General features: G+C 51.3%; 1 protein-coding gene across 1 annotated transcript; it reads left to right on the top strand.

Annotated features, from left to right (window-relative positions):
• Positions 1 to 1586: 1586 nt before the first annotated feature.
• LOC130148922 (fibrillin-2-like) lies at positions 1587 to 112986 on the top strand. Its single transcript, XM_056338059.1, has 65 exons — positions 1587 to 1666; positions 4188 to 4490; positions 21052 to 21134; positions 23001 to 23099; positions 27741 to 27836; positions 29825 to 29920; positions 48730 to 48927; positions 50271 to 50396; positions 61265 to 61390; positions 68441 to 68593; positions 69241 to 69438; positions 70134 to 70277; positions 72673 to 72792; positions 74725 to 74850; positions 75336 to 75458; positions 76173 to 76448; positions 76844 to 76897; positions 78725 to 78850; positions 79221 to 79346; positions 80123 to 80242; positions 81039 to 81176; positions 81257 to 81307; positions 82528 to 82653; positions 83258 to 83485; positions 83626 to 83751; positions 84115 to 84243; positions 88701 to 88826; positions 89298 to 89423; positions 89754 to 89876; positions 90177 to 90302; positions 90432 to 90557; positions 90986 to 91108; positions 91800 to 91922; positions 92289 to 92414; positions 92863 to 92985; positions 93409 to 93531; positions 94172 to 94333; positions 94846 to 94914; positions 95206 to 95331; positions 95632 to 95757; positions 96426 to 96575; positions 97110 to 97181; positions 98261 to 98386; positions 98856 to 98981; positions 99446 to 99571; positions 99808 to 99924; positions 100180 to 100308; positions 100931 to 101050; positions 101415 to 101540; positions 101627 to 101779; positions 102222 to 102287; positions 102571 to 102696; positions 102930 to 103049; positions 103521 to 103643; positions 103932 to 104063; positions 104665 to 104790; positions 105023 to 105229; positions 105431 to 105556; positions 106696 to 106818; positions 107479 to 107595; positions 107859 to 107987; positions 108612 to 108731; positions 109230 to 109461; positions 109992 to 110160; positions 110934 to 112986. Exons 2-65 carry the CDS (start codon positions 4321 to 4323, stop codon positions 111306 to 111308), a joined length of 8622 nt encoding a protein of 2873 aa, XP_056194034.1. The 5' UTR covers positions 1587 to 1666; positions 4188 to 4320; the 3' UTR covers positions 111309 to 112986.
• The last annotated feature ends 1424 nt before the right edge of the window (positions 112987 to 114410 follow it).

The raw sequence follows: 114410 nt of genomic DNA, 5'->3' as shown, positions 1-114410 counted from the left end.
TTAAACTAGGCTGGATGGGAAAGCTGATCTCCTGCCTCACCAGTTGTCACCAGCTGCGAGGGGGGACGATGCAGTTCCTTGTGCTTTTGTTGCTGTTCTGCCCTATACAACGTCCCCGTTCCACCGTTCTCCACCAGGTAAAGTCCATGTTTGTTTGAACTGAAATGGGTATCGTAGGGTCAGGCCCAGGAAATAGTTTTTGTATCTTGTTGAGCTCTGTAGAGCACTGCAGACGTGCTGACAGAGCCGCATTCCTCGTAATGCTCAGTTATTGGCTGCCTGGGAAAGCCAGCTCTGCCTTTTCCCCGTCGGCCTCCCCAAGTTTGCTGGTAATTAGGCTGAGCATCATTCTGACTTCTATAAAGCTAGTAGGGGGTTGATTAGGAAGAGCCAAAAGAACAAAGGCAGCAGCGAGGACATTTCAAAGAGAGGCAGGAGGAGAAGGGATGACAGTCTCCCTGTCAGCTTAGGGCTTGCCCTGGAATTTCTGCGCCTCTGTGAATTGATCCCAGCGCTGCGTTTGAGCCCTCATCTGCTGGGTGTAAAGAGGGAACTGAGCTCCAGGCCAGATGGTGGGATAATGAGGAGGCACCCTCCTACCTCCAGGTGCGTGGGGCACAGCCATTTGGTGCAGAAGCTTCTCTGAACCTCTTCTTTCACCTGCGAAGTGACTTGGTTTGGGCTTTCTGAGGAGGCTGGTGGCACCTGGTCTGCCCATGCTGGGGGGCTCCCACCTCCTGGTGAAGCTGAGGGTGTGCAGTGGCAGAGAGCAGGGGGAGCTCAGAGCGGGGTGGGGGGGGGTCATGTGCATTTTATTATGTATTATTTAAAGAAAAGCCATCAGTAATGATTCCTGAAACAAGAGGCAGAGGAAGGATTTCTTGCACCGAGTAAGAGAGTGGCATTAGACGCGGAGCTGACATTCAAAGCCCTTCCTTAGAGGAAAGACTTAATATTACCAAATACTACTTTATATTTATTTTGAGAAAATGCTTTTAACTTCAAAGATTTTCTCCTCTGGAGCCCAGGTGAAGGTCCTGGGCTGGCTCACCTATCCTTCAGGCCATCTTTTTCCTTAATTGTTTCACATTAGCTGTACTAAGTACAGGAAAATGGTCAGCAAGAAAAGTGCCTTTTACTTAAAATCTTTTTTTTCTTCCTCCTCTTAACAAAGCATAATTTTTCCAAGAAAGAAATTAAGTCCCAAATTGAAAATGAATTATTTTTCTCTAACTCTTTTGATGTGAAGTCGCTGTTACTAATGCCCTCCTGCAGCTCCAGCCTAAATTTGGGACAAGCAGTCACCGCATCCAGCTGAACTGAAAGCATTCCCTAATTAACTGAACCAAACGAGCCCTCGGCTCAGGAGGAACGGTTTAGGTGATAATCATGTCTGCATTCAGACGTCTCTTGCTAAACCCAACCTCTCCCCCAGCCCCTCCTTGAAGTTAAAAACTTTTGGCTGAAGAATGTGGTAGGGTTGTCCTGGCTGCTCCCACTCCTCCTGCACCCCTCTCCGGCGCAGGGCCCTCCCCCTGGCCGCTTCGGATGAGGCTGTACCTTTTCTTCTCTCCTTCAAGAGTGAGGGTTTTATTCCCTTCTTTTCTGCCCAGATCTCCACTAAACAAAGGAGCTCTGGGCACATCACCAGTTCCAGGACGTAAAGGTATTTAAACAGTTTCAGACTAAATCCAGAGCTGCATAGCTAAGAGCTGATTTCTTTCTCTTTATCTGCCTAATTGTTTCTCTGCCTAATTGTATTTTATTGCTTTTTGCACAATTTTTTATTGAATGACTTAATTTGCACACTCAAAGGCATGGTTTGTCTTTCCTGATTCCCTCCAAACTTGCAAATCAGTTTAAAATTGGATTTAGTGGTTGATTCTCTCTTTGCTTTGTCAGTGTATTTCTTACAAGTGGTGTTTGATGGAATTTCTCAGAGCTGAAAATAATTTTTGAGCCTCCTTTTTTTTTTTTTTACCCCTCTCTTTTGGTGGTGTAAATGACTTTTCCATACTCTCTTAGTAAGACTTGTGTGAACGCTCTCAGAGTATGTGCCTGTGCATCGATCATTTGTCACGCTTCTAACTTCTCCGTGAGGAAACGGATGCATCTGGACTTTCTTCAGTTTAAATTTCTGCACGAAGGGTGTTAACCCCCCGAAGTGCAAAACTTTTGTGCTTTTTACGACTTCTTTTTCCATCTGTTCTCTGTGTTGGGAGCTGTGGGAGCAGAGGCAGCTCTCCCTTTTGTCTCTGGAGAGAATCCCACCGCAGCCCTCACAGGCAGGCATGTAGCGGAGCAGCAGAGCTCCCAGGGCTGCAGGAAGGGCAGTTTCTTTGTCTCTGCCTCCGCTCCAGCCCTGCCTTTTCCCTTCCCACTCTGTCTTTCTCATTCACTGCATTTGAAATATTACAGCCTGAAAAATGCATGCCCTGGAGAGATCAGAGATTCCCAGCTGGGACACTGGGAGCAGTGAGGTTTTGGGTTTTTTTTAATTATTTTTTTTTTTTCGGTCAGACACGTTTTCTGTCTTGTCTGATTTTTTTTTTTTTGCCTGTTTTGGGGCTGGGCTGGAATGGGAAAGTGCTGCTGTGGGAGAGCAAGGGGGACAGTCAGGGGAGGCTCGGGGGCCCTGTCCCTCCCCGCTCGCAGAAGCGGCAGATTATTTCCACTCTGGGGTGGAGATTCCTCCCTGAAGGAACTAACTTTTGGGGTCTCGAGGTGAGAGATGCTTTCTGACCCTGGCCAGCAGGAGGAAGGAGGGGGTCCCCGTTTACTCCAGGCAGAGGTGGGGAATGGGAGTTGGGGGGGCAGCGGCGGCAGTGGTGGTGGTGAGGAAGGAATGGGAGCAGGAGAAGGGGGTCTGGTCTGTGGAGCACGTTCCCCCATGATCCATTTCATAGAGCCTTTCCACCGGGCTTTCTTGCAGCCTGCCCGCTCTCCCACCCCGAGCCCGCGGGCTCCTGGCACCCATGTTGGCACCCTCAGGCTCAGGCCACCCACGGTGTGCTGGGGTCCTGGCCCCTTGCCCAGGGCCACTTGCCTTTGCCCCTGCAGGGGCTCCAAGCTGCTGCACAGACCACTGCAGGACGGGCTGAGCCCCGGCTGCCCTCCAGGCTCTGCCCCACCGCCTGCCCAGGGACCCCCCATGCCACCCCGCCCCCAGGAAGGGGCTTTGCTCCTCAGGCTGGGCTCAGGTCCCCGGGGGCTGAGGATGTGCCCTGGCATGCCAGGGTCTGGCCCTAGCCCAGCTGGGGCCACCTTGTTGGCTCAGCTGCTGGCCCCAGCCCTGGAGAGCTGGCCATGCTGTGCTTGCCCCAAGGTGTCCACAGCTGGAGGTGTGAGGGCTGCCCTTGCTGCCTCCATTAGCCCTCTGCCCCCCTCCACAGAGGCTGTGGACCCTGCATCATCACCACCATCCTCCTCCTCCCTGTGGCCTCTTGTGTTCAGCTGCCTGTCCCCGCTCGGGAACTCTCCTGTGTCCCTCCAGCGTGCCCAGCGCTCCGCCTTCTCCTCTGTCCCATCACCCTCTATGGAACCAGGCTTAGCTTAATGCCCCGTGCTCTAGCCCTGCCTTAGTCTGCCATCTCACTCCATCCCATGATGACCTTTTTGCCCAGCTCAGCACTGGTGCACATGTTCCTCTGACGGGTTTGCCAGCAGCGCACTCCCCACAGCTAACTAGAATCACCAGGTATCTGGGAAGTGGTTTTCCAGCAAATGATCTCCATGCCATGGACTGCCCGCAGTAAAAGGGCGGTAGGACCTGGGAGGATGGTCCAGAAATAGGATCTGATCAGTCTTGAAGTTCTGCTCTTGCTTCATAGCCCTGCATCTCCTGCTGTGCCTCTGAGCCAAGGCACCGTGCTGAGGTCCATCCATCAGGAGGGCAGGAGAATCGATGCAAGGGCAGAACCGTGCCTGGCAGGGATCTTCCCTTGGGAAAGAAAGGTTTGGCAGCACTGTGGTAGGGAATGACAGCGTGAACAGGTTGGCTGTATGTATGAGGAGCCAACCTCAGTGTGATGGTATGACCCTGCTGTACTAACTCCGGGTTCTAACTAAGTAACCTGTAACTAAGCCCAGGCAGGGAGGGGCTGCCTGGCATGATTAATAATTTAAAAAATGTGAAAGCCTTTAAGAACACTTGTGTGTCTCTCTCTCTTCTCTCTTTTTGCTTCTAGAAAGGGAACAGCAGGACGGCACCTTGGCGCTTAGAGGCTGCTGCCAAAACACATCCTCCACAGAGGCAGCAGGGACCCTCCAGCTGGAAGAAGCTTTCGGGGCAGCTGGGGGGATCGAGGAATACGTGCCGTCATGGGGGTATTATGGCTGGCCAGGTTCATGCTGGGATGTACAGCAGTTATGTATGTGGAACAAGCCCAGGGTCAATATGAAGGGGACTTGCAGACAGACAGATTTGCAGGCTACGAGGAAAGACAGCCAGCAAACAGAGTGAGAAGAAGAGGCCAAGACACTTTACGAGGGTACGTTTAATGTTCTTTTCTATTTGACAAAGCAGAACTTGCGTTGTTAACATACAGAATCGCCTTTCCTTGAGCTTGGGAAGGAGCCCGCTCTGCAGACCTGCGGTAGGAGGAAAGCCCATGCCCCAGGGGCAGCTGAGCAGGGGGCTGTGCACCCAGCTCTGCTGCTGTGCTCGGGAGACCACAGCCCGGCGGTGCTCTGCCTGTCTGCGGGAGGGGTGTGGGGCATTCAGCTGGGGTGATGGCTGTGGCTGGGCTTTCCACTGTCAGTACTGGGGATGCTGCCAGCACAGGGTCTGATCGCCTTGGGTTTGCTGCTACCTGTCAGTGCTCAGGGCTGTATTTTATCAGAGGTTATTGCCTCCGATAGCTGCTTTTACAGGATGGTTGTTGCTAACGGGAAGATGTCATGCGACATCCCTTGTTGTGCAGCATAGTTGTGGCTTGTGGTCTCACCTATAGAGAGATCGGTGTCAGAGCTGGACCTGTGAGCGTTTTCCACCTGAGGAGGGAGACAGGGCTCAGCTAGAAAATCCTGAAGCTTGTGCTGGAGCTCAGCTGTGTTCGCATGCTCTCAAGATGGTTCCTGGCCCCGGCATTGATTCTGGGTTATTTTAAGTTTGCCTGGCTGTGGTTCTTGGAAAGTGTTCCCGTGTCAGTGGGCAGAATCAGAGCAGAACGTGATACACGCGCGAAGCCTGGGCTGCGCCAGAGTCCTCCGGCACTTGCTGGGGAATGCTGCTTGAATGGGATGGAGTGCCGTGCTTGCAGCCCAGACAGGCAAATGTGCCGTGTTTGGGCTGGAGCTGGAACACAGAGCCTGGCCGTCGAGTTGGCAGGGGCAGCGCCGTGGGGCTGGCGGCATCTGCTCTTGGAATTCAAATGTGCGCGGTCGCTCCCGCCTGCTGCGGTGGATTCGGAAAAGATGGGCAGCAGCTGGCCTGGGGGCTTGGTCTTCTCAAAAGTAGCTACCAAAAGCAGCCATCAGCTCACTTGCAGGGTTAGGGACAGCCTTTGTCTCCCCCAGTGTGACCTGTAAGTACTTTCACCGTGCTCCTCTCTGTCCATCATTCCTCAGATGAAACATCCCAAATCTTTGACTCGTGGGGATGAAGGCCATTTCTTGAAAAGGACGGGTTGGCATTTTACCAGATCCAGAGACTCCTGTTCAGCCTGGCTGCCCAGGGCTGTGTGTGATTCATTACTGTGCTCGTAATGGGGATAGAAAGGATTGGAAGGAGTTGGTGTGTGCATGGATATTGCTGTCTCATGTAGCCTTGTGAAGAGAAGGGAAGGGCAGAGCAAGGAACTGATGAGTGTTTCCATTCCCCACTGGACCTGGGAGGAGGTCACTGGTGTCTGCTGGTCTTATGGTCCTCAGAGACTTAGATGATCAGTTTCTGCTTTCAAAAAGGATTTACAGCTTAAATCCTTGTGACTTTTGGCGAGCCTGAAGGGTCCAAATCCCAAGTGCATTTTAAAAATGAAGCCCAGATTCCCAAGTTAGAAATGGCTTCTGGAAACCCTTCTGTACTTTAAAGCCTCACACATGGACCGACATTTAATTAATACCAAATTATTGGTTGTGTAAGTTCTTAGTGGCCACACAGTAAGTTCGGGGCAGGATAAGAATCAGGCCTGAAGTGTCCGGCTCCCAGTATCCTGCGGAGAGCAGAGGACCACATTTCTGCTTTCCTCATGCCCTCTGGAGCAATTGCTGTAGGAAAAGAGAAAAAACCCACTGGGATAAGTGCAAGGTCTGTTTAAGGAAGCCTGTGCAACGATAATTTAAGACAACTGAAGAATCATTGTTTCATGGCCCTTGGGAGAGCAGCCTTGCTCCAAGGGAGGGAATCGTGGTGGGCAACAGGGGAAGCTGGCAAAACTCAGAGTAGCTGGAGCTTCTGCCCCAGGCGCTTCCCATGCTCCATGTCAAATGACCCTGACAGTCTCCTAGGTTTGGTGTCCAAATCTCTCCTTCAGGATTTCCAGCCCTTCAGCAATCTCTCTCTTTTAAAATCTCCCTTTTTACAAGCAGAGAACACCACTTGAGATGAGAAATCTATTGAAGAGTGATGTTGTAAATAATGTTCTACTGGGCTTAGAAAGCAGCTACAGATGTCGCCAGCTACGATGCTGTAGAGGGGCCTGGCAGCTGGTGAAAGCAATCTCCTGCAGAGCCACAGACACGGTAATTTTAGCTGTAGATTCCCCCAACAGCACTAGTCCCTCATCTTTGTACTGTGGCTCGAAACAGTTCTGGAGAGGTGCAGCTTGTGGATCAACATCTTCTTCCCTGACCTGGGTTTTGCTGCCTTAAGGTATCGCGATTCTTTGCTGCTGTGAAATGTAATGGAGTTTGATACACTTCTTTGGGAAAATCAGATGGGTCGTAGTTGAAGGTTTGAGAGGTTTGAGTCACTCAGACTAGCCCTGCAGTAGCAAAAGAAATGAATGAACAGTGAGTTTTCTTGGTGCAGCGGTAAAGGAAGGTAGGGTTGTCTTTTTAAACTTGGTGTTATTTTACAATGCAGGTGGCGTATCTTGACTATTGTCATGATTTGTGGAATAATCTGCAACGCCACACCTCTAAACACACATCTGAACCTCTAAACACCTTTATTTGTGGTATCTATTTTAAAAGTTTATGACGCTATTTCAAATATATTTACTTTGGCACTTGCTTTCAAAGGCCCACAACGTTCTTTTTCAGAGAGATAGACTAATTTCATCTGAAATATCTTCAATTTTGAGATTTTCTTTGATTCTGAGGCTTGCATGCAAGGAATTTAAATGGAAATGGAATTAAAATACAGCCAAGCTTCTAGCTGCATCACATGGGCCTGAAGTGGCAGTTTCCCTGGTGTGCCCTGGGCCACCATCCTGAACACTCTGGTTTCTGTGAGCATGTTCAAAATTTTGTGTATCAGTTCAAAATGGAAGGAAGAACAGACAAAAGGATTTTTGAGGATTTGCTGGTTAAGGCTAATGATGAAGCAGTGCAGGGTCCTAACTTATGCTTCCTCTTTTCCTTTGTGAAGACCTTCTGCTCAGGGCTTCTGGGCTGTCCATAGCCCTGTCTTATTTGCTTCTTGAAATAATTTGATTTCCTAACCCAAGTTAGTGTTTTCCTTTCATACACTATGCTTAAGACCTGCTATCCTGCCAGATCTCGAAGCCTTTGACAATGTTAACATGCCATTCACAGATTGCTTTGTTCATGGCAGAAATGTTTTTGCTCCCAAAACGGATTATGACAGACAGATGGATACATTAAAGGACTCAAAGGACAGTCGCGTATCTTGACGAGCTAGATCTGGCTCTTGGTATGTGCCTTCTTTTCTCTTGGGTGGGTGGAACCATGGATTCCCTCCATCTCTAGATTGTGTTATATCACAACTGGGACAAGAAAATAGAATCGCGCTGGAACTGCAGGGAGAAGTGCGACCCAGATGTCTATAGGAGAATTTTTACCAAGTCTGGAAGAATCAAATACCCAAATATATTTGGTGCTTCTTCCTTCATTTTCTCTTAAATGTGTTCTACTCCTACACACAGCACAAATAACTTCCTGTGGGTTTCTCAGGAAAGGCTTGAGTAAGCCCAAGCAGCACAGGATATCTGCTCTCTTTGCAAGTTACTTTTTGTGCAGTCTTAGTACTAACAGGAACACACAGAATCATTTAATATCATAAATCCTGTAGTGAGAAACTGCTCTCCAGTAACCCCAGTGCAGCCAGCACCAGCTCTCCTTGCTGGTGTCTGGAGTGAACTGGCTGTGCACAGGGACAGTTGTAGGTGTCTTGGTAAAAAAGGCTTCAGCAATGCAGCAGGAAAGGTTGTCTTAAGTTTCTGCTGGAAACATTTATCTGGAGCTCTGTTCCCATCCCAGGCTCCTTTTAATAAAGGGAAAAGTATGAAATAAATGCAAAGCATGAAGTAAATGCAAAATAAACAAGCCTTTTATTCATCAATGCTTTTACAAATAACAATTAATAAAGCAATGTGGAGCAATAAATCACAGCCAAAGCCATGATTTAATCTGTCCTTAAACTCATTAAAGTAGAGACAATTTAAAATGACGGTCTCCTGAAAGGAATAGCACTGACAAATCCATTTATGAGGCAGGATTTGAATAGGATTATTAGTTTAATGAACTATTGAACAGTTTCCAAGAGCAAGAATGTGTTTAACAAAGGGGAAAGAAAAGATGATTAGTCTGCAGCCAGCTGAGCTGTTTGCTGGCAGTATGATTTCCTGTAAGTTCATGGCTGCCTGTTTTTTCAAGTAAGAATAAAGGCTCAGCTATAGCCTGACTTTAAACACAACTAATTATGTCAAGCCCTTTAATTATGAAATGGCCATTGCAATTGAGAAGATGGTTGAAGAGAGGATGTTTGGGGAGGCGTTTGTCATACCACTTCCATTTATACAAAATGACAGAGAAGCGTCTGAATTAATTGGGAATGGGGAATACGAGGAGTTTCCAAGCTGCTCTTCTGTAGATTTTTTTGACACCTTCTTATTTTCCAGCTTGATGCTGGGGCGTGGAGGGGAAAGGCACGTTGCAACTGCAAAATGCCAGCAGAGGAGGAGTTGCTGGGAGGTGGGTGACCTCTCCATCCACCACCCTCACCCAGGGAGGAAGCCACGGGCTGTGGTTCTGGGCCACGTGGCACCAGCCTAAACTGGAGCTGATGTGTGACGTCAGGGGGGCATTGGACATAGCAGAGATGAGCTTCACCAATTTTGCAGTTTACTCCAAGGTGTGTGCAGTGAGCATGTGATTTCCAGCAGTGTTTTAATCCCACTCAGTCCCTGACGTTGCAGTTCCACAGGCATCTCTGTACAGGAATTATAAGAGGGTTTGTTTGACCAGCAGCATTTGTAATTTTCTTCACCCTCGCTTTAGGTTTTCTGTGAAACGTGTGCCTTTAAAAAGAGCCGATGCCCAAAACACAACCAGCACTGTTGGATGTTTCGTGATCCAGGCCCTGATTCTGCCTCTGCCAAGCTCAAGCATAACGTTTTAGTTGACTTTGAAAGGAGTAAGCTCCAAGTGGGAGTCAGCGAATCTTTTCTGCAGTGTTACCATCTCCGTGCTGCTGTAGATCTGGCGAGAGGTATTGATTTCCTGGGCATCCCAGGGTGAAGACCTTTAAATACAGAAGTTCAGCTTTTGTTCCTTATAAAAATAAAAAAATAAATTGATTTCTTGACCTTGAATTTGTAGAAAACTTGCTTGGAAATGAAATTCTCTTTAGAGTAAGAACCAAGGTGCTACTAAGAGCTGGTGGAAGCTAAAATGTCCCATTTCTTAACTTAATCCTATAGTTTAGGTAACCAGACTCTCTTGTACTGATTGTGTGGGCTGTTCATGAAAAGTGTGTCGGTAGCTATGGTGATGTAAATACCCCACAAAATTGCTTTTCTAAGTATGTCACTAATGACAGCAACTGAAACTACGAGCATGCATAGCAAAGAATAACGGGGTTCCAGTATTTATTAAAAATTGTCATCTGAAATGGACTGTGCTGCTTGTGGTTGCCCACATATCATCGCAGTTGGACTAGATGATCGTTGTAGGTCCCTTCCAACTGAAATATTCTCATCTATTCCATGCTAAATTTCTTACAAGCTGGAGAAATGCATGTTTGTGCATGCGCAGGGGCCTCTCCATCTGCAAGGAGGCAGCTGTGGAGCATCTCCACTTAGAAATGAGGAGGAGGAACATGGCAGGGAAGAGCATGGTCAAACTGCAGCAAATCTTTCTTGCCTCCCCCCATTCCTTGGGCAGGATGGGGGTCTCCATGCTCCAAAGTAAAGGTGCAACTGGAGCTTCTGTCCCTGTGATTCAGTCACCTCTTCTTGAGCACATTTTGGCTGCTTCCAGGTCCATGTACTCCACACGTGTAAACCTTCATATTTGTTCATAAACCAGAGATAAAATACTACAAGCAACAGAAGGAGCAAAATTAAGGCAGCAGCTGGAAACTTCTGACTGAAGACTCTTGTTCCTAAATTTTCCTTGTGTCTTGATTTATATTGTGAAATGGTTGATCTTGGACTTCTGGCCTAGGCTGGTTTCTCTTGTTATTGGCAGGAAATGTGAAGGCGAGTATTGGCATGGCAAAAGATTATCTGGCAGAGAAGTTAACAGCTTATATGGGTTTTGTTTGGAAGTTTTAAGAACTGTATTTGAAGTTTTGATTTATTTCAGATATTAAGGGGGAAAAAAGATGGAAGAATTGGTAATGCCGCTTTCCAAATGAAAGCGTTAAGCAGTTCCTGGAAATCGGTTGCATTTTTAGCCTTTTTTCAAAAGAAAGTCTTCTCTACGGTTCCTTGCTGATATATAGGATTTAAATTTAAATCTGCACAAATAAGGGAAGATATTCCCTTCCATCATGTATACAAAATAATGTGAGTAAAGGATGGAAAAAATACCATTATTCACAAAGGAAAGGTGTATAACAGAAGGTTTTATAGACCCCCTTTGCTAGAAAAAATAATCATAAGCATTATTGGGCTTGAACTTGGCATTAACCTAAGCAGATGGAATCCAATACCTATACAGTCTTTTTAACACTTTCCTTGCATTTTGCTTCATTCCTTTTACAAAACTGAATAATAATGATGCATCTCTTAAAAATTATACACACAGCCCCCGCCCCCCCCTTCTTTTTTCCTCATAAATTTCAGCTAAAATTCAGGTGTCTACCCTGGTGTCAGCTTTGCATGGCTCAGGTCACCTAAACTTGGGCAGTAGTTTCTTGTAAGCACATATTGATTTTGGTGTGATCTAACCAAAGGTGGGGGCCAGGCAACCTTCTCAGCTTGGCTTTCTCTCTCCATATGTGTGTCCGGAGCCCCCGTGTGCAAGGGGTCCCTGCGTGAGTGCAGGGATGGTTTTTGAGCTGGGGATGCAGTTTTGTACTGGGAATCCTGCGGTCCCTGTTGGGACTTCCCTTCATTGTAGCCTCTTGCTCCATCACCTTGCTGATGACCTCACTGAGAGCTGCATCTCGGCAGGAGAAGGGCAGGGGGCTGAGGTACCATGCTGTGATCTTTCAAGGCTGCATCTCTAGATTTGAGGTTGCCTTCCCCCAGGCACCCACAGCTGCCTTCTGCTCTGAAAATTGGTAGGAAATTCAACCCTGGGCACAGAGGCAGAAGTAATATCAAACATTAAAAAGACCCACTTAATGCTGTTTCAATTTCAATACAAAGAGAATTTAATATGTATTAGAAGGAGAAATGTAAAAACGATCTGAAAAAAATAATCTATCCCCATTTGCTAATAATATAAAAATCAAAACAGTAAACACCTGAGCAACTATGTTTGAAACTGCATAATTGCTCAATTAAAAAGCATATATTTTGCTATGCATTTTCCTGGTTAATTAAAGTGCTAAATGAGATGTCAAGACTATCTTTAGTTTCAGATCATCCATTCTCAGGGAAAAACTACAATGTAAAAACAGAGATTAAAATAACTGCTTAAATTAAGGCTTCCTTTCTGTTAACTGAAATAACAAAAGAAAAAAAGCCTCTGTTCACTTAAACTAATCTTTCTTGCCTAGAGCCCCTCCTAGGAGGAGCAGTCAGTGATGCGCTCTTCCACCTCTTCCCAGACCTCCCCATTTCCTCAGGGAGAGCCACAGTGGAGAATCAGATGCTGGAAGGGCTCCACTTTCTCCGAGCATCTCATGTCAAGGTCTTCTGAGTCCCAGCTACTCTGGGTTCCAGCAGGGATCAGGTCAGCATTGCTGGGCAGCAGAGGTGGGAGAGATGCTCAGTAATGCTGCTGGGGTTTGCTCCAGAGGGACCTGTGCACCAGTTCATGTCATCTTTATCCCTGGGGATGGAGGCAGGAGTGCTCCTGGGGCCAGGGCGAGTCAAGGGTCTCCAGCAGCAATGTGGGAGGCACTGTCAGTCTGGGGCTTTGTTGAGATCGGAGAAAAATGTTTCTGTTGCCATGGATGTCAAGTCCAATATTACAGGTGTCGCTGAGAGGCTTAGGGAAGCGATCCATCGCCCGGCTTGGCAGCCTCGGGATGTGCTGAATTCTGAATCCCTTGGGGCTTGCAGTATTACCCAGCAAAACAGCCGTCGGCAGCTTACGGTGTGTGGCTTCGACTGGTGGTAACAAAGTCAGTGTCTTGGCACCTCCAAAACCAGATCCTTAGGACCAAAATAACTGAAATCACTGGGACTTGAGCTCATTCCTAAAAGCTAAACGAGTGCTGGGCCACTTTGCAGAGTGAAGGGCGATGTTCTGGGTGGGAGCAATTAACATCTCTCTGCAGGACTGAATCTGTCCCCTTGCGTGAAGCGGGAGGCTGCCTGGTGAAAGCAGCTGCCTTCTCCGGTGGCATCGCTCTGCTTTCTCACCTGTGAATTACTTATCAGACTGCGTACAGTGCTTGGACACATAGAGGCCTGGGGAAATAAGCAGCGAGCATACAGACAGCATGGTCCTAGGCTTGTAAGACTGATAAATCACTGAAATAAATACTCGCAGTACATTTGAGAGATCTGGTAAGGCAAGAACAAGGAAGACACAAATATGCTGCCCTTTAGGCCAAGGATCTAAAAGTCAGCATTGTTTCCAATCTGTTCTCATGCTGTGACACAATCCCAAGTCCCGCCGGATGGGCAGATGCATTACCCAAAACCACTATCACATTTGGCAGTAATTATTGTCCCCCTGGTGATCTCCACTGAGGCCAAGGGTGACTGAAGCCTGTGATGGTGTTCCCCGGTTATGGTGAGAAATGAACCTTGGCACCCAGCAAAGAACCAGGCTGAGATCAAAACCAAAAAGCATCTTGAATTATAGGAAAAAATTTCCAGCTCAGATGGAGAGGTAGGATCATTGTTCCTGGAAAAGCCACATGCTTAAGTTATATAAGACTCGAGAATGCAGTGGTAACACTCATGCGCGTTCTTCTCATTTGGCTCTTTGCATAGGCATGAATTTCATGATAAGAGGAGGGGTGGGGGGAGGCAGATAATCTAAAAGAAACTTTGTCTCTTCCCTAAAGCAGATGGGGATAGCAGACAGCCCTCCTTTTTGCAGTACCAGATCAGAAATCCCCGCTAGCCTGGCAATAGCTAGATTTTCACTGAGCTGCCGAGTTTACAGCAGAGGATAACTCTGAACGGCTTGGGGGAATCTAGAACAGTGTTTGGGCTGGTGGCCCTTCCAAGAGCTCAACAAGTAGAAGTGCATTTAGAATTGGCTAAATCTGCTGCTGGAGGGTTCCATTTCCCCATAAATATTTCTAAGCTGAAATTTAAAGACAGAAAAAAACCCCTGAAAATAAGGTAAGGGACAGGGAAGGTAGTGACTATGAAAGCATGCCGAGGGCTTTCCATTAATCCCGTGTAAACTGTCAGAATTGCTGCACCCCAAACTGGATGTGTTTGTGGAGCAGAAGAGAGATTTTTCATGTCTCTCAAGATACCTAGAGAATCCAAAGAGGGAACGGAAGAAAAATTGAGAGGACTGGGCAAGCTTAATGGACTCCTAAAATGAGGTGATTGTGCTCAAGTGGAAGAGGGAAAAATGGCTCCCCTGGATCTGCTGGCCACGCTTCTCCTAAGCTAGCCCAGCGTGTGGGCTGCTGCTGGGCTGGTTTCTCCTGTGATCAACCTATCCTCCCTGTTTTGAGGACAAAGATCATGGATGCAATCTCTTATCTCTTGATCGTTATGTTTGTGGCTGCAGGGTTAAGCTGTGGTGCTTCTCGTCCCTTCAGGTGCTGGTGGGAAAGTTGCTACTCACCCTTTCATAAAGCGCTGGGCTCCAGCCCTACTACTAGCCTGCACGGTTGTACTTTGGCAGCACAGGAGAGTGGTTTTTACTGAGTGTTTTGTTTGAAACACTTCAAGAAAAAGGAATTTGTGCTTGGTCACTTGCCTAACTTACATCTGGGGCCTGGTAAAAGTGCGAGCCATGCTTTTATTAACAACGTCTTAGTTTACAAAAGTGAAGTGGTATGAATTTCTGGGAGCGCCTACTCTGTAACCTTGACTTCTCAGCAAAAGAGCAGGGGAGACCTGCGAGAGTTGTAAAGTGTTGGCATCTCTGCCCTTACCAGGGGGCTCAAACTGGTCTAGAGAACCATTGCTCAGCGCAGCCGGACCCTCCTAGCTCAGACTCCTTTTCTTGAACGCAGAACATTGTGGAAAGCAGTGCTCAGGAGACATCCACAGCGCTGGGGACCTGTTTTCACCCAGCAGGAAGAAGTTTTAGATTGTATCAAGGAGGGAAATAAAGAATGACTGTGATAAATAAGGAAAAGGGTCCCTGTGCTCAGGCAGCAAGATACCCAGTCCAGACTTTTCCAGGCAGACACAAAGAAAGCAATGAGCTGGGCGAAGTGTTTGCTGGACCCCTGAGCATGCAGTGAAGCAGACTAGTTCCAGGTTCACAGCTCAGGGAATCTCAGTCACCAGACAAAGGTCTGCACTTGGTGAGAAGAGCAGGAAATTGGCCCAAAGTAATGAACTACAGTGAATTCTTCCTGAATTAATATGTTGAATCCCCCTGGATGAGGCCAGAGAGAAGGAGAACATGTGAGCAGCCAGGGGAGCAATCCCTGCACAGACCAGAGCATCTCTGAGAATTACCCCAGCCCTGGCAATCCACCAATTTTCATTCATTTCTGTCTTCCTCTAATTTAAGGAATGGAAATACCACTTTTGAAGGCCGGTGACAACGGAGGTACACTGATTGCTCGTGACAGGGGAGACAAATCCCGGGCTGCTGTTTCTGCTGCCTGGAAAGCACATGCTACGCGTAGCCAAGGGTTCATTAGCTGTGGGTTTTGCTGGATGGCAGAAGTGTTCCTTGCAGGACACTGCAGTTATTACACAAATCAGCTCGTTAGTGACTGTGTAGAGCTTTCTGAAGGTGTGGAGAGTTCATTCTAGCTGGGTATTCTTTCTCCTGTGGCTGGAGGAGTGGACGAAGACCCGCATGCAGGCGTGGGTGTTGAGGATGTAGCTGTGGGTGAGCAGGACACTCTGGGTGATTTGACCTCGGGTCTGGCTAACATCGGAGCCTGCAACGTGTTCTCAGCCTGGGCTTCATATGCTGTGCTGTCTGGCCTCTCCTACCTTTAGCAATGACTGCAGTTCTGCTGGGGTCGCATTAGGCATCTGGCAATAATTGGCAGGACCGAGACCTTTGCGGCTGCTTGCTCAGCTCATAGGCGACAGTTGGGTGCTTTAGGCTCTTTCCCAGGCTGCTGCAACAGCCTCACGCTGCTTGTGTTCTGTCCCCACAGGCGGGCTGGCACCCCCAGCCTGGGGCAGCTTTCTGGCATGGACTGTCTCCCAGTCCTTGCTGGTACCTCCAGCTCCATTGTGGATTTGGGAGAGGTTCCTCTTGCTAACAGCCATGCATGTTCCCATCGCATGGCCACAGCTCTGCTCTGCTCCAGTGGTTTTTTCTTGGCATCTCCCCGGTTGCAGATGGAGCCATTGCCAGCAGGCAGCGTTTGGTGCCATCAGTTGAAATTCATGCTTTGTGCCTGCATATCTCTGTAATCCTATTGTTTATTTAAAGTGGACAAACAAGAGGCATGGCCAGCATTGCTTTTTCCTCTGTCCTTTCTTAGCGTCACTTTTGGCCATATTTATTTTTATTAAAACAGGTCTGTAGCAGCTGAGCTCTTCCAGCCTTTTCCTCAGCTGCACAGGAGGTGGCAAGGGAAGATCTGCCTCGTGCTGGCAGGTCTCTTCTTGCATCAGCTGAATGGTGGGGGTGGAGCAGGCCGTGCAGTCCTGTGCCAGAAAGCATTGCTAGAAAGAGCTGGCACGAATGTGTCGGTTCTTATCTCTGTGGCCCTGAGACCCAAAGGAAAAGCCACGTGGGCGTTAGCACCATCTCTGCTGTACAACTGTGTCTTCCCAGGACTGCTGGGATAAAACCCTTTGCTACTGCTGGGGGCAAAGCTGAGAGTGAGCAGGGTAAAAAAACCTTCTTGATTTTTAATTTAGGGCTGATTGTTATGAAGTTTCTTGGCAGTCCTGAAATGCCTGTGGATTTTGATTATCACCAATAATTGGAATGTTGTGTGCAAGTTTATTGAATTTAAACTATTTTTCCTCTAACCTTGATCTTCCCATTCTTAAGAGCTATTCACTACAAACTAGGGTTGCTGTTTTCTGTTTAACAGCTAAATGAGACGCCTTCTATCCACACCTTGCTGATGAGAATGTGGGTTTCCAGCTTGTATTCCCCGGGACTGAGATAACTGCTGTTAATTTTAAAAAGCCATTTTGTCACTACTTTGCTGAAGATGTTATTTTTTTTCTTGCAAAACAGCATTCTCCTGATGGAGTTACTGCTTTGGAATCTAATTTCATTCTCCCTCTAGGTCATTTGTGTGACACCATTAATTTCAACCCATTCAAAATGGATTCTCCCCATGTTTTGTTTTGAAACTCTGCTAATTTTTAGCATATGCTTATAAAGGTTCAGTTTTGGAGGAACAATAGTGATTTTGTAGTTTAGCCTACTGTGTAACAGGGTGCCCAGGACCTCTTCCAGGACCCCTGCACAGAGCTTGATGAAATCCTTGGCCAACCGTCTTTCAGAAAGAGACGGTACTTGCCACCATAGTTAAAAATACCCACTTCGTTATCAATTTCATTCATCTTCCACTTCCTTCTGTCTTAGTCTATGGGATTGATGCCAGACACCTCTTCCTTCATGGATTTTGATCAGAAAAAAACCCCTCTTAATCTTTTGCCTGATAAAATGCTTATATGATGTTCTTTCATCTTCAACAAGGCTTGAAGCAGTCCGAGGGCAGGGTGTGAAGATCACTAGTGGCCACCTTCCTTGCATAGCTGTTCACACCCATGTGTTGAAAAAGAGAGGCCAGCAAACAGCTTCAGGTGGAAGCCAAATTGCAATATTTGGTGCCTGGCTATGAGTTGTCTGGGCTGCCCACACCTTGCACGGAGTCTTGTGTCAAAAAAAGATCATCCATCCACCCATCCCGCATGCTGGGAACCTGAGGGCTGAAACTTAGGCTTTGCAGGACCTCCATCTGCTCAGGGTGGGCTGCTCTTCGCCGTTCATGCCAACCACAGCCGTATGCCTACCTCTAACTGGAGATTTATACTTGAATATCAGTGGCAGTACTAGCTAGCTTTGCGTTTTATCCTAATGCAACCAGGAACTGCAACCCAAGATGTTCCCCCATCTGCAGGGAACCTTAATTCGTATGAGCAGAAACAGCTCTGTATTCAAGGTCTCCTTTTAACTTCGAGGCACAGCAGAAGCAACAGATGCCCAGGCTTTTGGAAAATGTAGGCGCTTTTGAGATCAAAATACAGATGTACTCTCCACCTCCAACCATAGCACCAAATGATTTTAGCAGAGCCCTCGATTCTGTGTTTGCAGGGCTGGTGAAGGAGGCTCCACTTAGCACCGGGCAAAAGCAGGTCATATGGAAAAACAGCTGTGGTGGTTTCCTACGCAGGTCATTGTGTGCTCTGGGAAAATTAGAACGGGGAAGCAGAGCAGCACCCTTGATTGCACAGAAAGTCATCCAACGTGGTCTGTGCTGTGCAGGGATCTTCTAGTCACCATTAAGAGTAGAAGCTCAGGTTGCTTTTACACGGGAACTTTGTTGCTCAGTAGAGAGTTCCTCAGAGTCTGCTTGCAGTCCAGCTCAGTGCTTTTGTCATTAACGCAAACGCTGCCCAGTTTCTTTTTCCAAGGGAAAGCATTCTGCTTCTTCCACTTTGGCAAGGTACACCTGCGGTGTATCTGCTGCACATCTGTGTGCCTGTTGCATGCCTGCTGCACATCTGCTGCCTATGTCTGCACACGTGCTGCACTTCTGCTGAGCCCCTGCCTTGCCTCTGCTGCATGTTTGCTGGCCGTGCTCCATGTGCCTTCCGTGGGACTGCTGTACGTACACTGGGTTTCTGCTATGTCTGCTGTGCATCCTGGCTCTGTCTGCTGCGTATCTGCTGTTGGCTGTGTTTTCTGCACGCACGTTGTCTGGATGCTTCATCTTGCTGTATCCCCCATGCGCCTTCTGCCATCACGCTGAAGGTGGAGGACTCGAGTGTGCCTGGGTTACTGATGCAGGGTGTTCTGGGATCCACTGCCTTCTCCCAGCCAGAACAGGAATCTGCTGCCCTAAAGCACTACAAATTCTTGCCGAAGTCCAGCCTGGAATCTGGTGGGTGGGCCCTACAGAGTGCTGCTGAGGTTGGCTGTGGTGCCCAGGGTGCTCAGCCATCCCAGCACCCTCCGCCTTCCCACGCCTGGCTCGCGGTGGGAACTTGAGAACTGGAGAGGAACTTGCAGGAACTTGAGAATTGCAACAGAGAGGAAGAAAATCTTCAAAAAAAAGGTCCCCACCACTCAGGCAAATTTTCCAGGCAGAAACAAAGGCAAGTTCAGGAAAACAGATTAATGACGCACCTACTGTAACAGAGACCTGGGGATGTGAGGCGGGACAAGCAAGTCCTGCAGCAGGCACTTCGTGACGTGGGAGGGGAGTAGAAACATCCATAGTTGTACACAGGCAGTGGTTGGGATGCTGCTTTACAGGGATGGAGGGAAGCTGAGGTGGTACCTGCCTTTAGGCACGTTCCTTGCTGGTGGCAGAATAACAGGGAAATAAAAAGAGACCATTCCCTGGAAAATGAAATTAATTTGCTGATCTAATTGAAGATCAGGGATGAATCAACATATTTTCAGAATTAAAACAAACTGAAATAGATCAACCAATGCTTTTGGAGTTTTTAAAAATCAGGCTCCAGTCTGCCAAATCCATAAATTTGTTCCCACGCACCATCTAGCTAGAGCTGTTTCTACATGTAGCTGTGATACGCAGGTAGTCGTGGAGGTGTATTTCACAATGAAATGAGTTACGGTGAACATGGGATCACAGAATCACGGTGTGGTTGAGATTGGAAAGGACCTCTGGAGCTCATCTGGTCCAGCCACCTTACTCAAGCAGGACTGCTAGAATTGGTTGCCCAGGAGCACGTCCAGACAGCTTGTGAGTACCTCCAAGGATGGAGACTCCACAGCCTCTCTGAGCGACCTGCTGTTCCAGTACTCAGTCGCTCACAGTGAGATGGAGTTTCCTTGTGTTCAGATGGGAAGCTCCTGTGTTTCAGGAACATCCCAAACTGCACAGCAGGAAATGCCAAATCTGATTCATTCTCGTAACCCTGTCCTGTCTGTGCAGTGGTGATGAGAGTTCCTATCCCCAGCCCCAGGCACTCCGCTGAAGTGATTGATGTAAAACTTAATTAAAATTAGAATGAGGATACAGACATTTTGGACAATAGATCCTGACAAACTAATTTGATATTTTCCTTCTCTTATCAAAGGAAAAATTAACTGGCTGTGTAACAACCTATACGGGTCTACTGAGTGAATAGTCTTTGATATCTAATGGTTCTTTGATTCAGCAAGTAAAGATATAAGAAGATCCGACAGCTGAAACTAGAAGCTGGACGGACTCAGACCCCATAATAAAGCATAGAGTTTTAACAGTGGGGATTATTACTCGCTAGAAAACCTCGAAAGTGTATGCTCTTTTGCTGGTGATTTTAGTTCAAATTCTCATGCTTTTCAAAAAGAAGAGGCTGGAGGGTTGCTGGCCAGGGTCCAGGCAAGGTCTAAGCTCTGCGTCTGCACTTACCTCTCCTGCCTTCCCCCCTCTGTCTGATCCTGTGTTAGAGCCCTGGCATCTCTGCAAGGGGCTCGTGTGACTCTGCGCTTGACGACATCACAAGAGTATGAACATTATCTAGGTTTGTGCTTTTCGTGTTTTCTTTCAAAAATTTCTCTTGGGGAGTCTGTTGGTTCACGCACAGATGTGTAGCACAGCATGGTGTGAATGGCATGCTGAGGTATGTGCTTGGGCTGGGTTTCCTGCTGTCTTTCCTATGTGATTTGATTAAACCATCCAACAAATGAAGACAAAAGCATGGGCAGCCTGTCTGAGGGACGAGTTGGAGTGTGGAGGAATTTCGTAATTGAAGAGTCAGAAAGGAAGAGAAGGACTTTGTCCACCTTATGCATATGGCACTGCTGAGCTGTATTCCCGAGGGACAGCTGTCCTCTTCCCATCCAGGTTATCAAGTCCTTCTCTTGCCTGTGTGTCTGGGGTTTTCTGCTGGCTGGTACCTCTCTCATCCCACGTGGAAATGCAGGTCTCCAGCTGACGGTGTCTAACCCCGTGGGTATAGTCCCGTGCCACAGCCTCGTGGCAGGGCAGACCTGCCTGTGCCTCAGTTCCTCGCTCCTCCACCTAGTCCCATGGTCACTGTAAGACCAAAGCCCCAAAGCATTTTGCACAGGGAGGTCAGAAGTCAGTAATTAAAATAACGTATGGTGGCTCCTTTTGGTGGGAACTAAACAGGCTCACAGGGAGGGAACGGAGTCTGGCAGAGAAATGTCACACAAGAAGCTATTCAAATGCTCTCCTACAGCGATGATACATGCTGAATTTATCCAATGGCACTGCACAGAAACAGAGGAAAAAAAATTGTTTTTAAATTTCAGACCCAATGTCTGTGGCTCGAGGTTCCACTCCTACTGCTGCCCCGGCTGGAAAACGCTGCCTGGAGGGAACCAGTGCATTGTCCGTGAGTATCCATTTTCCCATTAAGGGCACCGAGGGAACTAACTGCCGTGTGGGAAGGAATGCGTCTCTTGCACTTCAGCAGATGACGGAACATTTCATAATCCACTGGGAGAGGAGCAGCGATTGCTGGGAGTTCTCCTCTCTGCAATGGAAGCAGGGTGGCTGCGACTGGTCCCCTTAGTGCGTGGCCTTTGATCCTTTGCCAAATCGCCGCTGCCTTCCCCATTGCCTGACAGTTTGTGTGCCTGCTTTTAGAAGGTTAGCCCTCACAGGAAAGCTCTTGGTGACTCCTGAGAAAGTTATTTTAGAGCTGCTTGTATAGATGAAATAGTTGCTAGAACAACAGCTAGATGCTGACATCGCAAACGTGATGTCATGAGACAGTGTCCGCAGGAATTTGCATCTGTCTTCAAGTGGCTACCCAAAGCAGGATGGTGATTTAGGTAAATCACACCTCTCTTTTGGCCAGTAGCTTTCCTATTTGGAGCAGAGCATTATTGGACTCTGAAGTGCTGACATACACCTACAAAATCCATTAAGGGGCTGACATTTTGCATTTTGGTAGGCTAGAGGCATGAGCTATAGGGAGATGAAGGAGCCTGCTCTTTGGAGGACGCTCCTATGGGAAGTGTAAGTCAGCTCAGGAATAAATAAATGAGATTCTTATTGGAGACAGTAGGGGTAATTGTACCTGCGTTTGGTCGGGTACAAACCTGATCCCAGAGCTGCAAATACTCTCCTCTCAGAGGAAATGGTCTCCGTTGTATTACAAGTGATGGGGCCAGTTGATGGGTCCTGGCACACGATGAGTAACCAGTCCCCGAGCATGGCATTTTACTCGCTCAGAAGAGAAGGGCAAGCAGGAGGCTTGATGTCTCAAGAGTTAAATGCATCCGACTTCACCCCAGGTGATGGTAAGACATTTACACCCTCTCCTTTCCTCACGAGAAGAGAAAGGCAAACTCACAAAGTGCTCCTCACCGTCCCTGGGACAGCAGATGCCCCACCGGGGATACAAGGCTTGAGTTTAATGCTGCAAGGCTTGAGTTTAATGCTGGCTGCAGCGAAGGGTTAAAGAACTCACAGCCAAATAGCTGCTCCGTGGCATGCGGGGTTAGCGACATTCAGGGTTGTCTGCTGACTTTTCTCATAACTGTAAAACATGCCATCTGGGCGGGAGGTCCTCAGGGGACTGTGTGTTGTAATTGTATTTATAAAACACACAGAGATGAGATACTTTCATGGGGCTCTAATAAAATCTCTGCTTACACAGGTGGAACAATACTGCCAGCTCTGCTCTTGGCTCCCATGGCACAGGAAGGGGAAGAGATTAGCAGGGGTCCTGGGCAAGAAAGGATGGGGACTGATGCGAAGGCATCCTGCTGATGCATCTCGGGCTGACTCAGCTCAGCCCCTCATTCAACAGGAGATGCACCTCCCTAACAGTCAGTTACCTCTGTGCCAGACCATAGACTGCAAAATGCTTCAGGGAAACACAAAAATTTTAAGGAAAAGAACAACCTGGCTCAGTGTGAACATCACTTGTCTCTGCTGAGAAACATTTTTAGCAGGCGAATGTAGTGAAATATGTCTTCCCTGTCCTCTGCTGGCTGAGAAAGCAGCGTGGCAGCAGGACCAGCCGTAGCCTGTGGGAAGAGGAAGGTGTCTCCAGGAACTCCCAGTGAGCAAGTGGGTCCTTCCCACTGTCGCTCTGACCAGGCTCTTCAAGAGGTGCCCCAGCTTCCTTCCCAGGTTATTTTTCTTACAAGAGATGAATTCACACCCTTTTGGCAGCCAAAAACACATCTGTGAGCAAGATCACAGACCAGAACGTTGTGCTAATCACTGTGTCCTCCTCCTCCTCCAGCAATTTGCAGGAATTCTTGCGGTGATGGATTTTGTTCACGGCCAAACATGTGTACGTGCTCCAATGGACAACTTTCTCCCAACTGTGGCTCAGCTGGAGGTAAGAGAACATTGCTGGTGATTCTCCTCCCTCCAGAGGAGTTATGTGCTCTCTTAAATGTTTCACAGTCACAATGAAAGGAAATGTCTCTCTGTGCATCTCTGAAATATTGTGTGTTTTGACAGCCAGGTTCTAATCTGAATTGGTCAGTAGTCACAAAATCTTTCATTTCTTGTGGCACTTTTACTAAGGGTCCTCACTGCCCCTGATACCTGGAGAAAACTGGCTGCCTGCTTGTAATTTCTGCTACTTTGGTATGAGAAATCCTATGGGATACAGCTCAGAAACCACGTCTCACAGCAGCAAATAGCAACACTGCTGCCAAAGAGTCCATCCATCCCGGCTGTTCTTTGAAGTGGAATTAAATCTGTCACTGGTTTTGTTAACCAAATAAACGTTTTTTTCCAATGGAAAAACCATTAAGTTTTTCTTAGGCTGTGATTTGGATGTCGGGGAGAATTGCCCCATGTTTTTAGCAAACTGCAGTTGACACGATGAAGTTACCTGCTGGCAGAGCTGGGAATGCAGAAATGGCATTGCTGCTTTTTCTGCTTTGTTCTCCCATCTCAGACCTTCAGGAGAAAAAAATCTGCAAAGTTCTGGGAAGAGGACTGGGTGGCTTAGGTTTCTGAAAAACAAACTGTGGAGGACTCAGCAGTGACAGGCACATCCAGAAAGCAATTTCCATACCCCTCTGCTAATCCTTGCAGGATGCATTCAAGACCAGATCCTGCAACCACTCTGTTACCCTGCAGCACGTGGCTCTGCACAGAAACCACTCCTGCTCAAGCCTAAATCCTGATAGCTAATGGTCTTGTGCACTGTCTGGAAGGGAATTACTGCTCCTCTGTGCCTCTTTTTCCACTGGGCTGTGTTGCTGGAGCGGACCTGGGAGTTGTGGTAGACACCAGGCTGGATATGTGTCAGTGGTCATGTCACAGAGGTCGATGGCCACGAGTTGCCGCGGGGGATGTTCAAGCTTGGGATCTTCAGGCGTGAAGAAGATTTTACACTGGCGGGTGGTGCAGTGCCAGGACAGGTAACCAGAGCTGTGGGGGTTTGAAGGCTGAGCTAGACAGTCACAGCCAGCCTGCAGTGTGGGGAGGCTGGATGGGGGTGTCCCGCAAGCCCTCCCACCCCCGCTCCTGGGAGCCAGCACAGAGACCCCTCCGGGTCAACGCAGGCTACACACGAGCCCACGGGTCTGCCTGAAAGGGCTTCTGGAGTGAGAACAGTGTGCAAATGGGGCTGGCCGGCACTCTGGGGCTCCGGGTGTGGGCAACAATACTGGGTGACCATTTGCACCAAACTGTATAAGCAGTCCACCCGTACGTGATGCCACTACCCGAACACTCCAGCAGAAAAAAATCCTGCCAGACAAGAAAGAGAGCTGTGGCATGGTATTGTTTTAAGAAGGCTGCTTTTCCCCTATGTAAAATGCAGAAATTAATGCGATTTTATAGTCTTCTAAGGTCTCAGATGGCCACTGCTAGAGACAACCCAGAAATTTATTTTCCATAATTGCCCATCTGTAGGCAAGCTATTGTTAATACAGTGACTTGCAGGCATCGGATCGAAGGCCAGGGGACTAGCCCCCCCAAACCTCAAAACCACATTCAGGGTGTGACTTGGAGGCGGCAATTCCCAGAATCTGATTCCGAAGTGCCACGTTGTGCTGCAGCCCCACCGGTGTCCCCAGCAAGTGCTCAGCACCGCAGCCTGTGTGTGCTGCTCCGCCGACCTTCCCCGGGCTTTGCGGAGAGGAAGGTGCTGGAGACACAAAGGTTTCTAGCAAGGATCCATATGTTAGCAATCAGGGAGGAATGCAAGGAATGCTGTAAGCAGTATATACATTTGGGCACAGACCTGGCATTCCCCTGAGCCTGGGGTGGATTTCAGCGTGTGCTGGAGGGGGGTGGGTTCCTCTGCAGGGGCTTCATCAAATCTGGCATTCATTGTGGGGCTGTTTGGATCTGTATTTATCGTGAATGCTTCAGGGAGGTAAAGCAGACAAATTATGCATTCCAGAGGCAATAAAAGCCACTCTGCCTCTCTTTGTCATAACAAAAAGCTTGGTTTCCTACTTCGGGGAGTGAAGATATTTTAGGAGTAATTTGCAAGTGACTGTTTAGATAGTAGTGGTCAGTAAGCAGACAGCAAACCTGCCTGCACACCCCACTGCCGATGACTGGCGGAACAGCTGCAGCCACTGATCCTTTAAAATAAAATGTAGAACTAACCTGATCCGATCATGGGAAAAGCTAACTAGGGCGAGCTGTCATTCTCTTTTTCCTAGAACTTTGGTCTCTGCTACCCTGGAAGATCCTGACAAAGTGTAACAGGCCTTTAAAGTCTTGGTTGAAAGATGTTCTTCTGTGCTCCCAATCTGCAGGGGGTCCCAAGAGTGCCAGCCTTGGAGATAAGTCAGATGGGGATGGGACCTCAGGGCTTTGGGGATCATGGCAGAATTAAGAAACAGGACCAGCTCTGTGCGGGTCCAGAAATAGTCTTTGCCAATTAATTAGAAAGTTTCTGGATGAGCATCAGGGCTCTTCTTACGTCCAGACCTTGAACTTCCAAAATTTCTTAGCTTCGCTAAACCTTACCTCTTGCTGAATGCATTGAGTGCGAGGCTCAGGATGCTGCGCAGGGAAGAGATCTGACAGATGGACAGCTCTGACAGACAGACACTTCCTTGCTACCTCTGTCTCTGGGCATCCCTCCCAGATTTGCTGGATGTAATTGCTTTCCCAGGGCTGATTAATTGTAGTGAGGGGTGTAGGGTAAGCGTGTGCTGGAAATGGTGCCTTTTCCCAGAGAAACTGGTCTCACGTCTGACAATCTGGGCAATGCTTTGAAGCCTCAAACTTAGTTTCTTTAATGATTAAGCTTTCATCTAAATTTGGCCTGGTCTCTGGCTGTAGAGCAATAGGAAGAACAGTAGACATCGTGACTAATTCAAACCACACTAGCAACGCATGGATTAAATGTACAGCACATGTGCCGAGCGTTTCGAATGCAAAGCACTGAGCCTTCTCTTTCCACTCCTCCTTCCTTTCAGGCTTCCTAGGAACAAGGCGTCAACCGTATAATCATCCCTATTGGACACTTCTGAGTCCTACTACCTTTTGGACAGACATTTCACTTGCGCTGGCCCCAGCTCCTCCCTGCTTGGAACTGATGTTGCATGCACGGAGGAGACAAGCCACAGCTGAGCATCCACTCACACATGCACTATCCAGACCCACCTTCTTCAAGCTGCCAAGTCACGGCCCCTCCTACCCCTGGCAGACGTGGACTGCGGTGTACATGCTGAAAAACAGTTTTCACATAACTTGCTATAACCTCAGGCACTTGCAGTTTGAGTTGTCCCATCTTACAGAGGAAGAATGCACTGTTCCAGGTGTTTCAGTAAAGAATGAAAGCTGTTTGACCTGTGTTTGGAGCTCTGTGTTTAGCAGTAAACCTCCCCTTTTGGGCTCTTCTGCTTTAATACCACGTTCCTTAAACACTGAGTAGTGATGAAACAGTTAAAGCCAGTACTGCCTTTGTGTCTCCACCAGTATAAAACTTCCCGACTCTTGTTTATTGCTATTGTTTTCCTACAGTGCGTTAGTCACATTCAGCCTGTCGTAATCTAGTGTGAAAGCTGAACTCTAACATCGCAGAATAGATGATACGTGCTTTTCTTTTCAGATTTCTTAAAAAGACCCTCTTGTATTAAATGAATCATATAATGCCACATAGTAATTGTAAAAAGAAGAGAAATACCTTAAAAACTGATGGTTTTCCTCCACCAAAGAAATTCGATCCCCCCAAACATCTCATAGGTCTTATAACATGAAGGCATTTTAAAGATTAGAGAGCCCAGAATGTGAAAAGCATGTTTTTAAAATGGAGCAATAATAAAAATAATAGAACAATAAAAATAAAATAGAATAATAAAAAGGGTATGAAAATATTTGGAAAGGGTGGTATCCTAAAAGAAAGAGTTTTTCAGAATGACAGTTATCAAAGAAAGGGAGCTATTGGGAAACGTGCCCTTGCTCGTGGTCCCATGAGCTGCGGCAGGTCGTCCTGGAGGAAGGGCAGAGCTGCAGATGTTTAATCAGGGCAGGTTCCTTAACGAAGTGAAATGATGTGTGCCTTTGCTTTCTGCGGGATAAGGTCTATTTATGTTACTCTAAAAACTGTTTGCCCTAAGATAACAATGATTCCTTGCCCTGGATGAGGTGGACTTGAAGGATTACATCCCCGAAATTGCTCCCGGTTGCCCACTGTCCGTCGTGTTCTTGGCTTTCCCCCATCCGAACGGCTCAATACTGCCAGGCACAGGAGCAATAAAAATGCCTTATGTCTAGAGAATAAAGAACTGACTCTGGTAGTTACTTTTTAAGCAGCTTTGGGGTAATTCTGCCTCAGTAAAATGCAAACCTTTAACCATACCATGGGCTCCAACCATACCAGGGGGAGTCGGTGATCTCTCAATTTAACTTGAAGGAACCAGACCCTTCACATCACCCTTAGATTCTGCACTGAGGCAAGGAAGTTTTTCCACATCCACAGCAGGCGAGGTGGTCCCCTCCTGTCACAGCCAATTCCTTGCATCAACGTGTAACATTTCCCTGCTCTTCTCCACAGTCCAAACCTGCAATGTGAGATGCATGAATGGTGGGAGCTGCAACGAGGAGTCCTGCCTCTGCCAGAAGGGCTATACTGGGACATACTGTGGGCAGCGTAAGTACCTGCGGCCCCCACGGCGAGCCGAGGGGCAAGTGACTGGAGAGGTCACCTTGCACACACTGACGTGCTCTTTGATGTCATCGTTATATTCCCCTCGCCACTGGAATGTCAGCCTGCTCTCCTTTAGGGGGTATAGGTATAGATCTATATCTATATATAAATATATTGGATATATTTTCACTGTAAAAAATATATAAACATATATATACAAATATATATGTATATTAGATATAATTTCTCTGTAAATAGCTTTAGAGAAACAGTATATTCTCTGAGAGTGGGCTTTTTGTGGGAAGCCTTCATTTCAGCTCAAATGAAGTCTTCTGTCAATTAGAAGAACATAAAACCCCAAACCCACCACCATTTTTTTTATTATAAAATATGCCTGGTTGCATTTGGGGGGGTTCAGTTTTTAGTTCTGTTTATTTGACAACACTGACTTTCTGTCAGAAAACCTCAGTATAGTCTTTGAAAGAAATTTTACAACATTTTATGACTTGGCTTTCTGTTTTGTCAAAGCACCTATACCTTTCGTAGGGAGAAATTTAACTTTTCCCCCTAGTTTCTCCTGAAAGATATTTAGCAATTTAAAATCATTGCTCGTGCACATTGTGGAATTAACCAAACAGCTTAGGACTCATCTTTAATAAATGTCTAGCAAGCAAGTATGCACAATAGTTTTGAAAGAATTTCTGATCAAATGGAACTTTCCAGGCAAATTTCATGAGAATCACTAAAGTTCTCTGTGAACTCGATGAGATTTTTTTTAAAAGATGGGCAAAACACCATTTTTCCCCTAAACTTATCCTCAGCTATGACTGATTCATTTTTGCTGAAACTTTCCAAAAAGTTCAACTTAAGGCAGACACACCATATGGAAAATTTCATTCTGAACAGCTAAAGCTTGGGAAAATTATAAGTAACAGCAACCCAGGGCTTATAATGGAACGTGCTAGGCAACCTTAATTATGTGCTGCTACCAGCTCCACCTATAATATCCTCAGTAGAGTTTTCATAATGGTTCAGATATTGGCAAGACATCACTGGCAGGGTGGGGAACAATGGAGAGTCCCACTGGCAGCATCCCAGCAGAGCAGATTTCGGCTGCCTCGGCTCTGAGAGGGGTGTAGCCTTTGAAGGCTGTGAAGGCAGCGGTACCTGGCCTCTCTGCAGCTCGGAGCCTGGCACTAGACCCGTGAGGGCCACGCTCAGGTGTCCAACAAGATTGCTGTGGACCTCCCCTTTCACAAAATTATCTTCTTCTCATCTTCAATGCGCCGGTGGTGTTGGACAACCGAGCAGTTCAGAGAGTGGAGCTTTAGGAAGTGCCGTCACAGTCCTCTCGTTAGTCATTACAGCTCCTGAGACTTTAAGAGGTCAGTGGCATCTGTCACAACCAGCAATTGCTCATGTCGCATGCAGAAGTGTTCTGACATCCTGCTCAGTTCCGACATCCTTAGCCTCAGCCCAGGACCTGCATCAGCAGCCTCCTCCGACTTCAGTCCCAGGCTATTGACTGCAGTTTTGCCACTGAGGGCAGCAGGTCTGGTGTTAAATTGAGGAGCACTTGTGTGCTGCCCAGACTGGTTCTCTGTGCCGGGTACGTGGGATTAGATGGCTGACTAGCCTCCTCTCCTCACATTTCACTGTTGTCATACGTTAAGCATTTGCAGTTTCTCATTTGTATCAGTTCATCTTGACCTTGACATTTAAATCCCAATGCTGACCTGAATGAACTGAGATTCCAGAGCGCAGGAAATCCTCTCAAGTGAAATAAGAGTTTATAGCCTTTTTATAAACGGGTTCATTCATAGACAGGAAGTCATTTTCCAGGAAAAAATATCAGACTTTTCTCTGTATGTTCACTGCGTGGAGGACAACACAAAGTGGGTGATACTCCAAGTCCTGCCAGCACCACACGTCTCACGCTGTGGTTTCACTGAGAGCAGAAATCGCTGATTCCTCTTTCTATTTCAAAATAGCTGTCTGTGAAAACGGCTGTCAGAACGGAGGGCGATGCATTGGGCCAAACCGTTGTGCTTGCGTCTATGGATTCACCGGTCCCCAGTGTGAGAGAGGTAAGGAACATGTTTTTATGATATTATCGCTGATGGAGCATAGGATCAGGAGTTGTATATTTAACTGCGTGTCTTAAGGAGGTTCGATTGTGTGTGAATTTCTGCTCAATTCCTCTGCCTGAGGGTACAGCCTGTAACGACAACCTCGTGCCCAAAGCGCTCCCGGAGATCCCTGGTTATTACATGCGCAGATGCAAAGTGCCTACTGACTGCACGGCTCTTCGGTGTCTCTGGATCCTCCTCTCCACGTGTGGTCCCTCGTAGGTGGTTGTTAAACGTCAGTAACCCCCCCACCCCGTGCTGAGTACAAAAAGGGTATTTTTCTCTTGGGCATTTCCCTGTTTCTTGTCTTGGTAAGATGCAAGTGGCTTAGAAATGCCAGGAAGCCCCTTACCACAGCATCCTCATGAAGGGAAGGTGACACCATCAGTGCCTTCCTAAACACTAAAAGAGAAGGGAAAAGAAACGTGAGCCAACATTTTCAAATGTGCCAGTGTGATGGGCTGACCCCAGCCAGCAGCCGAACACCCATCCTACATCTCTCACTCCCCTCTCCCTTGGGATGGGTAGAACAGAGAAGGGAGTCAGACTCACTCATGGATGGAGATGATGTCAGTTTAATAAGGAGAGTGAAAGCTGTGTGCAGTAGCAAAATAAGGAATTGATTCGCTGATTCCCACCAGCAGGCAGATGTCCAGCCAAATCCTGGGAAACAGGACATCAGCACCTGCAGTGGTGGCTTGGGAAGACAAACATCATAACCCTCTTAGATCCCCCCTTCCTCCTTCTTTCCCTGACGTTTTATTGCTGAGCATGATGTCAATGGCGTGGAATATACCTTTGGGCAGTTGGGGTCCCTTGTCCCAGCTGTGTCCCCTCCAGCCTCTTCCCAGCGCCAGACTGCTGGGCTGGGCGTGGACAGCAAGCCTTGAGCTGTGCTGCAAAAGCAAAACCCAGCGCCACGATGAGGAGAGGTGGCTCCGTCCCAGTCACCCCCTCACAGCCAGCTAATTGGGGTGCTCCTCTTCACTGACCCTGAGCTGCACTTGCAGGACTCTCAGTCTTCTCTGATCCTGCTCAGCACCACGAGTACGACTCCCGGCAGTGCTTGCCGAGGAGCGATGTCTAAGGAGTTACGGACCACACGCAGTTAGGGGCCACATGCAAAGTGCTGGTTGAAGGACTTGGCCAGCTCTCGCAGAGCTCCGTCAGATGCGGGTAGACGGCAGTTCGCCGGGCGAGCACTCAGCTCCCCTATCAGTACGACCATTTCTCAGACTCCTGCCTCTCTCACTGTAAAGAATCAGATTCCTGCAGCAACTCAGTTTATTGCCTGAATGTGACCTGTCCTGTGTGCTTCAGGCGCCAGTTTTGGGTGGAAGAGGTCGATACCATGTACCATCAAAAATTAAAACTAATGATGTCACCAGTGCTAACAGCCTATAATTTTCAAATGAACATGGACCTGAAACCCTGAAAGTCAATATTCCAACCTTTGCAAAACTATTTTTATGGTTTGGTACTATATTTACTTGAAAAACCTTGAAAATTATAACCAGAACTTAAGGTTTTCCATGAAAGAACCTTATTTTAGCAAAAATGTTTTGAAGGGAAACATAAGCCAGCTCTGGTTTATTGTAAACCTCACGCGGTTCGATGCCAGCTGCTCATCCAGTATGAATTGAAACAGCTCCACTAAGAACCACAGTTTTCACCAGCTAAGGATAGGGCTCTCGGTGACATGTGGCTTTTCTGTACTTCAGCCAGCCAGCGTGCGCTGAGTGGCTAGATCAGATTTACATTTGGGCAGCGTGGGTACGACTGAGGTTTTGGCTGAGGCACAGAATTTCTCCGTTTCCTGTTGGCTTAGATGGACATCTCACGACACTGCTCTGATATGATTTTTGGCAAGGGTCAAAGTGGCACAGAGCAGAAATGAAACTGAAACATGAAGCCAATGTGCAAACTCCCAGGATTAAGATCAAAGCACCCTGGAAATGCTCTGTTTTTCTAGCCTCTCACTTTCCCGAGATTGAGCTAGTTCAGTTTAACTCCATGTCCAAGGATTGGACTGTTCTTGCCTTTAATGTTGTTTTTTCCAAGTTGGGGATTCTTGGCAACAAGATTTAGAGGGTGAGATAGGAATAACAGTTGGTTTCCGGTAGCCCAGGCATCAGCCAGCCCTGCCTGAACCGCGGCCAGACGAAACACTGTGCAGCGTGCCCTGGGCTGAAAAAGGGTCTGCTGGACAGAACGGTGCAGGTGCCCCATAAAAGGCCTCTGCTGTGGTTTGAGCCTCGCATTTATTGGATGCAGGGAAGGGAAAGCTCTTTAAGAGTCTCCACACACGTTTACTGAACTAACCTTTCATTGTTCCAGTCTCCTTTGTACTCTCCTGCAAACACAGATACCAGTCGAGCACTGCAGTTCTCTATTTTTTTAGCCCTCTCCTTGCCTTTTTCTAATGCACATGCAGATATGCATTGCTTTCTTTAGGGAAAGGAATTATGATAACAACTTTGCCCTTTTGAAGGCTCTACTTTGCAAGTTTCCTTCCCCTAAACCCCTAAACCCAAGCTCCAGAAGTGTGTCCGTAGAGCTTTCTTTTTTTCTAGCTCATGGTGCTCTGAAATACTGAGATTCATAAATTGATGCGAACATTGGCAGTATTTGAAAAGAAAGCTAGAAATTTCTTAAAGAAACTTCTGCATCCAGCAATGTCCAGGGGGAACTGAAAAATCCATCTGTCCTGACTGTGTGCCTGGTAGTGGAGGGGACAGGAGGGAGAGTGGAAGAGGCAGGGAAAGAAGGGGTCTGAGCAGGGGCAGACTTTGGAGACATCTTGTAATGTATAAAATTCTTTAAATAAAGAGAGCATTTTTACAAAGCCTTTAGAGATTTGGTTTAGCCCAGACTTGTACTAAGAGACAAAACAAGCTCTCCAGCTGTGTATACACAGGTCTTCCTTGCCAAGACAAACAGAGCGCTTGCTTTGCTAAGAGATGTTAAAAATTACACTTTTCAAAGAGGCTCCTGGCTCGGCAGCCTGGGAGTTTGCAGCCAGGTGAGGTGGTTGGGGCTGACCTACCAGAATAATTAGCATGACAGCGAAGAACTTAACCCTTCCAAGGAGAAAACGTGTTCCTGCTCCACCAGTAGGCCTGCTAAGATGAAGTCCCTAAGCGTCAGACTTACTGGAGACATGACCACCGTTGAATTTCTGTTCTGTTTCTCCAAGTAAAGCAGCCATGGTATGTGACATGTTTACAAGCATCCTTGGGAGTCTCCAGTAACAGGAGACCCCAGTAGCAGGCTTGGAAGCAACATGGATCATCTATAGCTCTCAGTTTAGTGCTGAGTCTTCTTCCTAAAACGTTTTCTGAAGAAAGATTCATTCAAAGCAGAACCCGAAACCCACTGGCTTCATATGTAGGCAGTACAAGTTTCAGCCCAAGGCTCGAGGTGATGCTCTCAGAGCAGGGCTGGGTGCGGGGCTGAGTACTCTGGAAATTCCTCAGATTCCTGCCTGCATCTCTGCTGGCAGACAGCTCCCACTGATGCCAGTTACTGTCCAGTGAGGCATCATTCACCTTCCTCCATCCCACACAGAGCAGCTACCGTGATGTTTTTCAGGGGGGAGCCATCGTAGCTACCAAACGCAGCATGCTGGCATCAGGCAGTGAGAATGTTGCACTCTTGCACTCTAGCATCCATGGGTCTGCTGCTTCCAGAGCACAAAACGAGACACTGTCCTGGCTACAGAGTATAAAGAAAATGACAGGTAGTTAAGCTGCTTTCACCGCCTTTCAGGAAAGAGAGCCGAGATAAGGTGATGCATGCAGTCAGTCCCTGGGTACCGATCTGTGAGATGTCCACTGATAGGAACCCTCTGTGCTGGCAGGTCACACCGCGCTCAGCCTGCAACAGACAGGACGTGTTGTAGGGTACATCTGACCATCTCTCCCAGCCCCATTACTGGAATGGGGCACTTGGGTTGAATCCTAGCTGGTTAATGTGGAGGTTTTATGTTCTGAGGGTAGGAGAAAGCGGTAGGAGCTCTGCTGCTCCGTCCTGTGTCTGGCCCACGGCTTGCGCCATTTGGGCAGCTTGTTACATCACCCTGTTTTGTTTCTCTGCAAAATAATAGACGTGTTGCTGCAGTACGAGGACTGTGAGGAGTCACCAAAGGGTTGCAGGAGAGCTGGTAAATCGGCTGCTAACCGTGTGAGGCAGGACTGTGTGCCGAGATACAGCCAGCTGTGCATTTGCTGCTGCTGCTGTTCCCAAATAAGCCATCTCCAGGCTGGAGCCACAGTGTTAAATAAACCATAAGGTGCCTCAGACTGAAAAGCTGCGTTACGAGATGGGTCTGTCAGGAGGGATGGACTCGCTGCAGCTCATCCTGCTGTGGCTGCCTGGCTTCTGCACCAAGAGCCGGGTTGCCTCAGCTGGCACAGACACACTGGGTATTTGATGATGTGCTTTTACAGGTGGAGATGTTACCTCAACCTAAGCAAAGGCACTGACTATTTTCAGCCTGAAATAAATGCCAGGAAATGTGGGGTTTAAAGAGCCCTTCTTTATGAAAATTCACCAGTATCTGCATTCCGAGTGTAGCAGAAGCAGGCCAGGTGACACCTAGTGCACAGATGACCCTGAACTTGCAGCTTGCTATTATATTCTGGGATCTCATCTGTCTGCTCCTCTGCCACTCATCTGCTCCCCTACCAAAGAGCTCTGTAGGGAAAACCCCTTGAGCTCAGCACAGGCATAACCCAGAGCCCCAAGGGACCACCTTCACCCAGGAGAAATCTCTTGTTGGTCTGTCCATGATGAAGTACCAGTCTTCCTCAGGGATGTTTCTTCCCAAGGACACCTGGATAAAAAGGTGCTGTTACTTCAGGAAGAGTCTTTTGTCAGACACACTTTATATCCTGGGGGCTGTACCCTCAGCAGCAGTGCACAGGCTAGCAGAAGTGGCTGGTTGACGGTGTCACAGGGGGGTGGGATGGCCCTTCTGTCCCAAAAGAAGCTCTTCCTTGTAGAATGTGACCACCTGTGGGAGCAGGGGCTGGCCCAGGTTCTTCGGCTGAAGCAAGGCGAAGGGACTGAAGCCTGAAGGAAAACAAATTGGAAAAAAGCAGATCATGTTTTTAACAAGGAGGTTGGTTTTGGCTGGCTGTCTTCCATAGGAACGTGCTGGACCTCCCTGCCCTGCAGAGCCTACTTCAGACCTCGGTGGGTAAATGTGGCCAGCTGAGCACAGCGCACCATGGAACCTTATAGGTGATGGTGTGATAACAGCACGGGGGGGCAGGATTCACTGACCAAATGCAGGCATTGACTGGAGGGTGAGTGTGTACAGCGGAGTGATCAGTTCTGCCACAGACATATGGGCTATGGACTTCTCCATCCATCTGTCTCTGGTTGTCGTGCACTGGCTTGTTTGATGTTGGACTTCAGAGCAACTCAGACTTACAGATCTAAAATCTGTAAATGCCTGAGCTCTCCCTGCTGCAAGGCACAGCGTGGTGCCGTCATCTTCCGTCGTGAGATGTACAGGGGGTAAGGCCACGCAAAGATACAAACTCATTTCAGAGAACACAGAGTTGCATTAGTCCAGCTGGTATCTGTGCTGAGTTGCCAAGATTCCCAGAAAGGCTGGTGAGCTCTGCACAGTTGCTGTTTCTAGCGTGGCCATCATCTGAGCCTTTGCTCTCTGGAGGTGTGCTTGCCCGCAGCGTTCGGGGTACCAATTTAGATTGGCGAGCACTGAAGAATGTGCCCATCCGTGTTGATGAAAAGAAGGCATTCAAACCCCACAAATCTATCCAATTACAGATTTATTTAGGGATTTAATTCTACTTTATTTTACTATAACCCTAAAAGGAGATACTTTTACTTTTAAACTAGAATAAACTAAATTCCTGAATGCTAAGCAACAGCTTCTGCTGCCATACACTCAACAAGCTGCGTGTTCAACAGCTCAGGGCTTCAGTAAGAGGCAGCTTTGTAGTGGAAGCAACCTAACTGCCTTCACACTTAATTCAGGAAATACTCCACTTCAGAGGTAAATACCTTAATAGCGAGGTACTCAGCGAATCTTAGCATCATTTCCTCTTTCTCCTTGACATCTTCAGGGATGAAGGACTAGTGAATATATTGTATAACCCCAGCAGCCTTTGGTAACGTGAACTCACATTACATCAGTGTTGGGGGAAAAGCTGCAGTACAGGAAAAATTAATCTGTGGGGAGAGAGGCCAATTTTTTAAAATAGTTTTACAGCAAAAAAATGAAACATTTTGATGTCATGTCTCTGATTTCACCCTCCTTAAAGTGGGAAAAAAATGGCTGTAAAAAGTGACAGCACTTGACTCAGGTGAAGGTGTGGATGCTCCTCATGTGTTCCAAAGATGAGGTTTAATTTGGGTTTTTTCTATCCAAATGCTGATCTCTTCACTGTGGGTGCCAGTTGCTACCTCTCATGAAAGAAAGTTTTCTTTCACTTTGGAAAAAAAGATTTTTGGAGTAACATTCTTGATCTTTGTGGAGCCTGTCTGTGGTCCCTATGGTTTGTCTGGTTGGGGAGGTCATTGCTGTGTCTGCATGTCCTCTCCTCTTAATGGGGCAAGGTTTCCAGAAGTTTAACCAACAAACTCGCGGGACCGTGTTCTGGAGTGCAAACACTTCTGGGCTGGGCTGAAAGCCGTCTGTGCTCTTGAAGCCTTGCACAGTTGGTCCCAAGTCCCACATCCCATGAAAAGCCTTGGAAGGGCTTGTGTCCCTGTGAAGATAATAGCAGACTTAAAACTGGCACCCAGTGCCCGAGTTTTTCGTTAGCCAGTACAGGAAAATGAAGCCCTGTTACCAAACACAGTGTTTTCAAACACGTGGACAAAAGCAAGGATTAGAGGTACGGCAGGTCCTAGACATCCATGGAAAAGGCAGTGAGTATCTCCTGCTCCTCCATAGTCCTCACAGCAGGACGGCTCTTTCCAAGACCGTAACCAGGACTGGGTTGGATTGAAGTGAAAATGCTCCCGAACAGCAGCTTCTCCCCAGCAGAATCCACGTCTCAGCCATTCACAGCTGTTACCAAGAGATTCTCATTTCTCCCGTTCCTTTTCAAATGCCTCAAGAAAGACTGTTAACCACGGAGCAAGGAGGACACAGGCTTTCAGAAACTGCCGTGCTCTGAGGGGTTAAACACCTGGCAAAGAGGAATTCGGAGAGCCTGGGTGCAGACCTGCCCCCCTCCCGGGCAGAGCTGTGGTCAGCCCCTTGCCAGCAGCTCTCCAGATGAAGCCACAGCAGTGGTCAGTGAAGAGCAGACCACGTTCTGCATGGCCAGTGCTTCTCCAAAAGCACCATGAAGCATCAGGACTTTGGGATATAACCAGAATGGGCAAAAGTAGGTCCCAGGCATAAACAAGAGAGAGTATATGGAGAAAAGGACAGGTGGCATCTAAATTGCTACTCAGTACCTTTTACTTTCAAGCTGTTGCTAATCTGCACCTGTTTTCTTCCTGCATCTCCATTATTCTGCTTATATCAAGATACAGCTTTTTATATTTTAGTGTGTACGTTACATGAGGATCTCCTTTGACGTGCGCCCAGGGAGGAGTTCTGAGTCTCCATAACATGTCTGTGTCTGCAGATTTGCCAAAGTTTCAAAAGGATCTTGATGCCTTTTCTTGGGGGAGCCGGGGGGAGCTTGTGAACCCAGGGTTCCTTCTAACTCATACAATTCCATTCCTGGAAGAAATTTCCATTAACAGTGAGTCAGACTAATGCAAGTCCCCAGATTAGCATATTTTTATATGCTGTATCAGTTTCTCAAAGATCTTTATTGTATAGGATGACTGTACCTCTCATCCTCATAATTTTATTTGATTTCTATCAGTCCAACAGCAGTTGGACTCATCCATTGTCCTGAAATATTGCAGCACTAGAATTGTGTAAGGAAGCTGTGGATTTTCATAGCTGTAGGTGATTAAGAGCAAGTTATACAAATACTGGTTAGGTCTAATTCTGGGAGTCAGCCTTGGCTAAGGGAAAGAGAAATCCAGAATGATCTCTAGTGTTTGCTCCAGCCGTAGCTTTTCCAGAGACAGACACCCCAGGCGATATATAAACAGAACACATGATCCAAACCAGCATCTTGTAATGCACATGGATGCTAGTGCGTGTCTCAGCATAAACTGCACCTTCATGCTCTCAGATTTCCCTGTGGTGGGAATATTGCAGAACGCCCCGTTATTCTTGTTCTAAGGTCTCCCCAGCCCCCTCCTGAAAAGAGCTGTTAGGAGTGGCTTTGCCTCAGTTTTTCTGTTTCCTCTTCATAACGATTTTCCCCCCAAATGTTCAGTCTAACGGGAGGCTTAGGAGAAAGGAAGCAGCCCCACAGGATGAGTCTGGTTCCTGTGCGTGCCACAGCAGGAGGCAGCCAACAGTAACCTGGTCCCTTTGCTTGCTCCTGTCTAAACTCAGGTCACAGTCCTGAGCTTCTGAAATGCTGCTCCTAGGAATCGGCAGGGATGTACGTATGTCATACCTTTAGCTGAGAACTCCCCCGAACCCCCCCGGCACGTGAGTACATACATTAGGCTAGCACGGAAGGGGCCACAAGTAAGTCATGGAAATTCAGTGATACCTGAGATAACTCGGAAAGACTTTTAATCTCAACCTTTGCGTTTTAGATGAAGATATATCAAATTAATTAATCTGAGCTGCCTGGTAGAGGTTTTGTTCTGGGGATAAATGGCAGGTTGGCAAAAAGATCTCCTCCATACAAGCTCTGGCTGTGCCCGAGGTCCATGCACGCTGTGAAACCGAGTCCCAGTTCCAGCTGCTCTTCTGAAAGATCCCAGCAACAATCCCAGTGGAATGGAGACGTCCCAGAAACAGGGACCACGATGTGGCTTCTGAGATCAAACCAAAATTTGATTTGCCTGGGCCTCCACATGCATCCCCTGAAGTGCAAGGCTGTTCCAGGGTGTCACAAACTCATTAATTTCTTGGGTTTCAGTTCTCCGAGGTAGGAAAAAGGCCAGGGCAAGCACTGGCCAAGGCCAAATGGCCAAATTACTTCAACCAAAAATGTTACGGAGGCATGCTGTTGGCAGTGGTTAAGATTTTAAGATTTCCGCACACCCCCCCCCGCCCCCTGCCGCCGCCCCCGCCATGAGCTTTTTAATAAAAGACTGTTTACAAGGAGATTTCTCATCCTCATTAGAAACCAGGCGTTCAGCTGATTTTTCCTAGTGCTCCACTAATACAGATGTTAAGACATAAAGCAGAACTTGTCGCTGAGATAAGTGATGGAGTTCCTTCTCCTCAGCCTGCCTCCAAAGGCTGCCCTTTCTCCACGCTGTGGTACAAAAAGCATTTTGATAATCAACTGTAGGCTGAAGAGCTCTGACATCTACTGCTGTAACTTGCCTGCGTTTATGCAGAAAGGTCTGGCAGAGGCTTCACCACGAGTGGAATTCAGCACGGTACTCAATTGCAGGTTGCCATTTTCCTCCTGCAGGCAGGCTTACTTGATAAAATAATTATAGCTCTGAGAAACCATATTTCCCTCTGATCTCTGCAGAAGGCCAGTCACAGTGCTGGGAGTACTGGTGGGATGGAGAGGCATCCTGCACATACAGGTGTCCTGCATGCCCATGGGATTTATGGGACAATCCGTAATGAGACAATCACAGACTAATTTTCCCCTGCCAGAGGGTGGGCAGCACCTCCAAAGCACGGCTACTTAAAACATATTTTTTTGGCTGCTTGGTGTTCAGCACGTGGCTCAGAGGCCAGTTCACTGCGCCCAGTGGGAACCAGCCCCTGGGATCAGAATTAATTTCCTCCAGAGACCTTTGTGTGAACAGCATTCTCCCAGATTTATCTGTAAATCTGACGGGAAGGTTTGGACTGCAGTTTTCCAAAACTGCTTACCCTGGGTACAAGCCAGTTTCAGCCTGAACAGGTAAAATTTGGCAAAGGTCCAAGTAATAGCAAAGAGGGTCTTTGCAAAGAGGTGCAACCTTGTCGGAAAGCGAGTCATTTGTGTCGCCACAGGGCAGCACAGGAGTGTTTGAGTCAACTGCAGCTGAGCAAGCCGAGGAGGCTGGGCTGCCAGGGGCTGGGACCTCCGTGTCTGCAGCTGGCACCTCACCGCCTGCTCCGGGATGGGCAGGATGGTGCCCGTCTTCTCTCCTGACCCATCATTGCCCTTGGATGCAGTGGCATGTGGCTCCCATTCTTGCTGCGGGGAAGGGGGTCCCTGAGCAAGAGTATCCTGGTGGTGCTGAACCTGCTGATCCTTGTGGGAGAAAAGCGGCGTGGAGATAACCGCCTGATTTCGTATTTCACCCGCGTGTGGAGGCTCTCTGCCAGCGGACTGCGAGGGGTGCAGCGGAGCGTCACACCACAGCCACAGCTCTGTGGGGCACGTGTGGAGGTAGACACATGCCCGGCTGCTGTGCCCGTGCACTGATATCAGCCCAAGGCTGTGCATTGACGCCCTGTTCCTTGCAAGCCCATGAAGATGGACGAGGAGGGGCACAGACTGCGGGAGCAGCATTGCTTGGTCCACAGCTGCTCAGGGCCCTTGGGCAGCGCTGGGGACGGGCACCCAGCTCACGTGGTGCAGCAGCTCCAGCTCATCCGGCTGAGCAGGGTCCGCAGACCCCGTTCGTGGCAGGGACTTGGAACGCCTCCCACTGAACGCAAAGGCCAAGCCTGCTGAGAGTGTGCTGGGGTAAGAAGGTGCTAAGGAGGGTGTAATCTTTCCATTTCCATTCATTCAGTCTGAGAGGAATCTCATAACGTGCTATTTGTGTCTGCTGGGTCATTCCTGTTGCTTCCTTCTTCAAGAGACTTTGGCTATGGATAAGCCTCTTCCAAAGAACACCTTGCTCTGCCTGGCACAACCATTGCGTTACCGCGTTTGAAGTACAGAACCTTTGCCGAATGCAGCGACGGAGAGATGAAGGCGACTGCAGGTCCTGCACAGTGACGTTACTACAGTCAGGCAAGACCTGTAAAACCAACCCCATTGTTTGGAAGCCCTTGCTCAGTAGCATCCTTGCCATCACTGCCTCCCAGCTCGTTGTCCCAGAGGGAAGGCAGGCAAAGTCACCAAACCCTCTGGCCGAAAATGCTGCCTGCCTGGCCGGCACAGATTTCTCCTTCCCATACTCAGTCCAACAAGGAGGAAACCCCCAAATTCAGCCACAGCTCAGCCCAGCCCAGCTGCCGTTTTTTCCCCTGGGATCCAGGAGCATGCCCACAGCCGTGATCCCACCAAAGCCACCGGAGGTGCAAGGTGTGCGTGGGGGAGACCCCAGAGCTATCAAAAGCCTGTGCCCCCCCAGCACCGCTGCACTAACTGAGCAGGCAGTGAGGCAACGGCTCGCAGCGTTCCGACCCCGTGGCCTTTTCCAGGCTGGAGGACGCAGCCTGGCAGTGCCACCCCCGGCTCCAGCCCTCCCAGACATTTCTCCAGCCGCTGGCGCTACCGGCCCCATGTGTGTGTTTTGTGCCTCAGATGCTGCTGCAGCGCAGAGCCCTTGCAGGAGGGTGGTGCGTGGAGCTCTAGCTCAGGTTTCATCAGGCTAAGGCTTCGACAGGAAACTGTAAAAATAGGACAGGAAAACTTAAAAAAAGTTCTCCCTTTACTATTTCCTTTGAATATGTTTTTTCAGCACTTGGAATGTCTGGCCTTATAAACTGCCCTAGCCAGCTTTTTCTTTTCTGCAAAAGTCCAAACAGTTAAACATCAGGAATGTGGCTGTGCCTGTACGAGGTAAGGAAATGACTAGGTGGAGAAAGTATTCCATGAGAAAGGAGCCCTTTTCGGAGACCCTTGCTGCTGTTCTCCCTGCATCCCCCCGCCCCCCAAGGCTGTCACGTATGGACGCAGCCCGAGAGGCTTAGCAGATGCTGAGCTGCGCTGTGTGCCGAGACTGGCGAGCCGGGCTGTACAATCTCTGCGTTCACCTTCAGGGCCACAGAAATAATCACAGGATTTTTGGTTAGCTCCTTTCAGCTGGTTGTTTGGCTGGTGGCTTTCGGATGCTGTTCCCTGTGCCCTTTGCCATCCGTCCGCCTCCTCTCTCTGCGCAGGGTATGAATCACTCCACTAAGCATTTAATTTGTAAGTTATCAGCTCTCCCAGCAGGTCCCAGAAGACACGGCCAGCGTCTCCGTGGGCTCTCTGGGGAACACCCCTGTCACAAGCAGCCACAGTTTGTGTGGGAATCTTTTTGGGTAGACGTTTGCAGAGGGATCTGCCAGATCAGTGCCTGGCCTGGGTTGCATCGGCTTTCACTGGCTCCCAGAGCCATTTGTCTTGCTCCAAACCCCCCCTGAAGGTTAGAGACAGAAAGAATTGCAAGGCTGTGCTCTCGTGGCCAGGGGGACCAAGCCTCCTGCTGATGGAAATAATTCATCGAAAACAGAAAAATAGGTGTCGGGTTTGATATCTGGTCGTGCTCTCCCATACTCGGTGGCTGGAGCTTTCAGAGCATGGCGTGGAAGCCTGCCAGAGCCTGGGGCATGTGTTGCAGTGACCTCATCCCAGAGAGGTCCGGAGCTCCCCGGGGATTACTTACAGGCAACGTTTGTCCTTACTGCTTTAAGAAAAAGCCTTCAGTGCAAGCATTGTTTATTATGAGAAGGAATTTGATTTTTAGCAAAGAAAAAGCTCTTCCTCACGGCGCAATTTATTTATTTTGTAAAGAAGGAATTCGCCCAGCCCGTGGTCTGTCTCATGAGGGGATTCCAGCCAAACGGTGCCCGAGAAATGGCAGGCAGGATGGGATGAGAGCACGGAGCGAGAGCTCTTCACTCTCTTCACCGTCCTTCAGACCGCACCCTGCAGATCTGCTCGCAGGCTGGGGTCAGGCATAGCCGAGTTTCTAGGACTGCGTTTTAAACAGCAAGGAAAGCAGCGCAGTCATTCCTGCCTTTGCATCTTTACCCTGGGATCTGAATTCCCACTGCCAGCATTAATTTACTCCGTGACACCCTGCGGGGCAGATGGATATTCTAGAAGTGGAGGAAGCTATCCTTTTTCTTCCAAAAATATTCAGACAAAAAAAAAGAGAACCAAAAAATGGTTCTCTTCCAAAGTTCTTTGTCAAAAACTACCCCTTTTCCCAAAGGGACAGTGAGAACCAGTTAAAAGGGAGTAAAATATTAATTTTAAATGCAGGATTTTTTTTTCCCCTCCCAGCAAAGTAATAATTTAAATTGGATATGAAATAAAGTTGTAAATATTTCAGGTTCAGATACTGTTTCAATTCAGGTGTTAAAAAACATTTGAAAAATGTCCTTGTTTATGGAAGTGTTCAGCTTGAGGTCTCCTTCAAAGAAATTTGTCTTGCTGAAATTCACATTTCCATGCAAAAGAATGGCATTGAGTTATGCCGTATGTCCCAGGGAAACATTCCCTACAAAAGATTTCCATTGTTTTCCTTTAGCACTGAGGAAACTGAGCAATAGAAAAGGTGCCTTCCAACTGTTGTACATAAACGTTTGATAGCCTCAGAGTGGTAATTTTAAATAGTCTGAAACTGATTATACTTTTTTAATGAGTCCAAGCTGCATTTCTGGTATAAATTATAGCCATGGCTGGCAAAGAGTAGTGCATCATTCTTTATTACTTCTCGTAGGAGGTGAGACAGGTTCTGGCAAGGTGAACTTGGGTTAAGTAGGGTAGGCAAAGCCAGGGCAGCATCCCTGGTCAGCATCCCTGGTCAGCATCTCTGGTCAGCATCCCTGGTCAGCATCCTTGGTCAGCATCCCTGGTCAGCACAGTACCCAAAGTGCTGGAAATGGGGAAACAACAAGATTTGGTGTGTGAGCTCGGCTGGAGCAGAAGTGCTTGAACGCACTTCGATGTCCCACCCCTTCCAGCAGGGCTCCACACAGCACGTGGGTGAAGGCAGATGTCCACAGCAACTGTGAAGCCTTCCTCCACTTACGCCCTAGACACACTAATTAGGAAAGTCAAAAATGTCCACGGGGATGTTTTCAGGAAGCTGCTTGCAAGTGGAATAGTGTGGCTCAGTGTAAGAGCATGTGTAATGGCATGGATCCCACCCATTAACTCCCCAAGGGTTTGCGGCTTGGAATTGTCAGGAATTCATTAGCTATAGGGGTGCCTAATGATCTCCATGACAACCAGCCAAACATGGAAACTGGAAATGAGGTCTATTCCTGTTATGCTTCCTCTTCTGAGCACATCTGGGGGCTGTGTTGGCTGCAGGATTGCGTAGATAAGACTCACTGTAGCCCCAACCTCTCTCTGCAGCATCAGCGAAGGTCCCTGGTTCAGCCTAGGTGGTGCTTCAAAGGCATCGGTGGGGGAGGCAAGGGCTGCAAAACAAAGAGCATAGCGAGGAGTCGGATTTCTCGTGGTTAATGCAAACACGTTGACGCTTCACCTCTGATTCCACCGTGCCTTTTGCAATTTGAGCGCCCGCTCTACTTGCTGGCTGCTCAAGACAAGTAGGCATGAATAGTAACCTAATCCATGGCGACAAGAAATCACCGAGCTGAGCACAGTCTACTGAGAAATTAGTAGGGCAAGGAAGAAAAATGAGAGGTGGGAATGGATGAGGCTGGTGGTAGCACTGGGAGGGAAGCTGGTGGCTGTCCTATGCTGTGTGTTTACTGTTTGCAAGGCTGTTGGGAGAGGTGAAGTCAGGCAGTGAGCCGGCACGATGCTTTTGCAGCGCTAAGTGATGGGTAAAGGCCCAGATATGGCCCCGCTGTGCTGAAAGTCTCTTCTGTAGAGGGGAAAAGATACTGACTGATTCCCAAAATAAAGCCTGATCCAGTATTTCTTGCAATCTCTTTAATGAGAACTTTACCTGCAGGTGGAAAAGTGGAACTCACCTGTATCCGTCCACTGGACACTTACTTTAAGTCTGAGTGAGCTGGGAAGAGGGACCAGGAGGGAATCTCAGCTTCCAGCGAGGAAGCCGCCTCATCCCTGTTTTCCTAAGAAACGTACCAGCAAAGACCAGAATTCTGCAGGACAACTACCTGTGACAGGGCTCCTGGAAGATGGAATCCCATACCTAGGCTGTAGAAGGGCTTTAGACATCTCCTAAGCATGCATATTTCCTTAATAAAATTTGATTGGTGCCTCATTAAAAATTTAATAATTTGACCATTAAAATTAGCAACAGATGGGAGCTGGAATGCAGCCAGGCTTTCTGGACTCCAGACTGCAATTTCCTTGGCTTCATTCCCTCCAGAGAAGTAATCTACATATGAAAATCTATTTTTGTCAATTATTTGTTTAAAAGGGGGTGTTCTCCTTACAATTGCGCTTTCATTATCCGTCATGGGGAATTCTTGCTGCAGCGCATCCAGCCTCAGTGAGATGACATGGGAGGTGCAAGTCTCTCCCGTTCCTCTCTCTGCCGTACTGCCCTGCATCGATTTTGGGTTATACGTTTGTGTGACCCGACTTTCTCTGTCAGAGCCCTTTGAAGGTACCCGCCACAATGACATCAGCCACGTGTCCTCCTTCTTTTGACAAGGACAGGGGAAAAGCAAGCCCTCTTTATGAGATGTTTCTGCATTGTCCTAGGGTTAACAAGGTTTCAGAAGAGCTCATGAAATGTATTGGGTTGCACCCTAAGCACACAGAGCACTGCCACGCTCCAGCGGAGCTATATCCTGCCCGACCGCGGGTATCTCTCAGAGGCTCCAGCTGCAGTGATGCTGAACAAAAGCCAACACCAAACTGCCTGGGAGGGTGGGTTACAGAGTGGAACAAGGGCGGGTTGAGGGCCCCTGGCTGAGGTGAGTTTGTGCCTCAAGGCTCTGGCAGTGTCCATAAGCTGACGGCCGGGAAACAGTATAGGAACGGGGCGATCCTATGCGATCCTCCTCTGTAAGACTTTATTGGGCACCAGGCGCCTGTAGCTCACAATCTTGGACAATTCACAGCATCCTCTCTTAGAAGAATTCCCCTTAATCTATACGTTGTCTGAAGAAGCATTTCCTCGATTGATTTTAAGCCACTTTATCTGCCTGGGACACCCCCTGATGCTGGCTCTGCAAGTGAGCAGCCTGGTCCTCCTCCAGCCCAGGCAGGATTTTGCACCCTGCTATCAGGTCTTCCTCCAGGTGTTTCTTTTTCAGACTGAGGATTGCAAACCAGTGCAGCTGTGCCTTGTATATAAACCCTTCCACAGCTCTCTGCTCTTTCCCCTACTCTACCAGCTGCTCTCTGGGCTGGGGGCTGGGACTGCAAGCAGCTTTTGGGATGGAAACAAGCCGTGAGTTCAGGGATGATACTCGCTGTTCCGTTCTTTATTCCTCTCCTAATACTTCAGCCTAGTCTGTTAGCTTTTTTGTCTTGAGTTGATTGTTCCATTGAAATAGGACCATGAAACAATTTAATTTATAGTTCTTTGGGTACGATAGTTGAGAAGGTTTAAATTGTGTGCTGGTGTGGTTATAAAGCATTCTCCTTAAGGCCCAAAATTTGAGCAAGAACCTTTCAGCTTCATTAAAAAAAAAAAGACGACAGATGAGATAACAACTCAAACTTTGTTGGTTTCTTTTCTAGGAATAAAGTAGAACAAACTAAAGCATTAAACTTGGCATGGTAGGAGACATTAATGAGGACCATGTGCTTTGGTCTCTTGTTAAAATTTGGGTCAAAAAAAAATATTATTTGGTAACACACCATTGCAAACATAGCACATATTTCTGTTCTGATTTCTAAACAAAGGCATTTTTATGAGATCATGTCACTTTTAAACCAATGTAACTTCAAAATAATTCCCCTTTTTTCCCCCCCATCAAATTTTTCTTGCTCTTTGCCTCTCAGTGACAGCCACAGACCAAATTTCTTTTGACTCTTTTATAAACATTAGTTTTTAAGTATGACTGTGCTCCCAGCTGCTCAAGAAATAACAATCAGAAGGAGAGTTAAGCTAGAAATAAGCAATTATTTTGCTAGTTGATTCTTTCCCAGAGGTAGAGGAGGGTTTCTTGTGTGGTTTCCCTGTAGCCCTGGGAGCCTCATGCAGCTTTTGCTTAGCGCAAGGTGCAGGGCTGAGGAAGGCACGTCGGCACAGGCGCCGTCAGCCCAGAGCCTGCAGCAATCACCAGCATTTCCAAACAATCTTACAGCCCAGGATGAAGATGCTGTCACGGCTCCACGCCAGCGTAGCTCTTGCCGGTGTGGCTGTCGTGCAAACGTACCCTACGGTCGAAAGCTTTCTGCATCAAACTGCCTGTTTAACGGCTTTGCTTTTTATTCATTGCACGTGTGTGTCCGGATTTAAATAGAAGGGAGTGATTGCAAAGCTCATGTGTGGAAAGACGTGTATCTGAGAGCTCGCAGGCCAAGAAACAGAGCTTTACTTTCCTGAGTGTCTATGTTCTACTAAGACATTTCTGGAAATGGAGCCATCAATCTTTAAATGGGGGTGCCAGTGCTGCCCATGGCTCATGATTTAGGTATAGCCACCCTCCAGACAAGTTTTTTTGTTGCTTCACCTGCAAATCTAAATGTTTTGCTGCACAGACAGCTGTGGGCTAATCTGGGTACTGGTGCAGGGATGTGGGTTCACAGTCAAGTACTAATTAGTGGCACTCCAACATTAAAATTCCCTAAGCAACTTTGCAAATCTTAGCCCAGAGTAGTTGAAATAACAGCTATTTGACCAACACCTAACTTCCTTAGGCAGTTAATGTGGAATTTTCTGGTCTGACAATAATATGGTTAAAGGTCCTTTCTCCAGCCACAGATCAAACGCTTGCGTGCAATCATTTATTCCCAGTAGAAGGAAAAAACCCTCTTGTTGAAGAATTTTGTTTCCTGATGAATGCCTGCTGTGCTAATATCCCTAATCGAGGGTCATGAGAGCCCAGACAGCGGCAAAACCGCATTCCTTAGTGTAAACAAGTCCTTCAAAATCTCTTTGGTTTAAGGGATAGGAGGATCCTTGGTGGGAATAGGAAACAGGCTGGTTGTTTCGGCAGCATCTGGGTTTTAAAATTGTTAAAACTACCAGGGGACCTTTAAGAGTTAAACCAAAGAAATTAATCACCATGACGGGTGTTGCTGCAGGAGGCTGCCTTTGCAGAGACTGTCAGAGCACACGTGGAAATCCCTTTGCAGAATTTGTGGTAGACATCATGGGGAAAGGTTTGGGAATTGTCTCCTGGAATGTTTTGTGGGTGAGCTCTAGGGCTCTTACTCTGCAAACCAAGTCCAAGTGATGTGACATCTCTGCCATCCTCTGCGTTCGCGTTGTATGGGCTGCCAGGCCCTAAGGCGGTCCGTGAGAGCTGCTTGTACCAGTCATCTCCGTACACGTCTTTGCCCCTCGCTGAGATGAAGTTTGATTGCTTTGCTGACCCCAGCAGTTCCACAGAGCAGGGGAACCTGCAGCCCTGAAATCGCCTCTTTGCCTGACTTTGTCCCCCCCCTGACTCGGGGGACTCCAGCACTTCAAGGGAGTAACTCAAGACATAGAATAAGTATAGTTCATGGGAGATGCCTGAGGGAGATCAGGAAGAGCTGGCCCGAAGAAGCTCTAGGTGATCACGTGAAACATACAGGAAAAAGATGGTCACTACCTCCAGCACTGGTCTCCAGCTGGGTCTTAAATTTTTGTTCTGTTCATCATTACAGATATTTTTTTTCCCCAGAACTTGTTGACTTTTGCACCAGAATGGCTGCGCTGGTAGGAAGGGGGATGGGTGCTCTGTGTTAGACAGAAAGCCTTGTGTCTGTGTCTTCATCTAACCTGTGGGTGTTGTTCTTCTCCCTCAGACTATCGCACTGGTCCTTGCTTTAGCCAAGTAAACAACCAGATGTGCCAGGGCCAACTCAGTGGGATCGTCTGCACCAAGACCATGTGTTGTGCCACCATCGGACGGGCCTGGGGTCACCCATGTGAGATGTGCCCGGCCCAACCTCACCCCTGCCGCCGAGGTTTCATTCCCAACATTCGTACCGGAGCCTGCCAAGGTAAATGCCATGAACATCCATCCTGATGCACACTGAAGGGGTGGGTGATGAATGCATGCCAGGAGCCCCAACACAGAGAAGGGTTCTGCGTGTAAACTTTTCTAAATCCATCGTTGTATGTCACAGATCTTCACCATGGATCTTGGGTCTCCCATGGGTTCATCTAAGATTGTCTTAGCTCAGAGATTCTGGCCAGGTTGTGGTTCTTGGGTGACATCCTCTATCCCACAAGATGTAGGGAATGAGGCTAGTGTTTCTCCAGGTTTAAAACTAAGTTACAGCCTCCTACGTACCCTCACTCTGTGCTGCTGTTGTTAGAGCTTCTGTCCCTGCACTGGAATATGATCAACGCATGTATCAAGTGGCTGGTGCTCTGTAAATGGTGCTATTGGTTCGAAACGGAAGCCATGACTCCTTCAAGATCATACAGGCGATTACAATATACATAAATCACATGCTTAGAGGTTGTGTTTGGTGTCTAGGACACCCAGGCAAAAACAGCAGGTGGTCCACTGGGCTTCCGTCAGCAGATCCCATGGGCAGCTCCTTCCTGGAAGGAAGAGCTGCCCCTGCTGCTCCCTGGCGATGGGTGCAGGGTGCTCCATCAGCATTGTGGATTCCTTCTGCCTCTGCAACTGATTTCAGCCTTTACCTGCCACAACCAAAAGCCAAAATTACGGCCCGCGCCCCACATTGGCCAGTGTCTGTAGGATAAAATTGGGAAGGCTGAGGAGGAGACCCCTCTTGCTGTCTCTTGTGATTTGTGTTTTATGGCCCCGATCTCTTCAGGAGAGCTCGGTTAATACATTTGTTAGTCACTGTTACCGCAAGCAGAACTGGAGTATGAATAATATCTGCAGCAGATGAGCATGCTGGTTCTGGCAGCAGCACTGAGGCCGTCCTGAGGTGCTCTGGGAAGCACAGTGTCCCTGCACCGATGAGACCATGGCTGCAGGATGAACCTTGCAGGGATGGGACTGAAGAGCGAAACCTTACGTCCTGTGGGCTCCCCTCTGCCCTGCCACAGGTGTTGCTCTGTGCAGGAGGGCATCTCACCACCCCCAGCCCAGCCCCCAGCCTGGAGCAAACCACGAGGGGTAGACATGTTGATGTTTGCTTTGGAAAACATTCCTTTTGTCTCCCTCTTGCTTGTGTAGATAAGCCAGCAACACATTTCTGTCCATCTTCTGTCCTTCACCTTGTCGCTAATGTAATCTGATGGGCAACTGGAATTACTTGGAGCGAAGCTGCCGCTTTCTTGTAGCATTCCCACCATGGTGGGACTGAACGTTCACCCGCTGCGATGGCTGCACGTTCCAACACCTTTGCTCTCCTTCCTGCAGATGTCGATGAATGTCAGGCCATTCCCGGCCTCTGTCAAGGTGGGAACTGCATCAACACGGTGGGGTCTTACGAGTGCAAATGCCCTGCGGGACACAAGCAGAGTGAGACCAGCCACAGGTGTGAAGGTAAGACTGGAGGCTTCTGTGGGGCTTCTCCAAGAGTCTCAGCTCTGGGTTCCCAGATATCCTCTGAGCACAAGGGCATTTGAAAACTTGAGACCCTCTCTGCTCACAGGGCACCTGCAAGGCTGGCAAAGTAGAGATGTGCGAGAGCTCCTCTGCCAGCCTTGGTCGTAGCTTCCAAATAGCAGGGGAGTACGGCAAGCACCAAGGCGTGTTAGAAAATGTATTCCTGCAAAATGATTTCTGATGTGTTTATCTGCTACCCGGAGTCCAAGGCAAGGAAATGAGGAATAGAGCTTGCCTGATCTTCTGATCTTCTCTTAAACTAGAGAGTTGTCTGGTTATTTTTTTCATGCAGATGATGTCTGAGAGATGTTTTAATGGCAACACAGTCTCATTGAACAGAAGGGACCTCTGGAGGGCTTAAAATCTCTGCTTCGATCAGGACTGGCTTGAAAGCTGTATCACGTTGCTCAGTCTGATCCAGTTTTGAAAACTCAAAGCCTTTTCTTTTCAGGCTTTTGTCCCAGGGTTGCACCACTGTCATGGTGAGGAACGTTCTCCTTATATCCGCTTGACATTTATCTTTTTGCAGCTTGCAACTTGTTGCCTCTAGGTCAATAGAGTAACTGGAAGGAAGGCAAGGAGGTGGAGTCTGACTAGCTGGGATGGTGATGGAATAAGACAACCAGAAATAACATCATAGCTCTCGGTGCACTGAGGAAGATCCGATTCCATGAGATGATAGGGTATGGAGCAAATAAATGCAGTGTCACTTCATGGACTTTTGTCAGTTTGGAAAAATATCACTGTTGGCCAGAACCTGAACCTTGTCCTTGAGCACAAAGTGAGCACAAATGAAAATCTGGTATTAAAGACATGAAATGCCGGTCGGCATCACACCTGTGAGCATCCCTCCTTTGAGCCAGTGGCCTGGTGCTGTCCCTTCCCCCCCGGCGAAGCCTGCCTGCTGTGCCTGGTTTTCCTGTCTTTCTGGTTGCTTTGTAGGATGCATCTTGTTCATCTTCAACCGAGTTGTAAATGAGCGACCTTTTCAGCCTTGGCACCTCTCTTGGAAATTACGCGGTGCTTCAGAGGCATGGTTTGTGCTTACAGCTAGGGATGCTCTAAAACATTTCTGCCTCAGCAGCAGCTTGCAGCTGAGCAGTGGGGAGCGCAGCTGCATCTTCACAGCCTGGGGAGTGCCGTCAGCTTCCAAACTCCAGAGAAGTTTCCAACCTGGTGGAAGGGAACTCTGCAGAAATTACTCTTTGCCTCTTCTTCAGCACAGAATTTGGAATCATTTAAGTATTAATTGCTTTCTAGAAATGCTTCCGTGGAGGACCCAGATGCTTTGCCCAGGTGTGCAGGTGCAACTGTGCCCTGAACGTGTGGGCAAGCTGATCTGCAGGGTCAGCAGCCAAACCCCCGTGTCTGGAGGTGGGGCTGCAGGAGACGGAAGGGCTGAGTCGCAGCAGGGTCTGGTGAGGTGGTGCCGAGGCTGTGCCATTTGCAAGGCGAATGCTCTCCAGGTGCTTAGCAGAGCTGCTTGGAAATGGCCAAATACCTGATCCTCAGACCAGAGGACTAGTTTTGTTTGGGGTGTGAAAATATAACAATGGTAAAACGAGTTGTGGTAGTTAAGGCAGAACTCTGCCTGCTTCTGGAAGCCCCTGGAACTGCTCTTTGCCCTTGGATTCAGCGTGAGTCGGTGTTTTGTATTGCTCAGTTAAATTCAGGACTCGCATAGGCAGCGAGGCAATGCCTTGCTCCATGCCATAAGGCACATGCCTCTGTAGTAAGTGTGGAGCACAGGCAGGGTGAGGTGCAATTAGTAAGTTAAATGTTCCCACTGCCACCAGTCTGAGCCCTCTTCATGTGAGTCTGGCTCCAGTTCCTTCAGGTCCAGTCTCAGCATCTCCTTTATCACTGCTGGCGTGTCTGCGAGGTGTGCACACCTCTGAGGAGGGACACGCTCTTCCCAGGCATTTTGCAGCAGTTCTTGTGGGCCAGATGCGTACCTTGCCAGGCAGGCTGCACCTCTCCGAAGTAAAGGAATAAACATTTGTTGTGTTTTCCAAACATCTGGCAAATGAAAAGGAAAACAGCATTAAACTTTTCCTGCCTTGGTTGTTAAAGCTCTTTCCCACATACCCTAATGAAAGCCTGCTGGCCCGTGTTTGTCGTTTTAGGGATAAAATGTGTTCGTTGTGCGTGTGACTGCGTCTCACCTAGCTGGGCTTCAGGAACTCCCACTTCCCTTTCATTCCTTTCCAAGGCTCTGTTGTAACCAAGGCAAGGCATGATGAATGCACTAAAATCCAGACATTTAACCTGGAATTTGTGTCCAGGTGGCAAAATTACACAGAGAGGGCACTTAAAGCAGCCAGCATCGCAGCAACATGCCCCTGTGGCACCGTGGGTCTGACAGCTTACGTTGTCTCCTGGGGTTTCTCCCAGAGTGAGTCCTCAGGGAAGGGATAGCTGCTTCCAGGTGACTGTTTCCATACCCCCACCTTCCTGCAATCCAGACGTTTTCCATGCTGGGCTGGTTCCCGTAGTTGCTGTGTCAGTGTGTGCTTTGTGACCTGGGTTCAGCCCTTCAGAAAAACTTTTCCAAAGTGAGACACCAGTTACGGAGGCTAATCCTTCAGTGGGGAAGGGACGTTCTTTTATGTTGAGAAGACATCTGTGTCCATGAATCTTCCTTGGCAGGACGCCACAAAACTTTCTAAAAATTTAACAGAAGGGTTTCTTGCAGTGCTTTGGCATCCAAGGACTTGGAACCAGTAGAATCCTAAACAGCCCTTTCACGTGCATCTCGGGTGAAGAACCAGTTCCTCAAAAACAGCGATGTCCCGTGCAATTTGGCTGGAAAATGGGTGAAGGCTGGAGCTAGAGCCATGGGCCCAACCTCAGGACACAAAAAATTGTTCTTGCCTTGGTCTGCCTCACCCGTGCTGGCTGGGGACCAGGCAAAGCACATATGCAATCAGTTTAGCTGGAATCTCCTACATACCAAGATTAAAAACAATCCATTGTCTGAATCTGTCATCCAGATGCGAGGGGCCTCCGTGTGGGTCCCCACTTCCCAGAACGCCTGCAAAAGCAGCGTGATGTGGCCATAAACGGCTTCCTTTCACTCTCCTTCCTGGATGGCCATAAAAAGAGACATCTCCAGCATCTACGGTGTCTGTTCCATCGCTTAGCTTACCTCAATTGCTAAGGAGACCACCAAAAGAGGATGCTTTCCTTTGGTATTACATGTACTGACCTGGGGGTCCCTCTGTGAGTGGCATAAACATGAGGGATGCTCTAAGCGGGCAGGGTTTGGGGTTGGTTTTGGGGGCTCGTTTCCCAGCCGTGACTGCCCAGCGTGTCCCTGCAAGGCAGGCAGGGGGTGAAGAGGATGCCTTTGGGTTAGCACTGCTCCCCCAGGACGCGTACCCCATGTGAGTCCCTCAGACGATGGGAATAGGGGAATAGAGAGGCAGCATCTTGCGCGGGGCTCACCTGGTGCTGCCACTTTGTGTGAACAGCGGAGGATCTGCGCCCCGGCTGTTTGCTGCGTGCTTTGGTAGTCGGGGGGGAACGGTTTGGTCCAGCTGGTAGAGCCCCGAATTCCCGATGTGCTGAGATAGCCTGTACTGCCGAAGGAGCTGCATCAGTCCAAGTGACCTCCTCACTGAGCCAAGGGTTTTAATCAAAATAACGACCACAAGCTTAAGAGGATATTTTCCTTCTCCAGGTGTGCTCCAAGCCTAAAATCTCAAAGCTGCAGGAGTTCCCTTGCTGAGTCTGTTTATAGCTGGTGAAAGGAGTGACTTCTCAGCTTGCTCTGAGACCGTCTTGCTTTAGGAAGAGGAGACGGTTTCTTGTTTTCAGATTCCTTAACCAAGCCTAGCATCCAGGAAATATTAAAACTAGATTAAATGTCTATGTAAAATTCTTCCCTCATTCCCAGGAGCTTGTACTTTCTGCTTAGAAGATTCCTCCTGGGGAGTGAAGTCAGCAGATGGGATTGCGTTTGAGCCAAAGGTCAGAGCCCATGTCACTGTGTCTGCTGATTAATGATGTCTCCCTCATTAACGCAGCAGCATGTACCACTAATCTTCTTTGGGCTGTTTATTGGTGGGAATAGGCAGGAGCAGAGATAGTGTTGCTGGTTTCCCATAGTGATACTTATCTCTTAACACAAACGGCACCTGGAATTAAGGCTCCGTTTATCAGCCCCTGAATCCCTGAAGAATAAAGATGCTTTTCTTATGCAAGATCTTCTATGCTGATAACAGAGGCCAGCTCAGCCCCTTATCTCCCAAGCATGCAAGGGGGCTGCAGCTGGAGGCACTGGATGAATTTGGTCAGCCCCAGCTGGAAAAAGATGTCCTTTTTCTACCTGTGAAAACGTGCACACGGCATCCAGTTTGGATTTGAACCTAAATATCCTCCAAGTTCAGGATTGCTCAGCCCCAGAGTTATTTCTGCAGCTCATCTCTATCAATGTGACACTTTCAAATAGTGGCTTATTTTATGCTTTTGTTCATTGTATTCTGAGGGAGCTGGAGGGATCAAGAGTTCCTTGAGCTTGGGGCTGTGCAACATATAATGAGAAATTTCTGGCACGGAGAGTTGCCTGCTCACTTTCTGAAAGATATAAGCAGTCTGTGAATCGTGGGGGGGTGTTGGGCTGAGGGTGGAGAAGGGGAAAGCTGCTCCCTTAACCAGCACTGGAGACCAGGCCAGCTTCACCAGTGCCGGAGGACTGTGTTTATATTGTGTTTGTATGAAAATATGAGCAAGGAGGGCAGATGTTGCCAGCCGAGGGCTAAACTGACAGAGGCGGTGCTTGGCTTGCGGGGAAGCTGGGAAAGAGCCGGAGCTGCCGAGGTCTGCAGGGGAGCGAGAAGTGTGCGGGCAGCAGGAGAGGGGCACTTACATCCAGCTGACTTCTTAGCGCTGCTGGAAGGAAGGAATTGTTGAGGAGGGTGCAAGAAAGCGCTCCTGGCACTGATGGTGCAAAATGGAGGAAAGAAACATTGGAGCTGAAATCAGACGCATCCTCCCGATACAAAGACCTTTATCAATAAATCGTAGGGAAGTGGGGGTTGTTACATGGAGTGACATTTTTCTAAATTACGCTGGAAGCAACCGTAAAAATTACACTTAAGGGAACAATTCCACGGCATGTAGTCAAGGGTGGAATCGCTGACTGAATAAAGCTTTTCCTTCCATAACTTTAGTGGTTCTCTGCCAATAATTTAACTTATTTTCTCAATAGCCCTTCCTCTCCTGTATAACAAAATGCTAAGCCAGCTCCGTTATCAGTGAAGTATGTAATGCCAGTACCTCACCCAGGATGCTTTCCAATGCCCCAAAAGGAATAAGTGTCTCGCATCCAAAATTGTTCCAGGATGATAACATACAAGATACAAAAAAGTACATGGAGAAACACCAGGCAAGGGAGTGGAAGGCGCCGCATGCTTTGTGCAGCAAGCTCTGTTCAAATCCACCAGTGCAGGTCCTTTTTGTCTGTCTTCAGCATCTCCAGGAAACAGGTTCTGCCAAGGGAGTAAAACAATTCCTTTAATTACAAATCTTGCCTCTTCTGACTTGCTGCTTTCTCTTTAGTGTTTGTAGAGTGACATGTTAGATGCTACTTCTGTCCCTACAGGCTAGTCTTCTGTCACCGCCACGCAAAATTTCCGCTTTTCTAATGAAGACAAGGGTTTATTTTTTACTCTGTTGAATCTCATTCATGTTTCTGAACTGGAGTGAGCTTTCCTGCATTTTCCATGAGCAGAGTGGGTAGGCTGCCCCACTTTCCTCACCAATGGAACATGATAGCCTTTTTATTAGCATGTTTTCAATTTTCTTACAAAATGTCTACAGAAGAGCTCATTGTTTGGATCCATTAAAAGCTCATTCCCATGGATTTGGTGTGGTTTGGGGGGTTCCATTACGCTCCTCTGTGGTTTCTTTGTGCTTTCTGGAAGGGAAGGTCTGAGAGTCCCGTGTGCTGCACGAGAGAGGGCTGATGAGGCATGACCTCTGCTACGTGACACGGAGATGTTTTCTCCATCAAGTCCTGGTTTTTTACCAGATGGAAAGGTTGGGGTTTCGACATGTCTGTGGGCACCCGTGTTGGATGGGCTTTGCAGACTGCAGCTCTTTCTGAAGCTCTGTAGCCTTTGGCTTCCAGCATTTTCAGCCTTAACGACCAGGCCAACTCCAACCCAGCGAGCTGGAGACCAGATCCAAAATCAACGTTTGTGCTGAATTCTGCCATTGTCTGAAGCGTGGAGCACGCAGAATATTGCTTTAATTTTTAACAGAGAGTTGGAAAAGTCGTCAAGTAGCCAGGTTGGAGTTGGAAGCGTTCCCTACCCCGAGCTGGCAGCTGGGTGTTAATGAGAGGTGTACATATCCGTCCTGCTGCGTCGGGCTCTCCGTGGGCTTCGGCTCTGAATGAATCAAAACTAGGAGATGCTTTACAATGAGAAAATAAAGGAGGCAAATGTGTGTGTGAGGGGGGAGAACTGAAACAACAAAGCCCTGAGCTCAGTTTCTCAAAGTACAGGATGTACGAGCCGTCTAGAGAAACTGGCGGTTTTTCTGCTTCTTGGGTTGCTAACACTGCTCCCATCTGAGCTGGGGTTTTCAAGAGGGGAAAAAAAAAAAAAGTTGCAGTTTGATTTAACCTTTTGAATTAACTCCGTTTTTCTTTAAGAATGGAATGCAGTGGCTCCCCCCTCAAACACATAGGCTTTTTCTTGGATGACTGAGCTACGTCCCAAGTATTGATCTAACAAGATGCCTGCCAGTCAGCTGGCCTCCAGACCTCTGGTGCAGCAGGCTTCAGGAGAGCCTTGCAGAAGTTTTAAGCTGTTCTTTCTAATCGCACATCCAGCTTTTGCTTCATAAAGCTCTTTCCTTCCAGTGTTCTGCAAATTGTAACCAAACACAGGCCTGTAATTAAATGACGGGGCAGGCTGTAGTGATAAAATCTCTTTGGCTGCAGGGGCCCAGGTGGGGGAAGTGTTTTCTGTGGATTTGCATTGCTGCCCATCCAGGTTTCAAGTCCTGCTGGTCTGCTGGGGGGGCTCTGAGCATCAAAGAGCTGAAGGAGTGCTGCAAGGACAGAGGCGACGTCTCTGCTGCTTGCAAAAGGCGGCCGCAGTCTTTGGCTAGCTGAAAGCATGATTTTAGAGTTCCTAAGATGCCAAACAGGAATGCATCTTCCCCTCTTGGTACATGAGCATATAACCTGCCCTGTGCACTTGGGCTTGATTTTGTGCACCTTGACGTCCAGGTTTCACTTGGTTCCTCAGGACTCAGAGCTGCAGCCGAAGTAAAACAGAAGATAATTGTGTTTGTAACAGGTTGTGTGAGGGAGGAGGGGAAGCTGAAGATTATTTCTTTGACCACATGAAGCCCCCGTGGGGGGTCTCTGTCCATACCATATGCCTCACTCAAAAGGCAGGTCGGCTCATCTTAAACACAGGCACTGCCCATGTCCATCGCGGAGCTGAGTGGGGTGGGTTTCACCGTGTCTCGCTTTGCAGGGAAAAATCATCACCATTAGGGCACAACTGCTCTGTGTAGACCTTTCCGTTCAGATGTGATCAATTACTGCCTGGATGAGATTGTTTCTTTCTGCTGCACACAGATGGCATCTTGAAAAAGCTCCGGTGGCGATGCCTGCTCGGTACCCATCGAACGCAGCCAGCCGCACCGGAACACGTACCGCCGGCCAGATCATTCCTGCACTTTTCCTCTAAAGGTCTGACAGTGCAGACCCTATTATACTTCTTTTCCCTCAGAGCAAGGTGGGGGCTTTTGGGTGATGTGAATTAACTGGCGTCATCCGACATCCATGGCTGTCCAAAGGCTGGTGTAGTGGAGTCACAGTGCCTGGGAGAAGGCTCCTGGCAGCCTCTCTAATTTGGGAGAGAAAGATGAAGTCTCTGAGGATGTTTCTGGAGGAGTGAGGACGACGCTTAGTCCTTGAGAATCACCTCTGTGCAGCCAGAATTGATGCCCCCTTGCCCTCCCTTGGATTTGTGCCTATGCTATGGATCCTCTTGCAGATGTTAGGTGAGCTGAATCCATCCCAAGCCTGGGGGGAGCTAGCCCTATCCCTGAGTACACAGGCTAAATATTATTTACCATTGGTATAAATCTGTCTGCTTCATCCCAGCCTGAATTTATGTCTCAGCTTCAGTTTTCATCTTCTCTTTTTGAGACTTCAGAGCACCGTGCTCTCCACATCATCTTTGTGTGTCTCTTTCCTACGATCCCATCCCACCCTCACAGGTTCTTGGATAAATATAATGGAGTGCTGCTAGTCTTGTAATGTCAGGCAGGATTTCCCAGCCTTGAGCCATCCCCCTAGGCTCTGAACCCTCTTCTGAGAGCTGGCACCACGCAGAACCGCGGCATCCAGGAACGATCCCAGCGAAGAGGTAACATCACCAACCTGCCCCTGCTCGGCGTGTCTCCAGGGCTGCACTAGCATCGCTAGCCACTGCATGGCACTGTGAGATTGCAGTCAGAAAATTTCCTTCCTAACTCAATTTTTTCTGTTTCATGCTGGGCGGGACACAGCTCACCACCCCTTTGGGTAGCCCACACCCATTTCCAACAGAAATGTCTTGCCCATTTCTCAGAACTGTCACTGTGGCTCATATCCATCACCACAGCCAGGCTCCTCTGGCTCCCAACACACGTTTCTTCTGGTCCCTCCCTTGCCCTGGTGGGGTGGGTTCAGGTAGCTCTTTCCCATGTGTGTGTGCTGCCTTCATCACTGAAGTCTGCTAGAGGAGCGCTTCCAAAGGCATCCTCCATCCCCACTCCCAGATGAGAGGTTTTTGCTGTTCTCCCTTTTTTTCTGCAGATTAGGCTTTGCCCTGCAGCAACTCTAACCTCCACACATGCTAATGCCATCAGGCTGTGCAGTCTGTTTTGCTGTTCACATCAGAAAAATCCCCTCGAAGGAGCAGACTTTGACCAGTTCCTTTTCATTACTTTCCTGCCAGCCTCAGGCAGCATCTGAATTGCATATAAAAATCCCCTTATCCATTCACAACAGCATGATAGATTTAAAATGCAATAAATGAAGTTGCTTAGCAGAAATAACGTATTTTGCCAATTGCCAAGACACTTTTCTCCCCCCCACCAAAAAAAAACCACTATTGGGCAAATATTCCTTCTGTCTTTTACCACCACCTGGACCATAACCACCAACCACCTGCTTTGGGTGGATTCATTACAGGTCGGATCTAATTCCATCTCGGCTTCTGAAACATATTTCAGTTAGCACAGAAAAAAATCTACAGCCCTGCTCCCGTCAAGTCCTTAGAGTCAAGTGCCCCACAAGCATGGCTCTGCTCTGTGTACATTTAACTGTATTGACATTTTGGTCAAAATTTGTTGAAAACAGATTGCCCTTTTCAAAATAGCTGATGTGCCACTCTGTTCCCTTTGATTTTCCAAATTTCAGGTCCCAAGTGATAGCTGCAACAAAAAGTTATAGGCTGTCTCTCTCTGTGTCATCTGTGTAGGTACTTGTTGATTTTTCTGCTCAGTTTTCTCAAGGTTTTAATACAAATGGCCTGGAAAGTTTGGAGAACACTGCAGTTCTCAAGCAAAGCCTGTGTCTCATCTTTCCAACTCAGTTCTTCCAGTGTGGATTAAAATTAACTCTGAGCAAGTATATATATTTCATATATATATTTCAAATATAGATGCTCTGTTTCAGGATCCAGACCCAGGCATCCAGAACCTTGGCCGTGGAGCTTGTGGGGAGGGTCTGCCATGTCTCCACCCTGGCCAGATGCTTGCAGAGCACATCGTACGTTCAAACATCAGAAGCTCCATGGCTGGGGTGATGGATTCTGAATTTTGGTACTTTTAAAACCTTTCTGCAATTATTACTGTATGTCTGGGCACTGGGGCTGCCTGGTCCCTCTGGTGTCTGAGTCCAGCTGTTGTGCCTTGACAAAATCTTGTTGCAATGTCCTTATTTTCCGTGCTCTTTAATCCAGAGGGATGTACCTCACTGGTATGTCATGCTGTCACACGCATGGCAGTGGGCTGCTGGAGGAACAGGCTGCTGCTGCAGCGGTGTGTGGCAGGGCTTGCTGACATGGGTGGTGTTTCTTTGATTGCTGTGCATAATTAGGTGTGATCTCTCCAGGCACTCTGTGTATATCTCTATCTAATCTTCCCTGTGATAAGTAGTTCAAACTATGGCATGCTTATGGCATTGATATGCAAAGAATTTCACACTAAAACGGGATTGCTGATTGAGGAGCTGAACAACAGAATGGTATGTCCAGACCCTTCTAGCCTAACCGATGGTATAGATGCATTTTCATGTGGATTTAAATGCCTGAACATATGTAAAATTGAACTAAATTCCTCCTGTAGGGAGAAATTCGGTGAGTAGTGCATAAGCCCAGCGCTGTTTGAAAACACAACGTTGTCTCTGGTGTTGCACCTCTGCTTTCCTCCAAGTCACACGGAGGGCCCTGCTGGCCAGCCAGGCAGGCACCTGCACAGACGTGTTTCTGTCCTGAAGCTCCCTTTGTACTCCAGGGAGCAGGATGGTTTACATCACCCACAGACCTACAGTGTCGGCAGAGATCAGCCTGCGGGCTCCATGAAGCTCTCGGCATCACCTTCGGTATCACCTTCCGGGGGACTCGTGTTTGCCTGACCCGCTGCAAGGTGGCCACTTACAGTCTCAACCCATAACACCAGCTCCCATCCCCTATGATCCCAGCTCTGGTCCTGGATCCATGCTGCGGATAGGAAAGGAGGTGGTTTGCAGGGAAAAATAAAATAATGGCTGTTGGTTTGTTCTTTTCTAGATGTGGATGAGTGCGGCGCAATCTCTGGTGTGTGTGATGGCGGTGAGTGCACCAACACAGCAGGCAGCTACGTCTGCACGTGTCCACGTGGGTTCATGACCAGCCCTGATGGATCACGCTGCATTGGTAAGATGCTAAATCGATCTCAGGAGCACAGATACAGGGAGAGACCACACTTTGAAATCCAGACCTGGTGATTTGCAAAGTGCTATCTGGTGAGCACTAGATTTGCCCATCAAAGGGCACATTTTTTCCTGCAATAGCTGGAAAATGTTTTTTTCCATGTGCTGTCCTTGCAATGCTGTGGGTGACGTGGTCTGTCCTGGTCACAGGTTTTGATGCTGCTGCAAACCGGGACTTTCTCCATCTCCACAGCTTGGACTGCACTGTCTCAGGGCTCAAAGTGTTTGGGTTGCTGAGGGCACTGGGGTGGAAGGTGTCCAGCTGGGATAGTGGTCTGTCTGAGGAAGGGTCCTTGTGCTCCTACACACAGAACCTCAGCTGCTGCCCCTTTTCTTCTGTAGTAGATAGCAGCTGGGGAGAGACACCCGTGCTCCCCCGACAATTGAACTGCAGAGCCAGCACGTGGTGGTGGCGGCTGTACATCCAAGGAAAGCTTGCAAACCTTCCTGGAGCAGAGGGACCCTGTGAGGGGAACATCAGGCTTGCAAACCTTCCTGGAGTAGAGGGACCCAGTGAGGGGCAACACCCCACAACTGTGCATTCATCCGCTTGCTTTGCAGAAGTGAAGGGGGAAAAGGTTTACTCCAAGTGTTTGTATAACCAGTGCAAATAGATGGTGACTTTTATCATCTCCTCCTCCTTCCTGCTTAGACCACAGGTCATGGCTCGTAAATCCCTGCAGCCCCAAGCTAATAATCAGTAGGGCTGTGGAGTGGATTGGCTTCATCTCACGGAGCTCAGCCTTTCGGGAGTGAGCTGCGTTGTGCCGAGCCGCTTGCCCGGACCCCTCTGTACCCGGTGGGGAGAAAGAGGTGCGTCCCCAGCACAGCCCCGTCTGAACCTGCAGGTTTACAAGGCTGCCACGTAAGCTCCCGCATATCACCCTGTGGCCCACCTTCCTCCCACAGCACCTGAGTTCTGGCAACAAAATGACTCCCAGGCTCGTGTGGAAATCACAGTCCTGCAGTTCCTGCCCTGCCGACGGCGTGAAGGGCTTGGTGGGGTGCCGTGCGCCCCTCCACCGGCTCTGACGTACCTGCTCGCCCCTGGGTTTGGCTCAGGGTGCCTGTATTGCAAAGCTTCCCCCCAGCCGGAGCCCAGGCAAGCTCTCCCCAGACTGACTAGCTGTCCTGCCTCCGGACTAGAGAGCCTGGAGTGAATCCTGCATGTTTAACACATCAAAATTCCTTTCCAAGCCTTGTAAATATTTGATGGTCCATTTCTCTTTGTAACAGACAAGAGTTTCTATGATAAATAGATCAGCTCTCTGTTTACTCGCTCTCAGCAGGGGCACTTACTTCAGTCAAAATGAATCCCAGGGTTTGCCTCGCTGTTCAGAAAGTTCATTCCCCTTTCAAAAGGCAAGGATGCAAGGTTTTGTACAGAGGAACTGTCACAGCGAAGGCAAAGACCACTGTTAGTGCCACGGAAAATGTCAGGTACAGCTTTCTGTTGAAAGTCTGGGAAATTAATACAGAAGAAAAAATAATTTCCAAATTATTTTATATCCACAGAACCTGGAGTAAAAATTAATCATGTTCTACTTCCAGAAAGAAAATGTTGTAAAGTATAACATACCAGTCACCTTGTTTGGGAATCTGATAGATTTTAATGGGAATTAAATTCTTTTCCTCCCTGTTTCCCAGACCCTGCCATAAGCCCAGATGAGTCATATGGACATTTCCCCACTTTCCTTGAAACCAAGCGCTTCAAGAAATGAAAACTAAATAAAACTAGAAAGCCCAGATTTAAAAATAGTCCAAAGCTTAGTTAGCTGCAGTGGACTATGACTGCATCTGAACTCAATACATCATGCTCCAGCCATTTCCCTGAGCTAATATATGCTGCTAGTGTGCTGTCACATTTTGGGACAGACAATATTTTTTCTGGCAAGAGGCACAGTTACCGTTGGGGTCTTGTTGCCCCAGGATCCATATTTTGCAAACTCTGCTTCTATCGTTTGAGGGGGGTTTAGTGCTCATTTGGAGAGTTTATGGTAGTTTAAGCCCACGATTTACATCCTATGAAATAAATCAAATAGACAGTTTGTAAAATTGAAAATTAATAAATAATGTGGCCACCCTTGGAGCACAAACAGCATCAGGAGAGAGCCGAAGAGATTGTCACGCTGCCACCTCACAGATATTTAGACTGGAAGTGACCGCAGTGTCTCATATATCATGGGGCACCAGCACTGGCTGTGTGGTGACTTTTATGGTGGCAGCCTTGATATATTCCCATCCCTTTCCCCTCCCTTTTTAGTAAGGTAAACACCTTTTTATTGCATTTGAATAATCTCCTGTAGTTTTTGCAGCTGAAACAGCAAGACACTGAGCTTGAGCTGATCCCAATTCTCATTAGCTGCTTTCACTGCCTTCCTCAGTAAAATGCAAACAGCAGCGGAGCTGGAGAAAGTCTGTCATAGTTTGAAATGAACATTTATTGAATGATTCAGCCACCTGTGCTTGACACAAAGAATCCAGTTCCACACATGTTCATAACGGTTTCATTCATTTATGCTTGTAAAAGACAGGCTTAGTGTTTTGCAGGCAGCAGAAGGATCTGCTCCAGCAGTCTGTGAGTTTGAGGGTTTTTTCTTTTTAGTACAATAGGTTGCTTTTCAAGAACAGCTTAAAAGAATAATTTTCAAATGAGAAAAATGCCCTTTCAGATTTCGAGACAAGCACAGGGTATTCCCTTGTTCCTTGCAAGTCAGCACTCCTGCACATTGTTTTCTTTGCTCTTTTCCCCTGACACTGCAGCAAAGCTCTGAGAGATTTGGGTCTTATCTCTTCTGGGGCAACATCGGCAGATTTACTGCCTGAAGTTCCAGGTAGGGCCAGATCTTGCTTGTCATTGCAAAGTCCTGGGCTCAGAGAAGGTCCTGAGGGTGTTACTGAGGACTTCTCCTGCTGGGAGAACGGTTTTTGCCTGCTTTGGTCATTATCCAGGAGAGGAAAGAGCAAGAGGAAAGAGGAAATACGAGGAGATATTTATGAGGGCAAGAAATGACGAAAGGGAAGTAGTGTGAGGGTCACAGGCTCAAAACAGATTGATAAGGAGCTGGGGAGAGCCCCTGAGCAGAGCCCCCCAGCAGCTCCCAAGGCGCTGAGGGGGTGATGCTGCCAAGCAGGGCTCTGTCTGGGCATCTGCAGGGACCAGAGGGTGCAGAACAGCTCCACAGTGGCTCCACGGTGTGAACTGGTGCAGGAGCCCAGCCTGCAAAGCGCGTCATTCCATCTATACGTCTGTAAAGCATTTCCCCCTAGAGAGAATCATGTTTTATCAGGTCATTTCAGGGATGCATTTATAGCTCAGCCTTGTAACCATTGAACTGGAGGGTGAATTTGGAGAAGAGTGGACAGCCAGGGAGGCAGTGAATTTATTATAGCACTTGCCAGCAAAGGAACTGGCATCACTGGTCCGGACTGACTGTCCTCACCACAGTGCGAGGCTCCTGTTTGCACCCTTCTCCCTTGCAAACCAAGCCCCGCTGGACATCTTGGGTGGGAGACCTTTGGCTACAGGCTGCTGTGTTGCAGCTCTCTTCTGTGCTAACAACCCTCAGGTCCTTTGTAGTCAGAGCCAAGTGCCTTTTGCAACCACTGGTTTGTTTGGGTTTGGTCACTGGAGCTCCTTAGTTTCTGTGCGTGACAAGACACAAAGTGAGAGAAATACCCTTTAATGTTCTCCCCTGGGAAGCAGCACCAGGACTTTCTATTCCTCTGTCTCCTTACCCCCCTACCAAAGAAACAAACCAAGTTTTCATCAGGATGAAAACTGCAAAATCCCTTGCAGGTGCGCAACAGGTCTTAGATGCCTTGTGCAGACCGCAGAGAGGATGCCCCCCCCACCCCCAAAAGGGATGGCAGAGCTCAGCTGTGCCGGGTGGTCACTCAGAGGGTGCAGCTCCTGGTGGGGGGGCTTCTGGGCATCAGGACACACAGCCCAGGGTATCGCAGCCCTGGATGGGCGCAGACTCTGTGGGAGCCCACCAGGAAGCTCCAGCCTGGAGTCATCCCTGTCCCTATATGCTGAGCAATCCAAACTGCACCTCCTGCCCCACAGGACCCACAGCCTCTGAATCGGAGACCTCTGAGGGACCCGTGGCTCCATCCCCCGCTCTGTGCACTGTCTAATTTCATGTGGAATTTTACCTCCTTTCTCGCCTGCCCGCAGCATTATCTGATTGACTGAGGTTATTGTGCAAACCTGTTCCCTTAACAGCTGCAGAGGAAGGCAGAACAAAACGGCGAGGGTTTTGTGCTCCTACCTCCAGCGTGTGGGTGGTCCTGCAGGAGGTCACAGGGGGACTTCAGGGACCCACTGTTCTTTCCATCCACCCCTCTCTGCCCAAGGCAGCTCCAGATGAGTTTTCAATTAGTTCTGACCTTCATTTCTGAGAGAGATTATTGCAAACTGCAGCAAAGACAGCTGAATGTAATAAACATTTGTGCAGATGAATAAAGGCTGGACCGTTCCCTCCATCACACAAACTGCTGTGACCTCCCTCCCTTGTCAAACTTGTCAGCACGTGTCCGGCCATGGGGAAGGAGCCGGTGTTCTCCAAGTCACTCCTTGCCCATTAACTGCCTGGCTGTCACTGTCTCACAGCTTTTGGGACAGCAAACATCCCACAGAAGAACAGAAGGAGATGGCTGGGCTTTGTCCCCTCTAATGCCCAAAGAGTGTATTCCGAGCCACCACCCTCAGATCTAGAAGTTCATTTAAGCTCAGCCCAAAGTCCTCACTTAAGTTCCCATCACGGGTTTGAGGTGCATCTTTTATAGACGGCCCCACTATCCTGCCCTGGCTTCTTTCTGGAGTCAGAGGGGGCTACACGCTGATGCCAAGTGACATCAGCCTGTCACTTTGCTGTGGAAACAGCCCTCTTGTACACTCCTGCATCTGCTGAAACCTGCCAAGACGCGGGCACGGCTTTTGCACTTGTGCCACGTGCCAGGGATCGAGGGCTTGGGATGATCCAAACGCCCATGTGGCTTGTCCTTCCCTGGGAGTAGGAGCTACTCCGGTGTGGCATTCAGTCCCCTCACTCAAGTTCCCTTCCCCCAGCCTGTCTGTCTTTCTGCAAGTCTCTTTGGGGGATAAAGTTTCCTAAAAGGGAGTCATTCCTGCTGAACTCAGAGCTGCAGAATGGTCGGAAGGATGTTATCTGGAGAAAGACCTGCTGGTTTGGTCACCCTGGCTTTAAATGGGGTCACTGTCCCCGGCAAGTCACTGAGCTGTGACTGGAGAAGAAATGTAACCACAGCCCACAGATCAAACGGCTCCATGCAATTAATTTCAATTATATTTCAGGGAAGTGTCAGCCTGCTGGCTAATGTCAGTCTAGAGGCACAAATGACAAATCAGACTAGACTTTCCCCCTCATTAATTTACTTGAGAAACAAGGACGGGAGATGAATGAGTGGAAGATTCCAGGTTTTCCTAGAGGACTTGGTGCCAGACGGAGCCTGCTAGACATGTGAAAGACCCTCAGTCTCCTGGGCCCTGTCCAGAAGCCGCACACACCAGACACGGTGCCAGGCTCGGTGTCTGTGGCTTTGGCCGGGCTTGTGGGCTTCAACCACCACCCAGGGCTCCTTCTCCTCCCAGCGCGGTCCAGGCTGTGGGAACTAACCCAGGACCTGAAACAGGCATCCGCTGGGAATGAGAGCAATCGGGCTGGAGGGACGTGGAATTGGGAGCAGCTCCATTTGCTTAGCGAGAGATGCTGGGACCATTGGGACCTGACAGGGGATGCTGCCTCACGGGAAGCCTGGGACATGGGACACGTGCCATGAAATCTGTTCTGGGAAGGAGAGGCAGGTCCTTGCCAGGCATGAGATGTGCAGGACTGCACCGGACAGGGTGGCCGTGGAAAGGTCCTTGCTTCGGGGATCGCTGGCGCTGGAAGGGTTATACCCGGACCCCCAGCCTGACTGAAGCGGTGTAGGAAGAGGGCGACCACCGTGGTCAGCCAGCTGCGTCTCGCCACAAGGCAGGACAAGGGACGGGATGGTTGTGGCCAAGGCTTCAGCCTAGAGCGGGGGTGGCTGGGGACCCTCAAAATAGCAGGCAGAGACTCGTTTTATCTCAGGGAAATGTTTTTAGTGGCAGAAGTTAGAGGAAAATATATCAGGCTGGGTCCAGGAGCCCAAAAGAGGAGAAGACCCTGCCCTCCACGTGGCCAAGTCCAGGGCCTGTTGTGCTGTTGTACGGGCATGATGGCCAACCCTTGGGCACAGGCGTAACAGAAATAAGCAGGGCAGACACTAACTTCAGAGGAGGAACTTCAAGAATGGACATCTCAGCCCCAGGATGCAGTTTTGTGGAATAATATATTTAGTCCAGAAAAGTTTATCTGTCCCCACTGAGGGGATGGGTCAGGGTGTCCAGTAGTAGAAGTGTCAATGTTTGCGGTGGTCCCCTGCAGACCACCTCCCTGTTCCCTTCCCCTGCTGGTGGGTCCGGGGGGGAGCTTGTCCCCGACATCTCTTGTTTGTGCAGAAGCTGTAGTGAGAGGAGGGAGACACCTGTAAATAATCCCATTTCTGGGAAGGTGAGGAAGCATGGAATGAGGTGGTGGATCTCGTCTGTTTTCTGCTCTGTGGATTCAGCCAGAACCTGCTGGATCAGCTTGTTGCTCCTGCAGGGCAGGGAAGGCAGCTCCCCGTGGTGAATCTGATGGAGAGGGATCGCCCACCTGTTGCCTGTTTCTGGCTCTCGATCAGGCTGCTTCTAATATTTAGGAGCCTAACTGGGAATGTGAGATCTAACACTGGGGAACGAGGCCTGGCCCCACCACCTCAATGTGCTCCAGATGGAGATGCTGGAGAACCTCAAGATCTCGGGGGATGAGGCAGAATGGGGGGTCAGGTTGGGACACTGGATGACCAGAGGAGATGCCATTGGGAGTGGGCACTCAGGACCTGACCACGCGTATGCTGGACATGTTGTGAACGTGTCTCCTTACCTGCTTCCTCCCTGCAGACCAGCGGATCGGGACGTGCTTCTCTGCTCTGATCGGGGGCCGCTGTGCCGGGGACCTTCCTGGCCAGTACACCAAGATGCAGTGCTGCTGTGACTCGGGGCGTTGCTGGGCCATCGGCCAGACTCCAGAGATGTGCCCGGTCCGGGGGTCTGGTAAGTGTGACACAAGGGACCCCCGCCTGCTGCTCGGTCAGCTCACGGCTCTGGTGGCCCTGGTGGTACCCCAGGCTTGGCGTGGAGAATCATCAACGTAACACCCAGGGCAAGGTCGCACGGGGATGCTGGCTCTCCTGCCTGGGTCTCATTTGAAGCTGAGCCAGATGAGCCCAGCCAAGGCAGGAATCCATCCTTTTCCTCCTACCCCTTCAGCTCCCTTTGGCTCCCACCATAATCGAACCTTGGGGCCAAACGAGGGCGAGCGCGGGCAGCAGGAGGCCCTGGGGAGGATACATCCCTCTGCCGCTCCTCTCCCAGCACCAGCTCTGAGCAGGGCAGAGCTCTGCGGTGTTGGGCACCCCCTGCGCCCTGTCCTTTCCTGCTCAAAGGGAGCCCACGCTGCCAGCTGCCCCACGCACCCTGAGAGGCCGTTGCCCAACCCCTGGCAAGTTGGGTCTCATCATCTGCTCCAGGGATAGGTGTCAACCAGATGGGTGTCACCCATCTGCCCTGTTCCCCTCAGCACCCACCCTCTGCGCCCCCGGCCGGCCCGTCTCCATCCCTCTGCTCCCCACACGCTGGCAGAGGCAGGAGGGGGATTCAGGCCCTCTTGGAAAAGCACTAAGGCAGCTGTTTTGTTTCAGATGAGTACCGCAGGCTTTGCATCGAAGGACTCCCAGTCATGCCAGGGTTCCCTGGGAGCTTTCCAGGAATTCCTGGATTCGGGCCAAATGGTGTTGGGCCGGGACTCAACGGGCCCGGAGGCATCGGACCAAATGGGGCAAATGGACAAGGCGGGATCCCAGGTCTGCCTGGAATGGGCCCAGGAAGTTCAAGCATTGGTAATTAACATTATTTTCTTACTGTGCCGACCCAAACTGGCTGCCTGTCTCAGAATACAGGCAGCGTGTCTGCCTGCTCCTCTGAGCCGTGCGGAGCGCCCGCACTCTTAAACAGCGACAGGGTTTATTTTGACACGGGGGGAGTGGTGGGATGTGACACTAATGCTGTGCAGGACGCTGAGCCCAGAAGCAGATCAAACAGCGTCTGCTGGCAGAGCAAGGGAGCTGAGGCAGGCTCCAGTGCAGAATATCTTTCTAATTACCAAACAGAAATGAAACTTTCACATCACCGCCTCATGCTCTGCCTCCCCAAAACAAAACTGGTTTTCCCACCACTTTGGACACCCCTCTCATGTGCATCCCTGTACAGCTACTTGCTCAGGGCTGCAGCGTGTGCAGATGCACAGGATGTCAATAAATATTGATTCCCGTCTGGTTCCGAGAGGCTGTGCCACCTTGTGTGCATCAGTGGGGCAGGTTCCTGGCCCTGGAGAACGTGTGATGGTGGTAGGGCAGAGACATGCCAGGTGCCGCAGTACCCTGCAGAGATTTCTGAGGCAGCTGGGTTTGTGTCCGCAGCCCCACAGTTGTTCAGGGCCCAGGAGCATCACTGATCTGTCACAGTGTCACCCTGCCTCCTGGGGCGATCAGGGGAGCTGTAATCCCCTACCTGATGCTGCCTCTGTGCTTTCCAGGAACCGCCACCTTGAATCAGACCATTGACATCTGCAAGCATTTCACCAACCTCTGCCTGAACGGACGCTGCATTCCCACCCCATCCAGCTACCGCTGCGAGTGCAACATGGGGTACAAGCAGGATGTGCGCGGAGAGTGCATCGGTGAGTAGGCTCAGCTCCATCTGTGCCCCCTGCCTGCTCCTCACAGCACCTCGAGCCACTGCCCCAGCAGCCCCCATCCCGGTCGAGCTCCCCACGAGAGGCTGGAGGTAGAGGGCTCATGTCAGGCAGTGAGGCAGCGTGATGGGAAGGGTACGTCTGCCCTGCAAGGAACACCCAGGGTGACAGCTCTCCTCTGGCAGCCACAACATTGCCATCGGTGTAGCTTGTCCCAGCCCCGGGGCGGTGTGACAGACCCCGTGGGCAGTTCACACCGTGGGAAGCCCCATGTAAGCAGCCCCTGGGGAGCACCAGCGACCAGGGAGCAGCAGGAAGGGCAGCGCACTCTGCCAGTTATCGGGCTGCTGCCTGCTCTGCTCACCCCGCAGGCTTGGGCTGCAGCCCTGGAGGTCACCCCAGCTAGCTGGTGGCTGTGCAAGACTGCTCAGAAGCTTGAGGTCTGCAAGGAACTAGAAGGATGGCATCTTTCAAAAGAATTACCATTTTATCAGTAGGTGGGCTATTTTTTCTGAAAACCGTAAGGAGACTCTGTCCTGCTGAAAGAAAATGGTGTTCACCCACCGCACTTGCAAAGAACAGCCTTCCTGTGCTGATGTCTCCACCCAAGCAGACCTCCCAAGGGCTGAAATAACTGTCCAGACCTTAGGTTGTATGGACATCCAGCACCTGGAAGTCCCCCTAGCACCTGAAGGCGGTGGTGGATGTCCTAGCTGGAAGTGTGCCCAGCTAGAAGAACCCTTCAAACAAGTAGCTGTGTTATAAGAGGAGCTCAACAGGCAGCACACTGGGAATGTGAGTGAGGGATTGATGCCTGGTATCGTGTGCTGTCCCAGGCTGAGTGACAGCCCTGCCTTAAGGCGGTGCGAGGAGGAGGTGAGCCTGAGCTGAACCTTGAGCTGACTGACACAAGTAATTCATTAGATGAAGGAAACTGGGCCCTTGTCTCTGCACCAGGGGAAGGAAGCACCTTCCTCTGAAGTGCCCCTATGTAAGATACACAATGCTCTGCGTTTGGAGAGAGAAGAGCCAGAAAAACCAATCAATAAAACCCAGAAAAAGCCAACCATGCAACCTTGATCCAGTCCCCCATGTGCCTTAGAACCAGTGCCACCAGAAAAGCACGTAAAATATTAGTAATTTGAGATTCTTTATTGAGGGGTACCAAAGCACCCAGTTGCCACCCAGCCAATACCTCTAGAGGAGGCTGCTGCCCACCAGGAGCTCACACCTGCAGCATCCCTGAGAGGCCACCAAGACTGGTGAACCCTCCAGGTCATCATCCACTCCTACTGTTCCATATAGGGTCTAATGACACTGTGACAAGGCAACTTAGAACCACCAGAAGAGACTGTATGTCACTGAGAGCAATGTTAAAAGAGTCTGGAGCACACCTCTGTCCTCCCAGAGGGACTGAACAGGCAAATACCTGCCTGGTGCCATGCTCAAGGTTTTGGCTTCTATGATCGTGGATCTACCTTTGAGAAGCCAGGTCTGTCAGGAGCTGATGGAATTCACCTGAGCGACAGAGAAGAGCCAGGGGCTGCTGATGTGTTAGGAACCAACAGGGGAACACCTGTGAAATGCCTGAAAGGAGTTAGGGCATGTTCCTCTGAAAAGGCGAGAGGGTGGGTAGCCCAGCTGAAGTGCCTCCTGCCAGTGCATGCTGCACGGGTAACAACAGGAGGAGCTGGAAGCTGCTGTGCAGCTAGAAAGCTATGCTGAAATGTGGTGGGACTAATGACCACAGGAGTGTGGCAGCTGATGGCTGTAAACGGTTCAGAGGGGAAGATACACTGGAGCACGTGGAAGATGGAGGAGGTTAGAGGCAGCCAGCGTGCCTTCACCGAGGGTGGATTGTGCCTGACTAATCCAGGGGCCTTTGATGATAGTGACCGCCAAGAGCTATGGGTGTCATCTACGTGGACTTCTGTAAGGCCTTTGAAATGGTTCCCCACAACATTTTTACCTATAAATTGGAGTGACATGGGTTTGGTAGGTGGGCTGTTGGATGGATAAGGTATTGGCTAGAGGACTGTGTCCAGAGAGTTCCAGTCAACGGCTCAGTGTCTGGTAACAAGTGGTGTCCCTCAAGGGTCCATACTGGGACCCGTACCGTTTGATATCGTCACCAATGACATACGTAGCAGTGTTAAGCACACCCTCAGCAAGTCTGTGGGTGACACCATGAAGGGTGCAGTTGATTCACTTGAGGGAGGAGGTGCCACCCAGAGGGACCTTGCTGGCCGTGCTCTCGGGATGCTGACCTCTGCAGCTGAAGGGACAGGCTCAGCAGCTCGCAGGAGGCAGCCTTGGTTGCGTGTCCTGGTAGCTCGCTGTGTATAGTGACAACTCACGGTTTAGGCTTTTCTTCTTGCAGATGTGGACGAGTGCTCCAGCAGCCCCTGCGTGCATGGCGACTGCGTGAACACACCTGGCTCCTACCACTGCAAGTGCCACGAAGGCTTCCAGAGCACCCCCACAAAGCAGGCTTGCATCGGTAAGTGCTTTCTGTCTCTCCTTTTGGGAGGACACAGCCTGCTGCAGGAGTGCCAGCAGGGTTAGCAGGGACCCAGGTACCAATGGTTGTACAGGGGGAACAGTGTGAGGCATCGCCAGGAGCAGCCACCCTCCCAGCCAGCTGCGACAGGACTTCGGAACAGCGTGTCGAGCTGCCGGCAGTGTCCTGAGAACTGTCTAGGAATTCCCTCTACTTCTGTCTACCCTAAAATTGGCTAGTGGCAATCAAGGAAATTACAGAGTCCTTTTCAAGAGCAGAGCTCTATTTAAAGGTGACGAGATTTTGTTCTGACAGAAGACAGGATTTTGCGGGATGTTTGTGCCAGTGTAGTGATTTCTGGCAGAGCTGCTCTGTCCGTGTCCCGCAGCAAGACGGTGCTCTAGGTGAGGGACTGCTAGGAAAGACGGCTGGGAGGGCAATGTCCCTGTGAACAAGACACAAAGAACATTTCTCTGTCAGTGCCTGACCTTTGCTGTTGGGGTTTTTTTATTATTATTATTTTCCTGTCCAGTGGCTTCTGATGAAGGGGTTTCCAAAGGACCCTCCTATTGCCTGACAACGTAAAAGGCTTTCCTAATTTCCAAACTAAATCTTTTAAGCAGAATTCTTCTTGTGGTTCTCTTTCTGGCTGTGAAAACTGGCTCACTGCTGTCTCCAGGGGAGGTTTAGGCTGGATATTAGGAAAAATTTCCTCACCAAAAGGATTGTCAAGCACTGGAACAGGCTGCCCAGGGAGGTGGTTGAGTCACCATCCCTGGAGGCATTTAAAAGATGTGTAGATGTGGTGCTTGGGGACACAGTTTAGTGGTGGCCTTGGCAGCGCTGGGTTCATGGTTGGACTTGATGATCTTAAAGGTCTTTTCTAAACCTAAATGATTCTATGGTTCTATAATTTTTTTACATGTTAGGAAACTGCAACTTGTAACCGCCCTGTCATCTCCCTTCTAGACTAAACAAATGCAAGTCTCTCAGCCTCCTCTCCTTGATAATGACTCAAAGCTTCTCATTGTCCTTGGTTTTATCTCCTCAGCTTCCTCCATTTTGCCTTTATCTTTTTGAATGTGTGGTGCCAAAATCGAGTGTCATTCTTCAGCTGTGACCTCTCTAGCTGCCAGGACAAAAAACTGTCCCATGGGGCTTACACACAACTTTTGTGTTGACATAGCCTCAGGGCAGGTTTCCTTCTGTGGTTCTGACCTTTTTCAGCCAGGCTGCTCTCAAGATAACTTCTCCACGTTAGGAGAAGTCTACAAAGTGTCTGGATTGTCCGTTGCTGCTGGGACCAGGCTATTGGTTTTCTGTAATTTGCCCATAAAAGAGCTCACACTGTCTTCCCCAGCTCTCGACAAAGGGTCAGGAACAGCCCCCTGCATGAGACAGTCTCTTCCTTTCACCTTCACCCAGCAGCATTCAGTTGTCTCCCAGAGCACATGGGCATCGTCTTCTTGATGTGCTGCACAGCACCTCCCCTGCTGCCGTACCTCAGTCACGTCGTACCCCAGCTTCTGCCCTGGAATTCCTTTTGCTGAGGAACGGGGAGCACATCTCTGTGGCAGGCCTGACTCCTTGGCTCTTGGTCCGACGGCTTTTGCTGTCTGCCATGGACTTGAACAGCCTGACGATAATTGCAGTTGCAAAGTGCTCCCTGGGGCAGGAGGTTGACAAAGACAACATGGAGGGTCTGAGATCCCATACCTCGTAAATGTCACGCCTCTTCCAGAAAGCTTTGTCCACATCTTTTCCATCTCCTGTAGTTGGTACAGAGGGGAACAGTGTGATCCTGGAGCAGGGCATGCTCTGAGTGTCTGAGAGCACTGACCTGGTTTTCTCATGCAGCATATTAAGCTGAAACTGCTTAAATTGCTTCCCACTCCACCTGCTGCTACTTTCTTGTGTTTATTTCCCTGCCAGATATTGATGAGTGCATCATGAATGGAGTGATGTGTAGGAACGGCCGCTGTGTCAACACTGATGGCAGCTTCCAGTGTATCTGCAACGCTGGCTTTGAAATCACCCCTGATGGCAAGAACTGTGTTGGTAAGGAATTCCCTGATGTGCCTTGGGGAGGCTGGGGCTGAGCCGGGACAATGTCCTCCCTGGGGATTTGTGGTTGCTTTAATCTGTGCTAGACTCCCTTCATTTCTAGGGCAGAGCGCATCTTAAAATGAGAGGACTGAAATAGGAAGGTGTTTTTATAAGGATGCTAGCGCTCCTGGAGTGCTCCTGTAGGTTTTTGGTCCCGAGCACAAGCAGAGCTGGGTCTGGAAGCAGGGTATTCTCCAGCAGCCAGTGCCTGAGCCCTCCTGCGAGCTGCACCAGCTGATGAGGGTATCAACAGCAGAAGGGATGCTCCAGGACAGCTCTCAAGAGGAGAAGCAGTGGGAACTCTGCTTTGAGGATTAGCACCCCTGCCATATAAGAAGCAATTTGACCATAAGATACGAGACAGAAAGTTTTTGAGCACAGGGGAGTCTTGCTGCAGCCCTCGGGCTCAGCTCCTGTTTTCTGTTTGTCCTCCACAGATCATGATGAATGTGCCACGACCAACATGTGCCTCAACGGGATGTGTATCAATGAGGATGGCAGCTTCAAATGTATCTGCAAGCCTGGTTTTGTGCTGGCTCCCAACGGGCGGTACTGTGTCGGTGCGTGCGTCCCCAGACTTGGTCTCTGCCCTCATCCCAGCCTGCTGTCCATGTTCCTGGGGACTTGTGATGTGTCTGAGGCCAAGGGGAGCTGAGAAAAACCAAGGCTGCTGCCAGGCATCTCCTGCTCTGCCACCAGAAATAACCCCTTCAGCAGAATGGGCACAAGGGAAGATGTTCTTGCACCTCCGCTACTTCAGCACAAATTGGAGCTTAAATGCCCTTTCTGAAGGAGGTTAAGCAGGGCTGTGAAGCTCCGTATGGCCAACGTGAGCTGGCAGCAGTCATCTCCACAGCTTCCCCACCTCTACAGCACATTCCACTATGGCTTGTGTGCCACCTCCCAAAGCCAGGAAGGTTGGGACGTGAAGGCAGAGTGACAGAAGGAGGAGGAGGGGGACATTGCATTTCCATGGTGTGCTGCTGTGACATGGGGTGGGTTCTGTGGGTCACTGCCCCACTAACAGAGCAGAGACCAGACCCTGCTACTCTGAGAAGGGGCTGGATGTCAGGAGACTGAAGAAGCCCAGATCCCTGTTCCTTCTCTTGAACCACCAGGGGCAGCCAGCAGAGCACACAGGGGCTTGTTGCTCTAAACCACATCACTGGCTCTCTCTTAGTCTCCAAGTCCCCCTGCAAGCTAGCCTGAAGCCCCTGCCCGTGTGCCCTTCTGCCTGTGGGTAGGTAACAGCCAGTTTGTGCTTCTTCTTTCAGACATCGACGAGTGCGAGACACCAGGAATCTGTATGAACGGCTGGTGCATTAACACAGAGGGCTCCTTCCGCTGCGAGTGCCTGGGGGGGCTGGCTATCGGGGTGGATGGGCGAGTCTGTGTGGACACCCACATGCGCAGCACCTGTTACGGAGGCATTAAAAAGGGCACGTGTGCTCGTCCCTTTCCTGGAGCAGTCACCAAGTCTGAGTGCTGCTGTGCTAACCCAGACCATGGCTTCGGAGAGCCCTGCCAGCCCTGTCCGGCCAAAAACTCTGGTGAGCTCCTCTTCCATCCGAGTTGGCAAAAAACCTCAGGAAGGTGCTCAGAGACATCCTGGGTCCCTGACAGGTTCCTGAGGGTGGCCTAGGCAGCTTGGTGGTGACATGGGAAAGCCATAAGCAGGGGGAAAGGCATGCCATGCAGTCAGCAAATTTCGGTTGGATCCACAAATCTGATGCTGATCTCATTACAGGGATTCTCACAGTGCTGGACTACTAACTGCGAGTATCAGCTCTAAAATACATGTTGCATAAATATAAACAGACACCGCTTGGAAGCCTGCAGATGGCATTCTAACAGACAGACAATAAATCCAGCATTACCCAGTATTAATGTCACCGTGCGTGAACTGTTTAGAAAAGCTAATGGCTCTGTTGTGCTTTTTACACAGCTGAATTCCAGGCACTCTGCAGCAGCGGCATCGGAATAACAGCTGATGGCAGAGGTACGTGCATCCCGTGGACCAGATTCCAGACAGGCACATCTAATGTCACTCTCAGCTCTTTCAGCTGCTTTTGCTGGAGCGTGCGTGCATCCGTGTGACTGTAGGAGCGTGTGCCGTGAGAGACTTGGCGCTGCGGAGGGTGTGCTGGAGCGCCAGCACATCACGCCCGTGGATGTGAGAGCTGTTTGTGAGCAAGCAGAGGGCAGCTCGGGTGGGTGGAAGTGCACGCAGGAGCCTGTCTCTGTGCTAGTGAGTGTCTGTGGGTGGGATGGGAGCTTGGGCGCAGGGGGAGAGGGGCGCTGCGTGTCTCTTCTCCTCCCTAAAGCCCCACATTGAGCAAGCATCCCTGAGGGCTGTGTGTTGAATCTAGTGGTTGATTCCTGGCACCCTGTGGGAGCTGCATTTCTGGGGATGCACACCCAGGGTTTGGCTTTACTCCCTGCTTTGATGGGAATGAAGAGCGTGACCAGTTGCGTCCTCTCGCTTGTTTCCTCCTCTGCCCTCCAGCTCCTCGGCTGCCGGAGAAGAGACTTCGGGGTCTCCCAGGGGAGGGAGGTGATGAGCGTGTGCTGGGGTGTGTTCCCAGGGGGCTGTGCTGAGGGAGGCAGCTGTGCCGGAGGTCAGGCAGGCGGCTGCGCTGCCAGCCCTGGGCAGTGCTCGGATCAGCAGGAAGAGCACAGAGCAGCCAGATAGCTCCGGCCTTTCAAAACTTTCCAAATGGGAACGAGCCAGAGGCAAAACCCTGGTGGCTTCTTGGGCTTCCTTCCAGGGCATGGTGTCTTGGCCGAAGGCAGTCTCAGGCTAATGATAAGATGCTTTCTAGCAAGAAGCTGAAGTTAGACATGCTCTGGTCAGCCCATTGCTGCCCGCAGCCAGGACTCTATGCACTCGGTGCTCTCCAGGTTTGCATTTCCCTGGGGATGTAACAGCTCCAACTGCACAGAGACAAAGGCCAGCAGTGTCTGGGAAGCCCTGGGCTGGGCTGCTTGCCACCTGGCACTATGGCACCGGGAGCACACTGCTGTGCAAACACAAACCTGCCCTGTTGTGGGGGGAAGCTGGTTCTTGCCAGGGTAAAACCTCTTTGCCTGGGCACTTTACTCCAAAAAGGCAGTGAGATGATGCTGATGCAGAGGAAGAGGTGCTGCCCACCCAGCTGCTGCCCTTCTGGGTTACTCTCTGCATGCACAGCGTGCTTGGTGTTGTTGGCAGGGGCTGGCTCTCCCTGCCAGATGCCCTGCAGACCTGAGCCCAACTACCACGCGCTTGAGCAGCAGAGGCTGTGGTACCCACAGAACTGTCCACAAATCTCTGAGCTTGGGGCAGATTTGTCCAAGGCACTCTGCAAGTCTTTGAAGCTGAGGTTTTGACACCCTGCAGGACTTGGCCCCTGTCCCTCACCCAAACATAACACTCCTCTCTGTCCCTGCCCTACCACCACCATACATTCTCCAGGGCCAGGAACCAGGCAGAGGCTACGGGTCCTCACTTCCCTCTTTCCAAGCTGCTTTCAGATGGTTCTTTGTCAGCAATAGGGAAAGGAAATTTACTTTGGCCCCATCCAGCCTGGCAGTTGTGTGGCCAAGGAGTCTGTGCAAGCTCTCAGCCTGGGGGCTGTGGATGGGCTAGGAGATACAGGGATTTTGCCATGGGAAGAGCTTTGCTGTGACCATCTAGCCATGGCCGTGACCCTCTGCCAGCCCAGCTGCTTCTGCAGAGGGTACCCCAGCTGGCTGTGGACACCAAGGAGCAATGAAGAATCAGGGAGTGGAAGTTTTCTGTATTTGTGTTTACTGTGGTCCATCTGATTTTAATTTCTCTATGCAGACATCAATGAATGTGCCCTCAACCCAGACATCTGCCCCAACGGCATGTGCGAGAACCTGCGTGGGAGCTACCGCTGTATCTGCAACCTGGGCTACGAGTCAGATCCCACGGGCAAGAACTGCGTGGGTGAGTCCAGGGCAGCTCAGGCTCCGTGGGGGGCACGGGGAGCTCAGTGCTGGTGGGAAGGGGGTGGCATGTATGCACCCTGTGAGGCTGGGAGCCAGATGCAGACCTCCAGCTGCAGAGGAGCCTGAGGTGGTACAGCAGCTGATGCCCTCAAGCGCTGTCCTCATTGAGAGCTGCCTGGTCCATGTGGAAGAGCATGAGATGCTGTGTGAGAAACCACGCGTACGTGATTGAGCATATTCTCCATGTTGTATCACTTTGAGGATGGTGCTGTGTTTCTGTGCCTCTTGGGCTGCCAGAGCTCTGTAGGGCAGAGCAGGAGGGTGGATGCTGGTGCTGGAGCTCAGCACCCCCGTCTCTCTGCCCACAGACGTCGATGAATGCACTGTCAATCGTTTGCTGTGTGACAACGGACTGTGCCGCAACACACCGGGCAGCTACACCTGCACCTGCCCCAAGGGCTTTGTCTTCAGGACGGAGACGGACACCTGTGAAGGTAACGTGAACATGAAGGCAACAGAGAGCATCTTCACAAGCTGTGAAGAACTACGGCCTGAGGTCCTGCCTGAGAGGGAGCTCAAGGTCTAGCGTGTCCTTGGTTCCCTTTAGACTGCAGTGGTTGAACTGGAGCAGGTCCAGGCTTTGGGTTTGTGGGTTGTTTTTTTTTCCTAGGGGGAAATTTCACACTTCATTCAAAGTAGTGGACATCCAAACCCAGAACATCTGGGCTTTTCAGTGACTAAAAACCAAAACAATTTCCTCTAGGCCCCCAAAATTTTAGCTAAAAGCTAACCAAAATTGCAAGTTTTGGGCATTTGATTGAAAGCTTAGTTTGGACTGAGGGAAATTGTTTCCTGACCACAAATTCCTCAAACATTTGAGAACTAGCACTTTGCACGTGAATGTTTAGAGAAAAAAAATCTGATTTTCTATAAAGAAGGTGGAAAATGGCAAATGCTACATAGCCTCACACCTGGTTCAGATGGGTACACCAAGGCCATATTCAGCACTGTGGCTGCTCCCATCCTAGCCAGGAGCAGCCCTGAGCAAGTGAGTCCATCGTTCCCCAGGAGCTGCAGCAACCACCCTCTGTCCATCCAGTCCCTCGATCCTGGAGAAGCTCACTAATTTCATGGTGTCTGCCGTCAGTGCCCACCCCCTTGATGAAAAACATTTTTCTTCGTGTTCTTTTCTCTTCATCTCCAGTCTGCGGCCCAGAGAACTGGGTCCATGGCAGCACTCACCGCACTGACAGTCCCTTTCTTCCCACAGATATCAATGAGTGCACCTCTAACCCTTGTGTGAACGGCGTCTGCAGGAACAATGCTGGCTCCTTTGCTTGCGAGTGCTCCCCAGGCAGCAAGCTGGACCCCAGTGGTACCATCTGTGTGGGTAAGGATGCGACCTTCTACAGTCAGCTCTGGGACAGCATCTAACATAAGCAGTGCCCACCATCACCCCTTTGCTGTTCATCTGAAGCAAGTCCCGTATTTCTGGCTGAGGGATGGGTATCCTTTGACACACCTCTTTCCCACCTAGCGTTTCCTTGGTTGTTGGTAACGATTAACATCTCTCGTGCATCCAGGGAACCTGAAAAGCTGCAGTCTCGGGTTCAGTGCTCTGAGCGGTGTCTGGCAGACATGGAAATCCCCAGCTGCGCTGCAGCAAGGCAAAGCACAGAGATGGGGTCCCAGGGGATCCTGCAGGGCATCGGGATGGTGGGTTCTCACTCACCAGATGCGTTTGTAGTGTGCTGACATTAAGGCACATCAAGATGAGGTAGATCCTTATCAGGGTGATGAGAAGGTACCCGCTTCCTGCTCCTAGATGGTCAGGCCTTGTAAAAGCATCACAGGGGCAGCTGGGGAGAAAGGACTATTTTTGCTCAGAAGAGGAGCAAGCTGGGACTAGGAAAGGGGCAGGACACAGAACTGATGCAGTAACAATTGAATCAGAGAGGCTAGAAATGCGGCTGCGCAGCAGTGGGACAGGGCTCTGGGGCCCCACACGGCTGGTGTCTGTGTTGCAAACTGCTTCCACAACCTAAAAGATGCCAGAGAGCAACAGTCACGCTGCTGCTCGGGGACAGTTTCTCCTAGCTGCTTCTTGTGGCAGCCTGGTGTCCCCAAGGCTGGGAACCTCTGTCGAGGAGCAGCTCTTCGCTCACGCCTCGCCTTTGCTCCTACAGACAGCATGAAAGGGACGTGCTGGCTGAACATCCAGGATGGGCGGTGCGAGGTGAACATCAACGGGGCCACGCTGAAGTCGGAGTGCTGTGCCACACTGGGGGCAGCGTGGGGCAGCCCCTGTGAGCGCTGCGAGATCGGTGAGGCTCTGCGTGGCACTGGGGTGGGGAGGGCAGGAGGCAGCCCCTTGCCTTGCTGACGTTCCTCTGTTTTCTCGCAGATACTGCCTGTCCCCGGGGATACGCTAGGATGAAGGGGGTCACGTGTGAAGGTAAAGTGCTGCAGGAAGCAGAAGGCTTTCTTTATTGGGAACATGGTCATTGTTTATTTGTTGCTATCCTGCATCTTTGAGTCTGATGGGGGCTCTGTGCTTTCTGGCCCTTAGCTGGGCTCTCTCCAGTACATCCATCTCTCTGTTGCACCAGGCACAGTCTACTCCAGCTATGGCCTCACCGGTGCTGAGCAGAGGGGATCATCTCCCTCGACCTGCTGGCAGCACTCCTAACGCAGCCCAGGATCCCATTAGCTTTCTTTGCAGCAAGAGCACATTGCTGTTCAACATCATGTTCAACTTGGTGTCTGCCTGGACCCCCAGGTCCTTTCCTGCCAGGCTGCTTTCCAGCTGGGTGACCCCCAGCACGTATTGGTGCATGGGGTTGGTCCTCCCCAGGTGCAGGACTTGGCAGTTCTCCTTGTTGAACTGAGGAAGTTCCTGGCAGCCCACTTCTCCAGCCTGCCAAGGTCCCACTGGATGGCAGCATGACCTTCTGGTGTATCAGCCACTCCTCCCTGTCTTGTATCCTCAGCAAACTCGCTGACGATACAATTTACCCCCTCATCCAGATAATTAATGAAGATGTTAAACAGAATCAGACCCACTATTGACCCCTGGGGTACACTGCTAGCTGCTGGCCTCCAGCTAGACTTTGTGGCACTGAGCACCACTCTCCGGGCCCAGCCATTCAGCCAATTTTCAGCCTACCTCACTGTCTGCTGCACCAGTGCACACACCAGCAGCTTGTCTACGAGAATCTTATGAGAGATGGTGCCAGACACCCCACTGAGGGCTAGGCAGACACTCTCTGCCGCTCTCCCCTCTCCTACCAGGCCAGTCATTTCATCACAGGATTTTATCAAGCCTATCAGTGATGACTTCCCGGTGGCCAACCCACGATGGCTGCTGCTGGTGGTTTTCTTGTCATTCACGTGCATGGAAATGGGTTTCCAGGTTTAGCTGTTCCATCCCAGGACCCGTGTTTGAGAGCCCTGGTGCCTCCCCGTCAGTGCTGTGCCAGCTAAGGTTGCGTGCGACAGGATCCCGCTGCCTGCCTGGCTCTGACCAGGCTTTGTGATCACCCCTCTTGCAAAAGGGGGGGGGTAGTTTGGTGGGCAGCACTGGGCTCCATCTGCCTCTTCCAGGAGCCCCCCAGGGCCGTGCTGGGCTTGTCTGTGTGCCGCTCTCATGCTGCTTTCTTGCTTTTGTGCCAACAGATGTGAATGAGTGTGAGGTCTTCCCTGGCGTTTGCCCGAATGGACGCTGTGTGAACACGGCTGGCTCCTTTCGGTGCGAGTGTCCGGAAGGGCTGACCCTTGATGGCACTGCTAGGACATGTGTGGGTAAGGACACCTCATCTCACCCCCATCTCAGCCCCTGCTCAGCCCTTTCTGCAGAGGTCCAACACCCCCTACCCATCACGTGCAGCAGTCTTGGGAGCTGAGTGATGGGATGTCATACGTGGTCAGGGCTGCCAGACCTAGCAGCCGAGCCAAGGCAAGGCCACCACTTAATAAAAACATACCCTAATCCCTGGGGCCAGCCAGCAATGCAATTGTTCTCCTTGGGGAGATGTCAAGGGTAGCCCGGTAGATAACCAAGGTGGTTAGTGCCACGGGCCAGCAGCCCTCAAACAACTCCTGACTGCTTTCTGGGCACACAGTGACAAACCTCTGCCCTTCATAGGGGCATCTGCACTACTAACCATGCTGTGGAGGGTGCATTCTCCGGCCTTTTGCCAGCAGTCACAGGCTGGCCATGTCCCATGCTATTAAATCTTTCCTAGCGTCCCAAAAAATTTGGCCCTATCCAAATGGGCCATGCCTGGGCATTTTTGGAGGATACCCTCAGCCAAAGCCTTGCCAACTCTGTCACAGAAAATGATCTCTCTGGTTTTACTGGAGGTTAGGTGCTGCAAGCAAGGGCTCAGCTCTGCTCTCTCACCAGATGTGCGTGTGGAACAGTGCTACATGAAGTGGGATGAGGATGAGTGTACGGAGCCTTTGCCAGGCAAATACCGGATCGACATGTGCTGCTGCTCTGTGGGCTCAGCCTGGGGCATCGACTGTGAAGAATGTCCCAAGGTCGGCTCCAGCGAGTACAAGGCCATCTGCCCGAGGGGACCCGGCTTTGCCAACCGAGGAGATGTGCTTTCAGGAAGGCCCTTCTACAAAGGTGAGAAGAAAGAGGGGAGCTGCTGGTCATGGGCTGTGCTCAGCCTGTCTCTGCTACAGCCCCAGGAACCTGCCCTGGGACTCTAGGTTCACCACAGACATCCCCTCCCTGAAACACTGCTGTTCTGCCTTCACCCACAGATGTGAATGAATGTAAGGTCTTCTCTGGTCTGTGCACTCACGGGACCTGTCGAAACACCATTGGCAGCTTCAGGTGTATCTGTGGCAACGGCTTTGCTTTGGATGCTGAGGAAAGGAACTGCACAGGTAAGGGAAGAGTAGCCCCACCCCAGACCACTTTTGCCCATCTTGCTGCCTTGCCTGCCTTGTGGGATGCTCAGCATGATGGTGGTACCCAGAAGAGTCATGGCAGTTATCTTAGGGACATGGTGAGAAGCCAAGGGCAGGACCATGAGCTCCTCCTGCTCATGGGATGAAGGATCAATCCTGTACTGGAGAGAAAGCTTAACTGCTGCCTCTCCCTTCAGGAAGAGGAGTTCCTTGGTCTGCTGGGTCAGACTTGCCGGTCCTTGTTCACTGAACGTGGTGTGCAGTGCAGGCAGCCCAGTGCTGGCTGTAGTGGTGCCTGTAGCCTGTTCTGCCTCCACTAGCTGGTCTTCATCCCCACAGACATCGACGAGTGCCGCATCTCACCAGACCTGTGTGGCCACGGCACCTGTGTCAACACGCCAGGCAGCTTCGAGTGTGAGTGCTTCGAAGGCTATGAGAGTGGCTTCATGATGATGAAGAACTGCATGGGTAAGGGCTCGTCACCGGCACAGGGCAGTGCCCTGACTCTTTTGCAACAGGGAAGAAAGTAGTTGATGCCAGATCTGACAAAGGGTTTCGTGCCATGCTGCTCTCTGGGCGTCTGGCCGTCCAGCTACCTGTCTGTCTGTCTCTCTGTCTCCTGGTATCAAGCCAAATCTCTTCTTTGCCCTCTGGGGGAGCTGGGGGAGTTCCTGGGCTGCAGAGAGCCCTGGCAGCCTCCACTCTCCACAGCATAGTGAGTGTTCTACCTTGCTTTGCTTGCAAAGGCAGAGCTGGGCTAAGGGCAGCACGCGCAGGGAGAAGGATGCTGTCAGTGTAGCTGAGTGCACCATTGATGTAACCCTGGGAGGAGAGCAAAGCACAGGCAAAGGGACGTCAAGGGTTTGTGGGACACAGCACAGGCTGTCCAAGCTGGAGGATATAAAGGGAGAGGCTACGTCCCCAGCAAGGCTCAGCTTGAGCCCCAGACCCCTGCAGAGATGGAGGGCAAAGAGGCAGAGCTGTAGGCTCTGCCCTGCTGTGTGGATGCTCTCCCTTACATGGGCCAACAGCCCATCAGTGAGGGGCCCCATTCTGTCTCTGCTGGCAGTGCCCAGGGCTCTGTGCCGTGCAGAGCGAGGGCAGACCATGTAAAGGTTGCCAGGCTTGGGGCCAAAACAGGAGCCTTCCCTCAGGAGGGCTGATGGGCTCGTAGACTGGTGGTGCTCCAAGAGCTCATGGCGCGGGGGGGGGGGCTGGCAGCCCGGGGGTGAGTGCCAGGCCCTGGGAGCATCCTGGGTCTTCCTGCCATGGCACTCATGAGACATGGCTGGTCCTGCCCTGCCACCTCCTGGCCACCTCAGCTGTGGAGCCCACAGGGGAGCTGACGGGGGGTGGGGGGAGCCCATAGGGCCACCAAACAGCTTTTCTCAAGTTCTTTCCCATCCCTTTCCTGCCTGCTGCATCCAAAGGACATTTCCCTGCAACCTCACTGCAATGTTGCCTTCCCTTTTTTTTTTTTTTAAAAAAAAAAAAGGCTAAGCCCTTGTATTTCCTTTTTCATCTTGTACAACATTCATTCTTCCTTTTATACTCTCCCTTCCCTTGGACCTTCCCTTGCACCAAACCCTGGCCACTAACCTCTCCTCTTGTTTCAGCCACCAGGAGCTGGAGCTTGAGCCTGGCATTGCCACTGAGCTGGGACAGGATCCATGCCTGGTATTTTCATTCCTGCTACACAGGGAGACGGCAACCTTTACCCTGGGGGTTGGCTAGTACACGGTGGAGCTCTGCCAGGCCGGCAGCTTGAACTCAATGGCTGTGAGCTCCAGTTCTCATACACACTTGGCTGTGTCTTTTGTGTGACGTCTCATCTCCTTCTCAGCCTTGTGTTACCCATCTATTATTTATTCTGCCACTGGTTATTTACATATCCACAGTCTAAACGCACACCCATCTCCAGACATTATTAATATCGCATGTTCAACCTTTATATTAAACCATCTATTTTCAAACACCATTGCAGAATGTTTCTCAGCTTGTAGATCTTTTTGTCTGGTGCCCTATCCATCCCACCACAGTTATCTTCCTAAATTTGTTCATCTCCCTGCCCTAAATGATGTATCACATCCCACATCAGTCATTTTAACCCAGTTATGTGTATCTTGGTCCCTTTTCTAGGTAATAGATGTTCCTTGCAAGTAGCTGTCTGTTATATCATCATTAGATCGCTGCTGAGATTAGTAGACCTATTATTTCCACTCCTATATTAGGAGACGTATTAAGCTTTTATAGCACTGCTTGGCCTCCTGCTGTCATTGCACAGCCTACAGCCATGTGCCATTAAATCAAATGCAGGAGAACATGCAGATACACCTTGCTCAGCAAGAGGTTCGTCATTTGACAGCTTGTGTCTCTTCTAGCTCTGAACTTGCTGATTCATCCAACTGTTCTTGGGCTGCTTTCCCCTGAATCTTTTCTAAAATGACTCTCAACCTGGGCTCACTTACGTGTGGTATCTAATCAGCTGTTGCTGTTTCTGCCCCATCCCTTTGGACCTGCACAGTTCCATACCTGCTCCCACCGTTGATCAGGCTCCTGTCAAGTTCCTCAAACATTTGCACGGATCAAGTCCTTCATGCAAAGTTCTGATAGACCATCTCTGCATTCTTCTACCCCACTCTGTGTCCAGTTATAAGGGCTCCTTTTCACCTGCCCATTTAATCATCCTTTATCCTCAGATAATTCTTTACAGCTACTCCCATCTGGCCAGTGCTTGTTTTTATTCTGTCAGATTCTCAGCTGTTTTCAATTTAATAATTCTTGTTTGTAGCTTAAAAAAATCCCATCAATGACCTCAGTACCTCAGTTCGTCTCCAGCAAGTCAGCCAGACTCTTGCTGTCCTCTAATTCCTGGCATACCATGTTCCTCTTCTCGTCTGTCTAGCCAGACTAACTTGTCTGACTGACCTGGTCTTAATATTCTGCTCTTTCTGCTTTGGCTTGGGCTTTCAAACCACTTCAATCTGTGGCATGATTCAACACCAATTATTTATTATTCATATTTTATTCTCTGCATTCTTTAAAATATATCACTGCCCTGCCACTGGCATGGTTTTCTGTCTTTTCCATACAATTTGTAGCATGGGTTGCTGCAGATCACAGTCGTCATCTTCCTCCTCCTCCTCTGTTTCTGAGATACTGATGGCCTGCTAACTTCTTTCTGGGATGAGATTTCTGATATCTTTATACAAGGATGCTGTGTTTCATTGTTCTTTTTTTGTGAATGGTTTTATTTAACATTTAATAAATTCTTGCTATGACCTGTACGATTCCATCTGATCCTGTAGGTGACCAGGGACTGGGTCATTTCACCCCAAAGGATGCTGTGGCACTATGGCCTTTCCCATGCTCAAGGATTAACTTCTTCCTGCCTGTGTTTGGCAAAAGAACGTGGCTCCAGCCTCGTGAGGCAGGAATTCTTGCCAGCCCCTGGCAGCAGAGAACATCAGCACTGAACCCGTGTCCTGCAGTGCACTAGGAACAGTCTCCCACCGCGGAGAACCGGAGGATGGGTGCTGGGGGCTGGGGGCTGTTTGATAGGTGCTGTCACCCCATTGCCAGGTGCATTCCAGTCCACTTTAGCTGTAGATCTGCTGAAAATCCCAGCAGAGTGTTCTCTGCAAGAGAGGTGAAAGATTCCATTCTTAACTGGAAGGCTGGAATCAGAAAAATAGACATATGAGGAGCAAATGGGCTCTTTAACAATACCCGACATCACTGCCGTTGTCTGCTGTCACCAAGGGGTTCTTGGGGGCTTTTTTTTTAGCGCTCTCGGTTCATTTGTGTTACACCCAATGGCTTTGCATTCAGAACGCACGTTTCTCAAAGGACAGATGAATCCTCTGAGCAGGTCCAGGGAGTCTTCCCTGTTCTTGCTCTCCCACTGTCAGCACAAGACATCTTGAGTCAGTCCAAGGGGCGTGCAAGAACGTAAAATCTCTGGAATCTATTCTGGGACCCAAATAGAGAACCTCAGACTCCTGTTTTGAAAGTTAGAGGATCAGATTCATCCAGTGCCTGCCCTTCCAAAAAGCACGTGAAACACCACAAGTATCACAAGGACTGTTACCCGTAGAGTATCACAGTAGATCATAAAGAGCTTTCTCCAGGGACTACAGGTAATGAATGGATAACAAGGCCTCCCAATTTTGATACTTGTGGTGCTTCATCTCCTCCTTCTGTTGGTTTTTGTTTCCAGCTATCACCAGTGCACCATTCTCGTAATTTCCCTTGTGTAGGTTTTTTATTCTGGCATTTATAAACCCTTCTATCCTTTTTTTCTCCTTCTTCTTCTTTTTCCTTCCTTCTTTTTTAATGCCAGCAGCCTGGTTTCATCTTTGGCTGGATCACATTTCTCTCACAGCAGTTTATTCTATTTCAGGAATTTCTCCAGTTCCTAGTAAATTCAATCCCTTTGTCCATATGTGAGTTTTTCAAAAATGTACAGACTATTTCCTAGCCCTGTGTATAATACTGGAACTCCTCCGAAGGCTCTTACCAAGCAAGCATATTTGTTAGTCTTCTATGAAAGAAGCTACACGTTTTCTGAGGAATCTCCCTCTGCTGATGGGAGTTGTGAAAATGTGCTAAGACGGGTGGGATGTAAGCAAAGAACTATTCTTCTTCTAGTCCTTGCTGGCTGATCTGCACACAGCTAGTAACTTCTTTCCTCCTGATACTACACCTGACGTTCTGCTGAGGTCGAGGCAAGAGCTGTGATTTCCCAAAATGCGTACTTTAACCAGGACTCACCCAAGCCCTGGGTTTGCTGCCCAGTTAATTTTGTGGTGTCCCTCTGTTTTGAGACGTCTTGCTGGTGATGGGACTGTGGTGCATGGCACCAGCACCATCCCATTATCTGGAAATCCCAGCTGAAGGGGACAATTTCATGTCATTCTCTGCAGATATCAATGAGTGTGAGCGGGACCCGCTGCTGTGCCGAGGTGGGATCTGCATGAACACAGATGGCAGCTTTGAATGCATCTGTCCCCCTGGACACGAGCTGACTTCTGAAGGGAACACTTGCATAGGTGAGATGGTGGAAGCTATGTTATCACCAGAGCCTCTTCAAGGGTAACGATACCTTGGCAGGGTGGATGTGGCTTTGAGCAACCCGGTCTAGTGGAAGGTGTTTATGGCAGGGGGTTGGAACTAGATGGTCTTTAAGTTCCCTTCCAACCCAAACCATTCTGTGATTCTATAATTCTATGATACGATACAGGTAGACTTGGATGTCATGCTGGGAACACGAATCTCTTCTTCCAGTCCCAGATGTGGATAGAACACATTCATCCAGCAGGGACTGAGGTTGCTACCAGGGTTTCATTGCAGTTATGATGTTTGTTGTTCTACCTGCTGTCACTGAGGGCTGACAGTGGGGCAATGACAAATTCAGTGTGGAGGCAGCTGTTGGGGGGGGGGGTTACCCAGGGACAGGTACCAAATGATGCTCAACGTGGTGTCAGCACGGCTGCCTGCTCAGACTGCTCTTCCCACTGCAGATATCAACGAATGTTCCCTTAGTGACAACCTGTGTCGCAACGGGCGATGCGTCAATGTCATCGGCACCTACCAGTGCGCATGCGATTCAGGCTTCCAGGCCACACTGGACAGGCAGGGCTGTGTCGGTGAGTGCTCCCCTGTGCCAGGATCCCAGTGTGCATCCAGGACCCTCCTGGCCTCGTATCTCTTATAGTGCTCAGTGGGGCGTCTGGGAGGCAAGGGGGGAACCTGCTGGTGGAGCTGGCACCACTGGTAAGGGGCTGTCGCCAGCTGTGAAACTCCTGTGAGCTGCAAGTGGTTGGCAAAGGCAAGAGGTGCTTTCTTCTGGCTGGGGGAGCTTTTTGTTTCCTCTTCAGCACCTCTCCCACCACTGGCACTGTGTCTGAGCAGCTCTGCTGCAAGGCATGTGTCCCAGCCCACCACCCAAGCAGCATGACCTCCCCCTTCTCCCCCAGACATCGACGAGTGCACCATAACCAATGGCGGCTGTGACACACACTGCTCCAACTCAGAGGGCAGCTACGAATGCAGCTGCAGCGAAGGCTACGCGTTGATGCCGGACAAGAGATCATGTGCAGGTGAGTGGTCAGCTTGGCTCTCGTAGGAGCTGCCCCAGGGACCTCTGCATCCATTGCCAGACAGCCATAGCGTTGGCTTCAGGGTGAGGGGGGCTGGTTTTTAAGTCACTTCCAGAGAGGTGATTTACCTGGACAGATGTTTTGGTTTTGCACTGCAGTGTCCAGCCACTCATTACAGGCTCCAGAGTCCTGTAACTATGAGACCTGGTGCAGAGCCCTTCCTGGGACTCCCCCCTGCTCCCACAATACCCTTCCCTTGGCTCTAATGTCTTTACTTTGGCAATGGTCTCCTCTCTCTAGATATCGATGAATGTGAGGATAATCCAGATATCTGCGACGGCGGGCAGTGCACTAACATCCCTGGGGAGTACCGCTGCCTCTGCTTTGATGGCTTCATGGCATCCCTGGACATGAAGACCTGTATTGGTGAGGACCAGGCTGTGCCCTGGGCACACCGCAAGGCTGCTGTGGGACCGAGGAAGGGGTACAGAGTGTTGCCCCAGGGTCACGTCAAGGTTCTTGTGGTGTTCCAAACAAATCCTTTTTCTCCTGCAGATGTGAATGAATGCGATCTCAACCCTAACATCTGCCTGCATGGCGAGTGTGAAAACACGAAAGGCTCCTTCATCTGTCACTGCCAGCTGGGCTACTTTGTCAAGAAGGGAACCACAGGCTGCACAGGTGGGAGCTCGCTAGACCTGGAACTAGGGGTGCTGGTGGGAGCCCTCCCAAACACCTCCTGCAGCTGCGCTGGGGGGAGCACCACCCCTGTACTGGGGGTGCTGCAGGCACCTCGGGATGTGGCTGTGTGCTGGGAGCCCTCCTGGGCGGGCAGAGGTCTCCAGGCTGCAGGCAGGAACAGACACTTTCCTAGTTTATGGGCAAGCCAGGGGCCAGCCCTTCCTTTGGTCTCTGTCTGCCCGGGGTGAGCACAGATCAGCTCGCGGGTACAGCTCCAGGCAACCTGTTCCCCAAAGCACCTTGTTCCATCCCCTGGGGCTCAGACTCCAAGGAGCCATTGGTGCCCAGACCCCTTGGCAAGATTGTACCTGGTACCCCCTCCTCTCCTGGGGGAGCTGTGTCAGCCTTGCTGTCCTTCCTTCCTGCAGACATCGATGAATGTGAGATCGGGGCTCACAACTGCGACATGCACGCCTCCTGCATCAACGTGCCCGGCAGCTTCAAGTGCAAGTGTCGCACGGGCTGGCTTGGCGATGGGCTGAAGTGCAACGGTGAGCTGGCATCCCAGGAGAGGGTGGTTGTGTGTCGGTGGGCACCTGTGAAGGCTGGGCTGAGCTGACACCCTCACTTCGAATGCTCCTGAGCCCCAGGAGCCCTGCGTGAGATTTATGGGATCTTGGAGAGAGGGGTGGGGGTGGGGGTGTTGCGCTGTCAGGCGTTACAGCCATGTCTGTGGAGCCGTGAACATGGGGGCGAGGGCACAAGTTTGGGATGTGGAGGGAGTGGGCGTGGGATTGAGATGAGTGTGCACAAATGTCGTGGTCAGACTGGCAACGTGGCGGCATGGTGGCATGTTGGGACGCGGTGTGGTGTGAACGCAGGGCTACAGGGTGTGGGAGGGGGTAGGGGGGGTGCAGGCTGTGTATATGAGTGCAGGGATGTAGCGGCACGTGTGTGGTGTGCATGGAGGAACGTAAGGGTGTGTGGATGGGTACGTGTGTCTGAACTGGGAGGTACTGGGAATGCGGGTATGTGTGTGAGAGCGTCTCGCGGCCGTGTTTTCTGTGTCAGCACTGCCAAGGAAGTGCTCATGGCCATAGAGGCTCACAGAGATGCGTCAGAGCCTCATCAGCACTCCAAGTGCCTGGAGGCCATTTGCTTGCCCCCTGGGCCCTACACTAGCCACCCAGGCTTAGAGCAAAGGCCAGAGGCAAAACACTGACGGGTGCCCTCCCTGCCCAGATCTGGATGAGTGTGCAACTGAAGAGCACAAGTGCAACCTGAACGCCAACTGTGTCAACACACCAGGCTCCTACCGCTGTGCCTGCCGAGAAGGCTTCAACGGGGATGGCTTCTCCTGCTCAGGTGAGGCCCGTAGGCTCAGTTGGCAGCAGGAACGTGGCTCAGGCATCCTGCTGGGACATGGAGTCACCCCCTCTTGGCCACCAGCCTGGCTCAGCACCTGGCTGCCTGTGTCTGGGGTTCCCCAGACCAGATGCCCCCCAAAAGCCACTGCAGCCTGCCCTCACCGCAGCCTGCTCAGATACCTTCAGAGAGACCTGGCAGCTGCTCAGCAGGTCTTTGGGGAGGATCAAGGCCACGAGAAGTGTTGCAGCCCCCTCCTCCCAGCAGAGGGGTGGGAACAAGCTTGAGGGAATTTTCTGGGCAAGCTGAGGGGAGCTCCCATCTTCGGGTGGACACCACGTCAGTCTCGTGCTTGACCCTCTCTAGATGTGGACGAGTGTGCGGACAATGTGAACCTGTGTGAGAATGGACAGTGTCTCAATGCACCTGGGGGTTACCGCTGCGAGTGCGAGATGGGTTTCAATCCTACAGAGGACAGCAAAGCCTGCCAGGGTAAGTGCCCAGAGTTTTGACAGCTGCTTTAAGAGATCCAGTGGCCACCTCCTTTCTGGCCTTGGCCTCTGCACTGCACTGTCACCACCTGATCCGTTACTAGGTAAGACCCACCTGAGCAAGACCCACCATCACCTGGTGGTGCAAGGCTCCCAAGGTGCCAGCTCTTCTGCTTGCCAGAGTTGGTCCCCAGCCTGCAGAGACTGGGCTAAGCCAAGGATCCGTGCAAGACATGGACAATCAGCAAAACAGGGGTGAGGGGAGGGGGCATACACACAGCATGCCCGGTCCTGCTCACCCAGGAGATGACATCCCATGGCACTAGAACCATCCTGAGATGGGTTGCCCACAGCTGGGCTGCGGCTCTGCTTTGAGACGGGAGCAGGAGAGGCTTGTCCTGGTCCTCATTCTGCCAGATCCTGAGTACCCAGCTCTCCCTGTTTTGCAGACATTGATGAATGCACCTTCCAGAATATCTGTGTCTTTGGGACGTGCCAGAACCTGCCGGGGATGTTCCGCTGCGCCTGTGATGATGGCTACGAACTGGACAGGAGTGGAGGCAACTGCACAGGTACAGGACTTTCACAGGGCTGCTGGATGGGGGTGACTGCTCTGTTATCTGCTGGTGTGAGCTTGCCCCAGCCGTGGCAGGGAGTGACACGAGCAGCCTAAAGCCAGTTCAGTGTCCCTGTGTGATGTGGTGATGTGTCTTTGCTCTTGGCAAGACCTCGATGCTGCTGGAAGGTGAACCTTCAGCGGGCAGGAGGGAGAGCTCGGTGCGGCTTTGCTCCTTTCTTCTGGGCAGGGTGGTGTGAGGCAGAAAAGGCAAGGTCTTTTTCTGGAAGAGCTTTACCTTCCATCACAAAAAGCTTTAGAAACACCATGGTCGTGGGGATAGACCCTGAACACTCAGTACAGAGCGTATGACTGGGGCAGTGGTTTCTGTGGCAGTCTTTGTCTTTTTTTTTCAGTCTTCACATTTCCATCCTTTCAGACATCAATGAATGTGCAGACCCCGTGAACTGCATCAACGGCCTGTGTGTCAACACCCCTGGCAGCTACCTGTGCAACTGTCCACAGGACTTCGAGCTGAACCCCACTGGTGTGGGCTGCGTGGGTGAGTGGGGACCCCTGGAGAGCACAGCTTCCATCCACGGCCTCGGTGGTCCTTCGTGTTGGTCCCACATAGCTGGAAGTGGTCAATACTAGAGCCTGGGGTGGCTGCCCACTGTCTGCCCCACGAAATACCCAGCTGTCCGCGATGGGCTTAACCCTGCTGCAGCAGCAGCAGCAGCAGGGTCCCTACCTCCCGTTACGCCTGCCCCACCTTGTGTCACCAGTGTGGGTGCTCTCCTGGTTGAAGCAATGCTATTCCTGGGAAGCTCCGGAGCTATTCTGAAGTGTTTATTTCTTGCAAGGCCCTGGGTTACTGATGACATTGTTTGGGTCATGCTCCTTAGTCATACTGAAGACAAGCCACCGTGCTGTGACCTCTGTGTGATATAGTGTGGCTTTGACCAGACAGGCTGGGCACACTTAATTCTTGAAGGGTTCCCAAAGTTGTGAGCTGCAAGGACAGTTTGGATCTGGTTTACTACCGCACAGGGAGCTGACAGAGTGGATATCTGGGACAGGACAGGGGCCTCATCCCTCTTATCCCTCTCCCTGCTTCTGGAGGCAATAGTGCCATTCACGCCTCCTGTGCACACAAGTCTTTACTGGAGAGGCTTTGCTCACCCACCACTGTTGTTGCGCAGATACCCGTGTTGGGAATTGCTTCCTGGACACCCAAGATCGAGGAGATGGGGGGATCTCCTGCAGTGCAGAAATTGGAGTCGGGGTCACTCGGGCATCCTGCTGCTGCTCACTGGGTCGTGCGTGGGGCAACCCCTGCGAGCTTTGTCCTCCAGCCAACACGAGTGAGTTGGGAAAGTGACTGGGGTGAACTCGGGCATGGGCCGGGTGGGCAGCTTAGAGAAGAGAGACTGGGCTGCTTCCTTGTGGGTTCTCAACTCGGGCTGGGAGTCCTTGGTCTAGGATATGCTTTCATCACGATGGAGCAAGGGGAGCTGAGGGGAAGGAAGGCAACCCTGCTGTGTCAGTGCAGGGCTAGCCAGGTGGACCAGGGCAGGCGAGAGGTGAAGTGGGCTGAGGGAGACCAGGCTGGTTGTGCCTGGGGGATCCAGATTGGGACCCTTCGTTCCTAGTCCAGTGGGCTGGGGGAGGGAAGTGGATGTGGAATAACCCCATTCAAGTGTTGGCAGGTAGGGACAGGGCGGCTGAGTTAGCTTGGGAGTCAGGCTGCTCCATCTGGATCGCTGCCACCGTCCTCATGGCCTATTTCTCCTGGGTTTCTCCTGGTTCTCCCTACCCCTCCTGTTTCATGGGAGCCCGCTCAGCTCAGGATCCCCCTGACTGACTTTTTCCGCAGCTGAGTACAAGACCTTGTGCCCTGGAGGAGAAGGTTTCCGGCCCAACCCCATCACTGTCATCCTGGAAGGTAAGCCCACCTGGCCGCCATGTCCCCTCTCCAGGGGCTTGGGTGCTGGGGGAGCCCAGCCCCATACAGGCACCCCCTGCCATGACGCTGGGCTGGCCGGGTGCCTGCTGAGCCCCTGACCACCAGATGGTAAACAGTGAGTATGAGCATTCCTCGAATGTTCTCCAGCTGCCTGGGCACCAGCAGTGCCTGGAAGTGGTGGGACGAACCCGCTGCAGACCCCGGGGTGAGGGCACTGCCTGGGCCGGGCTGGCAGGCGGTGATCACCTCCCAGCTGCTCTCCCTCCTCAGATATCGACGAGTGCCAGGAGCTGCCGGGCCTCTGCCAGGGCGGCAACTGCGTGAACACCTTTGGCAGCTTCCAGTGCGAGTGCCCCCTCGGCTACTACCTCAATGAGGACACGCGCATCTGTGAAGGTAGCTGCACCCTGTGCCTGGGCTTCTCTGTGTGCCTGGCGTGTATGGCACACGTGTGTGTGTGTGTGTATGTGTGTGTGCAACGGAGTTGTGCATGTATCTGGGAGTGGCTGGCGGAATCCGTTCCCCCTTCTCTCCCAGACTTCCCATCCTCATCACAAACCCTGTCCCCTTTCCCAGTGCCTGGCCAGCCTGGTCCCCATGCCACGCGCGTCCATACCTTGTGCCGAACCAACCCCGTGTCAGACCCTTCTCCAGCTGTGCCTGGTGCTTTGACCTCCAGTTTCCTTTATTCGGCAGATATCGATGAGTGCTCTGCTCACATTGGCATCTGTGGCCCTGGAACCTGCTACAACACCCTCGGCAACTACACCTGTGTGTGCCCCCCTGAGTACATGCAAGTCAACGGAGGAAATAACTGCATGGGTACGGCACGGTGCAGATCCGTGGGGAGGGGTCCTGCAGTGCCCTATGCAGCGGGGTAGCCTGGGCAGCCCAGTGTGAACAATGGGCTGAGGATGGCTGAGGATGGAGCAGAAGTGCTGGGAGAAGGGGCTGAGACTTGGGACACAGAGTTCAGCAGTGCCTCGGCACATCGCTGCCCTACACTGCGCACGCTGCCTGTGCCGGAGGGGCTGACACTCGCCCTGCCAGCAGTTGTGGGGCAGCGGCTGGCACAGGGTGGTGAGAGACCCAGCGGAGCATTGCCACTGCCTGCCACAGCGTCCTGCTTTTGGCTGGGAGAGGGTTGTTTCTTGTCTTCTCGATAGCTGGTACAATGCTGGGGTTTGGATTTAGTACGAGAATAGCAGGACCCAGCGCTCACTGGGAGCAGGGCTTCAGCCCATCACTGCAGCCACTTTGCTGGGCTCCCCTCTGTGTCACCTGCAGTTCCTGAGCACCAGGACAGGACAGGGTGGCCTGTCCCCAGCAGCGAGTGCCCTGGGGCTGGCAGCACCCATTCCTGGGTCAAGGCATTCCATGTCAAGAGTGGTTCCAAAGAATGTTTATCAATAGGGTGATAGGCGCTTCATATATATAAAAATAAATCTATATAATCGTGGCACACGATGCTGTCTGGGCTGCCTTTGCAGACATGAGGAAGAGCGTGTGCTATCGCAACTACAACGACACCTGTGAGAACGAGCTCTCCTTCAACATGACCAAGAAGATGTGCTGCTGCTCCTACAACATCGGCAAAGCCTGGAACAAGCCGTGCGAGCCCTGCCCCACACCTGCCAGCCGTAAGTCATCTCGGCACCGCAGCTGCCCCCTCGCTTTTCCAGCGATCCCGTGTGCTCTGGGGCACAGACACTAACAAAATAGAGGGGGAGAAGGGAGAGCATCGTGTCTGGCACCTGTGGGTGAGCACTGTGGGGATGTGTATTGCACTAGGACAAGGGGACTGGGACAGTATCTGCCGAGAGGAGATGATGTGTGGGCTGGCTGGGTGTGGGGGGCAGCTTTGGAGTGGGGCGTGCTGGCCACGCGCTGCGTGGAGGACTGGGTCTGTACCCAGGTGTGAGGCGCACAGATGCCGTGCGTGTGCGTGTCCCCTGTAGCGCATGCGTGTGTAAGCCCTTTGCCTGATGCCATGTTTTCTTGGGGTTCCCCATGTTCTGGCCCTTGCAACTCATGGCCGAGCACTGTGCAGATCCCCTCCAGCCTGTCAGACCCCCCTCTCCACTCACTCCAGCCATAGTTGTCCAGCCTCGTCCCCCTTGTCCCTTGCTGCACCCCACTCTGCCATGACCATGACCTCGGTGTTCCCCTTCCAGCCGAGTACCAGATCCTGTGTGGGAACCAGGCCCCTGGGTTTATCATCGACATCCACACTGGGAAGCCGATCGGTGAGTTGTCCCGTGCCCTGCGGAGCCAGGTCTGCTCTCTGCCCCTCTGCTTCCTTCCCGCGGTGCTTGTGCGCTGGTTCTCTTCCCCTCCCTTTGTAAGTCAAGCCCCGAGCAGAGGACAGACAAGGACGAGAGGTGGCAGACATGGCTGCAAGCTGCTGGCCAAGCCTTCAAGCCGATGTCCTGCGTGGCTGAGCTGCTCAGACCTCCCCACATTTGTAATTGTGGCTTGTTTCTGTCCCACCTGGAGAGACAGGTGGCCAGTGGCCGCTGGCAGTGGCCAGTGGCCAGGTAGATGCAGCGCTGTGATAGCCCTCGTGCTCACGCTGCCGGCAGCACCAGCCCTACAGCGGGAGGGCACTGCTGAGAGCCGAGCCTTCGGCTTTCTGGTTTGGGAGATGGGAAGCCAGAGGGGCTGTTGACAGTCCTGGGATTTGTGGGCTGCCTACAGACATTTTGCAGTCTTGGAAGATGGACTCGCTGGTAGTTTGTCAGACAAAGAGTAGTTAATCGTTGCTTCACCTGGCCTTGGCAGCGCCAGCCAGGGGGCTGAAGAGGAGGGAGGTGAGTTCATCTTCTGCTCCCAGGGCGAATGCAACCAAGGGATGCAGGGCTGGTGGTGGATTGTGCTGGGCACAGCAACGGAGCCAGGGGCCCTGGAGCCATCTCAGTATTTCAGTGACCCCCCTGGACAACTTCCCACTTGCAGCCTGGTCCCAGAGCCTGGGCAAGTGTCCATGTTACTGCAGAGACATACTTGCAGAAAACAAGGTGGATGTCCTGAGCAGGATCCCTCCCAGCATGTGCTGTGCAGGTTCTGCCAGCAATCCCATGGCTCCGACGGCTTGGAGCCTTGTGTGGCTCTGTTGTGTGCCCAGCCCCCTGCAGAGCAGCCCCAGCCTAGCATGATCTGCAGGATCCAGCATCAGTCCTCCAAGAGCTGCTCCGCTGTTGGTCTGGCAGCCCTTTCCTGCTAGTCTTCTTCCTAGAACAAGCAAGGGCAGCAGTCTCCCAACTATGGGGGATGCTTTCCTCCCTGCTGCCTTCCCGGGATGTTGAGAGATGTTGTCTGTGCGCAGATATCGATGAGTGCAGTGAGATCCCAGCTATCTGCACGAACGGTGTCTGCATCAACCAAATCGGCAGCTTCAGGTGCGAGTGTCCCATTGGATTCAGCTACAACAACATCCTGCTCATCTGCGAAGGTAAGGGGCAGCCAGGGCACCTGGGGGGGCTCGCAGTGTGCCACTGGTGTCTCCCCGCCTCATGGGGCACCAGGGTGAGGGCTGGCAGCAGACATGGACAGAGTCTACGTGTTCTCAGCCTTCTTGAAATTGTCTTCCTTTTCCACATCAACGGTTGGACAAAACCTGCTGATTTTCATTCATGTTCCCACCTGGGTTTCCCTTCCTTGGTTTTTTGGAGGGGTCTTTCAGAAAAAGTTTGCAAATGTGAGTGGCTCAAAATTTTGAGTTGTCACTAACATTCCCATTATTTTATTGCAAAGCAATAGAAAAGGGTTGAAAACTTCTTGAAAAAAGGTTGACCTTGATTGGAACAAGAGCTAAAATTCAGTTGACTCCATGAAGCCACTCCGGCCCCCCCAGGATGACAGTGCCTGGTGAGCGCTTGGCGCTCTGCACCGTCAAGGTTTGCATTGCTGTCCTCCCACAGACATCGACGAGTGCAGCAGTGGGGAGAACCTCTGCCAGCGCAACGCCGACTGCATCAACATCCCGGGCAGTTACAGGTGCGAATGCTCCACTGGATACAAGCTGTCGCCCAGCGGAGCCTGCGTGGGTAAGATGGGAGCTCTTTGCTACCTATTCCAGAGATGCGCGCGAGGCGCTGCCGCCCCTGCCTGGCCTTGCAGACCCTCATGTGTGCACCCAAGGGAAGACAGGGTGAAGGACATGCCAGTCCCACACGTGGGTTCTTGGTCTGGGACCACAACCTGGCTGTGCTGTGGTTATGGGATATCTGTACTTTTGGAGTGATTCCCCAGGACCGTGGGCTCCTGGGGATGAGAAAAGGTCATTGTGAAGTGCAGCTTTAGTCTGGCAGCTCAGGCCATTTTCTCCAATTAAATTATTTTTTTTTCTGATTGCAGTGCATAAATCTTGTTCTTTCTGAAGCCACCTCTCAGGAAACAGAGACCCCGTTCTGCTGTTCACGGACACAGCTTCCCACCCGCAGGCGGGGGTCTGCCCTTCCCATTAGCTCCATCCCTCCTGCTCACTAGCTCCCACTTCGCTTTCTTTCAGGTCGCAACGAATGTCAGGAGATCCCCAACGTCTGCAGCCACGGGGACTGCGTTGACACCGAAGGCAGCTACGTCTGCATCTGCCACAATGGATTCAAGGCCACGGGGGAGCAGACCATGTGCATGGGTCAGTGTGACTGCCGCAGCCCTGCCGGGAGTCAGATATCAATATGGATGTGAGCTCTCTCCAGCACCCGCTGGGTAGTGCCAAGGACAGCCAAGGGCCACAGTGTCCCCTCGATCCCAGGCTGCCCCTGCGAGCCACAGGGGTCTCATGCAGCTGCCTGTACCCTGCCTGCACACCCAAGGCAGCGGCACTCAGCTGGCTCAGGCCCTGAATCGGCCATGACCTTCTCTCTGCAGATATTGACGAGTGTGACCGACAGCCCTGTGGAAATGGGACCTGCAAGAACACAGTCGGCTCCTACAACTGCCTCTGCTTCCCCGGCTTCGAGCTGACACACAATAACGACTGCATGGGTGAGCTGCATCAAACCCCGACCGCGTGGACCACTGGCTGGGGTCAACGCGGCAGCAGCTGCGGGGCATGGGGTGGCACACAGTGGCATACAGGGGATCAGCTTTGGGTGTCAGCCGGCAGCAGCTGTAGGAGTGACCTCTGGGTGTCACCCGGCCGTGGCTGTGTGTGTCAGAGGTGTGGGGCTGGCTGAGGTGGCACGCTGACACGTGCTGTGCAATTCTCTTCCCGTTGTGCTTATCATTTCCCTCCCACAGACATTGATGAGTGTTCATCCCTGGTGGGGCAGGTGTGTCGAAACGGCCAGTGCATCAACAGCATCGGCTCCTTCCAGTGCTTGTGCCAAGAGGGGTATGACCGGACCCCTGATGGGAAGAACTGTGTAGGTGAGTGTCCGGGCAGCAGGCTGGCCCTTCTCTGTGGGTTGAGCTATATGTTGGCGTGGCTGGCACTGTGCAGTGCTGTGAGATGTGGTCCCCAGGCTGATCCCATCAGTGGCCACTGAGCAGTGGACTCTCCAGAACCTCTCCCAAGGCCCCAGGTCCTCTGGAGCCAAAGGCTTGTCATTTGACTGCCCATGGAGAGCTGGATTGAGCCCCACTCTGCCTGCATCTCCCTCCCAGCAATGCAGGGAACAGTCAAGCCAGTCCCCTTTCCATGTGCTGGGACCTGCAGGCAGTGAGGAGAAATGTCCTGCTGATACCCCTAAAGCACGCAGAGTTGTACCGGGGCTGCCTTGGGAACCATCCTGCAGGCAGGGGCTGTGGGGGCAGATGGGCATATCGTGCTCTGCTTACTCGTGTCCACCGCAGCCTCCTGCAGGGCTGAGTCCATGTTCCCAGGGTCCACAAGGCAGAGCATCCAGGAAAATTATCTGCTTCCTTTGCATCTTCTGGGCAAAGCAGGGTGCAGCTGCACGTGGGGCACGGGTGCAGTAAGGTACCCTGCATGCAAGTCCTCCGAGGTGAGCACGGACACTATCACTGTTTTTTTTCCCTGTCTCTGCAGACATCAATGAGTGCGTGAGCCTGCCTGGGACCTGCTCCCCGGGCACCTGCCAGAACCTGGAGGGCTCCTTCCGCTGCATCTGCCCCCCTGGGTATGAGGTGCAGAACGACAACTGCATCGGTAATGTTGCCTCTCCGCCTCCTCCATTTCCAGCACAGCCTGTGGTCCCCTCAGACTGTTCCCAGAACAACCATATTCTTCCTGAGAGGGCTGGGGCATACACCCCCCCACCCCCCCAAAGATCTTCCTGAAAGCAGCTGGGCACAGAGCAGGGCAAGGCCTGCTCCCACGATGGAGGAGGCTCATTGCTTTTGCTGTGCCCTGGCCTCTTTGTTGTCCCATTTTCCCTGAGGGTGGGTTAAGGGTTAGGGATGATGTTCTGCAGGTGTCAGAGCTCCCCAGACATCACAGCTTCAGCTGATTTAGTGCAATGAGGAAAGGAGTGACCTTTGGCTGCCCTGTAATGTATCCCTGGTGCTCCCAGATATCAACGAGTGTGAAGAGGAGCCCAACATCTGCCTTTTCGGGACATGCACCAATACCCCTGGCAGCTTCCAGTGTGTCTGCCCTCCAGGCTTTGTGCTGTCTGATAACGGCCGGAGGTGCTTTGGTGAGTGCCGCTCATCGCAGTGGGGAGGGGACCATAACCGTCCTGGCTGTCTGTGGTGACCTGTGCATTTCCCCATCCTCCTACAGATACTCGCCAGAGCTTCTGCTTCACTCGCTTTGACAACGGGAAGTGCTCAGTCCCCAAGGCCTTCAACACCACCAAGGCTCGGTGCTGCTGCAGCAAGATGCCAGGAGAAGGCTGGGGAGACCCCTGTGAGCTGTGCCCACAGGAGGGGAACGGTAGGTGTGCTGGGACCTAGCTCCACGGGAGAGATGGCTGCGTGTGTCTCCAATGTGCGCAGTGTGGGGAAGGGGTGCAGGTCAGGCAAGACAGCCAGTGGTGCAAGCCATCCAGCAAAGTGGGCTCCTCCGTCTGGAGGGTGCTGCCTTGAAACTGAGTAGCCCATGCTGGACACCAGCACTCCTGGCCCTCCAGCAACCACAGCCACATGTATTTCTGCTTTGGATCTGCTCTCAGTTCTCTGCAGGGCTTTAGATAAGGGCAAAAGCATCTTGGTGCCTCCAGATCCAAGGTGTTTTCCAGCCAGCCAGGGTTTTGTGGCCTCCCATGGGCAGTGAGCTGCCAAGCTCTCGGCCATGCTCTAGAAGCCTCCAAAGCACATTTCAGCTTCTGACAGTAGAAGCACCTGTAAGCACATCAAACGTCTCTGCTTTCTTCCAGTTGCCTTCCAGGAGCTGTGTCCATATGGCCATGGAGCCATCCCAGGCCCAGGTGACACCCGAGAAGGTACGGTCTGAGCTAGGGATGAGAAGATGCTTTGTGGGAGGGTTGCCTAGAAGCAACCAAACGCAGGCTGTCTGGGGAGCAGGGCTGAATCCTGGTGGCAGGAGGGGGGCACACAGGACTGGGTGCCCTCCCAGGCTCACGGTCTTTGCCTGCGCACCAAAGGTTCAGCCCCCAGCTCCGGAGAGGGAGTATCTGAGATGGGGGGTCTGCAGTCCCCGAGAGGACAAGGCTGTTTCTGGCTACATGCTGACAGGAGGTTTCATTGCCTTGGTTTCCCTTCTAGACGTTAATGAATGCTCGGAGAACCTGGGTGTCTGCATAAACGGGGCTTGCATTAACACCGACGGGTCCTTCCGCTGTGAGTGCCCCTTCGGGTACAACCTGGACTACACAGGGGTCAACTGCGTGGGTAAGGGTCTGCGCAGGGACCACCCGCTCGCTCTTGCTCTTAACCTCCTCATGTCAGAGGCTACGAGCGGGGGGGGGGGGGGGGGGGCGAGAACCCACCTGCCTCTCCCCTGTCCCTTTGCCTTTTACCCCTGGCTCCTGGCTTTGCTGGCGTGAGCGCTCTGGCTGCAAGAAGAGGCCAGCCCGCGCCTCCCCCCCCAGCTCACCCACTAACGGGGTCCCGGCTTCCTCCAGATACCGACGAGTGCTCCATTGGCAACCCCTGTGGGAACGGCACCTGCACCAACGTGGTGGGAGGCTTCGAGTGTGCCTGTGATGAGGGCTTTGAGCCAGGTCCCATGATGACATGTGAAGGTAACGCAGCTGTGGGACAGTCCCTTCAGCCTCATTGCGTACTGGACCGTACTGGTGGCCCCACTGGGTCACTGCTGGTGAGCAGCACTCGGGTCAGCCTCCAATGGACAGTGCAGAAAAGCTGGCTGGGGCTCTTCTCCACATCAGTGTGTACATCAGCACTGGCGCCCTTCGGCTTCCTTTGAGGCTGGAGACCAGGAGGAGGCCTGGAGACCTGCCTAAATGCAGGAGATGCCTCACCACGGAGCCAGGACCCTGTCCCATCAAAGCTGCTGAGACACCAGGTGTCTGTCCCACTCTGCAACTGAAGACCATGACAGGAGGCCTTGGTGGAACAGAATTCTCATGAGATGAATGCACGGGGAGGGGGGGACACTCCTGTGTCAGTGGGGGGGGTTCCACCACTGTTACTGCCCAGCTGACTCTGCTGAGAGCACAGGGTCGAGCCCCCTCCTCTCTCTCGCCTCCCAGATATCAACGAATGCGCGCTGAATCCCCTGCTCTGCGCCTTCCGCTGCATCAACACCTTTGGCTCCTATGAGTGCACCTGCCCATCTGGATACGCCCTCCGAGAAGACAGAAGAATGTGCAGAGGTAAAATCCCCTTCTGCACCCACCGGGGAGCCCCCACACTCTCCCCAGCCCCCTGCCCTTAGCCGGTCCCTGGTGCTGTACAGCGAGGAGACAGGACTTCTGAGCTGGCATCTCTGGGCTTGCACTCAGCCTCCCCTCCCGGGGTGCCCGTGCGGTGTGCCAGCCAGCCTGGGCCAAGGCAGGAGGGGTGGTGGAGCGGTGCAGATGTGAGCACTCAGTTCTCAGTTGCCCCCACAGTGCCATGGAGCTGGCAGGTTGGACGTGGTCTCATGAGGTTCTTGGTTGCAGATCTGGATGAGTGTGCAGAGGGGCTGCACGACTGCGAGTCTCGAGGGATGCTGTGCAAGAATCTCATCGGGACCTTCATGTGCATCTGCCCACCAGGAATGCAGCGTCGGCCCGATGGCGAGGGTTGCACAGGTACCAAGGGACAGGCTGGGAGGGATTCCTAGCGGGGCTGGAGACCATCCTCCTCTAGATATCGTCTGTGTAGCTTTATTTTACATCCTTCTGTCAAAACAGCTCCTCCCCAGGGTTTCCCATATGTCAGAACTCCCTGTATGTCCTACTAGGTGCCTACAGACACAAAACCCCTGTTCATCCCTGGACCCACATGTCTACGCAGTTCCAGCGCAGGGTGACACAGCATTAGGCCATGTGTCCTTTCTGTTGTGTCTTTCCATGTCCGTGTCAAGCTTCTTTGCACCGAGCTGCTTTTGCAAGGGCCAGCAGTGGGCAGCCCAGACCTGCGCAGTATGGGGCACAGCAGGGAGGTGGAGCGAGCCCAGCTCCGATCCCAGCCTGGCAGCTTGGCCACTTGCAGGTGGAGAATGTGCAAACCAGGGGAGCCGGGTACTGAGCCACTGGGCAGGTGGATGTGTCCCTCACCTGCCTAAGGATGTGGAAGTTGTCCTTGAGGACTATGTGACAGTGTTGCAAACGGAGTGGTAGCGCTGGGGACTCATGGAAAGCTGAAATTTGTCCTGTGCCTCACAACCCTTTGTGGTTCCTTCTTTCCTAGATGAGAACGAGTGTCGCACCAAGCCCGGAATCTGCCCCAACGGCCGCTGCATCAACACGGTGGGAAGTTACCGCTGTGACTGCAATGAAGGTTTTGAAGTCAGCCCCTCTGGCACAGAGTGTATTGGTAATCACCAAGTCCTGGTGGGTCTTGAGCAGCCTCTCTTTAGTAGCAGATGATGCTTTTCAAGTGTTTCAGGGTTTCCAAATAGAGAGGATGTTGGAGCATCACCTGTACCTTTAGCATTATTCAAACCACACTGCCCTCCGTGCTGGAACTGGCACAGGCTGGACAGGTTCTCCCTGATGCTGACACTGGCTCAAATCCTGAACTTGTGTTCTCGCTCTCTCCTGTCCAGACACCCGCCAGGGATTCTGCTTCACTGAAGTACTGCAAACCATGTGCCAGATGTCCTCCACCAACCGCAACCTGGTCACCAAATCCGAGTGCTGCTGCAACAGCGGGCGCAGCTGGGGCCCCCAGTGTGAACTCTGTCCCCTCCCTGGAACCGCCCAGTACAAGAAAATGTGTCCTCATGGGCCGGGGTACTCCACTGACGGGAGAGGTGAGCTGGGGCCCGCATCACCTTCAGTGCAGAGGGGGGAAGCAGAGATGTGGGTACCTGCGGAATTCCCCCGGGACCTGGCTGGGACAGACCTACACAGTGCCTGGAGCGGACGAGAAGCCTGTGTGACACAGCCCCGGTGCGGGAGCAGGGGGGCAGAGGCAGCGCTGGCAATAACAGGTCCTTCCCTCCCTCCCGCAGACATCGATGAGTGCAAGGTGCTGCCCAACCTCTGCAGGAACGGACAGTGCATCAACAGCATCGGCTCCTTCCGCTGCCACTGCAGGCTGGGCTACACCGCCGATATCACGGGCACCGCCTGCGTGGGTGAGTCGGGAGGGGGAGACCCGTGTCTCTGGGCAGCCCTTGGCCTCGGCAGGCTTCCACTCCTTCTCAGCATGCAAAGAGAGGGTCCTGGGACCCCCACCTGGGACCTGCCCTCTGCCCTCCCCTCCGGCCATGCCGTCCTGCATATCCGTAGCAGGGCTCTGGACACTTTGCCCTATTGCATGGTCTTCTAGACATCAAAGTCATCGCTCCATGTTGTTTAACTCCTTAAAAGTGAGGCTTCCTGTCTTCTCCCTCTGACCCCAGGAGTCACAGGGACTGGCAAGGAGCGAGACCCAGAGATGAGCAGCCAAGCCTTGCGTTGGCAGGGCAGCTGGTTCTAGCCAGCCTGAGCGCCACGTTGGGAATCCAGATGTTGACATAAAAGGCACCCCTGGAATCACAGCTGCAGGCATCTGGGGAAATACTGAAGGCACTGAGGATGTGCTGTACTTCCAGTACTGAGATGGTGTTCAAGACGATGCCAGCAGCTGCATGTCCTAGACACTGGGTGGAAAAGCAGCTTTGGCCCCCAGAAACCAAGCACTGTGCCTAGGAGTAGAGCAGAAATGACCCTGAGCACCTGGGCAGGATTCCTCTCTAGATATCCTTGCTCTTTCTCCAGTTTTGTGCCCTCCAGCCTGGCTCAAAGTTACAGGCTTTGTCAGAGCCATTGCTGCTACTCCCTGCTGGGCAGAGGAGACAAAGCTCCAGAAGTTCAGGGCTGGCCCCGTCACTGATGTTCCCAGTACTCAGGAGGAGCATCTACCCATCTCTTCAGCTGGGAAGGGGCTGGGAAAGATGTCACACAAGATCCCACATCTGAGCAGGGAGGTGATTTGGCTCTTTTCCTGCAGGAGATCTCTTGGATCTGTTGTGCTGGCTCAAACGAGGTGCTCCCTTAAAGCCCTTGTCTCTGCTCTCCTGCTTCCCGGAAAGTGGAAAAGATGCATTTATTTGGGGCAGGGAGTGCCAGAATCCATAGGGCCATCTGAGCACTTGGCTGTGTGGGGCCACGAAACCTGGGATCACCTTGTATTCAGGAGCCCCTTGGTAGAATGAATGGTCCGAGGGGTGCTGGGGACCCCATCCAGCAGCACCACCTGTGAATGCTCATGTGTCTCATCTCTCGAGTCTAGATTTGGATGAGTGTAACCAGTCCCCTAAGCCGTGTAACTTCATCTGCAAGAACACAGAAGGCAGCTACCAGTGCTCCTGCCCCCGAGGGTACATTCTGCAAGAAGATGGGAAGATCTGCAAAGGTATTCACCCAGGAGAAGGCAGCAGAGACCCTGCCTCATCTCTGGCAGCAGGGAGGGTGGCAAGAGCTGGTAACACGGGACAGGACAGCCAGTTCAGCCACGGGACAAGGCTAGGCACTGAAAGAGGTGCCGTGCTGGACCCTCATGGAGTGATGCATTAGGGTTTCATCCTTCCACAGACACTTCTGTCTCATCAGGGGAAAAAAAAATATTCCGTGCCCTTTCCTACAGCCTGCACAGCATTTCTCAAGCTGTGCTGAGCTCCAGGGGCTGCATGTCCCCAACAAATGGGCTTTGTGTGTCGGAGTCACTGTCAGGCTTTGCCCATCTCCCACAACACCAGTGTGTCAGGCTGCGAGGAGGGTGGCCTGAGGGTCTGGGAGAGTCTGGGGTCTGTGGATTACAGCAGAGGCAGAGAAAAGTCTCTGTGCCTCCCAAATGTGTCTGTATATGAGCAGCAGCTGAGGTGGGGAGAGGCTCCCGCGACTCGTTAGTCTCACGTAAGAATTTGGGGGGTGTCGTTGCTGAGGCTGGTCCGTGCAGTCCTGGTCTGCCCAGGACCACTGTGTGTCGCCATGTACACGCAGGTGCCACAGACTCAGACCCAAAAGATACCTCAGTAAGATAAATTGAGACATGTTCTTCTGCTTGTCACTTTAGACTTGGATGAATGTTCCACCAAGCAGCACAACTGCCAGTTCCTCTGTGTGAACATTATCGGAGGGTTCAACTGCAAATGTCCCCCAGGCTTCACTCAGCACCACTCATCCTGCATTGGTGAGTAGAGGCATTGGCTGCCCTGCTGTACAGCACCAGCGAGGACCCCGTGGGTCAGCTTTAAGCCCAGAAGAGCCTTTCCAGCGGCCCAGCCCTGGCTGCAGAGCACTGCCCCGCTCCAGTCAGCCTGGGGCTGTGTGTCTGATTTGGCTGGATGCGGCTCAGCCGGGGCTGAGCTCAGTGATGCGAGGTAGCTGTCTGCAAAGCTGCACGCAGCCACGTCGCTGGGGATGGAGTTGCAAGTGGCCACTGGTGTTTTGCAGACAATAACGAGTGCACGGCTCAGCCCTCTCTGTGCGGAGCCAAAGGACAGTGTCTGAACACGCCAGGCAGCTACAACTGCGAGTGCCAGAAAGGATTCTCCCTGGACAGCTCTGGTGTCAACTGTGAAGGTGGGTCTGTGTCTCTGGGGCTTTGACAGGCACATGTTCCACGTGGAAGAGTTCCCAGTTCACTCACGGTCTCTAAGGCAGCTCAGTCCAGCCAAGAAGGGACTAATCCTTACTGTGGGGCACCAGAAACCCACAGGGGAGCTGCAGTGCGTAGGAGAGGTCATTGCCTGACCTGCCTGGAGAAACGCTGGCTCTGGGACAAGCAGATGAAGGTCTCGGTGCTGCAACCGTAGCAGCCAAGGCTGGGAAAGGAGCGGGTCTGTGCCTCATCAGGGCAGATCTCATGCCGGCCAACACTCACCACGTGCTAAGCTAAAGGGAAAAAAGCCCGTGTTCAGCGCAGGCAGCCTGGAGCAGAGTGGTAACGATCCAGGCCAGACCTTCCATCAAAAAACCGTCCAAGCAGGGGCTGCAAGGGGGTGGAGGTGGGCCTTGGGGCGGAGGGTGTTATTCAGTTTCAAGCTGCAGAGACATAATTAGGCAGAAAAACTGCCCACCCACACAAGCACCCTCAAGGGTCCTGGCTGCCGGGCCGTGCCATGTGCGCGTGGTCCCTGTGCACCCAGCGCTGCCCACGAGACAGGGAGCGGTTCTCTCACTGCTGCCTGTGTTACATTGCTGCAGATGTGGATGAGTGTGATGGAAACCATCGGTGCCAGCACGGCTGCCAGAATGTGCTCGGAGGCTACCGCTGCGGCTGTCCGCAGGGCTACGTGCAGCACTACCAGTGGAATCAGTGCGTGGGTGAGTGTGGGGTGGGGGCTCTTGTATCGTGTGGCTGTGGGGTGGGGGGAAGAGGGCAGCTAAGCTCTAAGTCCCTCTCCAGACACCCCTGGCCACCTCTGACGCTGCATTCTGGGTTCATCTCTGCTAACCTAGCGCTGATCTTCCTGCCCTGTCCCAGAGACAGACCGTGCCTGTGCCCAGGAACGGTGCCCGTGCCCGGCCTGGCACTGCCCTGGGTTGTCCCCGCAGCAGGGAGTGTCAGGAAGCTGCTCTGCAGAGGGATGAGCTCCCAGTGCTCCTGACACCAGCAGCTCCCTGCCTTGCAGGAAGATAAAACAAAAAAAATCAAGGCAGTCCTTCAGGGACCTGCATGGGATGAGGTCTTGGGAGAGGGGAGCCGCCAGCTCAGCGGTGGCCGTGGGCAGGTTTCCTTGGCCGTGTGGCGTGGGGTGTGCCAGCGGCACCCGCGCTCCCTTCCACTAAGCTTCTGACTCGTTCTGCTGTCTTTGGGTGCAGATGAAAACGAGTGCTCCAGCCCCACCGCCTGCGGCTCTGCATCCTGCTACAACACTCTGGGAAGCTTCAAGTGTGTCTGCCCATCTGGCTTTGATTTTGACCAAGCCTTCGGCGGGTGCCAGGACGTGGATGAATGCTCAGCAGGCGGCAGCCCCTGCAGTTATGGCTGCTCCAACACCGACGGAGGCTACCTCTGCGGCTGTCCTGGCGGCTACTTCCGAGCAGGACAAGGGTAAGAGAGCAGCCAGCAGGTCCCCACAGGCTCCTGTACGTTCCTGGGGGATACTGCAGGCTGCCAAGTGCATGGTGCCCCCAGGCAGGATCCATCACCACACTTCTGCTCTCTGCCACTGGCACAATTTGAAGGAGCCCGAGGAGCCTCCCCTTCCTACACGAGTCCTCAGCTTGTCCATGCCAGACTACCTCACCCACCAGAGGATCCTCATACAAATGTGCATCTCCTCTCCCATTTCACCAATGCAGTGGCTAGTGCAGCTGCTAGCACTGTAGCAGATGCCCTGCAGATCCACCTAGCCCAGGATGAGGCAGATTAAACCTACTGGCCACATCTAAATGAGACATGGCGCGATCTCTCTCAGGCGTGTCCTGTGTACAAGTCTTCCTGCACAAGCCATGTCTTCCACCCAGGCATGATCCTTCTTGAGTTTCTGGGTGCCACATGGAGAAGCTGTGAGGGCAACGGTAAGATTTCCTTCTTGAAGCGTGAATCTGACATGGGTCTGTCTGATCTTCTGCCACCAGACACTGTATTTCTGGTTTGGGTTTTGGGAAAGGTTCCTACCTTCCTGCCCCACAAGAAGAGGATGAAGACAACCTGCTCTCCCCTGAAACCTGCTATGAGTGCAAGATAAATGGCTACCCCAAGAGGGGTCGGCAGCGGCGCAGTGTCAATGGCACTGTGAAGCACCAGGTAAGAAACCCATGGCATCCTGGATGGGGTGGACGGAGCAAGGCAGGAGCTGGGTCACTTGGGGGATAGCTGCCTGGGGTGGTTCCCGTGTGTGTGCCCACTCCTGTGGGGCTGCCTCAGTCCCGGCAGAGATAGCAGCTCACTCGGTACCTGCCCATGCTGGGTGCTTGGGTGTTTGTGGGTGCCACTGAGTTCAGAAGTCCTGCAGGAACGGAAGGTCTTTCACAAAACCTTAGAGAAGGTCAGGACAATCTTAAGTGACACACTTGTGTGGTTTGCCCACAAACGTTTGGAGGTATGTGCAACCAAGAGGTAAAGGACACGTGTCGTTGCAAGGGGAGCTGACGGGGGAGCAATTCCCATAGGACCATGGGGGACGGTCAGCACTTGCTGTCTGACTCCAGGCTGAACCTGTCACTATCAACACGGGTTATTCCTTGGAGGGAAGTTCTGGCCTCTGTCCAGGGCTCCCCCAAGAAGTTCACAGGCCTGATAAAGACAGATTGGACTGGGAGGTCACTATGGGCCCTTCAGGCCTTGGGAGGAAAATGCCTCTGAAGTTAGTGGTTCTTCCCCTGAGGATAAGGGACTGTGCTTGCTGGTTCAGTCTGCGACACGCCAACAGGAGAGCAAGGGCCACGGGAGATGTAGCCGCTTCTCAGAGCTGTTCTGGGGTGGCCCGTGGGGCAGAACTCCTCTAAAGCGAGTCCTCCTTCACCTGGCCACGAGCTTTTCTTGGTATCTGTAAGTAACGCACCTGCTTCCTTTCAAAGGATCACACTGTGAACTTGGCCAGCATGGATGTGGACGCCCCTCTGTCCATGACGCTGAACCTGTCTGACCTGGCTCACAAGGAGCACATCCTGGAGCTCCTGCCAGCGGTGGAGCCCCTGGAGAACCGTGTGCGGTACCTGATCTCCCACGGGAATGAGGATGGCTACTTCCGCATCCACCAAAAGGAGGGGCTCAGCTACCTGCACCTCGGCCGCAAGAAAATAGTGCCTGGCACCTACCTGCTGGAAATCGTGAGCGTGCCCCTGTACCGCAAGAGGGAACTGCAGAAACTAGAGGCCAAGAACCACCTCAACTACTTAGCAGGGGAGCTGGGCCAAGCACTGAGGATGAAGCTCCAGCTCCAGCTCTACTAACAGCCGTGAGACCCCCCCCCCCCAGCCGCCAGTGCAGTCCTTAGCCTTGCCATCCACACCTGGGAACAGCTGCCTCCTCTGTCGCTGCACCTCCCACCGCCGCCTCCTCCGCTGCACAGTACAACTGATGGGAAATGTCCCTCTGGGCTCAGCACCCACCTTGGCCACGCAGGGATGCTCCACTTCACGGGGTGCTTGAGCCAAGCCACACCGCCAACGAGCTCACAAAAGCTTTGCCAAGGGTTCAAACCCCGTTAGCAGGGATGCCCTGCTCTGCTCAGCTCCTGCCTGTCTCCTTTAACCAAGGTACTGTTCGTCCGAGCTGGCAAGGGCAGTGCCATGGGGAAGCCGCCTGTCCTTCATGGTCACAGGCCATACACCGCCCCCCCCAGCCCTGGAAATGCGAGGGGGGGCTGGGGGCAGCTGTGGAAGGAGCTGTGGCATGGTGTGGTGTCAGTGCATTTCCCATCAGCTCTCGTTCCTCCTTTGCTTCTGCGTTGTCACGGTGGTGCTGCAGGAACCATCTCACACCTACACTGGCTGTGCTCTGCCTTTCTCTGTCCTCTCCGTGTCCTCTGGTCCTTCTGGGCTCCTCTAACGGAAAAGGTCACCTCTGAGCGCCGGGGCGGTGGGGGCTGCCCACGTCGCATGGCGGAGCAGCCAGCCTGGGGGACCACAGGCTCCTGCAGGGAACCGGGGCTTTTCACACCGCGGCACGCAGAACGTGCCGGAGAGCTGGAGCTGGGAGGGCTTTCCCAGAGCTCCAGCAAGTCCAGGCGTTAAGGCGTCCTTCTGTAAGTAAGGAGGAGCTCCGGGGAAAGGCAGATAACGGCATTTTTGAATGTGGTTGGACAAACTAAACTAGCAGGAAAGATGTCACGAGTCTGGTTGGAGAGCATCTAGATGTTTCCCATGCCAGAGGGGATGGAGGGCTTGGCAGGGCGCGTGTGGCATGCTGCAGGGTTTCCTGGCCACCAGCCATGTGAGGGTTTGAAAATCCTGTGACACGTTTCCCACCAGCAGGAGCACCATGGGGATAAGGGGCGGGGAGTGTCTCTGCAGCCTGCCCCGAGGAAAGAGGCAGGGACAGCCAGAGCCTGGTTGTGCCCTCAGCGGTCAGAACTTCTGAAAACGGGGGCCACAAGTCACACCCCTCTGGATGTCACATACCTCTTGGTCAGTCCGAGGTGACAATCAAGACGGACAGTCTCCAGTTAATGCAGACAAACAAAATGCACTACAAAGAGTCTGGAAAATCTTAACTGTAAGTGAACGGAGGGCTCCCTGCTGCCTCCAGCAGCCTGTCCAGGTGGGCTTCTCTTCCCCCCCTCAAGAGTGTACTTCACACGGCTGGTCTTTGCAATGCCATTTCCTAGTTTTGCATGAATCTGTTTCCAGTTCCACATCAGCCCTTCGTGGTGGCAGGGCAGCAAAGGTGCTAATCCACCCCAGTGACACACACGACTACCTTACCCCCCCCCGAGGTGCTCCCAGCTTCCCGGAGCCGGTGCTGGTACCGAATTGTCAGCGATAGTGCACTGTATCATCCACCCTTCCATATTTATGTATAACCACCAAAGTTACGATTGCTTGTTGTTGTGAGGAGTGCATATTCCTGTAGCTTTTTTTTTTTTTTTTTTTTTTTTTGGTACCTGGGGGTGTGTTTTTTTTCCTGGTACGCTGCCGCCGCATGGGGTGGGGGAAGTGTATGTATACTGTATTTGGGCTAATGTCAAACTTGAAAACTCTTCTGCATAACGCAGCTCCAGACTCTGGATTTTGCAAGAGTCCCAGAGCTTGTGACAGGATGGGTGGCCTGATGTTTGGGTTTGTTTTTGTTTTTTTATTATTATTTTGTTTTGGTTTGGTTTTCCAACAGGTGCTTTTTTTAAAAAAAAAAAAATTAATAATAATAAATTAGCAGAGATGAGTTTGTGTGTGTGTGTTGAGCCAAAAGTCTCAAATGAAAAAGCTCAAGGTTTCCTTCATTCCTCTCTGGTGCGGTGTTGTTTTTGTTTTTTGGGTTTGTTTTTTTTTTTTTGTATTGACATTTCTTGCTGGTTGGTTTTTTTTTGGGGAAGCGTTGAAACCCAAAACCTGTGCCCCCTTGTCCCGCACAGAGAGGTGGCTCTTTGTGGAATTCCTTTTTGTATCAGAAGCAACAGCAACAATAAAATTATTTTGGGTTAAGTGGTTCTGTGTCTTTCTCTGTGTCTGGGGGCCATGCAGCACCGTGCCCACCTGCCGGGTCAAGGGATGATGGGGAGGCCACGGTGGGAGTGTGGCAGGACCCGTCCTCCCTCCAACACGGGGGGGCCCAGGCTGGTTCCCTCCCTGCCCTCCCCAGGGGCACAGCACCTTCTCCAGGAATGACACCCCCCCCCCATGCATCCGGGAGGTCCCTCTGGATGCAGCCTCACCCAGTTCCACATGTCTCGGTACCTGTGGGGGCTCCAAATAAAAAAAGACAAAAATAAACCAACCAAAGCCTCAGAGCAGAAGGCAGGTGAGGAAGGAGGGACAGAGACATCAGCAAAGTCTCTCCTGATGCTTTGCTCCCTCCCAGCGAGGGGAGCGGGAGGCAAGTGGTGCCAGACGGCTGAGTGGAGCGATGCCACCGGCAGGCTGGCTACACCCAGGCCAGCATCGCTGCCAGGCTAAAGAGAGGCTGCAGGGACCAGGACAGGGGTGAAAGGGGCACAGAGAGGGCTGGTGGAGAGGTCACAGGGGCAAAAACCTGCTGCTGCCACCACTTGCGCCACGCTCGCCCTGCCTGGTGCTGCGCTTAGGGAGGGCACTGCTGGTGCTGCGCTCACCCTGGGCTCCTGGCTCACCCCCTCAGAGGAGCAGCACCGCTCTGGCTGCTCGCTGGTGGTTTTGCTGGGCCGTGGCTGTGCCGAGCAGAGGTCGGGCAACGCGGGGCTTGGCCAGACTGTGGGGTGAATGGGGTGTGTCGGGTGGGCGATGCACGGCTCGGCCAGGGATCCTGCTGCGTGGCCAGGAGTCGGGGTCCAGCTGCTTGAGCCCAGCTCAAACCCCAGTTCCAGGCTGATACTCTCATTTTTAGCTCTTCTTGGCCTTCCATTCCGGACGCAGAGCCAT

This window comes from Falco biarmicus, chromosome 4, assembly GCF_023638135.1.
Source record: "Falco biarmicus isolate bFalBia1 chromosome 4, bFalBia1.pri, whole genome shotgun sequence".
Lineage (NCBI taxonomy): Eukaryota > Metazoa > Chordata > Aves > Falconiformes > Falconidae > Falco > Falco biarmicus.
Note: the sequence above shows the minus strand (reverse complement) of the source record. Positions and strands in the feature narration are given on the sequence as shown.

Coding starts and splice junctions, on each gene's coding strand:
- LOC130148922 (XM_056338059.1), top strand. CDS start 4,321: ATGGGGGTATTATGGCTGGCCAGGTTCATGCTGGGATGTACAGCAGTT. Junction 23,100..27,740: donor CAACTGTGGCTCAGCTGGAG/GTAAGAGAACAT, acceptor TCTTCTCCACAG/TCCAAACCTGCAATGTGAGA. Junction 98,387..98,855: donor CATCCTGCTCATCTGCGAAG/GTAAGGGGCAGC, acceptor GTCCTCCCACAG/ACATCGACGAGTGCAGCAGT.